General features: G+C 31.9%; 1 protein-coding gene across 1 annotated transcript; it reads left to right on the top strand.

The window, feature by feature from the left end:
- The first annotated feature begins 71,758 nt into the window (after positions 1-71,758).
- LOC139522941 (probable G-protein coupled receptor 139) lies at positions 71,759-143,128 on the top strand. The gene is made up of 2 exons (XM_071316612.1): positions 71,759-71,949; positions 141,811-143,128. Exon 2 carries the CDS (start codon positions 141,815-141,817, stop codon positions 143,018-143,020), a length of 1,206 nt encoding a protein of 401 aa, XP_071172713.1. The 5' UTR covers positions 71,759-71,949; positions 141,811-141,814; the 3' UTR covers positions 143,021-143,128.
- Positions 143,129-144,179: the final 1,051 nt, after the last annotated feature.

Genomic DNA, 144,179 nt, shown 5'->3' with positions numbered 1-144,179 from the left:
ATGTGAATTTACACTTAAAAATAAGAGAAAACAAACGACGCAACGTTAAAATGTAACACACACAGAAACGAACTATAATATAACAATGGCCATATTCCTGACTTGGTACAGGACATTTTTAAAGGAAAAAATGATGGGTTGAACCTGGTTTTGTGCATGCCAAACCTCCTTAAGTTTTGAATACGCATAAAATCCAACAACCCATTATATGCAGTCAACGATATTTCGAATCCAAATTTTAATAGGAAATATGAAATATCAACGTAAGATTTCTTTGATATTTTAATCTTTCTATGCAATCAATTTATTAAAATATTAAAAAGGAGTAGCTGGTCATAAGTAGGATGTATTAAAGTTAAATGCAGTTGGTGAATGCAACCTTAAGAGGACTAAGCAATGGAATTAATATACATAGATGAGAACATTATGTACTAAACTTGATGTTTGAAAAGTGAATTGAACCATTCATTAAACCTTACCATCGCCATGAAAATATAATCACGTAGGATATAGACTAAGCTATGTAGAGTATGAATAAAATAAAAATAAGGGTGACAGTACTTTCTTTTTGAACCCAATTGTCATAGTTCAACACCCAAAAATGTTTTACGCATGTCTCATTTGCGCAGCTCTCACAGGGTGACTGGAGAGTAGAAATATGGTAACTACAGGTCTTCTTCCTATTGGCAGTTAAACCCTTTCATAAGTGGGTCGTCCACTTGGTTTTTGAGGGATTATCAAGTACGCAGCCACGTTCGCTCAGCATGGTGACGATGGCTCGTGTCCTTGTTGCAAGGCTAAATTTCTGTCCTATATCCTAATCATGCATTACATATTTGCTACTGAACGTTAAACCAATCTTATTAATTGACCAAAGACTTAAAATTCTTAGGTTAACCGTTTATACAACATAATTTTCATAGCACGATTTAACCTACTCTTCATAAATAACAATTATATCCCAAATTAAAACACTAAGGGACTTATCATTTTTTATCTGGGAGGGTGGGCTAGTCAAAATGCAATTTGGGGGGGGGGGGGTCATGTTTTATTTTCTGTGTGTGGAAAAGGGGGGTTCATTTTTTTTTGTAAACTCAAAGAGGGGGGACCAATATTGTTTTCACATGGAAAAAAATAAAGTATAGTTAACATACATCATGAGACAAAATGTCAAGACGAACATAACAAAAGTCAAATCGAAATATATGGTAAACACCATTCATATACAATAAAGATAGACATCACAAGACTTTGCTGATGTAGGAAGCTGCCTTTTTGTGTCATATAAAATGCATAGGTGCTTCATAACTCTTCAGTCGTTTTATTTCTTTCACTTGGATCACTAAATTTGATAAGCATTACTGCCAAGTTTTGTTTTAAATCAGCTTTTAATAGTAGTTCAAGTATAAAATAAAACGCAATCAATAGCAATTTGTGCAAAATTTTATCCAAAAATCCAAAACACGTCGCATCATGAGAGAATATAGTATAGAGCAATAAATTCTCCAATAAATGATCAAATATTCATCTAATCTGCATACAAAAGATGAATATTGATACAAAAGTTGATTCTGAGATGATAAACATTGCTTATGTACCTTTTTGTTTTTGTTAAAACATATGATGGTTGCACCTCAATCTTTTTATCTTGGACATTAATGAGACATTATCGATGAATGCAAATTCATAGGCCGGTTGATATATACATGAACTGTCCTAATAAATCCATGACAAAAAATTGCCAAAATTCAAACTTACTATTTGTTGTTTTTTATTATGAATATTAATTAGTTTGTCTTACAATTTATCTTCATTTGTATAACGAAGGTAATCTGGAGTCATTGGTAATATTACGAGTGATTTCAATGAATTTGGGTTATCTTTAATCTGGTAGATCGAATTCCTATTTACATTTGTTGGTTTCTTTCGAATATTTAATAAGTTTAGATTGTACTTTGTATGGGTCTAAACCCTTGACTCTACTATTTAAATTTTGTACAAGGGTTATGTTGTCCACAACTGTTGTGAATCTTGGTTTGGATTTTTTTCAGTTAAATTATACGATTTGTCTGAGTAAGACAATTACAGTAGAAAAACCTAAATATGAGACAATAGATATTATACGAAATACGAAAGATATTTTTTCCTCCTATGTTTGTCTCGCAATGAAGTATGTCCGTTTCGTCACCACGAACACGTGATTACTTTACAATTATATACATTAAATGACTCAGCAGTTGTGAGAATGGAGTCCGTATGAATTCACAAACTTGCCCAAGGTTGTTTGGGGTGAGGATAAATAAACTCATCTTAGATACCAGGGATAATATTTCATATTTACGCCAGATCCGCGTTTCGTAATTTAAAAACTCATCAGTGAGGGAATGCGCTACGAGATTGCTTATACGATCCTCGTATTCAAAAAACATTTTATATTGAAACATCAAATACTCCCATGGGTAAAAATGGTAGCATACGCTATATAAATTTATTACTTTGGGATTTCATAAGGGATATTTCGTCAATAATGACAAACAAAAAGGTAAAACATGCTACACAGAAGCATAAGTGGTCAGTATGCTGGAGTTTCTTATCGGCAACATATTTGTTGAGTTTGGAGGTAGACTTTTCCAACAAATTGTCGGCATTCCTTTGCCGACCTTTTTCTTATTTTCATATGAATCGGAGTTCCTCCAGACACTTGTCAAAAACAAGAGGATCAAAGAATCCAGATTATTTAATTTCACTTTCAGATATATTGATGATGTTCTTTCCATAAAGAATCCGAACTTTTCTGATTGGGTTCCATTAATATATCCCCCAGTACTAGAGGTTAAAGAAACAACAGACACGACTTCCTTCGCCTCATTTTTAGACTTATATCTCGAATTTGACTTACACAGTCATCGCAGTACCAGAATCTATGACAAACGAGACGATTTTATTTTGAAATTATAAATCCCCCCCACCTTAGTAGCAATATACCAACTTCACCTGCATATGGTATATATATTTCCCAACTTATTCGATATTCAAGAGCTTTCAGCTCCTACTCAGACTTTGTTAAACGTCATCAGTGTTTGAGCAGAAAGTTGATGAACCAGGGGTATGTCAAAGAACGTCTCGTCCTTTTTCTTAAAAAGTTCATCGGAAGGTACCAAGACCTTGTTGATAAATATTCCGTATCAACTTCACAAATAATACACGATGGTCTTGATGTATAGATTCTGCGTACTGATGTTGTTTATCATCTTAACAACGTGTTTTATAGTTCTTTCATTTGCCTTTGTTCTATTATTAATATTACTTTTACTGTTGAATAGCTTTAAGTGATATTCTTTTGACGTGGCTCAGTACTTATACATCTCGTCAATGTGTTTGTAATGTCTTTCATTTTTTGGTGGTGTGTTTTCTATATGCGACTTTTTGTATTTCTTTGGTTCTGATAACGTGACTCTGTAGTTTAAAAGATCTCGTCAGTATGATATTGTTCTATTTTATGTCATGCTATATTTCTATTATGAATTACAAAATACGTTGAACCACAAACGTCAAAATCATTCAATCGCGTAGTGGAATTAACTATTTGTGGATTCTTATAAATTCTATATATAACTTTTGGACTAGTTTAAATCTCGGTCTATTTCTGAAATTTAGTCTTACTTACTTTTGATTTTTTAACTCTGTATGCTAACATTGCCTATGTAAATATTAAAATAGTTTGTATGCACATTCAACGACAAGTCTATGTGACGTATACAATTTTTTGACGTCAGCCACACAAATCAATGAATGTGATTGTAGATAGATGTTTTTGTGTTCTGTTAAATTGTTCCTTTTAAAATTGTTATACGATGATGACTGATGTACCCATATTTTGACAATTTATTTTTTGTATCTGTTTAGTTAACGCATCAATGTAAATATAACGGAATTTGATGAGACTGTCATCAAAGTGAGAGGATTAGCGCTATAAAACCAGGTTTAATCCACCATTTTCTACATTTGAAAATGCCTGTACCAAGTCAAGAATATGACAGTTCTTGTCCATTCGTTTTTGATGCGTTTTTTTATTTGATTTTGCTTTATGATTATAGACTTTCCGAATTGATTTTCCTCTCAGTTCAGTATTTTTGTGATTTTACTTTATACGTCAAGACAACAATTTAATGACAAAAAATATCTAGACAATTAAATCTTTATTCAATATGTCAATCTTTAAATCGTCCCGAGTGTATGCAAGTCATAAATACATTTAAGAGAAATAATAAACTCTTTTAAGATCCGTAGGTGGCATGTTGCAAGGCTTGATCTCGCCACTATCGCCTCAATTTCCCATGGCTGTCAATTTTTCTTTACCAAACTGGAACCCAGTGGACCTCTTTAACCGGACGCACCTCTTATGTATGTTTTGATTTATTCTCGTCTTGAATGTCGATGAAATATTTGCTATCGGACGTAAAGCGACAAAAAGCTAATCGATCATTTGCACAAATAATGCAGGTTAATACAATGGAAGTCAAAATGATATCTCTTTATATTGAGAAAAAATCCCAAGGATGACTGGGGATTACAAATAGGATCACTACAGGTCTTCTGTCGACCAGCAATAAAATCCTTAACAAATGGAACGTCTTCTTTGGCTGTACGGGATGTACAAGTACGTAGCCACGATTGGTTAGAATGTGGTCATTAAACCGGCTATTTTGTGTAGAAAGATAGCCACACTCCATTGCAACAACTCTTTGAGTGGTCTGCAGGTGGCTTGTTGCAAAGCATAATTTCTGTCGCTATCGCCATCCTGATAATGCAAGAAAAATTTGCTACTAAACGTTAAACAATTCTTAAAAGTTGAGTCTTGAAATTATTAGGATACATCATAGTTTTGTTAGCAAAATGTAATCTAGTCATCTTAAATTACAATAACCCAAAATGAAAACTCTTAAACTTTCGCCCCAATCATCGGTGGTGAAGAGTTGTGGGACAAGCATCTGCTTTAAAAAGGTAATAATTTGAATCTGCTTAATCAGTTTATACTGCCAGTTTTGTGCCAAGCGCAATCAGATGTTTTGTTTCTTAATTTCCCGTAGATTTTACGGGGCCCGAATGACGGGTTCGGTTATTCTCGACAACTATCGGTATGCTCGCCTTACTTCCAAAAGGAACTATTTCTTCGTAAGTACCAACCAAACTGTTTCACAAGAATAACATGACAGGTACCTAACTTTCAAATTAGCATCGTCCAAAGAAGACAAAACTTGACGGAGACTTCTAATACCAGGAAGATATGGTGTCACGATCTATACGCTTGACATATCTACATATTCGGCGCTTACAATACAGTGACTTGGTGTCACATATCTACATATTCGGCGCTTACAATACAGTGACTTGGTGTCACATATCTACATATTCGGCGCTTACAATACAGTGACTTAGTGTCCTTCAAATGTTTCCCGCAATATTTAAAAAAAAATCTGCCGCAGATTGTATTAGGTTCTGCGAAAAACAGCAATATCTACTTGATTCTTTAAAAAAAAACCCGGCATAGTCCTGAGGTCCCTTTGTGCGAGAAGTTTCGAAATAATTTCGAAGGAAAAGTTCATATCCATGTTTGGAACAAATGTCGGTTAACATTTCAAAGCAATTTCATGACTTATACGGAACCGGACAACCGTCAGTAAACTCATGAATAACTTTAACAACATATCGAATCGAATCTACATACTCATTGACAAGGGTTTGAACTTTTTGGGTAAATAAATGGCCATGTGTCTCATCCGGGCTTATTACAAAGAAATGCTCAGTGATAATACATAGAATATCCGGCAAACTTTCTACTCCGTCTACCTCTAGAATTGTATGTCGATAAATTACCGACACATGGATAGACACCTCGGTGCACTGAAAATAAGTTTGAAGTTCAAACTTTTCCTTGCAGCCATAGTTTTCGGATTAGCCATGCATTATAATACAGTCATTAGGGAATAAGTTACCTTTCAAACCATTTAAATTGTGCATTTTGCCACTGTGCACGGAACTGATGTCCAGCGAATTTGTCTAAAAGTTCTCTAAAGTGATTAAACATTTCACCCGGTTTAGTGCATCTCCTGACAAGTGTAAGTTTTTTTTTATTATAATACACAGTGATATATTCGTATCGTTTCCAATATACATTGGGAACACCATCCAAATCATCCATCTCCTCCACATTTACTTCATTCACGATCTAAACAGGCCTTCGAATATAAATTATTAACTTGACCCTTATCACATAGAGTAGCAACTGCGATATCAGTTAGGTGTTTATAAACAGGGTACAAGTTTTGCTCGAAATCTAAAATATTCGGAATCGTGTATTTTTTTCTGAACTCCATTGTTTTTATAAACAAAGATCTGACTTCTACGTGGTAGCGACAATAGCACTTAACACGATCCTTTGGTCTTGCTGACCGGACAAAATACGGCTTTAATCTCTCAAATGTTATTTGGCTCATTTTTATGTTTGGATTATTTATACAAAAGTCATTAAACACTTCAGGTTGAGATTTATCAAGTATATATATGGAATGTTTTAAGAATTGTTTGGGACCGATACGGATACGCTTCGTGTCATTTCTGTTTCCAGACGGACGGGATGTATTAGGATCTCTTCAAAAATTGCATACGATTTTCTTTACATCGTTTGTTATAGCATCTTGCCTCGTTTTTCTCTCAATATATGTCCAAAAGAGGGACGAAAGATACCAAAGGGACAGTCAAACTCATAAATCTAAAACAAACTGACAACGCCATGGCTAAAAATGAAGAAGACAAACAGAAAAACAATAGTACACATGACACAACATAGAAAACTAAAGAATAAACAACACGAACCCCACCAAAAACTAGGGGTGATCTCAGGTGCTCCGGAAGGGTAAGCAGATCCTGCTCCACATGCGGCACCCGTCGTGTTGCTTATGTGATTACAAATCCGGTAAATAGTCTAATGCGGTAGGTCAAATTCATGAAAGGGAAGGAGATTGTAGTTACGACGTGAGGAACATATCCGATATCATTTGTGCAATGGTTATTCCATAACGGTCAACCAACTCGTGATGGCGTCCGTAAAATTTACGAAGGGATGATTTCAACTTCACCATTTGGAACTCTTGATTTAATAGCTTCCTTGTGAGCAGTAACCCTCTATCAAGAAAATCATGATAGGAAATGCAAGCACGGGAATATCGTATCAATTGAGAGATATATACCCCGTATGCAGGTGCTGCTGGAATGTTGCTACTTAGAAATGGAAAGTTCACAATTGGAAAGCTGAAATCATCTCTTTTGTCGTAAAGTTTTGTCTTCAACCGACCCTCATTGTCAATTTCTAGATGTAAGTCAAGATATGAAGCTGACTTAACTGTATCTGTAGTATCCTTTATCTCCAATTCGATGGGATAGATGCGTTCCACATAGTCACCAAATTTTGAATTGTTTAGTGAAAGAACGTCATCTATATAGCGGAAAGTAGAGTTAAAGGATATTGCTAACTTCTTATCTTTCTTCCTAAGAAGTTCCTGCATGAAGTCAGCCTCATAATCATAAAGAAACAAGTCAGCAAGTAGAGGGGCACAGTTTGTTCCCATTGGTATGCCGACAGTCTGTTGAAAAACACGTCCTCTCAACGTAACAAATATGTTGTCAATCAAGAAATCAAGCATCTTGATAATATCGGTTTCAGAGAATTTTTTGTTTGAATCAGAGTGATTCTTTACAAAGTAGGATTTATCCCTCCCTAAGACAAGATACTTGTATCTACGTTGGCCATTCTTTTTTATGAAGCAAAGTAATACCAACTCTTTTAATTTGTCTTTAAGTTTGGAATGTGGAATACTTGTGTAAAGAGTAGAGAAGTCAAATGTTTTAATACTGTTACAAGATGAAAGAGAGTTAGATTGTATGTACTCTAAAAGATCTTTGGAATTTTTAAGTATCCACATCTGATTCACGCCACCTCTAGAATAGGCAGTTTCACAATAACTTTGAAGCCCGTCTTTGATTGCTGATAAAATGGATGTTAATAATTTAGAAAGAGGTTTTGTGGAGCACTTGGAAGACCCAGCAATATACCGCTGTTTGTAAGGACACTTATGTAGTTTAGGTATCCAATACAGTGATCGAAGATCCAGTTCTTCATCTTTGGTTGAAATACCAAAGGAACAAAGAACAGACCTATGATTATCCAGGATTTCCTCTTTGGTAAGTGTCGTGAGGGTATATGTTGAGTTTCAAAGTGAATTGTCTATACCTAATTCGTTTATCAAGCAATTAATGTAATGACTTTTACAGACAAAAACGATGTTATTTGGGGCTTTGTCTGCGGGGACAACAACATATTTATCATGGAGGTCGGATAGGTGTTTAGCAACATTTGGGTCTTTAAAAATTGACGTAGCATGGGCATTGATAGATCCAACATGACTTCAGAAGTAAATATTTGCGTACGTACTCTTTTTCCTTTCGATAGCCGTTTCAGGGGAAGTCCCGACTGTCTTGAAAGCAAAGTTTTCTTTCGTTCTTTAGTTATGTTTTTACCACTCGTGCTTGCTACGATTACACTTGATGCAGTTCTTGCCGAATCAGATCTTGAAAATTTTGCCTGGTCGACTCTCTCTTTAAGATTAGGAGTCACAACAGAATTTAATTTTTCAAGCGATTGAACAGTTGGGGAATGTTTATTGTCTAAATACATGGCCATTCCTGCTAGTACTCTTTACTTCGGAGTTGTAGGGAGTACCCTCTACATTGCCTTTACAGCCCTGCTGTGTTTTTAATGTTATTTAAAGTGTTTAAAGTGGAAACTTTATTTTTAGTTTTCCTATATTTTCATTTCTGTTCAGTTTCATAAAGTCGTTTATCAGCTTTAAACTGCCTTGCATTCCTTTTCGTTTCCCCTTCGCCGCGGAAGCTTAGAAATAACCACACAATTGTGACATTTTTGTTTTAATGCTTTCTTCTTCATTTCTTAGTTTTGTTTACATCTTTCTCTGTTTTTCTGTGTCCTTTTCTCCTTCCACATTTCAAATCTAAAAGCAGACGTGCTTTTATTAACTGCAAATTAAATTCATTACGACTTAATTATGATTGAGTTTTAAAAATGGAACGTTTGTTTAAAAGAAGCCTCTTTATTGCTAAAAGATAGAAACGCATAAAAGAAATACTCGTACATATAGTTACGCACTCATGTGTTACTCGTTTTAAAAACTTTGAAAGTTTTGCACCCAAGTTAAAATTTGCGGGCAAAATATAACGTGCAATCTGTTTTGCGTCGAAGGTAACACTTATTAATATCACGGAATAACATCAAGGATCCGAAAAAACAGTAACATAAAGATAAATCAAATCGTAGCTTAAATACACTCATCATAGATACTACGATTAAATTGTGTGTACTTACGCCAGACATAGTTGAACAATGCATGCACCGACAATCGACTAAGTTGTGTGCTTGTTCTAGGTGTTTAAACAAGTCTGGAAAATGGCCATTGTTATATTATAGTTCGTTTCTGTGTGTTACATTTTAATGTTGTGTTTCTGTTGTGTCGAAGTTCTCTTATATTTGATGCGTTTCCCTCAGTTTTAGTTTGTTACCCGGATTTGTTTTTTTCTCAATCGATTTATAAATTTTGAACTGTGGTATACTACTGTTGCCTTTATTTATGACGCCGCGTTTTTTTGTTGTTTTCACTAGATAAAAAACTAAAAAATCAACGTCAGGTTGCCGCCGTAATAAGTTTAATGCCTTTGACATCTTTTTTGCCATTTTACAAACATTTTTTTCTCTCTGAAAGTACGAATGCTCTATATATATATGTTGTGTACAAGATGTAAGTTTGTACAAAATATAATTTGTACCATATCCAGAAATCAACGCCACTTTGCTTATTTGAATATTATACTAAAGAAATCGGATACGGGTCACGGAAACTATATTGAAATGATAGGGAATTTTGAATAAAATGTCTGTTTTAACTTTAATTTAAGTGATAGACAGGATGCCGGTGCAGAAAATAAATATACACAACAATAAACACAATTTAAACGAAACAAAATGACTGTCGTTGCAAAAATCAAGGTTCCTGGGCTATTTTAAAAATCGAAGCGAGAGGCTTTTAACAATGGGGGTGAAACTTGAAACTTGAATGTCCAAAGAATAAGCAAGTCCAAACCTTGTATGTGTAGTCGTTGAACTCTAGGTTCCCACGTAAAGTTAAAATGCCCCTATTTCAAGAAGAAAAAACTCACGAAAACATGAAAAATTCACTAAGTTCGCGTTCATTGTTTTGATTTTGACCGCCTGTCAACTTAGCGGAAATATCAGAGTGATTATAAACAAGGACTCTGTGACGGTCAACGTGTTTTTAAGATTTTAATGATATCAAGCCAGTCCAGTAAAACTATTATCACGTGATACAATTATCATTTACATATTATGAATATTAACTAGCAAAAGCACTACTAATTTCTGGCTATGACAGGGTTTTTGTACAAGTTATAATTTTTTTGACACTTACCTTCTTGCAACAGGTGATACAGGTTTAACTTATAAAATGTACCAGTGTAATGTTTTAAATTCAAACAAATATACGTCAACCTAACATTTAGTGCTATTCTCCTTGCCTTCAAACTGGAACTGAGGATACCTGAATGGTTTAAATTCTAATTTTATTTTTTTCCTTATACCATATTCATATCTATACAAAATCTTTGTGAGGTCTTAATGTTTTTGTGTCAATGCTCAGTATTAGACTGTATTCTGAAGTTGTGAAAAATTGACAGAAATATGCGGAGCAAAAGACTGTGTGCTTGCATCATCCATTTTTGTTCAGCAGTTCATAAAACACTGATAACTTGTACAAAATTTCTGTAGAAATTATAATTTGTACAACATTACAATTTGTACACAACATATATATATACAACTCGTCTAAACATCAACCCAACAATGTTAGATCTGTTCTTCCCTCGCCGGGATTCGAACCCATGCTACTGAGATATCGTGACACCAAATCGCCTGCACTGTAGCCGTCCCGTTAGACCACATAGGCTTCATAAAAATAAGCTTTCGGTGGCTAGGTGTTACCTTTCCACCTCAGTTTTAATCTAGCGTCGTACTATAGTTATAGATTATTACATGGCATTTTTCATATTGCCCTGGTATCAGCCCTAGACTCCCATATCAAGCCAGAGGGCTTTAGCCCGAGGGCTTGATATGGGTCGTGGGCTGATACCAGGGACCATATGAAAAATGACATGTAATAATCTATTTATCACATATTTTTAAGCAAGAGAAAACAAATAGCTTACACCAAATTATGTTTGATATTTCATCAAAAATCAAAAAGATATTTAACGAAAATAAAATAAACAAGAATGTGTCCAAAGTACACGGATGCCCCACTCCCACTATCATTTTCCATGTTCAATGGACCGTGAAATTGGATAAAAAATATAATTAGGCATTAAAATTAGAAAGATAATATCATAGGGAACATTTGTACTAAGTTTCAAGTTGATTGGACTTCAACTTCATCAAAAACTACCTTGACCAAAAACTTTAACCTGAAACATGCACTTTCATTTTCTATGTTCAGTGGACCGTGAAATTGGGGTCAAAAGTTTAATTTGGCTTTAAAATTAGAAAGATCATATCATAAGGAACATGTGTACTCAGTTTCAAGTTGATTGGACTTCCACTTCATCAAAAACTACCTTGACCAAAAACTTTAACCTGAAGCGGGACAGACGGACGAACGAACGAACAGACGGACGGACGAACGAACGAACGGACGCACAGACCAGAAAACATAATGCCCCTCTACTATCGTAGGTGGGGCATAAAAATGTATCACTGTGAGTTTAAAAAAGTTCGTATCACAGTAGGTAAACAACGTTTTGTGAAAAGTTTCAGAAATGATTAACAATAAATATATTAATTCTAAGAATTGCAAATATTAAACGACTTTAAAATGTTACATTACAAATGTTAAAAATGCTTAAGAAGAATCCTATATTGCTACTCATTCCAGTGTGGCGTCATATATTTTATAAATTCTTTATGACGTCAAAATTTTACGGGAACTTTTGTGATTTTCACTGTTGATTTCTACTTTTTTCTTCTACAGCAGATTCGTAACTTTCTAAATTTCTTTTCATTGTGTTCAACTTGTTTACAAATAGTCTTTGATTGACAGTTTACCGGAAGTTAAACTCGGGGGCTTGATATGGATTTCGAGGGCTGATATCGATATCGGCCCCGAGGGCTGATAACCAACCTTGACTTCCGGCTATTATTGGCCATGCAAAAACGTACATATCAGTACAAAATATGTGATAATACATGATATACAAGGCATGAAGATGTTATTCTTACAGATCAGCTAAATATGCACATGGATATCAATATAGATATTTAATATAACATGTCTTTATTAGAATTCCATTGTCGACAATCAAGTGAGAAACTAAACATAGTTAACTGTAATTACGATTGTATGCAACGATTTCGCTTTTGAAATTTATTAATGACAGAAAAACAAAATTTATACTAAATATATAATTTTCTCACCTGATGACATGATTTATCCGTATTTTCTGGAATTTTTTTTCGTGAAAGTAGTTTCGGAAATGGAGAATCGGACACACAATGAAACTTTGTCGATCTGCCTGGCGAAACGGAATATGACGTCATTATCCTTAATACAAATACTTCATAATGGGTTGCCATTTAATTGCAATTCGCGGCAAAAAACAAAGTAATGAAAATTGACAAATAAAGAAGGTTTATACTTCAATTTTCAACGCCGAATATTACCCTGGACAACCAATTATTTCTCCAAAATCCAGAATCAAATGCTTATCAACTCGAACAAATGCGTTTTATATTGTTTTAATGTAATTAAATGAACAAGGACATTTATATTCAGCACTTTGCTATCTTTGTTTCAATTAAAATACGTGCAAAACAAAAAAAATAGGATGTACATCAGCACATGTGTATAATTGTGCCATACAATCTCGCTAAGCTATTACTTACGTGAAAAACGGAGAGACCTTATTCTTTTACTTGCATAGTATACCGATGTTAACGTTTTGTGTCATTATCAAGAGATGTATATATGACGCAATTTGATCAGCACATTTTATGCCCAACCTACGATACAAGAGGGACATTATGTTTTCTGGTCTGTGCGTCACTCCGTTCGCTCGTCTGTCCCACTTCAGGTTAAAGTTTTGGTCAAGGTCCAATCAACTTGAAACTTAGTACACATATTTCCTATGATCTGCTGTTTCTAATTGCAATGCCAAATTTGAATATCACAGTCCACTGAACATATAAAATGATAGTGCGAGTGGGGCATCCGTGAACTATGGACACATTCTTGTTTATTTTTTTCTATTTTTCTGTATTCTACTGATCTAAGGACTTATTAAATATTCATTCGAGAGGAGCAGTTACGAGTGTGACACATGGTCCCACGGAAACCTTTAATTTAAAAACCAGTATTCTAAACTCTTCATTCAACTGCAGTATAGTTATCAAAGACACCAGGATTATAATTTAGTACGCCAGACGCGCGTTTCGTCTACATGGGACTCATCAGTGACGCTCATATCAAAATATTTATAAAGCCAAACAAGTACAAAGTTAAAGACCATTGAGGATCCAAAATTCCATAAAATGTGCCAAATACGGCTAAGGTAATCTATGCCTGGGATATGAAAATCCTTAGTTTTTCGAAAAATTCAAAGTTTTGTAAACAGTTAATTTATAAAAATGACCACACTATTAATATTCATGTCAACACTTCGGTGTTGACTACTGGGCTGGTGATACCCTAGGGGACGAAACGTCTACCAGCAGTGGCATCGACCCAGTGGTGTAAATAGTTATCAAAGGTACCAGGATTATAATTTAGTACGCCAGACGCGCGTTTCATCTACATAAGACTCATCAGTGACGCTCATATCAAAATATTTATAAAGCCAAACAAGTACAAAGTTGAAGAGCATTGAGGATCCAAAATTCCCAAAAATTGTGCCAAATACGGCTAAGGTAATCTATGCCTTGGATAATAAAATCCTTAGTTCTTCGAAAAATTCAAAGTTTTGTAAACAGTTAATATATAAAAATGACCAAATTATTAATATTTATGTCAACGTCGAAGTGTTGACTACTGGGCTGGTGATACCCTCGGGGACGAAACGTCCACCAGCAGTGGCATCGACCCAGTTGTGTAAATAGTTATCAAAGGTACCAGGATTATAATTTAGTACGCCAGACGCGCGTTTCGTACTAAATTATACAGAAAAAAGTTGTTTTATGGTATATAAGTAAAGCTTACTTATTGACTCATCTCTATACGAAATATATTTAAAAAAATATGTTTAATCCATGCTTGCTCATAAATTCAACAGATAAAATGTGAAAAATGAATTGGATTCTTTCAATAAACGGTGTATTAAATTCTGTAAACCATCAAATCAAGATTGAAGTGTTATAACATTTTCGTAATGAGGCCAAACAAGATTATGATCAAATTTATTCACTGGCATGATTTTGAACGTAGACAATAAATTACAGCGTTGGTTTTAAGTTTATTTACTTCGACGTAATTATTCCAATGTCGCAGGTTGTTTATAGTGCGGTGGTATAGAATGAGTGCAGATTTGTACTATTTAATTTAGAAAGTCCAAGCAGATGACTAAATACAGAAATATAAAAACTTTATAATGACATTTAGGATTAGTGTTATATTATTTATTTTTGGACCTTTATACGTTTTGACGTTGCATTTGTCTTGATTTTACAAGCGGTGAAATATATCAAAGGGATATCCAAACTCATTAGTCGAAAATAAACATAAGACAAGCGACAAGGTTGCAGTTTGATTATGGTTGATACGTACATGTACAATGAACAGGTACTGTAAATGATAAAAACAATTATTACGAAATATCTGATACTACGTTTCATTTTACCTGTCGTATTGATTGATTCACTGACAAGTCTTTTAGTTGTGGACGAAATTCACGTGTGGTGTACACGATCAAATATTTAAAGCCTGGTAGCTTTTGATAAGTATTTTCTATTATAAACAAATCAAAAGACCACTTTCTAATTATGCCAAATTGAAAACAATATGTCTTTCCTATCCAACATACAGTACTACCAGTGGCAGTTTGAAATCCCGATGGGTCCTTCTCCAACAACAAATGCAGCGTATAAAACAAACGTGCATACTTCTGTCATAATACGAATATTGTTGTTAATCTCGTTTGTCAATTTCAAATTGCTGATTTTTCTTTCTCCAACATCTATATCTCATCAATCCTGATAACTTTTAGAGCTGGTGGTGCGTGAAGGCTTGTACAAAGCCACTTTATTTGAAGTAAAAGCCTCTAAGGGTAATAAGTCTGCAGCAGATGGAAAGAACCAATAGAAGAGAAGGCCAAGCAGTAACAACTGTCCAGTTCACATCAATCAAATGAAAATAATGAAAGCAAGGTAATGATAAATTGAGATGCGGAATTAATGAGACAAAAAATCCCAACCAAAATACAATAAAAATAGCAATATGTATCATAGAAAAAAACTTTATAAAGATGAAAATACGCATCAAATACAACGACAAATGGACATTTATGGACTCAACAAGTGTGACCACATGATTTACACTTCAAAAGGAATATATGTGACAACTGTAGATTTTGACCATTTATTTCGATTAGCTGATAAAAAACTGCATCTAAATTATAGAGAATACTTTATTAGTCTTGTATTATTTTAATTTTAGTTTCTTGTGTACAATTTGGAAATTAGTATGGCGTTCATTATCACTGGACTAGTATATATTTGTTTATGGGCCAGCTGAGGGACGCCTCCGGGTGCGGGAATTTCTCGCTACATTGAAGACCTGTTGGTGACCCTCTGCTGTTGTTTTTTATTTGGTCGGGTTGTTGTCTCTTTGACACATTCCCCATTTCCATTCTCAATTTTACTTCCGAGTGTTATCAGTATTTAGAAAACATGAGCAAATGAACTAACATAAGAACACATCGCAACAATTAGATATGTAGAAATAATTTTCTTTATTTTATGTAGCCCACTCCATAGAAAGTGATTTACTAATATTAGGCTGGTAGTCTGTCCCACTGTTTCTATGCATTTATAATAGCTTGGCAAGTCTAACTTTAAACACTGCACGACTCATGATATTGGATAGAAGTTTACTAAGTATGCAGTCAATGATATTGATTATTTATAAGGAAGGGTAAGCAGTTCTTTCTTCAAAAGGCATCATATGTGTCTTTGGCTATATCTATGTTGGATTATTGCATAGTCAATATTTAAAAGTAGAAACAAATGATAAGACAATTAAGTTAGATAGTTGTGCCATTGGCAATCGTTCTACATGTTTATATAATGGAAAACAAATGAATCATTTGATATAACATTTATTAACCCATCGTAACTAGATATTTCAATATTATTTAACAAGCTGTGCATCCAAGTTACATACATGTAACATTGCACATACTTACATCACATCACTGTAGGTTGGTTTCATACGCATAAGAATTGTTCTCTGTAAAATAGCAAAGTGGTTAACATTCAATGGCTCTCACCTCATGAATTCTTGCGGTCGATGCCACTGCTGGTGGAGTTTTAATTCCCCGAGGGAATCACCAGTCCAGTAGCACATCTGATGTGCTGACATGAATCATCATTGATATGGTCATATTTATAACTTAACTGTTTACAAATTTTTGAATTTTTGAAATACTAAGGCTTTTCTACCTCAGAAATATATTACCTTAGCTGTATTTGGCAAAACTTTTAGGAATATTGGTCGTCTATGCTCTTCAACTTCGTACTTTATTTGGCCTTTTTGACTTTTTTGGATTCGAGCCTCACTTATGAGTCTTTTGAAAACGAAACGCGCGCGTCTGGCGTAAATAAAAATTAAAATCCTGGTATCTACGATGAGTTTCCTTGCACGTTTTGTTTTACATGGCTCACTAAATTTATGACCGCGTTAAATATCCTACTGAACTACTTTCCTACGTGCAAAACATATATCTAAGTGACTTAGTATCGAAACCTCTTCGTATTCGTATTAGTTTAATTGCCAGTTCTTCTTTGAACGATTATATTCTGAAGTTATTTCTTCAACAAGCTTTTACCAACACGTTTGTTTTAGGAAGACTAGTTACAGGTTTAGGATTGTTCAAAAATGAAACTATCTGCATATAATCCATATCTTTGTACCAACTGGCACTTTTACATTTCCCCCAAAGTACATTGTTGTATTATTTGTAACATTACACTTTAGAAATTACCCGGTCAAAATATTATTGTCAGATGTCGGATGTCCATTGACAATCATTACACATCTTTATTCTGTCTTAACTGTACAAAACAAATGTATAACGGTAAATTTGTCGTGTAAGCTTGCCATTTGATAAGCAAAAAAAAGACCTATACAAACAAATGAAAGGAAAATGGATAATGCACATTACACAATATTTGTATATTTATATACAGAGTTTTACAGTAACTTACAAGACACTGGTTATGGTTAATAAAGTTCATCTTAGCAACTCGAGACACGTCATACCAATTACACCCAATAAAATTGTGATAAGAAGTCGTTTATTGCTTTTGATGCAATAAGATTAACACAATTTGAGACTATCATAAGAGACTTATCATGAGACGAGAATGGCCAATTTGTTTTATTTATATTACTACGAGGTAAATGCCCCCAGTAAGTACACATATATATATAAACATATACTTTCTTCCCAATTTCCTAACTTTATAGAATTAAACAATATATAAATCCGAGTCCACACGACATACTAGGATAAGTGCATTAAAAAACGATCAAATAAGAGTGAAATAAATTACAATGATGGAAATTGTTCAAATTTATAATAATGTGTTTTACACATGATTGATCAAGAGCATTTAGGAAAAGGGTATTCTTGTATTTATAATAGCAGATTATCCTAAAGGAAAAACGACTTTAATACGTGAAATACTTAACACCGATTTCAGAATTTTATTTTTAAAATAACATCAGATACGCGGAGACAAATGTGGGATGCTAAATACTTGAATCGTTTAACAGCAGTTATATAACGACAATAATAGGCATTTAGAGACAATACAAGCTCGTCTAAAGTCAACTTAGAAATTACCAGATAAAAAAAGGACTTTTATATATTTACAAAAGTAACAGAATTACCTACTGTAATCCTAGTGCAGAAAAAGCAAAGAGGTGTCAATCATATTGTGTTGCTCATCTTTTATCTGTGCAATTTGTTGAAGAACCAAGTTAATTACTATATAAACGTCGTTTTTGTTCTTAGTATACATGTCATGCTGTGATGGCCTTTTAAGAATTAGGAATGTCATGAGAAAAAAAAAGGTTTATAGAATCATTATTTTATTTTGTAGTTGCGTAAGTTTTAAGTAAACACGTGGACTATATACAGATAGAACCTGATTTTACATTCTTCTTAATTTGTAATTGCAGAATTATTCTCGTATTTTGTATATTGTATAAGGAAAATGCAATTGAAAATTAACTGGTATGAGCTTCGCTCATTGTTGAAGGTCATACGATGATCTACAGTTGTTAATTTCTGTGTCAAATGTTCTCGTGAGGCGAGTTATCTCATTGGCAATCATACCACATCTTCTTTTTAATATACAGATATGATTTAGATGAATGTATAAAGTGTCTTTTGAAATTTATAATACAAAAATTAGAAGATGCGAATTGATTGTCAAGAGATCAAATAAGGTAGTTGTAAGCAATTATCAGTTACCGCACGGTCTGATTGATGTACAAAACAAACAAAAACAAATTGATAACCACTGAATCACAGGATCCTGACATGGGATAGGTACGTATAGGATGTGACGAATTTTCGGGATCTCAAACCTTCCTTGCCCTGGTACACTGGTGTAAAAAAAATATAAAAAAGAACAAGCTTTAAAAAAACAGTTAAAAATGGAATGGCTCCTTAAACATGAAAGGTCGACAGAAATAAAATGAAAAGAAGCGTAAGATACAAAGTACTGATCTATGTGTACTTGCAGTTACTGACTGAAAGCTTTCTCAAAGCCAACTGCAACTAATAAATAAATCTTGTTTCAGAAGTTAACATATCAAATAGAAATCATCCAAAGTGTATAGTGTATATAGACGTCATAAATAGTGTGAGAAAAGTGTAGGTTTCGGCACATTAAAGGACCACAAGTGATCATAATTGTTCAGTATTACAGCGTTTAGGAGCGTCATCACTTCAGTTCCAATGTTGAGCAATCGGATTGGAAAACTATAGAGCTATATTGCACAAATTATTCGGCAAATTGAATTCTCATAATTGTCTTTCAGCACTGCTGTCATTAGGGAATTGTGATTAGGTACCTACAGAACAAATATAATTTTTGGTTCATCCTGCACAATGACGATCACTAAGACGCTTGATGAACATTTAAAGTGAAGGGACACAGGCGATCACCTCTATCTGGTAAATGACGTCATACAGGCGCTCATAATTGACGAGTTTTTTTCCGCTGACGGACAAACTCGAAAGTGGTCAATCGCAACATATCTCGTCATCTATAAAACATATTCTTACCCTCATATAAAGGTATTAATGTCGAGATAAATATACTCTATACACAGATACAGCTTACATGTTGCTTCATAGAATCATATCTTTCTGTGTTATTAGTTCGTACTCTATATATATGCATATAATGTCCGATTGGCTTTGTGGTATGGATTATTACGTAACAACTTCCGTTGAAAAAGGGACAGCTTATTTTTTATGCTATATAAAGGGAAGAACTATACTTGATGCCCGTTTAAGATTTTCGAGCTTTTTGCAGGTGGTCTGCTAGAAGAACAATGTTTTCCATAGTTAGCATATCCACCTGTTTATAGTGGCACTTGAGATGTCTAAATATTCCGGTCGACCACCTGTGTAGAACCTACCTGGACATGGGAATTAGATATTGTTTAACATGTAAATGACTGAAACATTTGTCACTAGACGTCATGCAAATATTTAAAACTATTCAATTCTGTCATTTGATATATTACAAATACAATGTACCGGGTTTGCATGGCCCTTTAAATGTTTTTGTTTGTTTTTTTATGGTTGCTGTTTCACAGCACACTGATGAACAAAAATAGAAGTTCCATTCTGAGAAATGAATTTTGCAAATGATACAATTCGCTGAACCCGTTTTAGTCGGGTTGCTGTGTTTTTGACATATTTCCCATTTCCATTCTCAATTTTATTTCAGTTTTTAAAGTGTTTGCATTCCCTATATTTAATGTATTTTTCTTCAATCGAAATATCCGTTATGCAATGCTAGTACCAGAGTTGCCTGCTCCAGCTGTCGACGCCTGGTGTCTCACGCTTACCCTGTCTATACCTGTGGTCTTACTAAACTCTTTATTGTTCGATTCCGATTGTTTACACTTGCATGTTCGTCTGCCCATACCTTTACTTGTGATATTTTAAATTTCATGCATTGTTTCATATCTATGAATTCATTTGACATCCGAAAATATATAAGAAAAAGATGAATATTTTCAAAATGACAATACAAGACTCAAATGACCATTCATTGCTATGAAAACATATTAAAAAATATTGTTGAACGTTTATGGTTCGGGAATTAAAATCTTGTGAATTGGAGGTAAGGGGTACTCTAAGGGTATATACAATGCATATCATCTGAAAGAAAAACTTTTCATGAATCGAATGGTGTAGGAGAATGAATTGACAGAGAAATAAGAAAAACATGTTTTCATGAAATATTGTTGAACGTTTATGATTTGGGAATTCAATAGCATAACGAAAATAGTTTCTGCAGTCTGTAATATTTTCAAATTAGAGCATTAAAGCTCAAATACAAACCACAAGCTGAGAATGGTTTTACTGCATGACACGATATCAGTGCAATGTCTACAGGCAAAGCAATTTGGATATAATCAAATTACAATAATAACATCGGTGCTTTACGAGAGAGAAATTTCTCAGACTAAATCCGCTCCTCATCGGAAGTCCTTGTCGATCATCATTATTTGATATATATAACCAGAAGACTGTTTGTAGTTTTACGGACATGTTTTACTTAAAACTGATCAACCAATCATAAACACTATTGTTACTGCTTTAGTTACAGCATGTTTTGTCTGAGAATTGTGAGAAAGTTACAATACAAGCAATCATTCAAATAAAACATCGACTGATATTGAAAATTAAATTTCTTGAATAAATAAAATTGAGAAAGGAAATGGTGAATATGTCAAAGCGACAACCACCCGACCATAGAGCAAACAACAGCCGAAGGTAACCAATGGGTCTTCAATGTAGCGAGAATTCCCGCACCCGTAGGTGTCCTTCAGCTGGCCCCTAAAATATGCATAATAGTACAGTGATAATGGACGTCATACTAAACTCCGAATTATACACAAGAAACTAAAATTTAAAATCATACAAGACTAACAAAGGCCAGAGGCTCCTGACTTGGGACAGGCGCAAAATTGCGGCGGGGTTAAAACTCTTTATCAATATTATCCTGGGGTAAACATGCTTTCATTTGACATTATAGAAGTTCCGCGCTTTGAGGCTGTTAGAAAACAAAAGCTTCTGATAAATTGACCGACATTTGAAGTTATTATTTGCTTACCTAGCTACCCGCACTAGTGTACAACCACATAACCGTTTAAAACACGAGACAAAATAAAATATATATACTCAGGGCACTATATGTAACTATAAATGAATAAACTTTCTAATGAATTCACAATTATTAAATTTATAGTTAAAATATTGCCGTAAATGTTTATCATATCTTTTTTTTTTTTATAGAAAATGATATTCAAACGATTTGAAATTTGATTAGAAATCTTATCATGACCATCATACTCAAAAGATTTCATAAATGGTTAACTTGACATTGAACTGTACTCTTTTAGAATTTTTTTCATCAGGAAAACTCCAAAAATAAAGGATGTCCATTTAATTTGACTTGATTTATTATACACAGCCACGTCCAATTGGATTAGGGTCATTGAATCAAATGCCTTTTGTGAAATGACTCTTTTAAGGGTCGTTAAGTCTGCTGCAAGTTCATACAGTTAGTCCCAAATCAAAACTTGCGCCTCCCACATATGGTAATATGTGCATCCTTCGTCCTACTCGACCAATTAAATTTGCAGAGCTTGCTCAAGAAATTCATTGTTAAATCGTTGTATACCTAAATCTTCAGGACATATTTGTCTTTGGACGTTAAACAATCAATTATCGTACAAAAACGGCTTTTCTCACTGAAATATAGATGATATACATAGTTTAACTTTAAGAAAGCATGTCTTTGAGATGAATCCTTCACTGAATCGCCAACTGGTTTCAATTTACAAAACAAAATGAAAATATGAAGATAAGGCCAGGTAAAAAAAAAATTATACAAAAAGTCATGTCACAGTAAATTTAGATATTACCGTTGTGATGAACTACATATGGGACAGACATGATCTATGAAAACGCGTGAACAGTGTCGATCGTTATTTCCTAATGATAACTTCAATCAAAATGCATATCAAGTTGACTATATAACACATTCACCATTTTAAGTCTAAATAAAATAAAAATCTTTATACATTTCTTTGTACATTTTATGTACCCAAGGTTTTGTTTTTGTTTTTCTTTCATGATGAACGCTTAACTTTGGCATTTAAAAGGCAGGAAATGCGTAAATGCTCTGCAACGTCAGGAGCTTTATGACCATAACATGTGTACCAAATAAACTAAATGTCGTTCTTATAAATATTACATCAAACCAACTGCAGGCCTTGAGAGATTGGTTGAAATTATAAAGTTTGAGTATCTATAACAAAATATACACAGAGGACATCGTGACTCAAAACAAACAAATATTTTGATAGTAAAGCTACATGTATCTATTTTTTCGACGACAAATAAATATATTTTTGAATTATAGCCTTCCCGTAAAATTTGAAAGAAAGAAAAAACATGCAAAACAAAAAAACTCAACTCATTGAAATAAATACATTTTAAAAAAGAAGATACTTCAATTATGCGATACAGATTCTATATTATTTATAACCCAATTTCCATTAGAATATGACAATTTTTTAATTTTGGCCATGAACATAATAAAAATGAAGTAATTGTGTTCCATTTTTGCATGATATATTAACCAAATAAGGAAAAAAAAACAATACTAAGTAATCAATATATCTCTTAAGTGAACTGAAAATAATACTAATACTCATTCATATAATGTTTCACTTCATGTATATCATCATTGTGTCCTTATGACCGCATGGGAACACAGAGGATATAAATACAATATTAGTAATCATAAGCTGTCATGTGCCTTAACCTTTGTCTGTTATTCTTTTTCTAGACTAAACAAGAAAACCTTGGTCACATCTCGTGAGAGCTAAATATACGTGCAAAGAAAACTCAACGTTTAATTTCGTCATTATATTTAGAACAGACACCTTTTTAAACCACTCCTCACATGACGCAATCTATAGGACAGGCTATTATTAACCACAAGGACAATAATCTTGAACTTTTTTCAACTTAGAGTAATTTCTGTTGATTTACTGACTGTTAAGTGTTTTAAATAAAGGCAACAGTAGTATACCGCTGATCAAAATTCATAAATCGATAGAGAAAAAAAAAATCCGGGCTACAAACTAAAATTGAGGGAAACGTATCAAATATAAGAGAACTACGACACAACAGAGACACAACACCGAAATGTAACAAACACAGAAACGAACTATAATGTAACAATGGCTATTTTCCTGACTTGGTACAGGGCATTTTATGAAAAAATGGTGGGTTGAACCTGGTTTTGTGGCGTGCCAAACCTCTCACTTTAATGGCAATTATAACATTAAAATGACAACATTACACCACAGGGTTACAATAAATATCAAGATAGAACAGTAATGAGATAATTAAACTGCCTAGAATTTTCAACAGCGATATGATCCGATATGTAAGGCTCGTGCAATATCATATACAAAATATAGAATAGTTTTACATACTCCTCAATATCGCAAATGTTATGCTAAGATTATTTAACTTAATAAATTTATACCTTAAAATTAACAGCAAGGCGGAAAAAAGATTAACAAATTGGTTGTAAAATTTCTACAATTCTTAAATGATACATGTAAGGTGTCATCATGTTAGCATTTTTCTATGTAATTAATGTAAACGAGAATTTGAGTCTGCAGACACATTATAAACACCTTATGCATGGATTGATACAAACATATAATTAATAAATAGCATATATACTGATAATTATAGATAATGTGATAAAATAATTGTAAGATATTAGTTATGTATTCAATATGGTTCTGTACATAAACCTTGTATCTTTTATATATTAAAAGTATAGTAATTATGTGAAGATAAGGGAATCCGTTGATTAAGCATACTTTGCTAGATTTGAAAGGGGTGACTAAGTCGCACATCTGGTCATTATTATATCTATATATAATAAGATAAGTAACAAATAACAAAACAAATAATTGCATATTGTTGTAAAAATTACGAATATTATCAAGTCTCCCGACACCAAAAAGCGAATATAGTTTTACCAAGAAGCAATGTTTTGAACAGTAAGTGTAATAATGTAGTTTAAGATTTTCTCCTTTGATTTGTAGTCCTTTTATACTGTTTCTATAGTTTCTTCCCTTATTGTTGATTACCGAAAGGTGACCTGTACTTGACTACGAGGTCATCTTCCTTCTATGGTCGCTGGTAGATAGTTGTCTCGTTGGCAATCAAAATGTTGGTGTTCTCAATGCTTCAAATTCGTACTTTTTGACATTTTATTTATTCAGGCGTCTTAGATGATATTTATAGTAAGGTACAAGGATTATGATTTAATGCGCAAGACCCGAGTTTCGTCTTCATAAGACTCGTCAGCCTTTTTCTTCTTCTTCTTCTGAATATTTTACTGTTATAATGTAAGTTTTTAATGAAGCTGTTATTCTCCTGTAAACGTATTCACCCTTAGCTTAGTGTTTCAGTTTGGGTTGCTCACACAATTTTGTCAATATAACTGATTTAAAATAACTTTAATACAAGTATACGCAGTAGGTGTAGCTTTCTATAAAACCTGGTTTAACTTTCCATTTTCTAAAAGATTATATCTGTATCAAGACGTAACGATTTCTAAATGTGTTTTCATTTCGTTCGGATAGTTAATAAAGTAGAGCCTTTAATCCTGTCAAGTTTAATGAACTTTTCCTTTCTGAATTTACTTACGAGTTCGGTATTTAATTATACTTTTTATCATTTATCTAAAATCTCGAAATAATATACCGAAAACATATTTGAATGTAACCAATTCCTTTTCCTTTAACATTCTCCGCTAAAAATCAACATAGATCACTTTTAAAAGGTTCTCTAAATAATAATAATCTCACGAAAAGGAAACTTGACATTGAATAGAAGTGGATGGTTCTTAAAACTTGATGATACTGAATTCGTATAAACAAAGACTACCTTTACCTATATAATGAGACCCTTAATTGTTATTGTATTCTTACGCCTGACATAATAACAGAATATTTCTATATATTTAAGTTAGATTAAATGAAAGTTTCTGCGTTTCTTTTTTATTTCTCAATTATTCTTTTGAACTCCTTTCTCTCATACTTACTCTTCTTTCTTACTGTGCTCTGCCAACTACTTCCAACAAGAAATAAGTAATACGGTTTCCTCCCTAGCACATGTTACATATAACAATGTGACCTAGTTACCTGGATGTTTACCTGATATAACTTTGTTAGAAATGGGATAATAAAACAATACAAAAATAACAGATATTTTCTTGTAGTATTTATTGTACAGATGATTAAATATAATAATGGATTCAGTCCAAGTGTTATATTAACAATTGATATTTACAAATGTTAGAACTGATAGGTTTTTTTTTATTATTTCAGAACATATTTATCAAAACTGATATATTACTTAGCTGAAGTTTTGTTACAGATTGTATAAGTAAAGATTCGCGGGAATGTTTTCGATTCAGCTTTAATTTTTCTTTTTAACTATTTTTTGTTGATGCTTATTATTTATTTACGGATAATTTATTAAAATTAAAGCTGATAAGAACTCATGTCTGTATATATACTTCTCTTGATGATTATTATAAATGATATCAGTGAGATAATAACATCTGGTTGCCCATACATTGACCCCAAACAAATTGGATGTATGATTGATTAATAATTTTCAATTGATATTATTTCATTTTTGTTGTCAATTGATAAATATAACCGATTAACAAACATTAAATCAGCCGACATGGCGTAATTTACGATATAGCGGGTGTTGAATATTGGTTGACTTATTTTCACTAGAAATCAAGGACACAATAAATATGATTTAATATTTTCCCACGAAAAATACATTAAATATACAAGAACTGTTTAGTGACTTTAAATATCAACTGAATTTGTATGAGCTTAGGCGAACTATTTCTCTAGTTGATATTTGCTGATATTTAAAGACACTAAGCAGTCAAACATTTACTCTTAAACAAAGTATTAAAAAAAGTAGGTTACTCAACAAAATAAGTAAGCATAAAATTGTCAGAAGAATGATATATGCTAACGCCTAGTAGCACTTTTCCTTCATGTAGCATTAGACTAAATTGCCAAATTTTCAGCGGTTTGCAAAATTATTACGATTGACATACTTCGGTAGGATTGGCCTACGGATGATTCCGACAACAAATGTAGGCATGTTATACACCATTGTAAAGATATATCAATTTAGATTTACGATATAACAAGTGTTAGTGGGGTTGATAGTCTAAAATTGGCATATAACGGAATTTCGTCTGACATTTTTCTAAAATGCAAGTTAAGTACCTTGTGTTATATTAAGGTATATAGGGGGGGGGGGAATTCTGAGACAAGTGCCTGTGCACAATACCCACACAATCGATTTTTTCGTTGCATCCGTAAAAATAGCGTTTAACAATTCACAAATCTAGAAATCGTTTTCCTTATAACCATATAATGTTCTCAATATGGGTTCATTTTAAGTCTTTAAGTATACCATGAACTGTTCATATAAGTAATGGATTGGTCAGTGTTGTAAAAACATAAATAAAACGGAACCCGGATCATTAACTTTTGACCAGTGATCATTCAATTGTTTAGTCTTTCCTTGTTCACGAACATATAGTAATCCACAAAGTGTATATTCATTATCTTTCAAAATTCAGATCCTCGTGACAATACATATCTTGAAATTTGATTTTGAGGTTTATACCACAAGTTTAAAAAAATTTATTTACGATTGCTTTTAGAAAACAATAGTTAATCTTATGGACACCTATCTCTTTCAGAATAGTGCTGTCCTTGGCAATATTCGATTACCAACTTTGTATCTTAGGCAAAGCTCAATCCATGACAATTTGTTCTTCAATTACCATTTGGTATCTCGGTTGTCATATATCAGTGTGTATGGTCAGATTATGTTTCTTTGTGTAAGTGAGAGTTGTTCCCCTTTTGTTAGTTGGTTGTATTTTGTATGTGATGTCATTTTTGTCTGATTAAAATGTAGAAATGGACGCTGATGTGTGTTTAGGTGTGCGTATGAAATCGCCTCCATCCATTAGTCTGTAATACTTCTGTAATCACTAGTCAGTCAACACTGAGGTTGTGAGTTCGAACCCCGCCCGTGCGGGTGCACTCGACTCCAATCGTAATTGACTAGGATTGTCAGTTTTCCTATTGAAGGTCGGTAGTTTTCTCCGGGCACTCCGACTTCCTCCACCAATAACTGACCGCCACGAAATAGCCTAAATGTGATGCTTAAAAGTGGTATTATATCATCAATAATCAAATCAAATCGATTACCATTTTCCACGGATTTAATTAGAGATTCTGTTGTTTGTTCATTCGTCGTTTTTCTCTTTCCTTTTCGACTGGTGATTTTATATTAACCTTTTAAATCTAAAATAAATCAGATCCTTCCCATTTTGAAAATATCTTGAAGGCCAGCCTGTTATGTTGATGACTCGTGTTAACCCTTAAAGGCGTTGTGGAGTCGTAACATTTATATGAATTGATTCAAAACAGCTTAATGAAGCATTTTTAATAACATACATCTGGGCAATTAGTTGAACCTTCGACTTGGAATTAATATTAGTCATTGTAGAATTAATTTTCCTGTACTTTTAATCTTTTACATAACTCATTGCCAAGGATATTGATTTCATTACTATAGGTTTACCAAGATTAATTACAATAGACAAACACAAATTGAAATGGTGGTCACGATCTCTACTGAAGTGACAAATCTGTCCGTGGTTTTCTTTTGCAATAATTATAGTACGACTCGAATCTATTTAAATTGAATGTTAGTGGAAAATTAGAAGAAAACAGCGTTTTGTTCGTACACGTATATGTTCACATGTCACATCAGGAGCCTGTAATTCAGTGGTTGTCGTTTGTTTATGTGTTACATATTTGTTTTTCGTTATATTTTTTTTTACATAATTAAGGCCGTTAGTTTTCTCGTTTGAATTGTTTTACATTGTCTTATCGGGACCTTTTATAGCTGACTCCGGTATGGGGTTTGCTCATTGTTGAAGGCCGTACGGTGACCTAGTTGTTAATGTCTGTGTCATTTTGGTCTTTTGTGGATAATTGTCTCATTGGCATTCATACCACATCTTCTTTTTTTATATGTGTATGAAATACGTATTTATAACGATTTTTGTTATGTAAATCATCAACTTAGCTGTTATGTTTTTAAACACTGAATAAAAAATAAAAAAGATCCAACGATTGACCGAACAACACATTGTACCACGATTACTCGAACATGTAGTGCATGGGTTAATTATATGAGTCATTCGGCCACAAGCAGAATGGTAAATACTTGTTAATCATTCACAATGAACTGTTTACTTGAAATAAAAAATGAAAATGCAATAACTTATAAACTTTTTCTACGCATTATCTATTCGTTTTAAGCAATGTTATCGACAATGTCTTAACAACACTCATAATCGTATGATGTCAGAGGAATGATATTATCGTTTTTTTAAGTTTAATTTAATAGGTCTTTTTTTTATAACTTTACATTAATTGAAAATAAAAGTATTTCACTGCACCGAATTGAATAATATTGATTCTTCATTTACTAACGTGGATCTTCCCAATAGCTTAATTAAAGATTAATATAGTAAAATGAAAATGACAGTTGTTGCTGCATTCGAGTTGCGTTTCTGGACTAACCACAATCGGGAATGCTCAAATGTTGAGTTTGAAATATATCCGATCTGATGGATAATATCTACTGTAGAGTCGTTTCCGGTTCGGACGTACTAATAATTATTTCTGTGACTACATCTTACATACATCTTACATTAGTTTGTAGGATCCTTTACAATAAATAATTCAGCTAATCTGTAACAATACCATCTTCATGCCTTAACTATCATGTACTATGTTACGACGCTAGATTAAAACTGACGAGGAAATGTAACACCCGGCCACCTAAAGCTTACTTTTCGTAGATCCTAGGTGGTCGAGTGGTGTAGTGAATCGGGCATAGTGCGATTCGATTTGATGCAAATATATCTCAGTAGCATGAGGTTCAATCCCGGAGAGGGAAGAACAAAGATTTGCATAAGCAAATTTACCGATCTAACATTATTGAGCTGTTATTTAGACGAATTATAAATATATACTAGAACACACCCCCGAAATCGCGGGCATTTATACAGCTTGTGAACTGTTGTAGGATGATTTTTTTTTATAAGATATTATGTATGGAGAATTTCATAAAATTTATCAAAAGCCCTCTCCCTTTTTCCAAAGTCCGATATTTGTTTCCTTTCTGTTAAATTCAACTATTTTCGTGTTTCTGGTCTCGGACCACAATTATTCTTCTCCTTTGCTACAATACATCTTTTGGTCAAAGTCAAATTGAATTAAAAATTTGCACCGCTTCAAACATGAAATAAATGTAACTGCTTATATATGGACCATTATTTGTCTAATGAAATATGCTTCTAGGACAACCCATCAGTGCCTTTCCTTTTGAGAGCCTTATTAACATGCCAATGGTAGGATATGAATCTTGTATAAATGACTAAGACCGACTAAGGCTAATTTAAGGGTGATCGGAGGGATCCTGATCTCGAAATCCCGTGCTTAAATACATGAAATCCCGAGATGCAGAATTTAAAGAAATTCATATCCCGAAGTCCCGCAATCGAAAAATATAATCCCGAATCCCGAAAGGATCAATCCCCAAATTGCTAGCTTGAAAACACCCGATCCCGACGTCCCGAAAAAGGTCCTGCCCTCTAATCTCTACCCTACTTTCATTTTTGCCAAATCACTACTTTCAATTTCAACAATAAATTTGTATGCCCCATTTATGGGCATTATGTTTTGTGGTCGGTGCATCTGTCCGTTCGTTCGTTCATCCGTCCGTCTGTCCCGCTTCAGGTTAAAGTTTTTGATGGAGGTAGTGTTTGATGAAGTTGAAGTCCAATCAACTCGAAACTTAGTAAATATAGTGCCAATGTGGCTTCCGTGTACTATGGACACATCAAGTTCTTGTTTCCACATGTTATACGTATTCTAATATATATGCAACTGGTATGACCCCTTAAACAGTAAACATTTTAAAGGAAACAGTAGACAGAATACAAAGAGTCTCTATATGTTAAAGTGGTATAATCGTAGTTTACATGTAGATAAACGCGAAAAATAATTATCCTCTCTAATGAGGTATAATAGTTGTGGTTCTTGCGATCTAAACACCATGATATGGAGAACGCTCTGATTGGTTTATTTATTTTTCATTTTTGTTATCTATCATACAATTGGTTGTACTTGTGCATGTTTCAAACCGAAAGTCTTATCTATGACTAAAAGTCAGTATGATGACGGAATCAATATCCGGACTCCTTTTTTGTCGTTTTTCTCCAAAAATAACTCAATCTAAATAATCACAAGAATGGATGACAAATCCGACTATGCATGTTACATATAGAACACAGAGGCATGATGATTAATTTATCGTGGAAGGAAGAGAAGCGACACAAAATGAGGTTTTCTCGTTTAATACACCTTATCGCTATTCCCGGCTGACCCGTCCGCTTGAACTTTTGACGTCAACAACAATCACTTTTCCATTGTGGCGTCAGACATTTTGTTTTATGACGTCAAAATTTTACGGGAACCTGTGTGATTTCCAGCAATGGCGGACAAATAGCGATAAGGTGTATAGTATAGATATATATATATATTAGTTTAATTCCTTTAATAGTATTTGAATACCAAAAATTAAAAGCGAACATGAGGAAACAGCGTGTTTTTCGTTTACGTACTATTTTAAATATAGAAGTTATAAGTAAACGTACTATACCATATACACCATATATGGAGTAAGGTCTATATCACACAGCGTTGCCAATGATACTAATGATCATTAGGACCAAAACAATAGCCCAAGCCATGTAAGGTAAAATTTGCATGAAGAGTTGGAATCTTAGTGTCTATAGCTTAAGTTATCAAAAAGTTAAATCACAACACTACTGTACTCCGAGGAAAAATCAAAAAGGATAGTCCCTTATTAAATGGCAAAATCAAATGTTCAAACTCATCAAACGAATAGATAATAACTGTAATATTTCTGAATTGGTACAGGCATTTTCTTATGAAGAAAAGGGTGGATTAAAACTGATTTTACAGCTAGCTAAACCTCTCGCTCGAATGACAGTCGCTAAAAATTCAATCATATTGACAGTAATGCGTGAACAAACATACATAATAGGTATGAATGTCAAAAATAGGGATACAGCAGTCAACATTGAGTTATTATCTTTATCACTTTGAATTCAAACAAATATATAAACATAAACAAACATTTACCATGGCACATTAACACAATGACGGGATGTGTAAGTACAAAGCCACGTCAAGTGTATTAAAAAAAAAACACAAAAAGTCATAGACAAAGCATATTAGCTAAAATGAAAGATAATAATACAATGACGGAATGTATAAGAACAGATCCACGTCATTGTAACAACGAAACACTAAAAGGCCCATAGACGAAGCATATTAGCTAACATGGAACAATATCACAATGACGAGATGTTTAAGTACAGACCCACGTCAAATGGATATATCAAAAACAGGATAATCAGTAAAGGTAATATTCATAAAGACAAACAAAAGAATATTTTCAGTATTGAGTTCATCTATATATAGTTTTAAACTGAGTATTTTACTAATTAAAATCATGATTCTCTATTTGCAAGGTACTCATCTCGTGATATAGCGTTTTAAAAGTCTAATAATCGTTCAGTCGAGGTAATATGATTGATATAATTTCGCTTTTCATGCGAGGAAACCAATCTCGTTGAGATGATCAACGATAATCTATAAATATTGAGCGTTGATTGTAGGTGTTAAACACCAGTATCAACAATACTGCCTTTACATTGTCGGGACAATTTTGTTCACGGAATAAGCCGAAGTGCCTGTATAGTTAACCTTTGGCAGGTAATGTAGTCGTTTAGACTGAAGAACACACAACCTAAGTGTTGACAAGCTAGTGATACAGTTTCTGATAACCATTGTTGACGAACACGGCCATCGTGGCCCCTGCAGCTTAATACGTAATACACATAGTACATGACGGTCCGGTCCAATTGTGTCATACATTTTCTTCTTGGTATCATAATGTCTCATTTTATAGCAAATAGTTTCATTACTGTTAGAAATAACTAGAGCTCAGATATGCCCGTGTCGCCCACCTAAATGTATGTGTGTATTTTCAACAGTACAATGTAACTTCTTTTTTATATTGTAGATCGGAATATAATTCATGAATGAAAATTCTTGTTGATATTTTATGGCTTAATATTTTTGCAGTTGACAGTTTCTCTGCATCTACAACAGTTTTTTAAAACAACTAGTTATAATGGTCGAGTGACAATAAAAAGAAGGTTCTTTGCCAACTGAAGGCATCGGTAGGAAATTGACATTTTGATCACAGGTCACGGGCAGTGCATGTTTTGGATTTAATCGCTCCGGTGTAACTTTAAAACACATTTAATGATTATTTTCTGATAATGTACATTTTTCAGCACCTGTTTGTAACACAGATTACGCTTTAATGTTTCTATTTCCGTACGTGCCTGCGTATTTATTATATACAATCTACCATTCTGTTCACAAGTTATGAGTTTAATTTGTAATTTACAGCAGTATTGGGTGGCAACATATTTATATCCCAGTTAACCTTTGCGATTCTATTCAATTCAGTTACTGAATGCAGTAGTCTTGGTATCTTTATTATATTCGAAATGTACACTTCATATATGCACATTTAAAATTTATAAACTTGGAGAGATACATAAAGTGATATTGTCATAAAATGTACTAACATAGTTGAATATGGGAAACAAATTAGATATAAATGTATAGGTTCATGTTTCCCCATTATCTATTTTATAGTGCAATTTCACTTATACAAATACTCCTTAATTGGACAATTAGTTTTTATTTTTATTTGAAACAAGTACAGACGTCAATTCTGTTTCTAGATAGTGCATTGATTAAGACATTATAACCGACTGTTTTCCTGATAATCGTACAGTAGTTAGCTAATAACAGGTGTAACACCACTAATTCGGGCCCGGCCAGAAAGCACATACCAGAAAGTAGTACATATTTAACACAAATTAGTTCCTACGCATGGACATAACTTTCAAAATATTTAGAGTATTTTATTAATTTTGGTATCAAATGAAAGCTGCATGACTGGTGATCATTGTAGAACAATTTTTGACTGATAAATTTGAATAATAAAAAAATGGCATGAAATTTAAAAAGGAGGGTACATTTTGCCTTTTTGTCAGATCGGAAGTACCTGTTTTGGTACATCCCAAGTTCCGGGAACCAGTTCTTTCTTATATGCAATGTAAGGTATGTTGATTTTTTCAGTACAGGACACCAGAAGGTGTTGCTTTGACATGCAATGATTGTCACTTTATTTGAACTTAAGATAAAAGAGCTGTGACCACTCGAAATTGCGGAATTTAACATAGAAAGCAATGGGGCCATTAATTAGTGGTGTACTTCCTATTACAGAGAATCATCAGAAATCCAATTTTTAGAAGTTGTATCTATTCCAATGAAAATAAGTCAAATTTGATGCTAGTAATCATGTTTCATGATCATTTTTTGGTGAACCATCCTGTTTATAGGAAATGTAAGCTCTTAAATTGGCATACTCAAGTATTTTAGCCTTTTATGGTCATACAACATGCATGCAGTTAAGACTTGACTCCAAGTTCTTATTTTTGCATTTTTTTATGATTGAAAGCAATAAAACATGTATTTTATGACTTGCATATGGTACAACATAGCTCTTGGTCAAAATAATCCTATGATTTTTCAAGTTTTATTGTGTTTCTTATGGTAGCCTTTTACAATCTAGGCAAATGGTATATACTCATATAAGAATTCCAAAATCTCACTGTACATGCAATTTTGAACCAGTTTAGCAAGTTATCTAGCTGAGGGATATATAAATTGCTCTTAATAATCTATGTTTTACCACAGAAGTAAGGTTTATACAAAAAAAGGCCATTTTTTTTTATTTGAAGAAAAAAGGGGGGACAATATTCTCAATTGTGTCTTAAGTTTGGACTAATAAATTTTTATTTAATGAAGAACCTCTGATAAAAATATGACTATTGGTTAGCACAGAGCTTTCCTAATAGAAATTAATAAATAAAACAATAACATTGAGAATAAAAAAGGATTTTGGCCAATATACAATATCCATATGCAGTTTTCTTTGAATAACCCATATATTACTACCAGTCCAATTTGAGCTTAAAATTAGTAAAATAGTATTTGGACTAAAGCTTTATATGTTTTTTATTGCTTGGAATAGATCATAGAATGAAATAAAGTAATGCTCAAGTCAATATAACAAGTTTGGTTCTGTTATAGGTGTAACACCACTAATTCGGGCCCGGCCAGAAAGCACATACCAGAAAGTAGTACATATTTAACACAAAATAGTTCCTACGCATGGACATAACTTTCAAAATATTTAGAGTATTTTATTAATTTTGGTATCAAATGAAAGCTGCATGACTGGTGATCATTGTAGAACAATTTTTGACTGATAAATTTGAATAATAAAAAAATGGCATGAAATTTAAAAAGGAGGGTACATTTTGCCTTTTTGTCAGATCGGAAGTACCTGTTTTGGTACATCCCAAGTTCCGGGAACCAGTTCTTTCTTATATGCAATGTATGGTATGTTGATTTTTTCAGTACAGGACACCAGAAGGTGTTGCTTTGACATGCAATGATTGTCACTTTATTTGAACTTAAGATAAAAGAGCTGTGACCACTCGAAATTGCGGAATTTAACATAGAAAGCAATGGGGCCATTAATTAGTGGTGTACTTCCTGAAGCTGTCAAAGCAGAAGATTTTATTGTTAAAAGTAAAGTGATATAACTTACCAATAACTTAGAAAAGAAAGGCTAACATCACTTTGTCTGAAATTGCTAAATAGCACCTAATGCTTAATAGGTGACGGATGTATGAATCTATAGTACATTTCCCCAGTACATATTTTATGTCATATATTTATGTGTATTTATTTTTTGTCTTAAGATTAAAAAAAATGCAAATAATTATATCACTCCAGAAGTTGAAGGACTTCAATACAAAAAGAACAATGTATTGCAAAAGGGTTTGTTTATCAAGAATGTCAAAAATGTCAAATGCAAACTTTATGCATAGAAATATGACTGATTATTGCTGGTTGCTTAACGTCCAGTGGCAAATGTCACATGTATGATAAAGACGAGAACAAATTAAGAGGCCAGCTGGAATGAAGGTCGGCAAAAAAAAAAGGCTACCATTGAAAAATAAGAGTGATAAAAACACTTAAACAAAATGTGAAACTATTTCCTTAAACTCGATAGAACTCCTTTTTAGAGTACATCGACAACCGTTGTAAATGACATCAGATATAGACTTGTTGGAATGCCATCAGTTGTAGATGTATGCTACTATTGAAACACACCAACTAACGAGAAAGACATTGGAACAACAGACACAATGATGTGCAACATAACAAACGCCAATATAGACATGGGAACAACAGACACACTGATGTGCAACATAACAAACGCCAATATACATAGAAGGGAACAACAGACACACTGATGTGCAACATAACAAACGCCAATATAGACATAGGAACAACAGACATACTGATGTGCAACATAACAAACGCCAATATAGACATAGGAACAACAGACACACTGATGTGCAACATACAAACGCCAATATACATAGAAGGGAACAACAGACACACTGATGTGCAACATAACAAACGCCAATATATACATGGGAACAACAGACACACTGATGTGCAACATAACAAACGCCAATATACAGAGAAACGGACTATTTGATAACAACTGCCATATTGCAAAATGGAATTAAAATAGTCAACAATATAGACACTAAAGTTTACTTTATTGTATTTAACATTTTTAATGCGTATTTTCAATCCTCTATGGGTTGGATTAAAATACATATATAAAAGAGGGACGAAAGATACCAGAGGTAGAGTCAAACTCAAAGATAGAAAATAAACTGACAACGCCATGGCTAAAAATAAAAAGACAAACAAGAGTAGAGAAGACACAATATACATGTAGAAAACTAAAGACTTAGCAACACAAACACCACCAAAAACTTGTATAAAGTATATAAGTAAGCAATGCATGTGGTTGTTAAATTTGATAAGATTCTTTTTGTGCTTCTTTGTTTAATACTTTTGAGATTTGTTTTGAGATTGTGACACAGTGATGACTGCTGTACCCATATTTTGACAACGTTACCTTTAATGTCTGTTTTGTTCACACATTGTTGTCAATATAATGGAATTTGGTGCGACTATCAGTCAAGTTAGAGGTTTAGCGCCATAAAACCAAGGAACAATCCACCATTTTGTACTTTTGAAAATGCCTGTACCATGTCAAGAATATGACAGATGTTGTCCATTCGTTTGATGTGTTTTATCATTTGATTTTGCCATTTGATCAGTGACTTCCCGTTTTGAATTTTCCTCGGGTGTTCAGTATTTATGTGATTTTACTTTTTAATACAGTGACATACTGACCTCGAGACACTCACTTCCAACGAATGGACAGTAAATGTGTACTTTATCTATAACGGAAAGACCACAAGGACTACCATAAACTTTACGATTGAGTTTCTCTCGGAGTTCAGTATTTTTGTGATTTTACTTTTTAAATTTCACAAATCTTTATTACATTTTCAATCAAAGCTAAAGCTGCACCAGTACTTAACATAATACAGCCGAATGATTAGAGGGATTGTTCTAAATTTAAAGTCAACATGCATCGTAAAAACTGTCGGCCAAGCGCAACAGTACCAACTCAAATTCAAGAAGATCTTATAACTAATCGTAAAATAAGAGTAAATGTCTGAATATTAGAATCATTTTATCACTTATTGGTGTAATAACAGTAATGGTGCAACATTTTACTGCACGAGTTGTGCATTTGGACATTAATGTTGGATGAATGATGCACGAGGCCATAGTTTCTGAAAATCAAAACCTAATATAGATAATAAAGAGCTGAACACTACAGTAACTATGTTTTCATGTTTTCGGTTACATGTGCTGACTGCAAAAGTTATTGGCTTGTTTCAGTGGTATTGTCAGCGGTAGGTAATTGACCAAATCAAAGAAAAACATCTTACGATTCACAAAACCGCTTTTGCCAGAGAACGCTCTGATTTTGTCCGTCTTCTTCGTACCTCGTTGGAAATGTAAGCACCATTTTAATATAGCAATTATTTATCGTATCAGCACTTATTCAGTATTCTTTCACAGGGAAATATATTTACAAGGAATTCTTTTCATTTCCAAACAAAATGCCTTAAAAATGGATAAACTATCAGAAATTGGTGTTTCGACAAAACAAATGAACAGATATAAATTCATTTGAAAACAATCTTTGTTGATTATTGAAAATTTTATTTTGATAGAAGAAAACATCATGTGAATACTGATACATGTATATAATCAGAAGACAAGCGACAACAGTTGATCGACAGGCGATAGAACATGAACAAAATTATCCTTTTACGTGCTTCTAAATTTATTACGAACTATGTTTCTACATGTTTGATATTTTCGTACTTGATTTAACAATAGTTATGCCATTCAATATATTTATTAACAATATTGATGAGAAAAAACTGCTCCTCTTATATTTATGAGTTATACTATGGCACGACTTTAATCAATTTATTGAATATTTTTTGATTATGTCAAGGGCATCTTTTGAATGTTTAGTTTTTAATCAGTTAGGATTATTTCATAATTAAATTTATAAAATTTAATTTAACACATGTCATTGATGAGGAAAATGGTTTTAAATTAAACCCGCATTCATTGACATTTAAAAGGTTCAGATGCATCAATATAATAAAATCACAGGCCACATATCTTCTGTATTTATATGTATTGTACATAAAATGTTAAAACGATTGCGTCTCCGAAAATTGTCTCCAATTATTTGATTTATACCAGATAGGCTGTAAAAAAACATCAGAGTTGTTATTGGTCAATTCAAACCTTCGACCGCGAACAATATTTTAAGGCCCGCCCTAGCACAGTTACGTAAAAAAAAACCCACGCGTACTTTAATGGATCTAAAATTGAAAACGTAAAGGTTTGTGTACTTGATTGCTTGTGGTAATTCTAGGCTTTATGCTGGTGCAAGTAAAATTTGTTTATTTTAAATTTTGTGCAAAAAATCTAATATCATTATGGTCCTTTAATAAATTTAAGGAATCATTGTATTTAACGTTGAAATATTCACTCAAACTTTCTCTTCTCAAGTAGTTCTAGATAAATATTGTGTACCAGTTTAACCTCTTAAGTTACATCATCATGTATTTGCATGGATATAAAATTGTAAAATATGAATAAAATAACTCAGTGATGTTAAGTTAACGTACATGAGGCCGTAACAAAAATACAGAACTCAGATATAATAACACTTATAATACTTTTGCATAAAATAGGTTTGGGAAATAACTTGCTCATATGTCATACGTGTATTCTATATTTATCATTTCACAATCTAGTCCTCGAAATTAAATAAGGTTCAATAATTTTTAACCTTTGTTTTTAAATATTAAACTACTTATACAAATTACAAAGAAAAAATGAGTCCCCATAACCAATTAAAAATACAAATAAGATAAGGTATGAGTGCCGATGAGACAACTCTCCATCCAAGTCACAATGCATAATACAATTGGTAAAAGTATCTTCAACACGTAGCTTCGTTTCACAACGAACAGCAAGTTAAAGAAAGTGAAACCAACGGTCTAATCTATACAAAAGAAAAAAAAAACTTATGAACCATACCCAAAAAAATTGACAATTCCTGAACACCAGGCTTCAGACTAAGAACATGTGCATAAATTGGCAGCGGGTTCAAATGTATTAAACAACAACCCGCCCAAAGAGCAGGAAACAGGCAAATACCACCAATCGATCTTCAACACATTGAAAAGATCCTGAACTGGGATGTGGAATTCAGCTGGGCCCTCAATAAAAATGGGTACTAGTTCAGCAAAAAGGGACGTCACACTAAACTCAAAATTATATATATAAAAACAAACAAGACAATACGAAATGTTTCATTTATGATTTGCAATAATGTTATTTTTGAATTAACAAACACTAAGCTACTGTACTAGTATGTTCGTTGTGAAGAATGAAATCAAGAGAGAAATGTGAAATTAATTATTATTATTATTATTATTATTATTATGATATCCTTATTATAAGTAACTAGACATTTAAAAAATTTTCTGACATGCCAAGATAATAAATAAACTCATCATAGATACCAGGACCTAAATTTTATATTTTATAATAACCTATAATTTGAAGTTGATTATATTTTGTCAGCTTAAAAGGAAATTAAAAGTGGTACATGTATTTATCCGTATAACATTGGTGCATATAGTTATCCATATATTAGTCATAACCCGATAAATGAAAATTTTTTGGTTAAATAGAGAACATAACTACAGAAAGATCGCAAGTACAACATTTAAACGTCTCTCTTTGGAAATTAGGTGACAATACTTTATTTTTTTTATTTTTTTTTATCGTTAAGTCATTATAGCTACGTAGTAATTATATAGTAGATTCCATTGTCGGTCACTTTAGTCAACGATTGTTGTTGTAATTGTATCTTTTTGACAAATGAAATGGGTTGTTACAAAATGTCAATTTGCGATAGTCCGGCATGTTCTTAATGAACAAACAAACGCTTAACTTGACTGCAGTTCAATGTATATGCTCTCTGAAAACTCACCAACCCAACCAACATATCAAGATATTAAACATGTATAAATATCATACAAATCATATATTACAATTCAATGATTTTAGCGACATTAGCGAATCCGATGATATCCCTAAGCCGGAATATGAACCTCATTTTTTAGCACCAATAATAATGCTTAATGTAATCAAACGATTTATTCATTGAGGGCTAACAGGGGTGTAACAGATACTCTTGATACTGGATCACCAATAGAGGCAAATCTAATAGACAGCTGACATTACAGCATTTGATATACCTGAAAAAATCTTGTTAAAAAAAACCTTCATCGTATTACTTTTTTGAATCATCATCTATAAAATGAGTATACTCGTTGAAGGTCTGTTCCGAACAAACTTACAGTTTTGTATCTCCGGAGCCTAACTTTTTAAATTGTCAAAAATATGTGGAATGACGTGATTATGATATGGTTTTCCCGTTTGAATTGTTTCACATTTCTTTCATGTCGTGATATTCAATAGTGACTCTACAGAATAGGTTTTGTAAATTGATGAAAGCCAGATAGTGACTTAAGTGTTTACTTCTAAGACATTGTGTATCTGGTGAATAGTTGTACCATCAGCAATCATGCCACATCTCATTTTTCTCTTTGGAAAAGGTTAAATCACAAAAAAACTGAAAATTAAAAAAAGGCCATGTTCAAATGGCAAAATCAAATAATAAAACACATCAAACGAATGGACAACAACTGTCATATTCCTTACTTGGTACAGGCATTTTCAAATGTAGAAATGGTTGGTTGAACCTGGTTATAAACCTCTCACTTTTATGACAGTTGCATTAAATTCCGTTCTATTTACAATGATGCGTGAACAAAACAGACATAAGAGGTAAAATAGTCAAAATAGTCAAAATATATGGGTACAGCAATCATCACTGTGTCACAATCTCCAAACAAACAAATATTTAACAAAAAAGTACACAAATCTATCAAATTTAAAAACCAAACTCATTGCTTCGAGTGTTTGACGTCAGAAAATGTAAAAGAGTGACGACAGATACCAGAGGGACAGTCATGTTTGACGTCAGAAAATGTAAAAGCAAACTCATAAATCAAAAATAAACTGACAATGCCATGTTAACGTCACATAGGAAGACATTTCGTTCAAAACTTTATAGCGTATGCTACCATTTTTATGTTGAAAGGCATTGTGGAAATCATTCAGGCGATTTTTTCACATGGGTAATGGTGGTATACAGGGTTAAAAAAATCAAACGTTATGTTAGAACTAATTTCAGAAACAGACCGAGATTTAAAATTATCCAGAAGTTCTTTTGTCGTTTGTCATTCACAGTATTTTCAAATATATAATAAAACAATAACATAATGTCATATAATAGAACAATTACATAATGACGGTACAGAGTTGTGAACCAAAGAAACACACAAAAAAATCACACATACACAATATATCAGCAAAATTGAAAGATTATACAAATATATTGACGGGATGTATAAGTTTCGCCACGTCAAATGGATATCACAGAAACAGACCAAACAGTAAAAGTCATTAAAAATTAAACAACGACAAATTAAAGAACAATAAAACACGTTGTTAAGATGATAAACAACGTCTGCTTGCAGAATCTATACATCAAGACCATCATGTATTATGTGTGAAGTTGATACGAAATATTTATCAACAAGGACTTGGTATCTTACGATGAACTTTTTTAGAAAAAGGACGAGACGTTCTTTGACATACCCCTGGTTCATCAACTTTCTGCCCAGACACTGGTGATGTTATTACAAAGTATGAGTTGGAGCTGCAAGCTCTTGCATATCGAATACGTTCAAAATTAAAATCGTCTCGTTTGTCAACGATTCTGGTACTGAGATGACTGTGTATGTCAAATACGAGATAGAAGTCTAAAAATGAATCAGAGGAAGTCGTGTCTGTTGTTTTTTTAATTTCTAGTTCTGGGGGATATATTGATGGAACCCAATCAAAAACGTAGAAATGCCAACAATTTTTGAAAAAAGTCTACCTCCAAATTCAACAAATATGTTGTCGATAAGAAACTCCAGCATACTGATCACTTGTTTCTTCTGTGTAGCATGTTTTACCCTTTTGTTCACTATTTACAAGATATGCCTTATGATATCCCAAAGTAATAAATTTATAGCGTATGCTACCATTTTTATGTTGAAATGCATTTTGGAAATCATTTAGGCGATTTTTCAATTTCTCATGGGGAATAGTGGTATACAGGGTTGAAAAATCAAAAGTTTTGATGGAACTTATATCAGAAAAAGACCGAGATTTAAAATTATCCAGACGTTTTTAAGAATTCTTAAGAATCCACATATGGTTAATACCAATACGCAAGTTAACAGATACACCGTATTTCTGAAAGACCCTCTTTCACTGCGGACATAATTTAAGTCAATCTAATGGACAAATATTTAATGGAACATGCAGATGAGCCGACAATGTACCTTTGTTTGTACGGAATTTTGTGTAACTTAGATATCCAATACATTCAAGGTAAATCCGTCGATTTGTTGCTCAATGTAATGTTCATTGAAGCCATAAAGGTTAATGATTTGCCAAAATCTCATCCTTGTCAAACGATATGTCTTTGTATGTGGACTTAACTGAGTGTTAATTTATTCCTTATTCTTTTACAAGACATTCTTAGTAATACGATTTACATACAAAGACAATATTATTTGAAGCTTTATACGCAGGAACAATAACATTCTGATCATGAAGAGGTGATAGACATTTCACAGCCTCCTCGTCTCTGAAAACGGACTTTGGTCGATCATTCACACAATTTTTCAACCTTTGAATGCGACGTTTTATCAGAGACCAGATAGTTTTGACCAATTCTGACAAAGTGTCCACTAGCCCATGCTGTGGCGTAGTCCTCAATGGAATCCATAATTGTTTTGAAGTTATGGTGTGTTGGGGTTTTCTAAACTTTGGACCATGAGAAATCACCGTTCGGAAACTTCCATGTTGATAGTATTCAAAGGTACCAGGATTATGATCTAATACGCCAGATGCGCGTATTGTCTACATAAAACTCATAGGTGACGCTCAGATCACAATAGTTGTATAACAAACAAGTACAGAGTTGAAGAGCATTATTGGCCAAAAATTCCAAAAAAGTTGTGCTAAAAACGGCTAAGGTAATCTATTCCTGGAAGGAGAAAATCCTTAGTTTTTCGAAAAATTCAAAGTTTTGTAACAGGAAATTTATAAAAATTACCACATTATTGATGTTCATGTCAACAACGAAGTGCTGACTACTGGGCTGGTGATACCCTCGGCGACGAAACGTTTATTATGTTTAGATCCTCAGTAATAACATTGCCAGAGGGGCTGTTATTATAAGGCGAGTGGGAACAGTCACATGTCGGATTTGTTTAGGTATTGCTCTAAGTCAAGGTCCTGCAATATTGTCATCTTTGGTAATTCTATATTTATTCAATAGAACTAGGTCTTTATTGTTAAGTGATACATGTCTTTAAATTGATAAACATCTGTATTTTTAGCGCTTTATATTGGCAAACTCAATTTTGAAAACACAATTATGAATTACTATAATTAATTTCGTATAAATATTTTCCAAGAAAAACAATAATAAAAAGCAATATCATTGTTTCCTTTATTCATCTAGTCGTTCTTTAATTATCAACAATTTTATTCATTTAAACTTATTGGAATAATTGTATCGCATTTGTTCATTTTTCTAACTATTTTTTTTTTATATTAAGGACAATTGAATTACAGAATTGAACCATAAGGAACACGAATTAAACCATAGAACTATTTAACTTATCCATAACACTAAAGCTAAATAATCATTAAATCAGACGATTTGTTCATAAAGCTTAAAAGCAAATGAACATTTTGACATTTAATGTGTTGTAACATGCAAAAATAGACAACTTTCTTGATGCGTAAAAAGGATATGTACTTGTACGCATTCGTTAATATGTGTCATTATTGTCTATGTAATACATGTGTATTATAAAATTACATTAATAAAAAAGTTTGTACGCGGTAAAATGTATCTTCAGGAATTTAAATAAAAAGGAATATTTACATAATTTCAATGTTTACTATTAAAAAACTATGACAAGAATCTAGTCCGACTGCGCAAAATATATGAGAAGATCACTAAAAACGTCTCATGGGCATAAGTCAAAGTGAAATTAACAATATACCAACATTAACTCAATGAAATCTGTTACAGGAAAAATTATCATGTGTCAATTTAGTTTTAAACTACAGCCCCTAGATGGTGTAAACTTCCCCAAAAAAAAACGTGTATGGTGTAATGGTGTATGGCATATGTTGCAATGGTGTAAGGTGTATGGTGCTATGGTGTAAATGGAATGGTGAAATGGTGTTTGAGGAATGGTGTGATAGTGTAACGTGCGATCCAGAAAGGTGTGAACGATGGTGTACGACATTTCATTGGTTAAAAGTTAAGTTCTTTTGTTTTATTTTTTCGAATGGTAAACATAAACAATAATAATAATCTTATTATTTGAAATTTAATTGCATTATGGGTAATTTCGGATCATGTAGATATAATGGGGAATGGTGCATGGTGCAAAGGTGTAACGTGTATGGTGTAATGGTACAAGGTGTAATGGTGTATGGTGTAAGTGGGAAGTTTACACCATCCAAGGACTGTACAGCTTTGGCCATTGGCCATTGTAGTGATCACGCAAAATGAAGTTCACAATTTAGTACAGAAGCATTGTTTTAATGATTCTAATGATGATTGCAATGTAATGAGACACCTTTATAGAATATCGAAGAATTTGAATATCAAGAAGCAATAATTCTACAAATATGCTATTAATGCTAAGATTCGACCGTTCTAATCCAATAAGCTTCTACAAGTTTTGTTCCCATTGAAAAAGTGTTGTCACAATGTCAATCATACCACATTTTCTTATTTTTATACTAGTGTATAAATGTCTTATTGTGCATCTTTGTGCTCTCAATGTTAGTGCCATTTTTTAAATATAATTCAAGTAATATATAATAATGCTTAAAGGATAATAATTTGATATGAAAAAAGATGTAGTGGAAGTTTTATTAGTCAAGGAAGAAGTTATTTCTTTAAGGAACTAATGCAAAAGTCAATAGTCAGACCAAGTCGCTTGAAAGCATATTTAATATATAATATACTAAGTACAATTCCCAAAAGGAATTATTGTATTTTCGCCTATAGTTATCAAAGGTACCAGGATTACAATGTGATACGAAAGACGCGTTCCGTCTACATAAGACTCATCAGTGACGCTCAGATCAAAATAGTTATAAAGCCACACAAGTACAAAGTTGAAAAGCATTGAGGACCGAACATTCCAAAAATGTTGTGCTAAATACGGCTAAGGTAATCTTTTCCTGGGATTAGAAAATCCTTGGTTTTTCGAAAAATTCAAAGTTTTGTAACAGGAAATTTATTAAAATGACCATGTAATTGATATTCATTCATGTCAACACCGAAGGGCTGACTACTGGGACTAAGATTATTAAGGGTATGATTCAGAAAATTATATATTAGTTTTCAATTGACAATTATAGAGTTTAATTGATACTGTAAACGTTTTCTTTGTTTAGATAAATATTTTGTGCTATGTATTACTTGATTTATTTCACTTGACCTGGTGGGGTTTAACAGATTCGCCTATCATAGACCAGTCCATCTAGTTTAGGTGTTTTTGGATACTCTCATCAAGGAGGGTCCAGTGAAAGTCATTGATCCGGCTTAAAGAAAAAAAACCACTATATGTGTATTCGCCAAGTAAATACACAATTGTTGATTTTATTGTACAACGGAGCTGTTAATATGTAAGTATAACTATGACGACAGGAGTTGCAAAATATGCTTATGTCGTATTTTTTTTTTTGGGGGGGGGGGGCGAGGTTGTAGGTAGTATGATAACTTGCAAATGGTACTTCGACCTTATTTATTTTCTTTAAAATCCATAAAGGTTTCTCTTACAGATTTTAAAAGGTGCATACTTAAAATAACAAAAGCAAATTAAAAGAACAAATGCAAAAAAATAACCATCTGAATTATCAGAATGCCTTCAGTTCTAAACCATGTATTAATGTATTTTTAAACGTTCTTCTTTCTTTTTTTTCTCTCTGTAGTTACTTATTTAAGTGTGCAGGACGAGTGGAATGGTTACACTGTATACTCGTTATTTTCGATATTCTATATTTTAACCATCTTTTTATCTATTGTAATCTATTATCTTTTCTGTCTGTATTTTACTGTACCATTTAAATACGTTTTCCAACTAGGTTAACATGTAAATAAATTCATCATAGATACCAGGATTAACATTAAGTATTTGCGCCAGACGCGCATTAAGTATAGTTAAGGTATTCTATTCATGAGGTAGAAAAGCCTTAGTTTTTTTTCCAAAAATTCGAAGTTTTGTTAACAGTTAATTTATAATTATGACCATATCAATGATAACTCATGTCAACACAGAAGTCCTGACTACTGGGCTGAAGAGACTGTATTGGAATAAAAGTCTACCAGCAGTGGCATCGACCCAGTGGTCGTAAATACACTTATCATTGATACAAGCATTAAAATTTTGTATAAGCGTCACCCTCGCTTTTCGTCTACAAAAAAAACCATCAGTGGCGCTCGAATCCAAAAACGTTTAAAAGGCAAAAAAAGTACAAAGTTGAAGAGCATTGAGGACCAAAATTCCTAAAAATGTTGCCAAATACAGCGAAGGTAATCTATATGAGGTAGAAAAGCATCAGTAAATCAAAAAAATGTTTTCTATAAATTAAAACAGTTTATTTCTAATTATGACCATATCAATGATAATTCATGTCAACTCAGAAGTGCTGACTACTTGGCTGGTGATACCCTCGGGGAATAAAAACTCCACCTGCCGTTTAAGAAATATTTAACTAAACTGAGATTATTATTACAAAATTTGAATGTGTCATAGATTACCTTAGCTGGATTTGGCAAAACATTTAGGAACTTTGGTTCTCAATGCTCTTCAACTTCGTACTTTATTTGGCCTTTTTAACCTTTTTGGATTCGAGCGTCACTAATGAGTCTTTTGTAGACGAAACGCGCGTCTGGCGTATATACTTAATTTAGTCCTGGTATCTATGATGAGTTTATTCACTAACGTTTGAAAATTATACTATAATGACAATTGAAAGTACGTTAAACATTGAGATCATTGTCACTTTTATTGTCACTGCTGATTACCAATGATCTAACTCTCAATTAGTTCATCTACTAAAATGGCTCTTTTTCTGTATTCATCTTCAATGTTTGCAACATGACAACACGTTTTCTCATAATTCGAAACAGCTATTTCTTCCTTTGCCTCATGTGCAATTTTAAAACATAATTTATTCTGTGGGTTTTGTTTCGAGAAGCGACACTTTGTTTTTGTTTGGTTTCATATCAGCCAGTCCTATCGGATTTAAGTGGAGATTATAAGACGGGAGACATTAAATGAAATGTCTCCTTCCTATAGCTATGTTGTGGCTGACATATTTTGGCGTTTGGTTGCTGAATTTTGCGTAAGCAAGAAGCTGTGGTCGGGGACGTGCATTGTTTTTCGTGTAATCTTAAGTAAGCCTTGGTATAAGATGTAGGACATTAGTCACACTGTATGGAACGGCATGAAACATTGTCCGTTATGATAACGCTTTTTTCGGGTAGGCTGCACAAAAGTTTTCTGTTAACCATATTTAAAAATTTTCACCATTTATCTCGTGATTGTAGTCACCAGCACACGATTTAGCTTTATAGATAAGCAGTGCATGTTTTACAAATCCAAACTCTCCGTCCCTATGTACGACGATAAACTCTTGTCCGCAGCTAGCTGGTTCTTTTCCCCCACACTCATTGGCTTCATGTTGCCAACATTTCTTTGCAGTTTATAAAGTATCGTACCATGACGGTAACATTTTAGTCTGAGCAAATAATTGATTCGCTTTTAACGATTGCATTTTTCTCGATAAGGACCTTTTTCTTTGCTTGTGAATGCTCCCACATCAAACCAAGTTCATTCACAATTTGTGGGGGGATTAATTTACTTCCGTGAAATGATTTGATTGAGATATTTTAACACTTTATAAACGAAAGCCAAAACATATCATTTCTTTTTCTGTGCGGGATGCATAACTTTTTTGCCATGTTCTGTAGGAATTGGGACTATACAGTTATGCTTCATGTAGGAATTTCCTCGCTTGTAGAACGTTATAGACCAATTGGGTCCATACGTGGCCTGTTAAAAAGCAAAATTTGTATCCGACATATCATAAATACGCAGCCACGTGTTTGGTTGTTTATGTTCCCCTGTTAAAATTATCTTTATTTACATCCCAGTCGTCGATTGTTAACTTTTGCACGCCCTGAATGTGCATGAAATATTTCAGATTGACTTGAAGCAGACAACAATCAACCATAATCTCATATTAAGAAGGTCTTGCAATGCACAACTCATTTCGACCATTGTCAGTTAAACCAATTTTTTAACATTTTATCAAATATTAAAATCTAATAAAATAATGTTTTGTACACAGTAATGGTATATTTATTTCCACTTATTTTGTGTTGCGTTTCAGGCAAAAAACTACATGCGTATAATAAATTCAAGGTATCAACAGGATAACGACACTACGTTCTAAAATGAAAATAAACCCTTGCTATATGTACAAAATGCACAATATATGACAGATAGAATAACTCTAACTGTAAATATAACTCGAAATGAAACTGCTGAATTCCAATGACTGATTGGCTCAGAGTCATCGAATGTTTAAGAAAGTAGTGAAATAATTACACCATGTACACCTAACGAACTCAACAGGATATGTGCCATAAAACAAGTATAAAATTCGATTCAGACGGGATATTACTCATAATTATGATTAACAACACCTGTCTTTCTATTTTCTTTTAATAGTGTCATTGTGACATCAATCAGAGAGATCCTCTTTACTTATCCTTTGATACAAATGAAAATCCGTCATGGATTTTTCAATTTATGTGATAGATAATTTATCAATAATAAATTTCAAAAAGTGCTGATCGGGTCAATGATTTATTAGCTTATTCAGTTGATAAATGTATATCATTCCTCTTTTTTTTAAATATAAAACAAACTAACTGTCGAATGTGTTGACTGCGAATTCCATTATGGGACTATTATGCAACTCAAAGGTTGCAAACTATTTTCGGAAATTTTGAGACATGAGTAAGACGACACTTATGCTTTATGGGTATTATGTCAATGTTACTTATATTTTATTGTTCGTTATTTTACTGTTCGTAATGTTTCATACATGTGTATCAAGTACATTCAAGTTTTGAGTATTGTATAAAGTAACGTTATTTGAACATTCATGTCCGGCAGCAAAACCTGTAATGTTCTTTATCCCGAATTCGGTACAAGCCTTCTCCGTGTTAACAATCCTTGAAACAGTTATATGAGATGTTTTAAATGTAAAAAAAAACTATCCGTCGGTAACATAATCCACCCTTTTTCAGTTTTTTTTTTTTTTTTTTTTTTTTTTTTTAAATTTTTGACTTTAATCCCAAGATACACACTGAATGATGACCAGTTATCTGGGTAAGGGTTAGATTAAAAACAGTCAACAAAGCACTTTGAATGGTTGTGGAGATATAGATACACGTATTATGTTCAAAATAGTATCGTGTGCTCGTATATAATACAAATGCTGATAAGCTGTTCCTGTTTGTTCCTCTTTTGACAATCCTTGTTATGAAACGACAAATCAAATCTTACTGTGAGTCTTAAGTGAGGTTAAGCTAGCTTTACAACCAGGTTTTATCCACCATTTTCTACATAAGAACATGCCTGTACCAAGTCAGGAGTATGACAGTTGATATCGATTCGTTTAATGTTGAGGCTTTTGATATTGCCATTAATTGATTAGGGCTTTCTTTTTTGGAAAAAATCCCCGGAGTTCATTAATTTTTTTATTTTACTTTTTGTTTGGTGAAAAGTTACGAATAAAAAAGAAAAGCGTCAATATCATATATGACACAGATTTCCAAATTGGTGAACCAAGTCATGATGGTTTTAATAATGTATGAGCAAAAAGACATAGTTTATATTGTTTGCAATTCGTACTCATGGATCCGACCAATATAGTGGGATTTCATCCAAAAATATCAAATATGTAAGTCGTTTAAAAAATAAACTAGGAAACGAAGACGAAAGTTATTTACTTTTACATGTTTTCTATAAATTGTGTAGATAACAAATGAAGAAGATATACTACTTACCTGTATATACTGTATGGTATAAAATCAAATCGTTTTTTTACTATATGGTTTTTCACGAGGTTTGGCCTAATTGTTGTAAAGAGCGTCGTTATATAAAGACTTAAGAATGTTAACACAAAAACAGGACAAAATAATATATTTCAAATAAATTACATAACCTAGTGGTCACACATTGTTTTATGTATACAAATTAACTTTGATCATTGCATCAAATTAGATTTTCCTGCAGGATTTATGATTTATTTTGGAAACTTGGTGAAACTACCTATTAGTGTTATAAGAATAAAATACAGAGGGTTTGGTGCTGAATAAATTTTTTTTTTTTTTTTTTTACATATGACAAACAAATGTAAAGGGTTGTATATAAGGTTTCAACTTAATATAAAATGTGTTGTGCTTTTTTAAAATATAATGTTTACGGCACATCTTTTAAAGTTTGATTGTCTCTGAATTTATGACAAAATTTACAGACTCGTGGTGATTCGGAGCTTCTTTGTACTATCGTAACATGTACGACCTTTGACAATCTCGTATATTGAATTTTTTTGTCATTATACATCAACACGAGCTCCTTTATCACAATGTTTAATTCTTCGTATCATCGTTAATGAACACCCTCTTATGAGTAGTTTAAAATACTGTTATTATCGTGTCCATTATTTTATAGTACACTTGCTCGCATTAATACGATTTATAATACAGTATATTTCTTGGAATAACTATAGTTCTTAATACAATTCCCAAGGAAGTAATTTTATTTATCAACAAACACCTGTTACAACATGTACTCGGATATCTATACAATAAAAATCAACTTTCACATCAGTTTTAGATGTGCTTCAGAGTAACTGTTATTTATAATTATGACTTATTCTAAAGACCTGTGACGACCTTCCTTGTTTTCTTTAGTTAGGGGACGAACATTTGATATTGTGGGGGAGGGGGGATGCAGGAGGATTTGTTTTGGATCGGTTTTTATTTTTGTAAACTAGGAGGACAGGTTATCTATTTTCTGTACTATTGAAGCAAGATTTTTCATTTTCATTAAATCAATGGACTTGTTATTTATTTTCACAACTATATTTATAATATTCGAAAAACATATTATTTTAAAATTATTTGATTATTATAAATAATACATGACTTTGTATAGTCAAGTCATTATGTACCATTTAATCAGAATTAATCATTATCCTCTGCAGAAATGAATGTCCAACTGCATTCACATGTATTGCATACTTGCACAGTATAAAAGCTGTGGTTGTATCAAGCCTTTTTTTCTTTTTTTTATAGTATTGTCTTTTTTAAAGGGTTTTGGAGCCACTGAAGGCTCAAGAAGCCAAAGAGCAAATGATGAAAAATCATACTTTCTGGGTGTTTCCAAGACCCTTTCTTAATCTGAAAATGCAAGTTCTGTTTTAATAATTTTTTGACAGTATTTTGGTCTCAAAGCAAAAAAATAAAATGACAACATAACATTACAGGACTACAATACAAATAAATAGGAGAACATATTGGACAAAGAAACACACGAATACTAGCTAACAAAGGGCATCAGGTTTAAAGTTTAATATGCCAGAAGTGCGTTTCGTCCATACAAGACTTACTAGTGACGCCTAGATACAAAAGTTCGAAAGCCAAATCAAGTACGAAGTTGAAAAGCACTGAGGACCAAAAAGTTTAAAAGAAAGTTGTGCCAAATACGGCTTGTGTTTTCTGCTTAGGATAAGAACATCTTTATTATTTAGAACAATTTAAACTATTGCAAACAGTAATTTTTATAAAATGACTATATAAAAGATATACATGATAAATGAATTTTGGACAGAAAAGTACCGTTACACGTCGTATAGCATTACGAATTCACACTCAGCAAAACAGTCACAATCGGGAATAAGTCACGTTCTGTTATTAAAAGATTAGACGACGTAATGACAAAACACAATCTAACATGTGGTAAAAATGTCTTTAGCTAGTTTGGACCAAGACACATCGTATGGGTCAACCAATTCGTGATTGTGTCCGTAAAATTTACGGAGTGTCAATTTTAATCCGTTCTCCTCATAACTTGTATAGTGTGAACAAGCACGAGAATAACGTATCAATTGATATATGTAAACACCATACGGAGGGGCAGAGGGTTTGTTACTGCTAAGAAATGGGAAATTGATAATTAGGAAGTTAAAATCGTCCCGATTATCATAGATTTTCGTGTGAAGTCGTCCATCTGAGTCAATATTGAGGAAAAGATCAAGGTATGTAGCAGTCCTTCTAGTATCAGTAGTATCCTTAGTTTCAAATTCACTGAGATACATGAAATGTAAGTATTGGCTGAAATATGGGTTATTCAATGATAGAACATCATCAATATATCGGAAAGTAAAATAAAAGAATTTTGCAAGGTGCTTTTTCTTTTTGGCTTTTAGAAGGTTCGGAATGAATGCTGCTTCATACGAGTACAAAAACAAATCGGCCAGTACGGGTGCACAATAAGTACCCATTGGAATACCGACTGTCTGTTGAAATATAAACCTCAAGACTCAACAAATATATTGTCGTTTAAAAAGTCCAGCATTTTGATAATATCATCTTCAGTATATTTTCTGGTAGATTCAGTGTGATTCTTCACAAAATATGAATTATTGTAACCCAAAACAAGAAATTTGTATCTACGATTCCAATTTTTATAGAAAAAGAACTCTGTATAATGAGATTGGAATAGTAGTGTAAAGCGTAGACAAATCAAGGGTATAAAGCAGTCCTTCTAGTATCAGTAGTATCCTTAGTTTCAAATTCACTGAGATATATGAGATGTAAGTATTGGCTGAAATATGGGTTATTCAATGATAGAACATCATCAATATATCGGAAAGTAAAATTAAAGAACTTCACAAGGTGCTTTTTCTTTTTGTCTTTTAGAAGGTTCGGAATGAAAGCTGCTTCATACGAGTTCAAAAACAAATAGGCCGGTAGGGGTGTACAATTAGTACCCATTGGAATACCGACTGTCTGTTGAAATATAAACCTTCAAACTCAACAAATATATTGTCGATCAAAAAGTCCAGCATTTTGATAATATCATCTTCAGTATATTTTCTGGTACATTCAGTGTGATTCTTCACAATATATTAATGATTGTAACCCAAAACTACGATTCCATTTTTTATAGAAAAAACCTCTGATTAATGAGATGTGGAAGTCGATATTTCAACTGAGCATGGGGAATAGTAGTGCAAAGCGTAGAAAAATCAAAATGTCTTCAAAATAACAAAGATTGTGATCGAAGATTAAGCAGTAAATCTTTCGAATTTTTGAAAATCCACATCTGGTTAACTCCACTGGTAGAGTATATCTCATCACAATATTTTTTGCAGCCCATCTTTCACTGCAGAAAGAATAGAAGTCCGTACTTGCGAAAGATGTTTAGTCAATTATTTGGAAAACCCAGCTATGTATCGTTCTTTATATGGAGTTTTGTGTAATTTAGGTATCCAGTATAATGATGGTAAGTTTTTTTGATTTCTTTGATGTTGATACCAAAAGAAAGAACTTCAAGGACAGATTCATGATTTTGTAAAATTTCCTCCTTGGTAAATGAAGAATATGTAGGGTTATCAGTAGTTTTATTTATTCCTTGCGCTGTTGTGAGACATTGCAAATATTGGTTTTTACATATGAAGACAATATCATTGGAGGCTTTATCTACTGGAACAACGACATATTTGTCATGTAAAGAGGATAAAGCATCCACATCATCCGGATTCTTGAAAGGGTTAGTAACTCTTGTACTCATATTACATCGTAGTTTTTTAATGTGCTTCTGAATGCATGATCGAATAGCTTTGATCCATTCAGACAAAGTGTCCAGTTCTTGTTTGTTTGGTTTGCGCTTTACCCATTTTCTTGCATAGTCCTCAACTGCATTCATCAGTAACTTGAAGTTCTCTCTCCAGTTGATGAGCTGGGGGATTCTATATTGTGTTCCCTTGGCTAACAAATCTCTTAGCTGTTCATTGGTAACGATGCCAGGGTCACCAGTAATAACATGACCAGCTGGACTATACTTGTATTGTGACGATGAACATGAGCAATCCGACGTCTTGGATTTCCCATCTTTGAGGTTGAAGGCCTCTAAAACTCTCTTGGATGCAATAGACTTGGTGTATGTAGAAGACATAACAGGTGTAGCTTTATTTTTTAAGTAATCAGGTATAGTTTTTTGTACAGATTTTTAATGGAAAATATTGCTAATATTTACCGCATCTAAACCTTTAATGGCGAATTCTACCAAAATAGACAAAAATGTCGGCTTACAAAAACATAATTTAGCATGAAAAATACTTGAATTTTGATGTAAAGAGTGGCGAAAAATACCAGAGGGACATTGAATTCATCATTTGAAAATAACCTGACAAAGCTATGGCTAAAAAATAAAACAAAAAACAAAAAAACGAACAGACACACAATAGATGTAAAAATAATACAAACAATGTAAGAAAGCTTTGTTTTTAATATCAGAATATGATAATGATTCTTTGAAAAAAATAAAGAAACTTAAATTTCAGTCTTATAATGCAATTGCTAGTATTAAAGACGCTTTTGTAGCTATGAAAATGTAGAATACATAATGATAATAATCGAAAAACAGGATAGCTTGTACGTTTTTTCGCTAATTTTATAGAGGACTCATACACGCGCTTACAAAATAGTTTACATATAAATGAATTTAAAATATTTTCGGTACAAGTTCTTTTTTCTAATAGTCATTGGAAAAGTTAAATAACAAAAAATACTAACTCCAATGAAAAGTCAAATCGGACAATTCCTTATAAAATGATAAAACCAAAAGCTCAAACTTTTAATCGCATGGAAAACAGCTGTCCTATTGCTTAAATGTTACAGGCATTTTCTGATCTACAAAATGATTAAACCTGGTTTTATAGTACACTTTGTTGTAATCTTAATCACCATAAAACAAACAAATATGTCACAATGAAAAACAAAATGGCATAAAAAAAAATAAAGCACATTAGCTTAAATTGGAAGACAAGACTACACAACAAAACCAACATTGGCGGGATGCATTAGTCTTTTGTAGACGAAACGCTCGTCTGGCGTAAATACAACATTTTATCTGGTATCTAACATGAGTTTATTTAGTACCGAAGCAAGCAAACATGATAACAAAAATGAACTGAACGGTAAAGGTTGATTAATAAGAAAACACTATAAAACGTTATTAAGATGATAAACCATGTTCTCCTGCTTCTTAAAAGTTGTGTTCCTCTCGTCGAATATTTTGGTGATGGAAATGGCATACTTAAATTTACTCATATAAACTGTATTTACTGGAAATACATGTGTCAGCTTTTCAAATGAGTCATTTAACCATTAGAAATTTTAGAGCATATGTTGTTGTTAGTGAATTGTGTAGAGTACTGAAGACCGTATGACACAATTAGTAAAATCTGACTATACGTTATTGATTAAACAAGACCTGCAAATCTACAGAAAAATAATTAGGCATCATAAAGATGCTATATAGAAACTTCAGCATAGCAATTAAAATCCAACTTACTTTCTATAGTTTATTATTACATTTGAAAAAAAACAACATTTGCAGTATCCAACACGGGTAAAATAGTTCAGAATTACTTTCCAGTAAACGTAAAACACACTATTGTGCAAATGAATAATATTCACATAACATTTTTAATCAATATATAAACTTAAACATGACAGGATCACACTAATTAACATTTGCATAAAAATTTTACATTATTTTACATTATTTACTTTATATTTAATATCTCTTTACTGTTATACGTTTTTTTCTTTTTTTTTGTGTTTGAAATGCACATGCGATGTCTAAAATAACAAAATAGTAATTTGTAAAGACCAGAATGTCACATAAAACATATTTTAAATGTTACTCTTCTATTTTTTTTTAATATATTCAGCAAATTAAATCAGTTTCTTAACCTGATTTATTTACAAATTTAAATCACAAAAATACTCAATTTCGAGGAAAATTCAAAAAGGAAAGTTTCTTATTAAATGGCAAAATCATAAGCTCAAACACACCAACCGAATGGATAAAGAAAGTGTTGTCACGTTTTCCAATGAGTGTTGTTAGAAGTATTATACAGCAAGAAGTGCTCTTCCAATACAATGATTTTATGTCCCTCTAAAAGGATCAGTCACGTTTGTATTAGACAGTATTAGGAAATTCTGAACTTCCTTTGACCTATAAATGATAACAACCTTCAGCGATCAAACATTAGATAAAAGATATTGATGGACATCAACACTTGTCATGCTGGTTTAGTAATAAAACTATTAACACAAAATAACGTTAATTTTATACTACTATTATTTTGTTTGAAAAATTGTAAATGATTTAGTTTTTTTACAGAAATATTGTCTGTTATTCTGTCGCTTGAGGCGATCGATCACTTTATTAAAACAAATAAATCAGGGGCGTGTGTGTGCTCAAATTTATCATAAAAAGTTTCACATATTTATCATGTTGATTACAAACATTTTATCATAGATGTACAATGAAATAACAATCATTGTAGTCAGTATTTTCATTTTCCTCCATAGCATAGCCGGTTCCAAAAATGAATACATAATCCTTAAATTAGTTCATCTCTATATACTTTATGGTAAGGCTATTCATATTAGAGGATTATCCTGTGCAAACAAAAGTGAAGTTGATATGTAGACGTTGCACCAAATTATGCGATTTTACTAATCGTATACTTTTTCCAATGTTTACAAATACCTGAAAGAAATATTTACCTACACTTTGTTGTAGCAATCACGTGGTAAAACATGGAACAAGATTAACTTTGCATTTAACGAGAATCTTCGTTTATATTTATAATAGCGGTGCGATTGGGGATATTTTGGCATCGTCGCTGAAATTAAGACCAATTATAGCGATAAATTTTGCAACAGCCTTACAAAAAGATCGATGTTTTAGTAAATAAAATATATGTATAGTAAAGATGAGGAGTCTATACTGCATATGCATACTGAAAAATAAACTTCAAAGTCATTGTTATTACGATTTCAAAATGCTATTTTATCCAAATTGTATTTTCTTTAGCAAAAATATCTTGTTCATTGCTTTCAATGTTCCATATTAACTTTCAGTTAAAGAGTTTACACACAAGCGCAGTTTCCACATCATGATATTTGCAAAATATCTGAAGTAGCATTAAATTAATGCAATTACAAAATAAAAAAGCACAAATAATACGAACAACATTCTGTGGGTTTATACACTATCATGCCGTGAAACTACGATGGTTTTACTCCAAATGAACAGGTTAAACTAAATTTCGTGTAATCAGCACTTCCAGTTACACATATTTCATATATATCAGCATCAGCGTCGAAGTGTCCATGGCAAATTTCTAATTCCCTGTTTGTCAACAAATTATTTGGAAATTGATTTTAGAAAATATTTAGTGCAAGGTTTTTTTGCGTAAATAGTGTTTTAATGTTTTTGTTGAAATCAATTTAATAAGTTTAATGTAAAATTGTGTTATTTGTTTTATGAATTGTGATTGCTAATCGATCTTTGATGAGATAATTTAGATTCATATAGGTTATTTAAACTTAATGGTAGTTGAGTGACCTAAAGCCATCAACTCAAATCAATTATAAAAAAAGAATTTAATTGAGAATCGTATTTAAAAAATGTCGCTTTATCGAACATGGATTCATATGTAATGAGCTCATAGATGTGGAACTCAGCAACATAATACCATTCACAATGATTTTCGTCATTGTATTGGTTGATTGGTTGGTGCTGTCTTACGCCAAATGTCATTTTAGTCTTTGGTAGTTTTCCATTTACTTTGTGTGACGGTTAATTGTTTTGTTTTCTCATTTGATTCACGCCAGTTTATCTTATGGTGTGCATTTTTAGCTATCATTGAAAACCATTTGACAAACTTATTTTAACCAAAAACGGTAGAAAATACCGACTAAGATGATGAATAGCATGACAGACACTGAAAATAGAAATATCATTGAAAAGTTTAGGAAGATACATTTCATTCTAAATTTCAGGAAGATGAATATCATAACAAAGACTAAGAAAACAATTATTACAACAAAGACTAAAAGATAGTAATAATATCAAATACTGTTGGAATGAATAGCATGACATGGACTGAGAATTTGTTTATCATGAAAGAGACTGCGAACAAGTATATCTTACATTATATCATTACATAGAAGATGAATGTAATGACAGAGACACTGAAGATAAAAATCAAGACAAAAAACAGAGATGATAAATATCAAGAAACAGACTGAGATAACTAATTCAATGATATGAATTGAAAAGATAAATAGCACGAAAAAAAAAATTACTGATGACATATTTACACTCCGTTTGAAAAAAAAACTTTGCACAAGGCGGTGAAATATTTGTTTTATCATTATTTAGATATTTATCAGCACAACCAGATCAGTATACATGCCCTTTATAGCTACGTATGCGTTATGGGCTTTGTTCATTGTGGAAGGCCATACGGTAACCTATAGTTGGTAATGTCTGTGTCATTTTGGTCTCTTGTGTAGAGTTGTCTCCTTGGCAATGATACCACATCTTCTTTTTTATATATCTTCATGTCAGCATTGCACAACCTCAGTGATAAAGAAGTGTGCAAACTATATGTCTTAGTTTTTAAATGTTTTTGTATAGATGAGTAACCATTATCAGTATAATTGTAAATGACATTTTCAAGGATTACTCCTGATCACAAACCACCACACAATGTGCATAGATATGAAATGTATGACATATACATATATTAAAAGCCTAGAAAGTCAACCTATATATAAGAGTAGATCTAGAGTAGATAAGGTCTTCTCTAATATTGTTCGGTTGATTTCTAGACACTTTTTAGATATTCCAACCGCTGGTATTTCTTAATCATAAGAAATCTGATCGACATGTTAAACTTTAAAGTTGTCACTACACATTAGTAGACATATAAATAATCTCTTTATCTATATTTATAAAACACTAGGTTTGTACTTTAGTTGATACGAGATTCAGTTCATTGACTCATTATTTGGATTAGTAACCATCAACACCATCTGAGACCATTATATATAAGCAAGGTCATTTATCGTTTGTCAATTTGTTGTTTCGGGCTTAATTTGCAAGGGTAAGTGATTTCTTTTTTTCTTTTTGATGACCTACTAAAAAGAAAACCACTATAATGATCTTTGAAAAAGATTGATCTTGAAAGGTAAATTTCGTTTCTTTTATTAGTTATCAAAAGTACCAGGATTATAATTTAGTACGCCAGACGCGCGTTTCGTCTATATAAGACTCACTAGTGACGCTCAAATCGAAATATGTATAAAGCCAAACAAGAACAAAGTTGAAGAGCATTGAGGATCCAAAATTCAAAAAAGTTGTGCCAAATACGGCTAAGGTAATCTATGCCTGGAATAAGAAAATCCTTAGTTTTTTTCGAAAAATTCAAAGTTTTGTAAACAGGAAATTTATAAAAATTACCACATTGATATTCATGTCAACACCGAAATGTTGACTACTGGGCTGGTGATACCCTCGGGGACGAAACGTCCACCAGCAGTGGCATCGACCCAGTGGTTTAAATAGTTATCAAAAGTACCAGGATAATAATTTAGTACACCAGACGCGCGTTAGTCAGATATGTCCAACAAACTATTATTTAACCAACAATGATAATACTACACCCCAAAAAGGCGTCTTGCGTCGAAAACGTTACATAAACTATGTCTGTTATGCATCAGCTTCATTACAACAGGAAACAAATGATAAACTTTTAAAATGTTTCATATTTAGATCGACAATTTTAGAAGGGATCTAACATCATAAATCTTATTTTAACAGATTGACCTGTAGACCTGACATTGGTTAATCGAAACTTGCTCTCCTCTTTATTTAAAGTACACCAATTCTCCGAGGTAAAACAAATAAATAATAGAATGATGGTGGCAAAATAACAAATAAAAGGTATTCATAAACATGAGATTACTATACAAATGACTTAAAACACGTACACCTAGTAATAGTCAAATGTAGTCTGTCTACATTTCTCAGTGCCAATGACTTAAAAGTTTTTATGAATGATATGGGACAGCATCGTTTGTTTTGGAGACATGTTTAATAGTATTTATCTTTCAGTCATTTCAACAGCACGACTTTAAAAAGTAGTCGGATACAAATAATAAACGATGTAATAGAGAATCCAACTGCTTAATTCATCCTTAAAGAAAACAATAAACTAAAGGCACACATGGCAAATAACAAGTTTGAACAACGTGTTAAACTTTATTTTAAAACTACAGTTCTGATGCATATAACATATAACATATAACTTGTGATTTTACTTAATTCCCCATAAATGTCTAAATATCTTATAACATTCCTTTCAGAACGAATTTTCTGATTTTGTAAATATAATGCACGTTGAATATAAATAAGAAGATGTGTGTATGACTGCCTATGAAAAATCTCTCCATCCAAGTCACCATGTATAAATAATAATTAATGATAGACAAAAGTACGCCATTCTACACGCAGCATTGGCTCACACCGATCCGCAAGCTTTAAAGGGCTGCAAAACAATTCAAACAGAAAAACTAACGGTCTAATCTATATAAAATACGAGAAAACTTATTAACCACAGGCTCCTGAATTCGGACAGGAGCAGAAAAAAACCAGTAGCGAACCTTAAAACATACAAAGACACACTATAAAATATCAATTGAAAGCAAAGAAAAAAACCATCCAGACTAATATACCAACTTCGAGCTATGTCCTTCACATTTACAGTTTGTCAATGCTGCTCCCATGTTTGACGTTATTTACCAGACATAGAGAGTAGCCTGTATCACTGTATCACTGCACTACTACCGTTCATCCAACGTGTGCGTGATTGTCTATGTGCACATTTATATAGAAATCATATATGTAAAAAAAAATTAATTCAAATTCTCTAATGGCAAAAGTTATGGCCGAATATTTCGTGCAATACAGCATATTTTTTTTTCAATTGCTCGGTCATTATGGACAGGAGGTGACAATGCACCTAAACAGAAGAATATGAACACTTAAACCAAAGTTTGTAATGAAAATCCAACGAACTCTAAGATGGCCTATTAATTATGTGTTTACTTCATTCCCAATCGCGATTTAAATTTCCTCCTTTTCTCACACTTAGGCGGTTACACAGTCAAATATTGTGCTTCCCCTTTAGTTATTTCAGCTGATAATAAAATCATTTACTTCGGGAAGTATGGTTTCTCGCAGGGACATGTGTTTCACAAGGGCACTATAACAAAACACATCATTCGTTTGTCAATCACAGATGTTCATAGTTGAGCTTGTCTGTGAAAATCAATATACTAGTAGGTTTTTAATTTTACAATTTCCATAAAAATGTTCATGTTTTACAAAAAATATACGGAATTCGCATTGTTCTGTCGTCCAGAGGTTATGTTTGCATTGAAGGTAAATACCAGTATCCATGTTCGACTTTGTACTTGTTTCGGCTTTCAAACTTTTGTATCTGGGCGTCACTAGTAGATCTTGTGTGGACAAAATGCACTTCTGGCGTATTACAATTTTGAACTTGTTGCCTTTTGTTGGCTGTTGTTCGTATGTTTCTTTGTCAATTGTGTTCTCCAATTTATTTAAATTGTAGTCCTGTGGTGTTGAGTTGTCATTTTAATGTTATTTTCACATGGCTATAATAGAGGGAGGTTTGGCATGCCACAAAAACTGGTTCAACCCACCATTTTTTCTTTTAAAAATGTCCTGTACCAAGTCAGGAATATGGCCATTGTCATATTAGTGTTCGTTTCTGTGTGTGTTACATTTTAACGTTGCGTCGTTTGTTTTCTCTTATTTTTGAGTGTAAATTCACATTGCGATAAGACGTGTCACGGTACTTGTCTATCCCAAATTCATGTATTTGGTTTTGATGTTATATTTGTTATTCTCGTGGGATTTTGTCTGATGCTTGGTCAGTTTCTGTGTGAGTTACATTGTAGTGTTGTGTCGTTGTTCTCTTATATTTAATGCGTTTCCCTCAGTTTTAGTTTGTTACCCCGACTTTGTTTTTTGTCCATGGATTTATGAGTTTGAACAGCGGTATACTACTGTTGTCTTTATTCGTCATATTAACCACTACCTTTAAACTCTTTAGACATTTTAATTTACGCCAGAAAATATACTTAGAAATATTAAAGGCATTAAAAGAATGAATTGGTTTGAATCAGGTGAAAAGACTGACAGCTGATGACAATTAAACAGGTTTAATTGTCAATAATGCTGTGTCAGCAATACATTCAAAATCTGATAATAGAAGGAAACAAATGCATTTTTTAATAGTAGATACTGCTATGTCTTGGCAGTAGATACGTAAGTGAAGTATAATCGTCTAAAGATAAAGAGAAATATAATTTCTTCGTTATATATGGATACATCTGTTTGTCCTGATTGCTCTCTGGGGCGAACTGAAAGAGTGAAACACTAAAAATGCATGTGATGCAAAACCTGCTAAGATTTCGTCCAAATAAAGATTTTAATGGGTTCTAAGTCTGAGACAGTTGATATGGTTTAATAGTACTGACTGACATGCTTGATATTTTAAACCCTACGCTAAACAAAGTATCCTTATCGTTAAAAGATGAAAATCTACAAAACATTTCTAAACTGATATGTGAAGTAACAACAATATGTAATGTTCCTGATGGTTTACGTGGGAGAATTGATAGATTGAAACACTATACGAACACATATGATGCAAAAACCTATTTAGATAGCTCAACTCAGAACAGTTTTGGGACAGGAGGATATTCTTTAGGAAAATAATTGACAAGAATTTAACCAAACCATATCTAAGCTGTTGGCAGACCTGATATGGCTTTGAAAAACTTTGGGATGGTTCTAAGCGCTTTTTGTGTAGGTCTGTACTTTTGAAAATTCAAAATGGTGTGGAAGTGCCATCGTTTATTCTGTATCAAAAAAACGTGAGAGGTGGTATTCGTTACTACCTGTTCTAATCTGATACTGATATGCCCTTGTCGGTTGTGACGTTTTTGATTTTAACAAACGCAATCTACATTTATGTATTACCAGTAAATTATTAAACCAGGGATATCGTTACCATAAATTACTTAAAACATTTACTAGATTTTTCCATAGATACAAAGATTTGGTTATGAAGTTTGGTTGCACCTGTAAAAAACGTATATCAAACGGGATAGCACATCCTCATTTTTACGGAAATGTTGTTAACCGTGCGCGGAAATTTAGAAATGATCCTTGTAAACTTATCGCTCCTTTAAATAAACTTATTATAAAAGATTACCAATTCAACACTGTAATAAGATCATTGAATATTGTTTTTATTGGTATAAATATTGATTTTTTTATCAGTAAATTAAAAGCAAACTACATATTACTAGTATGTTGTGTACATATACACATTCATGGACCTACAATCTGTCGATACCTGTAATTTGGCATTGTACAAGGTCATGTTTTTCTGGGAGTGTTTATGACGTCTTTACACTAAATCCATTCGTTCTTATGTTGTACTGTTATACCACTGTCCCAAGTTAGGGGAGCGTTTGGATCCCGCTTACATGTTTAACCCCGCCACATTATTTATGTATGTGCCTGTCCCAAGTAAGAAGCCTGTAAATTAGTGGTTGTCGTTTGTTTATGTGTTACACATTTGTTCTTCGTTCATTTGTTTATACAAATAAGGCCGTAACTTTTCTCATTTGAATTGTTTTACATTGTCATATCGGGGCCTTTTATAGCTGACTGTGGTATGGGCTTTGCTCATTGTTGAAGGCCGTACGGTGACCTATAGTTGTTAATGTCTGTATTATGTTGTTCTCTTGTGGACAGTTGTCTCATTGGCAATCAAACCACATCTTCTTTTTTATATGATATTGTTTTCTTTTTAAATACGTACAGTGAAAGCATCGTTCAAGTGTATAAGAACATTCACAAACTCTATTTGGCAGGATCGCAAAATATTGATTTTTATTAAAGATACATGCGACTTTAAAATTTAAAACTGCAAGAATCATAACATAGAAACGAAGATGGTGTATTGCTTAACCAAAACAAAGGCCACTCGTGATTTACTGCAATATTAAAACAGAACAAGATACCAAAACTAAGGTTCAACGTCAGGGATTGCTTTGCAACCACATTGACAATGAAACCGGCTATTGACAACGGACCTCATAATAGTTTAGATACTACTTCAAAGTGCTGAGCTTAACAACCAGGAAGGCAATATATCGGTCTAAATATTGGTGTTGTATTGAGTGCTAGTCTTTCTAAGATTCAGACAATTTATTAGTAATTGTTTTTGTCCATTAATAAATTAATTAAGTATTAAAAATAAAAATTCACACTCCTTGAGGCAAAGTTGACCTTAGAAAAATTTGGCTTTTATTTTCAGATCACTTGTTTGCCATATAATTTTTCAATTGTTTTGGTTCTTATAATTTTTAGACTTTCCAGTATTCATCTTTGAGTAATTTTGAGGAGGTAAATTCAGAAAGAAACGATTCGAATAGTACAGATTAATAAAGTGTTTTCAATTTCTTATATAAAGGATACTAGCGAAAAAGGGAGGTTACTTTATACTTTCATCTTTTCTGCAATACTGACTAACATGGAGGACTTGACTCTAGCATCTATGAAAAACGGGATGTTCCAACTTTATTATTTTATATTTCCGATTTCTCAGCAGTAACATTGCCTCTGTGCCATTGTTAGGCGAAAACATATCTAAATTAGTATGTTAAACTCGTGCATGTTCAAACTACCTGGACTTCCTTTACAGGGATCTATTAATGTCACAAAAACTGCTGCAACGGAATTCTGAGGAAAAACGACTGAATTCAGAACTGCATCAATTGTATGGTCACCATCATGAATTGGTCGGCTATTAATTCTAGAATAACTAATAGTCCAGCTGATTCGTGCATATTTTCAAAAGAATTGTGGGTTTGATGATAAAAGCATGAAACTTTGCACAAGGGTAAACATGTATATAGTGGTCAATTTAGGCTATGGACCCACTCTGAAAAATCCAAAATGGCGGAATTTCAAGATGGCGGACAGATGCTATAAAATTCACAAATTTACCCCAAAAAAAGCAAAGAGATTTGAAACTAAATCTTTTTAGAGTTAATACAACATAAGGAATCATTTCAGATAAGTTCTATTACTACTTCGAACTATTCAATAATTTTCAAAATGGTGGAAATTTTCAAAATGGCCGCCAAAACAAGTGAAATGCACAAAACCAAAACTTTGCTAAAAACTTCAACTATTTTTTTTTCTATCAAATTGTACTTCAAACACATATCTACACGAAAGTAATTAAACTCATCATCTAGTCTCTGTCACATTCCCCACCACATTTACAAAGTTCTGTACATAACAGCATGGCCTTCACGCATTTGCATCGTCCATGACATCCAATTTCAATTTTACAGCCACACTTGCATAGTTTGGATGGTCTAAAGCAAAGAACCATGGAATAATCTGTCTCATAGAATCTTTGTATAACTTGAAGTTACCTTCTCTTAATGATCTTACAAACAGCAGAATGTACAATGTTAACGACCAGAAGTGAAAAAGTGGACTTTCAATTTCTCTCAGCTTACGCCATTCCTCAAAAGGAATATCAGTATCTTCAGGGCTGGGTTTTTCCATACACAACCTCTATGATCGTTGCATAATAATGTACAGTGCTCTTGCAGTTACTTCATGGGCGTGTCGTGTTCTGGAGACACGAGACGCTCTCATAAACGAATCTGCTGTTCCTGATAATGCTATATTCGCTTGACTCAAGGCACTTGTCCAACCACTATTGTCTAACCAATCGCCTATGGTTCTCAGCGCTGCTATTTCTATGTGAAGATCTCCAAACAGTATTACAATTTGTTCTTCTGAAAATCTGTTTGGCCAATTCCACTGAACCGATTTCGCAAGTGCATAGAGAGGCTGATCTCCGGTGATCACTGGTATCTGTCCAGAATTTAAAAATTGAACACATTGTTTTGCTTTATTCATAGAATGTCTCATCATTGCGATATATTTAGCTTCTTCCTGAAACATGGTAACAGTGAACTGATATTTAAGGTGCATTGATATCTGCCGTGGCTTGACTAGCGTGGAAAGCTGCTCAGGAATATTCCATGTCTTCAATGTCATCTGCTTTAATTTTGGTATTCACATGATTAAGCCACTTGTAACATTATGGTTTTTAATTTATATTGAGTTAGTAATAAATCGTAATGTTTTCTAATAGATATGTGTACATACAAGCAGGGGAACAAGCAATTAGCATAGCAAATGTGCAAATAATGAGTGTTAATATCATATGAGAGTCGAGCAGTTGAAGCATGGCTATAAATGTACAAAGCATATGGTATTAAAGTATATGTATATAGTTTTCTATAAAGGAAAGTATTATTGAAATAGGAATATAGTTTTCTAAAGGTAAGAATTAGCTTTATATATGTATATAGTGCCAGAATTAAAAAGGTGAGTATTGGTATAGTTTCGGCAACAATTCTACAGTTTGCGCTAAGGTATACTTAATGGAAAGAGCAGAATATTTATCATTTGAATTGTTCAAACATGTTTAAACACAACAGACAACAGCTAACCTATCAAACTCAATCAAACAAAAGCTACAATTATAGTTGTTTGTTGCAACTTTTCAAAGCTTGTATCATATTGTGGTTCTCAATCAGACTTTTGTCTTTCAGCATACGTCTGAAAATAAGAACATACCTGTACTCTAAATTCAATGCACTTGCTGTCTCTGTACCATCACTAATCATCGGACCATGAACCGTTGTTATTTCTGCAGGTTTCTTTTGGAAGAACAACAGGAGGGACGATGGTATAAGCTTTTGGTAACGGTTTCAAGTTTTCCCTCTTTGATACTGTAGAATCAATTGGTATAGTTAATCTCTCGATACCCACATTTCCTGGAACTGGATGCTGAAAAAGTGATATGGCAGTTCCATGCAACGATCCTTTAGCAGTTGTCGAACTCGGGTTATGGTATATATTATCCACGGCTGCAGTTGTAAACACACCACTCCGAAGTTTTGCTGGACACACAACATTTTCAATATTGAAAGCCTCACAGATGGAGTTGCCAAGTGCAGTTGATAAATTCATAATTCTGTCATAGGATAATGATAAACCTAAAAAGTACATTTTATAAATTAAACCTCATTTCCTCGTTTCAGCATGTAGCAGAAGGCCTAAATATATTGAGAGAAGTGGCTCTCGTTCAGTTGAATGGAAGACTTGGGATGAATCCTTTCGTCTGCAAATGGAGAAATTAAACTGAAGCAGATGTGAGATAGTTAGTGTAGTCTGTTCTTCAATAGAATGCATTTTAATATTTGGTCCACCAAGGATCATTCCGACTATTGTTTTCAATGATTGTGGAACAGAGTTTTGTTGACAGCCTGTCTCAAACGTTCCATTAAATATATATTGCATTGCCATCATGTCCTTTCGCACTATCTGTGCAGCCGTATACAGTATCATTGCCTCATCATCATAGTTTGTTCTTGTTGCCAGTTTGATCGCAGCACCAACATCGTCATTAAATAGTAATAGCACGTCTCTTCCTTGTTTATGTGCCTGCAAGTTTGGGATTGCTGCAAGAACTCGTTTTTTTAGATCTGTTGAATGCACTCTTACAGATATGTCTAACCCAAACTGTTCTATTCGAAAGGTATACATCCGCATTAAGTCTGCTAACTTGAATATTGGAATCACATCCGAGTCTATGCGTGATTCTTCTATGTACACTACCAGCTCCCCAAGAACGATACCTTTGATACGATTGTCTGAACTTTCATCGCTAATCTTAAGTGGTCTTGCTCTATTATATAAATGTGTCAGGCACTTAACATGATAAATTGCTGCTTGGGAAATCATGTCACCTGCGCTTAGTTTTGCCAAAAGTACTGTATCTTGCAAGTCGAGTGCACATTTACGTACATGTTTGTCTATTCCAAACGTAGATGCTTTGTGTAGATCTCCTGAAGACTCACCACAGAAGAAACAATCTGCAGTCATTGTCATTGCTGCAGAGCCAACACTTTGTCGTGTAATTTTACTTTTAGTCCCAACCTGCTCATCACTCTCTCCTTTTCTCTTCTGCTTTTCGTGACTGTCAATCTTTAACTCTGAAAACTTATTTCTACATGGCATGTGCCATTTTGCATTGTGCAGCTGCAAGTTTAAAGCCAAACCGTTCTAATCTAATCGGAATCGGGAACCATTCAATTAGCTGGCATCGTTCTAAAATTGTTTCAAGTGTTTTGTATCCTGTTCCTACATCTAGGTCAGATCGCTTGCTATAAGCGGGACACTGTAAATTTTCTTTAGTCTGTTCTAGGCAAAAAATACATTCTTTCCAATCAAAGTCGGCAGATATAGAAGATGTTGATGGTAATTCAGGATCTACAATTTTACACTGTTTTGACATTGCTAACACTACTAGTTTATATCTCAAAATATACAGCTACAAGACTACCAATACCCAAAATGACAAAATAAATCTTGTTTTTTCATAATGCAATCATGTTTCCCAACTTTAAAACTCTTTTGCACCCCAAAAAAATCATATGGTAACCTAGTATTAGTCAAATTTGTTAATTTTGATGTATGACGGCGGCCATCTTGAAAAAAAGCCGCCATTTTGAAATTTCAAGATGGGTCCATAGCTAATATTGTTTAGAATACCCATCTCTACTACCATGCCAAATTTTATGCTTTTATCATCAAACCCACAATTATTTCACCAATCAGCCGGACTATAATCGAAGATCGAAGCATTCAAATACAGAAAATATTCAACAAGTAACCATACAAACACCATAATTTACGAATGCGCGTACATATGTTTAGATATTTCGAATTCATTGATTAGTTATTCTCTTTATTACATTGGAAAATGTTTTTAAAGCTATTTAAGTAGAAAATGTAAGGAACTATATCTTGTTTTACGCATTCACAATTTGTCTTGATCCGACGTAAACGACGTTTTGACAACGCCGATTGTTGCATGACATCAGAAGAGTGAAATAACCACGTTTATTTCACGTGTTAAGTAATCGGTTTGTATTTCACATATAAATCAATTTAATTCATTGCAACCAATGTAATAAGATAATCTCATGCGTTTGCGGTCTGAGATCTTAAGATATCAGATTTGACACCTGATCTTCATATTTACACAGTGTGTCCTATTTTTTTTAGTTTTTTCTTGTTACTTGATTTTAAAATTCCTTATAGTAAATACGATATGAATATTTGTAATCTACTATTGTCTCTATTAAAAATACTGCAAACAATACGATGCTTTATGATACCATCTTGAAATTTCGACTTTGTTGTCTGACGTCTGACATTTGTTTTATTTCATACTTTTTAAGGCAGCACTACATTGTATAAAGAAGTTATAAAAATGTTGTGTTTTGAGAAACAACTTTTCTCTGCCAATGTATTGTGGCGAAATAATTGTATTGTATTTTTTTTACCTATATATTCCGGAAAGTCAAACTATTATGCGCTATTCTCTGAACAAAACACACCAATGAAATATATATGTCGATATGAAAATGCAACAGGACATGCGTATTAATATTTCAAATATGATATCAGCAAAACCATAAAGATGATTGTATTACGTTTTCCTTGTCTATTGGACACGTGACTACGGAGATCATTGTCTCTGGCCTTTGTTAGTCTTGTATTTTTTTTAATTTTAGTTTCTTGTGTACAATTTTGAGTTTAGTATGGCGTTCATTATCACTGGACTAGTATATATATTTGTTTAGGGGCCAGCTGAAGGACACCTCCGGATGCGGGAATTTTTCACTGCATTGAAGACCTGTTGGTGACCTTCTGCTGTTGTTTGCTCTATGGTCGGGTTGTTGTCTCTTTGACACATTCCCCATTTCCATTCTCAATTTTATTTGTATTGACAAAAGTAATATGATGGGGACGAAGTCCCCTATTACAGTAAAAAAATCAATAAAAAAATAAAAAAATAGGGAAAATTTCCCGTAATTTTCATTGAACTAATGAACTCAAAATCGTTCAAAAATTTTTTGGTCGCTTTTTTTAATTCCCGCATTTGCGCAGAACGCAGAAATCTACTTCCGTCTTCCGGTCTCGTCGTCACGGAGACTTTGAGTAGTCTAGTAAAATATAAGAACTCAAGGAACAGAATACCAATTGGTATATTTCATTTTTAATAATTCTTTGTCTTTGATATGAATTTACGTTTCCTGATGCATTTCGTTTCTTTGTTTACATTGCACATGACGTCATAACTTAGAAAACGTTCTAAGTCAAATCTCTAACAACAGAACCAAAATCGGAAACGTCACGGTATTTCCGTTTCTTTTTTTTTTTAACAAATATGTAAGTTACAAAAAAAATAATTCATACAGACTTCGTCCCCATTAACAGGTAATGCCTACCTCATATTAAACACATAACAGCAATATTATATCACCTTCATGAATAAGTTAATTATAATCAATGGACAAATAATTTTCATTGGAAGAAAGTTACATTAACGAGTTTTATTCATTTTATAAACAAATACTTTTCACGAGTTTAACCATTGTGACAATTAGTTCTTTGTATCGTTTATTGAAGTAATGTTCAAAATTCAAGACAACCACTAATGTAATCGATTTTTTATTTTAATCAACCGTACCTAAATGGTATTACTTTATAATATAGAAGTAGTCAATATTAGAAACAGTTATCAGAGAAAGCAGATAACTCTATACAATTTCAATAGTATGAATAATTTTTACATTGAAGATATTGAATTATAAAAGGACTAATGTATACTGGTACAAACTAATTTGAAATTTAATATGTGAATGGATAACGAGCGAACAGATATTGTCTTCACACAGGTAAGCGTTTTCCTAAAATATTTTATAATTATAATTTTAAACCATTGTATAATTACTTTTTTCATTCCGCTAATGTTAACTACAAATACTTATGGTGTTATAAATGAATTTACATGCTGTTCAATTATGAACTTTATCAAACATTAAGATGCATAAATTCTTCTTAATTAGTTAAAACAAAGTATTGCAGTAACGTTTTAAGTATTTGATAGAGAGTGAAAATTTGTAAGAACTGAACAATCCTGAACCGATGCTTTCTCTTGATATATATTCATGATTATTTTTAATTCTCTAAATCTCACAGTAATGATACTTTGTTCATTTTCAGAATTTTGAAAATCCAAAACCATCCATGGTTATACTCATGTATTTCTAACGTATTAGATGTGTTATTTTTCTTTTAATAGTTATTTGAATGTCAATTGTCAGAGTCAATATCTAGCATTAAAATATTAATGAAATGCCCATAAGAATGGACTTAGGTATTATGGGGCAAATTATTGTACCCTGTATTGTATGAGAAAAAACATCTGAGATATATTGCTAGACCTAAGTACACTCTTAGAAATCTTATTGCAGATGAGTATTTAGTTTTTGTCTGCTAAATGTTGTTCTTTCGAAGCCTTTTCAAAGGAATGCTTGATAAAAATACCATGAAAACAAAATTTAAAAAATCGAAATTTATATAATAACCGTTACTGGTACCAGAATTTAGCTTGTTTGTATGACTAGGTTACAGAGCATGTTGATTGTGAAATATTTAAGTATAAAGTCCAAACAGAAAGCGAAACTAAACTAAAGTCAAGAATCGTCATCTACTTTTGGGTTAGCTCACCAAAGTACTCGAGGTCGCCGGTCATTTACAATTCTTACTCTTGAAAGACAGAAATTAACCTCAGATTTGAATGATTTATTTCATATGTTTTATTAAGTATTTGGGAGATCCAATTAGTTGATATTAAACTTCCTGTGGGAATAGCCGCAGGTTTCTATGGGAGAATTATATTTGCTTTTAATAAGGATGGTATTGAGAGAACGGTCGACATACTATCATATACCCTTCCAGTTTACCCTCAGATATTTAAGGTATTCTGTCAAAAAGTAAGTTTGGGTTAAAATGACATGTGATACTACCAAAGCGTTTTAAAAATCATTCACAAAGAAAGTATTTAAAAGTTTTGAACGTCCTTTTACAAAGTACAAATCTGAAAATGAAAGAATAAAAACTGAAATTTCTTATTATTTGTTATTTGTGGCTTCTATAACATTACATTTGATATCTGTACTACTCATTCGTCTATAATATAGTCATTTTATACCATTACATTTGATATCTGTACTACTCATTCGTCTATAATATAGTCATTTTATACCATTACATTTGATATCTGTACTACTCATTCGTCTATAATATAGTCATTCTTTACCATTACATTTGATATCTGTACTACTCATTCGTCTATAATATAGTCATTCTATACCATCACATTTGATATCTGTACTACTCATTCGTCTATAATATAGTCATTGTAATTGTTAAAGGTAGACTAGCAAAAGGCAAATCAACATGAGTTTTTCTGTGTGTAAAGAAGATCAAAGAAAACATTCGTATTCATTTTGCAAACGGAAAGATTTTATGGTTGATTTGGTCGAAAGCATTTTAATTAATGAGGTGTTCCCTTTTGTGGTAGAGAAATCATGGAGGAGTTAATAATAGAGCTTTATCTTTATTAACCTGCCAATTGTAGTGTAATATAAGCTTGACTATAAAACAATCTAACTAGAAAGTATAGCACAATGATTTAATAAATGAAAGAAAGTATGATTATAAAAATCTTTTTCAACAAGGTACAAATTAAGAAGAAAAAGGTGTTATACTGTTACGAAGAGACATTATCAAAGAATCGTATAAAAAAGACTGTTTTTTTTCCACTTGAATTTGATTAATACAAGTTATCTCCCACGAACGATAATAAATAATGTTATTCTGAAGTAATAAACAATCTACTTGTCAATGCTCTTATTTGCAGAATTATGCTACTGGTTCCAATCTTGTTATAAAATCCAGGAAAGAATAAATGAATATTATTTGATAACTTTTAACTTTTAACACCCTCCGTCTGGATGTTGTGCGGGTTTACAAAACATGCTGCATTAAAATGTCCATTTGGTAGAAAACGCGTTTTTAATGATATATACTTAGTCGTCTCTATGATGAAATATATTCACAACTTTTATGGATCTCTGGCGTTTGGGAACATATTGTTGATTTCTAAATGCCATTACTTTTGTTTTGTTTTGTATAATTGTCTCATTTGCTTTGTTTAACAACATCCAAAGCGTCATCATGGTGATGAATAAAAACGTATGATTTTTTATCTTCCAGAAGTGGTATAATATTAGTCAGTATAATTAATACAGCTCTCTTGTTTCTACATTTGTTCACATAAGTAAGCTCCCAATCAAGCAAATGGTCCTCTCGAACATACAACTTCCAATTTATATGAATACTTCATTTCGGTTTAAACCAGTGATTGTAATACAATGACACTCTACGTGAACCGGAATTATTTTACAATTGTAGATTGCTATAACAATTTGGAGGCCAAATAAGAAAAATGAAGTGAATCGTTCAAAGCATACTTGATTTTCTCATTAAAATATGATAGTTTGTTTGTCTTATTGTAAAAATTCATTGATTCTCTCCTTGTCGTCAAGGAACTATTTTTCCTTATTTGCAACCTATTTTCTTAATATGAAGATATTCACCTTTTGAATATAATTATATCATCGAAACAATTTCGTGAGACATTTTGATTGGACTATTACACTCGTGCAACTTGTATGTTCGAAAATTCAAATGTTATTGAACATCTGTCATACCTTCATGCCAAATATGTTTTCATCCCTGCAGACCACATTTCCAATAAAATAGTACAAATATGTTTTTTGTTTGTACTCCCAAGATAGTTACTGCAGAGGAAATTCAGAAAAAAAGAAGTTCTATTCAATTTGTTTTTGGAATATGACCTTGATGAAGAACGTAAGTCCTTATAACGAACGTTACATACAGGTTTCACCAAATGCTCAACGACATTTTTGAAAAACACTACTATGTAACATTCATTTTATCAGTAATTGGCCTGGGCTCAGATTAACTGAAAAAACAAACTCCTTGGTACAATGAGAACCAAACGTGGATGTAAATCATTTAAAAGATATCTGTTATAACACAACACAATCTTATTCTCGTTCCTCATGGAATTGTATAACATTTGATTCGTTTTAAACTAGTCTCCCTTATTATAAACTCAAAGATAGATTAAAAGAATAAGTTCAACTTTTTTTTTGTCATGATGTTGGCTTCTCGTAGCTCTAGTGTATGCATTTTGATTGTCCCTTGCGAATCTTCTGCTTATTTAATGCAAGTAAACACATTTCAAATTATTTCCTTCTGTTTTGGTAAACTTAAGATAGTTGTATTTGAAGATCGAAATGTTAAACATATAATACATACAGTTTTTGTCATTAATTATTTATTGAATTACAATTATTTTCGAATTGAGCAGTACACTTTGTAAAATGAACCACGTTAGTACTAGTTCAGCTTAACTGTTAATTCTTATAAATATGTACATGTATATATATTAAAGTAAAACAAATATTAAAATAATGTCTTCTTCTGAAAAGAATAATTCCAGTCAACGAGTACATTAAACAATGATATATTGTTAAAAAATGATAAAAAGTTTATATTATAGTTCCTAGGTTCGATTACCATGTGTTGAAAATAAACTCAAGTATTGTTGAATATAACACTCCACCAAACAAAGAGACCAAACAGAAATAATGTTGTTAACACCGATACAATTAGTTCGATGCGCCTTGAAAGCACTGGTTCATTCCTTTATCGTTTGTATTGAAATTTTTGTTCTAGCATTAGTACACAAATATTATGCCATTAATGTTTATACCCAGTATATTTTAGGACTTTCAAGTTAAAACTTCATAAACCTTTGCTAAATTTAAAAATTCAAAATTGATTGAAAATAATAATTTTCATTTAAAACAGTTATTCAATGTATTTTAATATTCATTCATAAGCTATTTTTATTCCATTGTCTTTTGTTTTCTAGGTCTTTTGAACTATAATGTTATATATACCAGTTTTACGTAATAGTCAGGAACCACAAATGGGAAATCTTTGATTTACTCGAAATTGCGTAATTTCGAGACTTATTTTTTTATTATTAAATTCAATAAGTTGACATTGTATATTTAAAGTGTTCGCCTGAAATTGTGATTTCCCACGTTGACAATCCTCAAAATGAAGTCCCATGTTTACAGTATGTAAAACGATTAGAAATAATTAAACATTTACGGAACAATTTGTACTGCACCGGGCGCATATTTCTAATAACATTGTCTTATCACCAATTCTGACTAAAAAATAATACAAAGTTGGACATAGAATAAAACCTATGCATAATGTAGACACATTCCTCAATTTAAAATGAATTTTAACAGTAACTTGAACCGAAAATATCCATTAGGCCACACCAATTTGATTCCTTGTTCGACGGACCCGCCCGCACCTATTTTTTTCAAAACAGATTTTTTTTTTTTTTTAAATATTCCCGCATCCGGAAATGTAATCATGTCCATTTTCCGCACCGGTTTTTTTGTGTAAATATTATAAAAAGATATCAACATTTGTTTTTAAAATCACAGTCTAACCTGTATATAACGATTTTAAACATAAAAGCACCCTACCACACTGTAAATATCTGTGATAATATTTGTTTCAGCATGAAATCTATTTATCCAAAGTGGGAGTGCTACGATATGAATTTATAACAGCGGAAATACCTGTGAAGAACAAAAAAAATGGTTTCTTTCCCCCTTACTTATATTCCCTATCAAAAAAATGTTCGTTGTTAGAATAAGGTACAAAGAAGGATTTGCCTTCAACTGCAATTACATTGTATGCTGGCCAAACAAAACTATCCATAGCCGCTGCATGTTTATGCAGCTGTCCTGATTGATTCAGGGGCATGTCGTTCAACAGTAATCGTTTGTTGATGTTGTTCATTGGTATTTTCCCGTTTGGATATATAAATTAGATCGTTGGTTTTCCTGTTAGAATTGTGTACGCTAATAATTTCGGGGTCCTTTATAGCTTGCTGTTTGGTCTGTTTCAAAGCCCTGTGTAAAAGGCCGTACTTTGACCTGTGTGTGTTATTATCAGGTTGAGAACAACCCTCTCTCAGACAAGGGGTCATTTTACTGATGTAGAAAAGAAAATAGAAATACCAAGGATTTGTATAGTTCTTCTATACAAAACCTTTGAAAACTTAGAATTTTGTACCGTACTCAAAAAGAGGAGAGTTACATCATATTTTAAACAACTTTTTCTAAAAGAGGGGTCCACTTATTTTGAATAATATTAAACTGTTGTTAAAGTAAATGTGTTAACATGGTTTAAGTCCAGGAACATTACTAAATTCTTGGACAGGTTTTGACCATTTAATACCAGATAGATATATAGTTCTATGAGAAAATATCAGCCCTTATGTACAAACAAATATATTATAACTTATATTAATCCCTCATAAAACATGTAAAAGGGGTCTCATTGTCAGTCACACATACATAGACCAGATTTAGTTATTTCTTGGTGAACAGGGAAAAAATACTTCAGAAATTAAAGAAATGTCAAAGTACAAGTGATAATATGTTTTAATATTGTCAAAACCTACTATCTTATGTTTACAAAAAAAAATTATAATCGCTCGCCTTTACTTTTCAAGCTTCGCCTCAAAAATTTGCAAATTAAATATTTTTTTATCAAAATTTTCAAATCGCTCGCTTGCCCCAAATTTTCGAGTCCAAAAATCCGTAGAACAAGAAATTAAATTGGTGTGGCCTTAAACAGATTTGAAAATTATCGAGTAAAATATTTTTTTTTCAGAACAGCGAAATCACTATACAAATTTATTTTTAGTAATTCGCTCTTGTTTATAATATTTTTTTATTTAAACTCCAACCTTTACATTCCACTGTTTGTTCATTTAGCAGAAAAATGTACATTAAAGAACATACAATACTTGCAGTAACGGGCATCAAGCCGGTCGTAGTTCTTTGAAGATATACTGATTTAAAATCATCCCGACCTTCACTCTGATATCTTTTGCTACTCAGAATAAAAAGTTGGATACAACAAGTTCATTGTGGACAGACACTATCTGTTGTAATGTATACTAATATAACGCATCCTATATCCATTAAAGAAATAGCATAAGAAACACTTAGGTTGAACTACAAATGAGTTGACTGATGTGTATCACTCTATATATAGCTAGATCCCAGACGTAGTAATTGATCCACAGAAATGTAAAAGTATAACCCTTATCTATTAGCCGATAATATACTAGGTATAACAGTGTTTCAGTTATGAATTGAAATCCATAACAGCACTGCAAACATTCAAATATTAAACCTACCCTGAAAAATTTAATCTACTTAAAAACGAGCCACTAGAACATTTCCCATCACGGATACACAATTATAAGTTAAAGGGAAGGAAAGGTAGTCCTGGCTATCAAGCGTCCAGGCATAGAGAAAACGATGAAATATCATTATAAAGATTTTTTTTCAAAACTGGGTTTAACCACCAAAAATTTAGTTTGGCAAAATTAGGAAGGTCTGTCTTGAATCAGATCTAAATATCATAGGCAAGCTTGATTTACAATACAATTCATTAATTTTAAAGCCATAATGCAAACATGAAACACAGAGTATCAACATATTAATAATCGTATCTTAAAAACATAATTCTTTAATTTGAATAACAATGAGGATGTTGTATGATAGATTCTCGATGAAAAAATCAAATTTAAGTCCCCTCTCAAGTTACCTTTACCTATATACTGCCTTGTCTTCATACCCAATGTGCTTTTGATTTTAGACCTTTTAAGTATAGAATATTTTTTTACCATTTCCACAAGGCTGATGTGCGAGTATAAAAACCTTTTTTTAATCTATGATCAATTTCATTTATTACAAAACACACATCTTCTGATTTCAAGATTTAAATTGACTTGACATCACACTTCGTGGTATTCTGTCACCAAACGATTAAACATTCTCTTCATTAATTTGAAAGTGTTTCACTTATCATTGCAATTACACTTTCAAATTGAATTTTAATTTGTAATTACAATGCAAACCTGTTATCAGTTCAGCAAATCATTGCAACTAATTTCTATTATATATCTCATAAAATCTCTGAATGCTTCCGTTGAAAGTCATTTTTTAAACATTTGTCAAATGAATTATGATCAAATTTCAAAGTCCATTTGTTTTAACTTTGTTTTGTTGGTATCATATGTGTTTACTCTTGAGATTGCTGTAGTATGACGCCGACAATATATTCGCCACGACAAGGCAAATAGGCCATATTCAGATTTTACTTTTACTGTGATTGCTTTGAAATGACAACATCCATCCGTCTATAAGGAAATTAGTTTTCTAATGTAAGTGAAATCATGTTTTAGTGTCAGGTTGTCATCATTAATGAAAAATGGAGCCTTATAAGTGCTTTTAACATGAAGAAATCTTTTTCGGATCTTATTTACTTCTTATTATTACAAAATCATATTAATGTGTTCTAAATGAACAGTAAACAAGTCACAATAATTAAATTCAATTTGGTCTGCCGGATTGCACGTTACGACCGATGTATATTTATAAAGTTGAAGGAGTGTAATACTTTATTACCATGGAGCGTGTATTTTGTTTGCGGCTTGATACTGTAATATGCTGGAAATGTAATATCTTTGAATATGAATAAAAAGACATTTCACCTATGATGTATTGGAAGTTTGAACGAGCATATATTAAGATAGAGTATGCAGACAGTTTTCTGCTTAACAAAGATTATATGCTGAACATACTTACATTTGTAAATAAGAATGAAAGAATGTGTTGAGCATACCTCAATTAGACAGAAATCTACTAATAATAGACTAATAAATAAAATCGAGGCAACTTAATATATAGCTTTCAACATAGCAAGTGAAATAACAAAATATAAACAATTAACGTGGAATAAAAAAAGACATTACAGAAAAAGAACTAAAACGTCACTCAAACTCCATACATCGGAACAATGTGTAAAAAAAAATAACCCATGACTTCAGTATTATTAAAAAAGTAGACATGAATGATTGACAAGAAGAGAAAAACAATCCATAACAGAAATATAATTAAATGTTCAGAGAACAATTGGAGGTCTTTCCCCTTCTTTTGATTTATTTTGATACACAAATATTTTTAAAAAGTCGGCTTAAAATTTCATTCCCAGTGTCAAACTATATGTCATTTTTATGTGCGATTCTGTCACAGTCACATTATAAGCAATAGTTGTTTAATGTCATGAGAAAAAGCAATTAAATTACCATCTGGTTATCTGCTCGAGGACGACAACGATTTAATTTTGAATTTGTTGACAAAAGATTGTTAGAAAAAACCTATTTATATACTCATTCGAGTACCTAATTATAAAAATAAAGATGTTGTATAATAGTTAATGTGACAAATCTCCACAAGAGACCACATGACGTCGACGGTTTGCTACTATAAGCCATTGTGTTGCCTCAACAATGCGTAAATCCTATACCGCATACATTTAGCATGTATGGCCAGATTTATACACAGTTAGAGAAGAAAAAATCTATACTATTAAACGAGAAGACCTCATTTTGTGTGTCGCTTCTCTTCTTTCCGCAATAAATCAATCAACACGCCTCTTTGTCCTATAGGTACAGTGCATAGTCGCATTTGTCATCCATTCATATGATTATGCAGATTGAGTTATTTTTGGAGAAAAACGAGAAAAAAGGCATCCGGATATTGTCCCGTCATTGGACGAAATTTTAAGTCAGATTAGACTTCCGGTTTGCGTTTTTCTGTAGACCTTGAACATACATATACTACGAAGAAAGTGTATTTTTAGAATTTTATCTGCTATCATTTTCAAGTTAAATATTCATGGCGGTCACAGAGTTAATTAAATAGAGAGGGTCTGTATACTATATCTGACAATGTCCACCATGGATCGATTAGTAAACTTAGAATTTAAAGTAAATACACTTTATTTATATAGTAATGAATGTTCGTAATATACAGATAAGCGCTAAAATTATTCATGTGAACTTTTGATACCTTTTCTGAAATTCTCCAGTCATTAAATCTTTTACAAAATTCATTGATTACAAAAACAAAGAAGATGTGGTATGATTGCCATGTCGAGACAACTCTCCACAAGAAACCAAAATGACACAGAAACTAACAACTATATGTCACCGTACGGCCTTCAACAAAGAGCAAAGCCCATACCGCATACTCAGCTTCAAAAGGCCCCGAAATGGCAATGTAAAACAATGCAAACGAGAAAACTAGCGGCCTTATTTATATACAAAAAATGAACGAAAAACAAATATGTTAAACATAAACAAACGACAACCACTGAATTACAGGCTCCTTACTTGAATGTTCATAACATACTAAATGTATGTTCATATTGAAATTGATAAAAAACCAAAAATTAGGAACTTTGGAAATAAGGTGCAGGGATAAAAAAAAAAATAAACATTTTCCTGTCCCCAATAACCTATGACTTATGATACTTTTGCTGAAATTCTCCAGTCATTCAGTATTTTACAAAATTCTTCCAACAACACTTTACATACTTAAAACTACGCTCTGAATGCCCGCGATTTCGAGGGTGTGTTCTAGTTTAATATAAAACAACAAACGACAACCACTGAGTTATAGTATCATGACTTTGTGACAGGCACATACACTATGTGGTGGTGTTAAACGTGCTTGAATGCGCACAAACCATCCCCTATCATTGGTATTACAGCACATAAAAAAAAAACAAATTACAAAAATCAGTTGAAAACGGTTTTACTCATCAGATCGATACAAAGCACAAAAGTAATTAATAAGCACACAAAGTACAGATCTAAGAGTATTTAAAGCTATTGAACGCTAGTTCAAAACCAACAACAACTTATAAGAAAATCATACATAGATGCCTAAGACCAGCTTATCAATCAGTAAACCTCCAATGTCCTATGGATTCAGTTTAAAGACACCATTAGTGGTATGAGAAAACAAGGCCTAGTTTTTATGCTAATTTCGATGGTATCGACAATGCTTCTGTTTCGATATCTATTTTTCACTTTTGATCGTGGTTTTGTCAGTCTTTTCACTAACTTCCTTACTTGTAATAATCTTAACGTTCTTTCCACATAATGATAATTGCAAGTCTTTTGTTTTAATAACATTCGTTACTGTAAATGAGTTTAATTATATTTACAGATAACAGTATGGTTTCCAATAAACAAACTGGAATTTCATTGTCACATACAAAACGAGCGTTTAATGATGCATGTTTTATTCAAGTTGTTTCAATCTAACAAAAGTACATTCAGGAAAATCATTAACGGAAGGGTATGAATTATAGCTTATTCTTAAACAAATTTTATTGGTACATCTGTACCAGGTAATCGACATGTTATAATTACCAATATCTCATAGCATTAATAAGCATGTTAGTCATAAGAACAACACATTGATTGTATATCTTACTGACTATCCCAAAGAAATTTAACGAATAAAAGCTTTCATTCCATCAAATGATATCAAATAATGAACATGTTGGTTGCAATAACAACAGATTAACAGTATACCAAACTCAATATCTACAAGAAATTCTACCTACAAAATTCATTTATCAATAGTAATTAACATTTTTTTTTGGAAAACATCTCAAATAATCTAGAATCCAAAAGTAAAATTATAGTATAAAAAAATTGACAAGAACAAATGACAAGTTATTACTCCACCTGTCGGTTAATAACAGAAACACATATCGAATTAGATTATCTTATGTTTAAAATTATCGATATACATGTATTTGATCATTGGATGTTGGATGTGTACGGATTGATCAATTAGTCTTAGATGCATGATTATTTTATAAGTTGTTAGAGGCTTTCAACTAGCTGTCAGTTAACTTCGAGTACTATCAGATCTGTACCTAGTGTCTTTTAGTTGTTGGGATGTAAAAGTACCCGTCCACGTCCACTTGTATTTTTATCTATCTGAAGAGTTAAGTCTTTCTCAACTGATTTGTATAGTTAGTTCTTATGTTGTACTGTTATACCACTGTCCCACTGAGGGTTGGGATCCTGCTAACATGTTTAACCCTGACACATTCTCTATGTATGTGCCTGTCCCAATTCAGGTGCCTGTAATTCAGTGGTTGTCGTTTGTTTATGCGTTACATATTTGTTTTTCGTTCATTTTTTTATACATAAATTAGTCAGTTAGTTTGATTTGTTTAACATTGTCATTTTGGGGGCTGTTATACCTTACTATGCGGTCTGGGCTTTGCTCATTTTTGAAGGCCGTACGGTTGCCAGTAACTGTTAATTTATGTGTCATTTTGGTATCTTGTGTAAATTATATACAACTTAAGAATAAAAGTATACAGAGGTGTGCTGTCGAATAAAAAGGTCCAGAGTAGAAAATAATGTTTCAAGTAATAGATTTTTACAAATTACAAATTACGTGAGATTACTTTCACACTGCGTAAGTTTTACAACTATAATGTAAGTTGTTAATCAATTAGAATTAAAAGTTACAATACTACACATTGTTCTATCTATCTGTTTTCATGTTTGAACAATTTTTTTTGTATTTTTTTCTCATCCCGGGCGCCATGATTTGCAAATTAAGTATTTTTTTTATTTATTTGATTTTTTTTTCTATAACTGATCTGAAGTACCATTGTCCTATGTATGACACTCTTAGATTTGTATAAAAGTCAAGAAAATATTTTTCGATCCAATTTAAAGATATTTTAGTTTAAAAACATGTTACAAACTGTTCAAAAGCTTGCGCAAATTTGATATTAATTGCTTTAGAAATTTGATAAATTGTATTATGTTTTTAAAGCAAAAGTATGCCTGTGTTTATGGGAAACTTAAAGACTTTTATTGTAACTATGGAACTTAAATATGTAAGTTTACTTCCGCTATAAAATAAATAATAGAATAATCAATAAACAACTTAAAACAACCAAGGAAAACACAAAATTTCGACAAATCTGACATGCATAATGTTGATAGTAATTGCTAGATTCGCAATGTGATACGATTACTTTATTCAAACGAGATAATGACATATTATTCAAAACCTAAGTACTAGAATAAAAATAGAAAGATGTGGTATGATTGTCCATGATAAAACTATGTGAAGTTGAGGTTAGCAGTCATAAGGCTATCTTCAATTGATACCGTATAGTCGGCTAAAAAAGACTCGACAAGAATGTATAACAATTCAAACGAAATAAACTCAAGGCATAATTTATAACAAAAGTTTTTACTAAAAACAAACATAACAGACATAAACCAACGACAACCACTTACTTTCGCCAACAAACCTCCCCTAACCTGGACAGTTTTGTAGTACTTCAACCTAAGAAAAAACTGATAAAAACCAAGTATGTATTAAAATAACACCGTGTCCAGTCATGCGGTTTTAGATTGGACCATCAAAATAAAAGAACACAACCAAAGAGACTTAAATTGATGTGTGTTGAGGTTATGAATTGCATATTCAAACAATCATGAACCAAATTAATCAGTTAGTTTTACATGACAAACGTAAAATTTTAATGTAGTAACGTGTGACTCTCTAATGGTATTAAACGTATTGATTTACCCTATACGAGCCCTATACTTTCGCAATAAAACTACGTGTGTAAGGTTCATTACAGTTATATAGTATAGAAGCTATTGCAAACGCGCGGATACAAACGATGGGACGTCTCTTTCGTGGAAAAGAAACATGACCATAGTTAAACCATTATGTAATATCCTCAGCCTTTTTAATATAGTTTAATATTGATCTGTGGCACTGTGTGATATTATTCTGATCTGATCATTATATATTAAAGTCTAGAAAAAAGCACATGTTAATGGTTACGTTATGTTCAAATGACTTAAATTTCTCAATATAAACATTTTAATGGGTGTTATCTGAACACCTAAGGTTAAAAAGCATGTCCATACAGGAGCATTTTGTCAAATCTAAGGTTAAAAATATATCCATACAGGAGCATTTTGTCAAATCTAAGGTTAAAAAACATGTCCATACAGGAGCATTTTGTCAAATTTACGGTTAAAAAACATGTCAATGAAGGAGCATTTTGTCACATCTAAGGTTAAAAACATGTCCATACAGGAGCATTTTATCAAATCTAAGGTTGAAAAATAGATCCATACAGGAGCATTTTGTCAAATCTAAGGTTAAAAATCATATCCATACAGGAGCATTTTGTCAAATCTGAGGTTAATAACATATTCTTTATGGATCATTTTGTCAAATTTTTATAAGGTTTAGTCAAGACATGATATTTATATAGTACGTAACAAAAAGCCGCAGACTGTCCCAGTTTATTTTAGTCAAAATAACAATGTTCCTGTACCTTAACTTGATTTGGCAATGCAAACTTTTATGCCGATATTTACAGAATCAATTTCTTATGGTCCTAAGTTTAGAGAACCCCAACACATCAATTGGAACCATAACTTCAAAATAATTATGGATTCCATTGAGGACTACGCCAGAGCATGGGCTAAGCGAGAAGAAGTTGAACTGGACACTTTGTCAGAATGGGTTAAAACAATCAGGTCTCTGATAAAGCGTCGCGTTCACAAGTTGAAAAACTGTGTGAACGATCGACCAAAGTCCGTTTTGAGAGACAAAGAGGCCATGAAATGTCTATCAACTCTTCATGATAAGTATGTTGTTGTTCCTGCGGACAAAGCTTCAGATAATATTGTCTTTGTATGTAAATCGTATTACTACGAATGTCTTGTAAAAGAATTGGGTATAAAGGAGCACTCAGGTAATCCCACATACAAAGACATATCATTTGACAAGGATGAGATTTTAGCAAATCATAAGTCCTTCATGGCTTCAATAAACATTGCATTGAACACCAAATCGGAGGACTTACCTTGTTTGTATTGGATACCAAAGCTTCATAAAATTCCGTACAAACAACGGTATATTGCTGGCTCATCTTCATGTTCTACTAAAGAATTGTCCATTAGATTGACTAAAATTCTGTCCGCAGTGAAAGAGGGTCTTCAGAAATACTGTGAAACTGTTTACTCGCGTAGTGGTATTAACCATATGTGGATTCTTAAAAATTCTAAAGAACTTCTAGACAATTTTAAATCTCGGTCTTTTTCTGAAATTAGTTCCATCAAAACTTTTGATTTTTCAACCCTGTATACCACCATTCCCCATGTGAAATTGAAAAATCGCCTAAAAGAAATAATCCACAATGCCTTTCAACATAAAAATGGTAGCATACGCTATAAATTTATTACTTTGGGATTTCATAAGGCATATCTCGTAAATAGTGACAAACAAAAAGGTAAAATATGCTACACAGAAGAACAAGTGGTCAGTATGCTGGAGTTTCTTATCGACAGCATATTTGTTGAGTTTGGAGGTAGACTTTTCCAACAAATTGTCGGCATTCCTATGGGAACAAACTGTGCGCCTCTTCCTGCCGACCTCTTCTTATTTTCATATGAATCGGAGTTCCTCCAGACACTTGTAAAAAACAAGAAAATCAAAGAAGCCAGATTATTTAATTTCACTTTCAGATATATTGATGATGTTCTTTCCATAAACAATCCGAACTTTTCTGATTGGGTTCCATTAATATATCCCGCAGAACTAGAGATTAAAGAAACAACAGACACGGCTTCCTCCGCCTCATTTTTAGACTTATATCTCGAATTTGACTTACACAGTCATCTCAGTACCAGAATCTATGACAAACGAGACGATTTTAATTTTGAAATCATAAATTTTCCCCACCTTAGTAGCAATATACCAACTTCACCTGCATATGGGATATATATTTCCCAACTTATTCGATATTCAAGAGCTTGCAGCTCCTACTCAGACTTTGTAATACGTCATCAGTGTCTGAGTAGAAAGTTGATGAAACAGGGGTATGTCAAAGAACGTCTCGTTCTTTTTCTAAAAAAGTTCATCGGAAGGTACCAAGACCTTGTTGATAAATATTCCGTATCAACTTCTCAAATAATACACGATGGTCTTGATGTATAGATTCTTCGTACTGATGTTGTTTATCATCTTAACAACATGTTTTATAGTTCTTTCATTTGTCTTTGTTCTATTATTAATATTACTTTTACTGTTGAATGGTTTCATGTGATATCCGTTTCACGTGGCTCGGTACTTATACATCTCGTCTATGTGTTTGTATTGGCTTTCATTTTTTTGTGGTTTGTTTTGTATTTGCGACTTTTTGTATTTCTTTTGTTCTTATAACGTGACTCTGTACTTTAAAAGATCCCGTCAGTATGATATTGTTCTATTATATGTCATTATGATATATTTCTATTATGAATTACAATATACGTTGAACCACAAACGTCAAAATCATTCAATCGCGTAGTGGTATTAACTATTTTTGGATTCTTATAAATTCTATATATAACTTTTGGACTAGTTTAAATCTCGGTCTATTTCTTAAATTTATTCTTACATACTTTTGATTTTTTAACCCTATATGCTAACATTCCCATGAAAATTTTAAAATTGTTTGTACGCACATTGAACGACAAATTTATGTGACGTATAAAATTTTCTGACGTCAGACACTCAATAAATGTGTTCGTAGATAGTAGATGTTTTTGTGTTCTGTTAAATTGTTCCTTTTAAAATTGTTAAACGATGATGACTGATGTACCCATATTTTGACTATTATATTTATTGTGTCTGTTTATTTAACGCATCAATGTAAAAATATCGGAAATTGATAAGACTGTCATTAAAGTGAGAGGGTTAGCGCTATAGAACCAGGTTTAATCCACCATTTTCTACATTTGAAAATGCCTGTACCAAGTCAGGAATATGACATTTTTTGTCCATTCGTTTTTGATGCGTTTTGTTATTTGATTTTGCCATGTGATTATGGACTTTCCCAATTGATCTTCCTCTAAGTTCAGTATTTTTGTACTTTTTTCTACAACTTCTATTGTCATGATTACTAGATATAACGAATTCGCATTATTATTTATATCGCCCAAATTCCGAGCCAGCAATTATATAGCGATATGCAAATCAATCATCCCAATTTTTATGCACCTATTTATTTACATTTTGGTAGCAACTTGTGTAGTTGCATCGATGAGAGGTTACAACATATCAAATGTGAAGAGTAAATAGGTCACTTCTTAAAACTTATCTGACAAATGCTCAAGTTCTCCATTTGAAAAAAGTAAACAAATAATCCTCAAACGCATCCATAACAATAGTTGTATAATTTCATAAATGACCTGCGTACGTACAGTAGGGGTTGAAAATTATATACCCTCTTTTATTTGATATTCTATGGAATCTATCGGGTACTATTGTTTGTCTGTTAGTCTTTTACTTTTTTAGCCATGACGTTGTCATTTTATTATCGACTAATTAGTTTGACTGTCCTTCTGGTATCTTCGCCTCCCTTTGGAATGGACTATATATTTTATTCCTTGAAAAAAATTACAATAAAGATTATTTTTGTCTGACGGAGATAGATAATACATAATGTTGGTTGTAATCCACAGACGTTTTTCATTACACGATATGTGTCCACCTTTCGACATCAGCCTGTCCAAATGTCCTCCATTAACTTCATTGTACTACACGTCGTATATGGTAACTACTATCTATCATTCCCATCTATTGATACATGTATAATAGTTACACACAAAATGTAAGCAAACTTTCTCGTACAAAGTCCATTAGCTTTATTGCTCAAGTGTTTACGTCATGTGTTTATTAACTCCTTATACACTTTTTATTATTGTACTTCATTTTTTCTTTTCTTCTTAGGAAACATTTCTTAATAGTTAAGCTAATGGCATTTCTTCGGTTGTGTTTTATCAGTTTGTTTCTGTAAATTAACTCTATAAATCTAAATGTTAGACATGTTAATGAAAATCAACTTAGTTTTATTTGTTGTAGATGTTATTTTGAGACAACTACGGCAATTAACTTTACCAAGAAAGTGAGAAAAAAAACCTTTCTTTGTGAGAAAATTTACATGCGTGTGAATATAACACAATAAAATTTGTAAATAACATGTAAAATTACTCTTTTACTCAATGCACAAACCTGTCACAAATGTCTTAGTTTTTATCTACTATGAGGGCGTAGGTACTTGTTTCTCTTTAAATACATTTCATCTTCAAATATTGAAAGTTATGTACTGACTTATTTCATGATTGCTCTTTTGTAGACATGCAAATGTACTGAGCATACATAGATTTGTGTTTATCTGGATTCAATGGTTGTTACCAACATGTAAAATAGTAAAAATAGGTAATGGTGACTGTAAAAATTGCTTTTGTTATATATTTGTATAACTCGTATATGGTTTGCTAATTTGAGAATACATTCATATCATTGGTCTAGGGGGCCTCCGGATGTAGCTTTTGATGTTTTTATTCTCGATAGACGATTATGACGAAACTACTTTTCGTAACCAATGTAAACAAGAACATGAAGAAGGCGGTGATAATAACAAAAACTCAATGTTTGAAAATATTTTTTTCACTCCGCGTTAGTCGTTTAATTATAACATTATATGTAAATGATTATAAGATTTTTATTGTTTATTTTGAATCAGATAACAATATTATATTGATATGCAATGCCAATTCATTGCCACAGACGTTCCCCTTATTTCTATAGCGCTTTATTAACTTCTAAATTACACTGTTTGCCACCCTAAATTTCACAGCTATTCTGCTCAAACTCAAACCAGTATTGTGCAATGACCTTGCGCCATTCCGGTGCAATAATGAACTTACGTCTTGGCATCTTCCAAAACAGATTATTCATCGTATCAAAAGGACAAACTTTTTTTATATGTAGCTTTTAACGACCTGTTTTCGACGATACATAAAATCTATACCTGAATTATTATCTGTCTATTAACTATAGATTGATGAAATATATGAAAACAAAGCAGTAAGAAATTTAGTTTTAAAACAAAAAATAGAAACAAAAACATTTAGGTGAGGTGTATAAATGAAATTGATTTAAAATATATGAAGTCAAGAATCAGATAGGGAACAGTTCAGCCAATATGAACGAGGCATTGTCAACAGAGTACATTTATGTCTTACCATTAATGTGTAGTGTATTAAGTCAATGCAAAGGGGTCAAGAGACATCCGTTAACAAATATTATGGCGTGTTTAAGATAATTGAAAAAGTAAAATTGATTTTATTTATAACCACAACTGCAGCTGCTATAAAGCATACAAAATAGATGAAATAATATTTCTGAAATTATTTTTTAATTTCCTTGTTTTATTCTCGTAAAATATAGATGAACTGACTATTCTAAATTGTTTTTTAGTTAAACCGGAAATAAAGTAGAATATTTTCTATTTGTCTGTCAATTAAGTGTAAATATCCTGACAGTTTTGCCAATACATGAAACAAGGGTTCAAAAGTATTGCGAATAAAGGATGTCGTTATTTATTGTGGTAATATTATGCACAGGCTGAAACAAAAATGGCAATCATGTAAGCTATGCAAAACCTTTGGGGTCAATGAACCATGACGAAAGCAGCAGAATCAAAATACACGTTGGAATGAGAAATAGAAAATCTGATATATCTGTACAACTATTGAACATTGACCTATCATAAGTGGGTATCATTAACACAAAACTTCAACAGGTACGATGCAAACGTTTTAAAGTCTATAGACATATTACTGACAGGGCAGGGTCAACTCTTTTCCATATAAATCCTATGTTTGAATGATAATTTAACTGCATACCAACTGTCCTTTGCCTTCTGCTAGTGATCCCCAATAAACTGACCTAATCACAGGATAAAACATTGATGACGCCGCCGCCGAAAAAGCACGCCTTATTCTTGCTTTTTGATATTGGTCATTCGTCCAATACATTCCATTAAAATTCTAAATCTATTTCAAAAAGGGTTCCAATTTATTATTAAGGAAATAACAAAGATTTTAAATTTTCTATGTATCGACTTCCATTTCGCAAGAACGGTAAAATTTAGATAAACGAAAATCTTGTCTTAGTGCTCCAAAAACTTTTTATTTATTTCTTCTGTGAATTCAAAAAGTAGTTCTGCATTGTTCAGATGGAAACGAAAAACAAAATAATTTCCAACAATCAAGTACCAAAGTAAATTAGTAAACAACGAACATCCAAATTAAGTTGTGTTTTGTGCTCCGAACCATTCCAATAGAATATCAGTTAATTATTAATCAAGGGTTATCATTTTATCATAAAAAAACCAAATAAGACAATTTTCTTCGAAACAATTTAAAAGTAACATAGATCCGCAAATATAAAAGTAAAAACTACAAAAATCGAATTGAACCTGTCTTTATGAATTCAAAATATATTTATAAAAATTTCAATTTTATAATCTGGAAACAAACAAAACAGTTTTTTTTCCATCAACCTATGACCATTTCAGTGGAATATTATGAGAAAATCGGTTTTAACTGCACTAAAACCTTTTTTCGTTGTCAAGACAAAAAGTAAAATCACAAAAAAACTGAATTTCAAGTAAAATTTAAAAAGAAAAATATCTAATCATATCGCATATCAAAAGCTCAAGCAAATCAAACGAATGGATTACGATTGGATAATTGAAAACATTCCATCATATTTTCTATTATATTTTGAGGAAGGCAAAACTGTGACGGGACTATATTTTCCCACCATAGTTTTCTTAGAAAGTCCTGTACCAAGTCAGGAATATGACAGTTGTTATCAAATAGTTCGTTTTAATATGTGATGACGTATTTTTTTGTTGCACTTTGGTGTTCCTGGTTTTTTTTTTCTTTTTTTTTTTTTCCTCTTATAGTTGATGTGTTTCCCACGGTTTTGGTTTGAAACCCTGTTTTTGTTTTTGCTCAATCGATTGATGACTTTTGAACACCGATACACTACTGTTACCTAAATCTATACACTCCTCCCCCGCTCGACAGTGTGACAGAATACATCTCAATATATCAATACGTCATGTACGATATGAATCGACAAATTTCCTTTTAGCATCTGTAATATTGTATTTTGTAAGTAATGCAACATATCACATTTAATACGTTGTTTGGCAAAAATATCCCAAGGGTAACTTGTATATTGTTGAAACTCTATATAGCTTGAAGAAAACATTCACTTAAATTGATTTACACGGAAGGTTTTTTGTCGTAAAACTCGATTATCTTTGTAACGAGAAGTTACCAAAAAAAATGTAAGATATGTTACATTGTTATACCTCAAGTGTAATGTATTGCCTCATTTAAGAATATTACAAATTATTGTTTCGTTCAGTAAAATGATTTGTTTGAAGATAAGATAAATTTCTACGCAATAGTTACTTATCACAATTAAGATGACAACACTACAACTATATACATTCAAATCGACCGATGTCGTTCTACTTTTTATCACAGGAAGCACACAGATAATAGTGATTGATAAAATAATCCGACTGCAGACTCATTAAGTGACTAATCTTCATTCGAGTAATAATCAGTCTTGAGAGAAAATATCAAGGGGACAATTAAATCATAACAACACATAGAAAAAAGATAAGATTCCAAGCGAGGTGGGCCACTTTTGCAATTAATTCCCCTGTGGTGGGAAGCCAGGATAAGTCGGGTGTTGCTGGTTGATGTTGTCCTTTAAAATGTCTACTATATTTGTAGATGAATTATGATAAAATATTTCTTAGAATACAAAATGGTAAAAACAATTTGCCTCGGATGCGAATAGTTGTTACATTAACCTTTTATTTTTGTTTCGGATGCATATCCATTTTGTCAATATAACTACATTACCTGTCATTTTAGTGGGAAATTTAGCCAGCTGTAAAACCAGGTTTAATCCACCATATTTGTCGAAAAATGCATGTAAAATGTCGCGAATAGGACCGTTGTTCTTTACTTGTTGCGTTGATTCGTTTGATTTTGTTAGACTTTGTGGACTTGTGTTTGACTTCAGCGTCCAGTTATACTTTTTTCTCCTTCATTGTTTTCGTTAGTTAGCCAAAATGTGTAAATTTGTTAGTTGTGAGGTTATTCTCTGAAACAGATGTTATTTGATAAAAGTTAATGTTCTTCACCCGAAGCAGATGTTTCACAGTTTGGTTTCATTGCTTTATTCATTTTCAATCATACCAGATTAAACATTCATTTCTTTTAGATGTCCATATGACGCATATACAATTAATAACGATATCATGTACTTGTACTAATGTTACTAGTACTAAACTGACCCATGCATATGATTGGGTCTACCGACGGTTCCTGGTTGAATTCATGATTCCATATCATTAAATTTCAATGTTGTGTTTTGTACAGTGGTTTATCTTATCTCCCCTTTTCAAAACAATTGTCTTGCCAGTTTTTATGTGACTTATAGTTGCTTAAATCAACATCAATTTGATTCTGTTGGATTGGTGTCTCACTTTCAATCATACCATATTTCCTTATTCTATTTTTCTTTACAAGACTTTATGTTTGATGTCTTTTAAATAAAGGCAACAGTAGTATACCGATGTTGAAATTCATAAATCCATGGACAAAAAACAAAATCAGGGTAACAAACTAAAACTGAGGGAAACGCATTAAATATAAGAGGAGAACAACGACACAACACTACAATGTAACACACACAGAAACGGACCAAGCAACAGACAAAATCCCACGAGAATAACAAATATAACATAAAAGTAAATTGCTATTATAAACTTTTTTTCATTCCATTGTATGATTTTCTGTCAAAACTATGTATATTTTCCCCCTAGAAGTCAAATTTTCTGATCCCATCGATTGATTTTGGTTCTAACATGTTATCGGAGATGTTGACAACACATTTGCCATTTGACGATAATTTAATACATCCTTTTCAAAACGCGTTTGGGCTAACGTAAAAGTTCATACATGATTAATTATCTTTGTATTTAGCAATTGTTTATTGTATCACTAAAAACATGCGACTTATATTATATGCAATAGTAAATGCATTTATGTAGAATTTTATGCGACTGTCATGCAAGTGAGAGGTAAAGCTTTCTATAAAACCAGGTTCAATGTTGATTTTAAGTTAAATATTGAAAATGTGTATTTTGTTGTCTGAATGTGTTAGGGTGAGGGTTTTTTTTTATAAGGAATTTAAACAATTGCGAAAAATATTTTTTAAAAACTAAACGAATAACACTGACAATATCGATTTACTCTTATATAATTATGAATACTCATTATTTCTTTGTTGGATAACTGAAATTGTTATAAAAATACATGAAGCTGGAATTATGCGGATTTATGATATCAGACCATAAGAGTCATGCAGTCGAATTTGAATCCAACATAAATACCGTTTTGACTTTTAAATACGATTTGTTCGCAGACAAAATATGTTGACAAAATATACATATGTATTGTGACATTACTAATGTGATTTATCTGAGGATTTGTCTTTTCATGAACAACACAAAAGATGACATAAATAAATACAATACATTCACGGTTTTCAAACGATCGTGTTCGAGTGTTCATTATGTAGTTTAAGCCATAAATATGAAAATCATAAAGATTTCAAATTTTTTTTTTTTTATTCTAATTATTTCCTGCACTTGTTTTATCAATTATATAAGACGAACTTATGGGCTTTGCTCATTGTTGAAGGCCATACGGCGATCTATAGCTGTTAATTTCTGTGTGATTTGGTCTCTTGTGAATATATGTCTCAATGATAATCATACCACATCTTCCTTTCTATATTAAAAAATTCGGTTTTCAGTAATAATTAAAAAAAGATCTTTGGAAAACAGAAAAACAATATGACGCACCATTTGCGTGTTCAGAATTGTTTTTGTCAGTGCAGCTTGAAGGCAAGTATTTGAAATCCAAATGTTAATAGTCGTTCCGAGTTATATCAAAGATAAACCATAAAAATCTAGAAAAAGTTAGGAACATCTGTGCATCGGGAGGATTGTCTTATAATTCAGGATTATCCCTTTTGTCAGCAGTTTTAATGAATCAATACGAGGCTAGTGGTATCATAGAAGAATTACGTTCAACAGGCAATAATACCAATCCAGCAGTTGATACTGAAATTGTAGGATATAGAAATTAATTTTATGCAATCTGCCAAGGATTGAAAACTTTGTAACATTATTCTATTGAAAATATCTCTTGATATACGCTATACTTAAATGAAACGCGGGAAAACTCAATTAACACAATAACCCAATCCAACAGGGAATCAACATAATTGGCAAGCCTCGTTTAACAAGCAATTCCTGGTAGAAAGACACTTGCGAAAATAAGATAAACCAAACCACTGTACAATCGTAGTTTTTGTATATACCCTTAGTAGCAAGTCTATCTATTTGATGGCATATACATGCGTAAAATAAACTGTTTCAACTTAGTAGCGTGACAAAAATATAACTACAATTTCAAGTTGCTCATCAAATTATTTACATTATTACGTCGAAGACTAGCCGTCTTTGTCCGGTTAATTTTGTCAAAATATCTGAAACAAAATGTAATTTTAGAAGGTCTTTTTGTTAAATGAGTCACAAAAGATACTATAAATTAAAGTAATAAAGATCGACAACTTACCTTTCGGTCACGAACAACAATAATACATTAGCCAAACTGTGGATTTCCTGTCTGTCGGGTTGACAAAGATTTGTCTGTTAAACGTTTTATACAAATGAGTTTGGCAACTGAAGTTTGGGTTTGTATTTCTAAAATATATTGACATTTTTTATTTAAGCGATGCTCACTTTTTTTCTCGGTCAGTTTTACAAAATGTAATAGGTAAGCCATAGGTCGCTCCGTATTATGTAAGAAGAAATCGCAGTCAAATGAAAGACACAGTACTAGTGATTGTAAATACTTTTCTGTATCGTCTCCATATTTTGATTTAAAATTTATAGCTTATTATGCGGTATTGGTTTTGCTTTTTGGTTGAAGACCATATGGAAACTTTAAGTTGTTAACTTCTTCGTCATATGATTTCTAATTGGCAATCATAATTATAACTTTTCTTTTTATATAGTTCGTTTCCTGCATGGAAATCTAAATCAATTTTCAGATTTAATTAAACTTGAGTAGTAGACAATGTACATGTAGCAAGAATTTATTTGATACTTTTTAAATCAACTGTTATATGTGGTCTATCTCCGGATCTTAAAGATAAATCTCGACATGTCTAAATTAAATCCAGAGGATTATATAGCGGGTCTTGTTATTTAGGTTAAAGTTTTCTGCGTTTATTATTTCCAACTACTCTTTTTCTTCTCTTCATTCCTTTGATTGGTGTCTTTACTATTTTTTCCATATACTATGTGTATCCTCTTTAAAACAGTTATTTCGCTATTGTCAGAAACAGTATATCCTGAATCTCGAATCAAGTTTACCGGCTACTTTTAACATCTATTGAATTTTTGTGAGTTTGTTGCCTACTAACTGCTACTTTAAAGGTACATATCACGAATCGTTTATATATTCCTGGCATAAACATTGAAGAAAATCTTTAAATACATACATGTATACTGAATGCTGGATGATATTGTGATTGTGAATAAAATTATTTTGAACAAATACGTCACTTCGTGACATAGGTTTTCCATAATTCAGCACTATCTATAATCATAGATTTTTAATAAATAGAAAGGAAACACACTTTGTATGAATTATTAAATCACATATTGACTGTTCGTTGTTTTTTTGCTGTGATATTGTCAGTTTGATTTCGACTTATGATTTCAAAAAATCACTTTAATGTATTTCGCTTCTGTTGCACAACACTTAATACATATAGTGTATAGTGCTACGTTGATTTTAACATAATATCGCTTGTGTGTTCCTCGAGAATGAGTGACAATGATTGTAATGAAATGCCAGGTATTGTTTTGTATATCAAATTATGCATTGAATTTAATTTACAAGATTAGGAAAACGGAAGACAAATTTTAATTTAAAGAAAAAACTAAGAAGTTTCTTATCCCAGGCATAGATTACCTTAGCCGTATTTGGCACAACTTTTTTGAATTTTGGATAAAAGTATCTAATCACTTTTATTGACAGCATTAAAAATTATATATTTAAAAGGATTTTGTCTAATAATATTTCTCGCTATACAGTTTGTTAAGCAGCGTGATTTTACCAGAGTAAACGAATACATGTCTGCAGAACAACAATCAACGAGATTTCCGTAGGGATAAGCAACATGAAACATTTTCAAAATATGAAAGATTTATTTCAATATTAAAGATAAATCATTTCATTGATTTGCACAGTGTGGAAAAAATACATTTAGGAACAGCTGGCATTTCTATTTCTGCAGTTAATAACTATTTCAAACCATATAAACAGTGAATGTGTGGCAATGCCTTATGGGTGGGTTTTTTTAATCCCATATTAGTTTGGAACTCTTTTAAAAACGGAAGTCAAATCAAACACTTATTATATTGTAACACTCTTAAAACGACTCATTTATATAAAATATATTCATTTTGTTTTGTTGAACTGACATTAAGAAAAAAATTATTAAAACATAAAACTAAAGTTACTTTATTAGCCATGCTTAATTATGAAACAATAACACATTTAATACACATCAGGCTTATGAACAGTGTATCAAACCATCAAACTAACGTTTGTTACTGCAAGTAATATCTTAGACAATTATTGTTTCCCCTATATTTCCAGTTCATTTATAATTCTTCTGAACTAATTTTTATCTCGTAATGCCTTTGGTTTATTGTAAGATCTGACTTCACTTATTTACAATGTAGATCATGTGTGTGTGTCGAAACACATTCTTTTTACCTTAGTATACGTAAGAAAATAAGTAACACTTTTGTCAAAATTAAGTACAAGATTTAATAGCGTTCAGTGCTAAACACGCGTATCAATTGTATAGTGACAAGGATTATTGAAATTAACATTTCTCCTAAATATATAGACTAATTGTGTCTTGAAGTTTCAGAACATTCAATTAAAACATTTTGCATTTTCTGTGTAGTATGAATCCAATAGAACCTGCATATGGAGTATTTAAATCGACCTCTAGTTGACTTACACAGCTACTTTTGCATAGGTACTATTTCTGTACCAAAAATCTGTAGTACTGGAAATCTACTTTTAATATTCAGTACTATTTTGTTACTTTAAAATTATTGTAATATGTAGGCACCTGTATTTTACAGTACTTGATTTGTACTTGGAAATTGAAGCACTACATTTTTTGGGTTACAACGTTACATTTTCAGCATTTTGGAAGTATTTCTATTTCAAATCTTTTAAAATTATGATTTTCAAACAAGGAATATTGTGATAGCTGTTGGTATTATTTCTGTACCAAAATTTTAAGTACAAATCAAGTACTATAAAATACAGGTACGTAAATAGTACAATAACTTTAAAGTAAAGAAATAGTACTAAATATCAAAAGTAAATTTCCAGTACTACAGATTTTAAGTACAGAAATAGTACCTATGCAAAAGTAGCTGTGTATGCAGCATATAATTATCGCTTTGGTACCTTCTGATTCAAGTTTATCACAAACTTTGATAACGGAAAAAACAAACATACTGATATTGAGAAGATATGGAGATATAACAAGTGCATTGTTTTGGTATGGTCATAAGTAGAATTGTATTGTTTATTTTTGTCTTAAAACTAAGGATTTTCTACCATTGAAAAAGATCACTTAAAAAATGGTTGGTAACACATCCTTGTGAATTGTGGATTTTCAACGCTATCTGAATTCGTTCCATATGTTCAGCTTTTTTTTATTTGAGTGTCACTGATGAGCCGTTTAGAGACAAAACTTTTTTTTCTAATGAACATTACCTTTATAATTTTAACGTTTTATTTAAGAAACGTGTTAAGTTTATAACACGACTTTTATAAAAACACCAGTTTAAGAAAAGTACCGAACTCCGAAGCAAATTTAAAAATATAATATCCATTAAAAATGACAAAATCAAACTATATCAGTCAACGGAATTAGTGGGGGGAGGGGGGGGGGGGAAGAAAAGTATTGATTAAAATTTGTTTAAAGGTAGTTCAACCATAACTTTTGATAATTCCTTTATATTGACCAAATTAGACAAGGAACCCGAATAGAAATTTTGAAAGCAAAAATCATAAAAATATATCTTTTATTGAAGTCAATATTCAGAACATTCAAACCCGTATATGTAAAGGATATATAGACTCTACCACTGCATCGAATGTAGTGAGATTTTACTAGAGTTGTTTCTTTTCTTTTAAAACGGTATGATTGCCGAGGATTCTTAACGCACCTGTCGAGGGTGCAGAAACGTCGTAATTTTTAGCTATTATACTGTGCTGTGAACTAGTTGAGATAACGGAATGTGTTTCCCTAATGCATATTTTGTTTTCCTTTCAAGATATGGCTAGTATTTTGGTCCTTTTCGGATATATCGGTTTTTCAGTGTTTAAATTAGGTTAATACTTTGGCCTTAAGCATTACTAAAGAGACATTACTAGTCGAATTGTGCACTACTACAGTATAATTGGTTCCGTTATTTGTTTTCAAAAACAATTATTGTATTATGGAGACTCGAGATTACTTTCCTGTTAATATACACTTGATACAATCCACCTAGTAGAATTTTACGTCAAGTCTCGGTACCAACTATGGACATTGACTCTGACAGATAAGATGCAAGTCTCATTTCAAATATGGGTTGTTCGGGGAATTAAATTTATAAGGTATTGTTGATAAAATAAAACCATTTTTTCATGAACGGAGCGTATTATAGCTCCATCCACATCTTTAACAGCAAGGGTTAAAGACGTGTTATGATAACAAAGTCAGTTAAAATAGTCTAACGATTTAAAATACGTTACATCCTTTCACAAATACCACTGACTTCAGTTAAATGTAATGATGGGACATACAAGAAATATGTTAGGAGTGTTGTATCGTATTCCTCTTATTTAGCTGCACAATTGAAACAAATAGCTGCGGGTGCCTTAGCTAGCCTTCTGAGGAAGCTAGTAGATAGATATAGGAAGATGTGGTGTGAGTGCCAATGAGACAACTCTCCATACAAATAACAATTTAAAATAGCACATATTGAACCTACTCCTTAAATTATTCGCCATTTTCTTTAACAGCTATCTTGTTTGTGGCTATGGATTGACTTTTAATGTTTGTTTATTGTTTAAAATATACGGTCTACAAAGGCAAATGAAACGATGTGTAAAATTGTAAAACTGGTGTAAAGACAATCTTCAAATACCACACCACAGTCTAAAATTGATTCATTAAATTCTGGTATTATCTTAGTTTTTAGGCTAACGAATGGTACACAATTTGTTGTTATTTGGCTGAAACAGGTCATGTAAAGAAAACGCTTGGTTTTTCAAAAATAAAATTTATATTAGAAATGATAATCTTTCAAAATAAATTGTTCTTGAAAATTAACAATTTTAATAATAGATCGATATCAAACAAAAATGTTTCATTGTCATCTTTCGGACGCAATAGGTAAACGAAACAACCAATGTCGAATAATCAACTCACAGTCCTAACAAAAATGTTACAACCCCGTGGTGCAGCGCACTCTCGACAGCGCCGTGGAATCGATTATCCCGGACGTTTAATGTGATCCAGAGGAATGTTATTCGACTTTCCTGCAAAGCAAACTCAAGCTGACTTTATGATGTTGGTGGTGGTTTTCATCGTCAAAACTATGTCAAATTTGAGGCAAAATTTGCTCGATCGGACCAAAATCCGGCGAAAAGCATGACTGTTGGCCAAGGCAGGTGCCAAATGTCTATGTAACCACCACTGACGGTTTTTGGAATGAATGATTTTTGGTCTACAGAATTCGACGTTTACAACAGGCGCCCGTGTAGATGTCACTAAGGAAAGGCTCTTTAACAATTTCTGCGCAAATGGTGCTTTACTGAAATTGCTTCAAAGGTTCTACCTTGACCACCATCGAACTCTCGTGACCTTTGGACAGTCATCAGAGTCGATATAGGTTATGTTAAAGACCAAATATATCGGTCTTGCTGAGCGTTTCTTGCTTTTTGTATCCCGAGATGTGGCGTATCATTAAATGATCCATATTGGTTGAATATGTGGATGATTTTGGGTTATTGTAGAGGCTACAACTTCTTCTCGTTATTGTATGCTGTGAAAGGCTTCATTGGATCATGCCAAAAACTGCATGTCGCTGGTTGTCAGAAAGTCCTAGCATTTACTCAGATGTTTATTGCAGTTTCTTAACAATAAGGGCGGGAAAATGTATGACATTAGCCAAGCTTTAAATGGCAAAATCGTGAAAATGGTGTTTATGTTGAAAAGCGGTGAACTCTGTTTTTGTCCGTTCAAAATAATCATTACTTCGCATTTGTTCCAAAAATCACTCAACCGTGAAGTTGTCGACAAAAGTCATTTTCAACCAACTGTACAAAGTTCTAATATAAATAAAATAAAAAATAAAAGATTGTTTTTGAAAAACAAAAGTGTTGCGTTTTCATTGGCACTCAGTATATAAAGATATACAGGGCCGCATTTTTGTGCCTGTCCCAAGTCACGAACCTCTGGCCTTTGTTAGTCTTTTATTATTTTAATTTTAGTTTCTTGTGTTCAATTTGGAAATTAGTATGGCGTTCATTATCACTGAACTAGTATATATTTGTTTAGGGGCCAGCTGAAGGACGCCTGCGGGTGGGGGAATTTCTCGCTACATTGAAGACCTGTCGGTGACCTTCTGCTGTTGTATTTTTCTATGGTCGGGTTGATGTCTCTTTGGCACATTCCCCATTTCCATTCTCAATTTTATATAGGAAGAACAAAGAATTGGTCTGGTTATTGAAGGATATTATATTTGAAACATCTCAGGCACTAGTACTTTTAAAAACTCGTTGTATCCGGTCTCATTCTGTTCTGAGTCCATGCAATTTCCTCAATGTCTTATGTAAACAATTGATTTACCATCGGTTTACTAATGTTGTCTCAACGGTTGACTAATTGAGGATTTATTGCGTCCGTAAATCTTCCTAATAGATAACTTTACTTTACTGTTACAAAACCCGGGTAAAATAGCTCTGATATAAGTATAATATTTTTCTACAAATTAATTCATTACTTCTTTTTAAACTCCTTTATTTGTTTTATTCTTGAACGAATCATCCTGGTAATGTCATGATTAGTAAATGCAGGTATCAATCAATTAATCAATCATTTTCATAGGTTGGCTAGACAACAATGTAAGATATAATGTTTCTATTTGTCAAAGCGCGTATACAAAAGAATTCCACTTCAGTCCTTTATTAATGACACTTTATTTTAGTTTAAGGCAAAAATCATATTAATAGGCTTTTGTTCACTCTTCTTACGTAATACATTAAGAGATGTAAAAACCAAGTTTTCCCCTACGTTAAAGCAAATGTTAGCTTTGTGTTATAAAAATACATATGTCAATAATATTGTTAAATATTTTTAAAATATAAAGTATTTCACTTGAGTACAACTTAACTAAACAACATGAAACAAAAAGACTACCCACTGACACCTACATACAATCGAATGTTTACGAAATATCATTAAGTTGTATTAATAAGATGTTTTGCCTTGAAAAACATCGCCTGAAACACACATCACCGATTTAATATTTAATAAGTCACTCAAGACATATTCTCCAACGTATAAATAATCAATCTTTATAGAAAAATATCATACACATATCCTACAAAACTTATTCTGGAGCGCGATACTACAATGTATTCTTGGTCAAATGAATGATAGTGAGATTTATGACAAAATATGAAATAAAAAACGAAGAACGAAAGGTGATACACATGTTGGTAATTTTCCTAGGCTTTGAATCCTCGAAGGTTTACCTTATTTATAACTTTGTTAAAATTATTCTGCAGGCTAAATGAAATAAAACCATATTCATAAACATCCAACAAATCTTTTAATTTTCTTTTCAGGTATATTTCTATTGTTTTTTTAATTTATTTACGGGTGAGACGGAGTTACCCCGTAATCCCGTAACCCCTCTACACGTACAGCTAACGACACCTCCTATCAGTTAGATTGTGCTACATATCAAAACCATATTCCTAAAATGAATTCTGAAGGAGAACGATTAAATATGTTTTATGACAAAGGCGATGATTTTTTGGCTAGTATTAATACTAGCCTGATGCAATAACTAAATATTTGACCAATGTTTTGGCGTTTATATATCTTAAAATATTAGAAAAGGCAGAGCTTGTTTTGATAAAGTAAGTTGCTGTACTTGATGTTATTGATGTACGTGATCTCAAAACCTGTTTCCTAAAGGTTATATAGATGAAGTATTGAACATGTCCATTATCAAGTTATTCGACTTAGATAATTGTTATGAATTTGTTTATTGTTATCACGTTTCAGTTCAAAGTTCAGTGATGACATTAAAACCCCAATTTATTTCCCTCACGACCAATAATATTAATCTTACATTATTATTGTATTTTTTTTTATTCCTTGCACGTTAAATAATTACATTGTTTCGTAGCTGAAGTTCAAAAGGAAAAAGACACTCGAATGACAATCTTAAACCCATTTGTTGAGATGGTTGGATTGTTATTTCAGCATAAAGTTGCTGTTCCCATAGATAATCAAAGTGCACTAATCCTGGCTACTTTGTTATATCCCATTTATGGGCATTATGTTTTCTCGTCTGTGCGTCCGTTCGTCCGTCCGTTTGTTTGTTAGTCCGTTCGTCTGTCCCGCTTCAGGTTAAAGTTTTTGGTCGAGGTAGTATTTGGTGAAGTTGAAGTCCAATCAACTTGAAACTTAGATAACATGTTCCTTATGATATGATCCTTCTAATTGTAATGCCAAAATATAGATTTTATCCCATTTGCATGGTCCACTGAACATAGAAAAGGAAAATGCGGATGGGGCATACGTGTACTTGGGACACATTATTGTTTTTGTACTAATATTAAACAGAATTTATATAGAACCTTCTCTAAGAAAAAGGTATCTTGCAAAGTTCTGTAATGCCAATTCTGTTTATATATCGTTAATGTTCTGTCGCTGAATAATACTCATTTCAATGAGTGCTCATATATCCCAATGAGCTGCAAGTACATGATACTATTAACGAAAGTATGATTCTCATATTGGTCTTTATCTCGTTATCTATACAGATGGCCGTCTTCACACTAGAATCGACGACATACTTGAAGTGTAAATCAAGCAATTAATGAATTGAACTGTTATCAGAAAAATATGGTCAGTTGTTTTGCCTTTATACATACATTCATAAGAAAAACCCAACAAATATCGAATTATTTGAAATTTTTACTCCAATGCACGACTTATCATTGAAGCTCGAATGAATATAAGAGATCAAAGTTCTAATGTCCCCGATTTTACATTTATTTGATAATACTTTTTTTGGCATTATTAACTTTTTTTAATTCGAGGGTTACTGATGAGTCTTTTGAGGACGAAATGCGCGTCTAGCGTAAATACAAAATTGCAATTCTGGTATCTATGATGAGATATTGCTGCTATTAACTTGAAGTAAAAGTTTTATAAAGATCTGGCAAGTCTTATACCTGTAAGAGCGCTAACAAGACCAGTAGGACGGACGGACACACGGACGGCCACCAGGTATTTCAATGTCCCCCTCAACGTGTTACGCGGGGCACAATCAGTGAAAAAGGAAAATCAAGTGTGAAGTTGCCTAGCTTTTGAAGATGAATGAAACAAACTCAAATATACCATATATTGAAGATTGATTTTAACCAGAAATCGATACAAATTATGAATAAATTTACTGTGTGTCAACTTTGTCTCGATTACAATGCCTTGAGTTCAGTGTTTTCTATCACTACTTGTTGGCCTTTTGAATGAAGTCTGTTAAAGAAGAAAGAAAATAATATGTCAAATTGTATATACATTAGATCACTTACAGCCAAGGTATTGCATACCTAATACCATCTATATATTTGTCTTTGTTAACGTCTGTTTTTGCATTTCAATGAGTATAACACAGATATTACTATATGCATTCCAATGAGTATAACACTAACAAAAGTGTATGAATTCCAATGAGTATAACACATACAATCGTCTATGAATTCCTATGATTATAACACATACAATAGTGTATGCATTCCTATAAGTATAACACATACAATAGTGTATGCATTCCTATAAGTATAACACTGACAAAAGTGTATGCATTCCAATGAGTATAACACTGACAAAAATGTATGCATTACAATGAGTATAACACTGACAAAAGTGTATGCATTCCAGTGAGTTTAACACATACAAAAGTGTATGCATTCCAATGAGTATACATTTGTAACACATACAATCGTCTATGAATTCCTATGATTATAACACATACAAAAGTGTATGCATTCCTATTAGTATAACACATACAATAGTGTATGCTTTTCAATTAGTATAACACATACAAAAGTGTATGCATTCCAATGAGTATAACACTGACAATAGTCTATGCATTCCTATGAGTATAACTCTGACAAAAGTGTATGCATTCCTATGAGTATAACACAGACAATAGCGTATGCATTCCTATGAGTATTACACTGCCAATAGTGTATGCATTCAAATGATTATAAAACGAACAAGAGTGTATGCATTTCTATAAGTATAACACGAACAATGATGTTTACATTCCTATGAGAAAACACAGACAATAGTGTATGCATTTAAATGAATATAACACATACAATACACAGTGTAGATACTATTCTGTACGCTATCCGGAAGTCGCGATTTTCGAAGCGAGAACTTTTTGGATCACATTTTAAATTTGATGGTTATACTGAGTTAAACGATAAGTTGATCATCTGTACATTGCTTAATGATTAATTCAGCTGACATCGATATTCTTCAATGGTTTAGAATTAAATTCAACACATTCATTATTCGTATCTTTGCCTTAATCAAGAGATTTTCAAGTGCAACACTAACGAAAATCAGTCGGTGAACCTAAAACAATCTGTTTACCCTCTTAGTGTACAAATTAACGTAAAAACCAGACTTAATTAACTAAATGAAGTATATTTCAAGTGGTGGTAAAAGATCAGTCTCGCTTGTACATTTTGAAACTGTATGATCAGTCTTCTTTTCATTGCATTCTAGTGGTGATTTCAAAGTTATTTACGATACATTAGAAGGTGGCATTTTTCTAAATAACACAAATACATTTCAATAAATTCACATCCTGAAAACTTATGAAACATGTTTTAGCTTGATAGGGTGTACTCGACTTACTACATTAAATATAAGGATGTTAAAAATTTGCAAAAATAAGAGGAAGGTTTGTTGCATATATAAGTTTCAAAAATGTCCTCCGTTATACTTAAAATTGTACAAACACACAGATTTGATTTTTATATAAAAATGCATGTATTTACACACATTTGAGGCCGTACTGTAGCCTATAATTGATCACAGTTCCTTCACTTTGTTTTGGATGTTTGGCAGCATTCTAATATCACCAAAATGATATAAATAAGAAGATGTGGTATGAGTGCCCATGAGACAACTCTCAATCCAAGTCCCAATTTATTTTTAAATGTTAGTATGTTCAATGGTCTCACCAACCTTCAACCTACCAACTGATTTTTCTGTGGAAAATCCTGTTAAAAAGGGTGAAAGTACATAAGCAAATTATTATCATTTTCACAAGTCGCCACGCAATTAACAAATGCAATCAGTACAATGACATACATGGATTAACCTAGAAATTGCTTTCAGTAGACTGATGCAATCCTTTTCATTTTAAATTCATTCGTTATTGATACAGGTAATGATTTCTGTAAACTTACCCAAATTATATCACAGTAATTATCCCCCTACGCAAAGCTTTCTTTATCCATTTACAAGCTTGATTTATGTTATTATCAATTGGTCAGACTGATCGTACAGTAATTTATTTTGAGATCCTCAATGAAAACATATTGTTTTATGGAAAATACGAATATTTTACTTAAATACGAAAAGAATATTGAAATAGTATATATTTTCTTTTTGGAATTTTGATCCTCAATGCTTTTCAACTTTGTACTTGCATGGCTTTATAAATATTAAGATATGAGCGTCACTGATGAGTATAATAATAATACTTATAATTAAAAACCAATTGTTCAGAGAACAATTGAAGGTTTTTCCACCAGTTAATATCTATTTTGATATTAAAATATAAAAAATCAGTCTAAAATGTCAGTTCATATGGCTTTATGATGTATAGATATGAATTTAAAGCAAAGGTCAAAATCTAGAACGTCAAATTAACATATGACCTTGACCTCAATTTCAAGGTCACAAACTGAGGATTTCAAATCAAGAGACCCTTGTCTCTAATATGTATGGTTAATAAGTTATATCACTTTAAACATAATTTAAGATATGATAGGGGCTAAAACTCCCATTCATTGTTTACGCACCTTTCAACTAAAATTATTTAGTTACAACATTTTGCAACTAACAATTTATACAAAATAATTTGTCGATATCTTATAAGGTAAATGAAAATGAGTGAAAATAAGACAAATTCAAATATTAGAAAATGACCTTGACCTTTGACCTTGACCTAATTTTCATTTTTTTGGACCAAGGACCTCAAATCAAAAGATCCTAGGTCTCTATCACTTATGGTGTTCCAGTTTAAAATACATTTTAAAATTTCAAATACAAAAAGGGAAATAACTCTCATATGGAGCGTTCATATTGCTTCGGTCGAAATTGGACAAATCATGCGAAGGATATAACGAGCAATTTTATAAAATAAATTTGTCGTAATCTTTTACGGTTGCGAAGGAGTTGTGGACACAAGGAAAACAGTTTTTGGGGAGATAACTCCTACAAAGAAAAGTATTCGGTTACGCAGGGTAAATTTCAAAAGCGCATAAACTGTCCGATATCATATACCAAATATCTAAGCGACATATTGCGAAACAAATGTTTATCGCAAGAACAAAATTTGGCGTAAAAAAAAAAAATTAAAAACCAATTGTTCAGAGAACAATTGAAGGTCTTTCCACCAGTTAATATATATTTTGATATTAAAATATTAAAAATCAGTCTTAAATGTCAATTAATATGGCTTTATGAAGTATAGATATGAATTTAAAGCAAAGGTCAAAATCTAGAACGTCAAATTAACCTATGACCTTGACCTCAATTTCAAGGTCACAAACTGGGGATCTCAAATCAAAAGACCCTAGGTCTCTAATATGTATGGTTAATAAGTTATATCACTTTACACATAATTTTAGATATGATAGGGGCAAACACTCCCATTCATTGTCTACACACCCTTTCGACTAAAATTATTAAGTAACGACATGTCGCAACTAACAATTTAGTCAAAATAATTTGTCGATATCTTATACAGTTTCTGGAAATGAGTGGAAATAAGCCTAATTCAAAATTAAGAATATGACCTTGACCTTTGACTTTGACCTAATTTTCATTTTTTTGGACCAAGGACCTCAAATCAAAAGATCCTAGGTCTCTATTACTTATGGTGTTCCAGTTTAAAATACATTTCAAAATTTCAAATACAAAAAGGGAAATAACTCTCATATGGAGCGTTCATATTTCTTCGGTCGAAATTGGACAAATCATGCGAAGGATATAACGAGCAATTTTATAAAATAAATTTGTCGTAATCTTTTACGGTTGCGAAGGAGTTGTGATCACAAGGAAAACAGTGTTTGGGGAGATAACTCCTACAAAGAAAAGTATTCGGTTACGCAGGGTAAATTTCAAAAGCGCATAAACTGTTCGATATCATATACCAAATATCTAAGCGACATATTGCGAAACAAATGTTTATCGCAAGAACAAAATTTGGCGGAAGAAAAAAAAAATAATCAGAAGAAAAACAATAGGTCTTTCCACAGAAAAGTGGAAAGACCTAATAATATCTTTATTTAGAGAGAGTCACTCATTTTGAATAAGGCTCTCTTAATACAATAATAATTACATTAAAAATAAACAATGCATCAATAATAATCATAAATAAAGATTATATACAATTTAAAATACACTAAACAGTTATAATATGGCATTACAGTACAAATTTGATGGTAATGTTAATAGTACATAGATTTGTATTTATGTTTAAATTCTAATACTGTATTTGATTTTTTGATTGAATAAGGAAAAGCATTCCACACTTTGGTCCATTGTACGAGAAACTAGACTTATACAACTCTGTATTTGGTTATGGAATTATAAAATTATCTGAGGATGAAAATCTCGTATTATAGTTTTGGTTTGCAGAAGCTGATAAAATAAGACTGGACATATATTCTGGAGCTAAGCCATGTTTTGCCTAATATATTAGTAATGATTTGTGATAAAGTTTGTTTGATTGGCACAATGTTACATTCGTGAAATAATTCTCTTGAAGGTATGGTGTAATCATGTTCGTCTAAAATTATTTTTGCTTCCTTTTTTGCACTTATAGTGAATTATCTAATAAAAAGTTATTACAGTTTCCCCATATTGAACAACAATAATCTAAGTGAGGTAAAACGTAAGCGTTATAGTAGATTTGTCTAGCTTTGTGATTTAAATATTTCTTTATCCTTTTTAGTAAAGCTAAAGAAGAGTTAACTTTTTTGATTATATAATCGATACGAGAAGACCAAGATAGAGATGCATCAAAAAACACATAGAACCTTTTCACATGTACTTTCTATAATTTGTTGTCCATTTAAAGCAAGATTAATGTTTTCATTTGATGTAACGGTAAGCTTTCGTTTAGATCCAATGCATATTGCTTTCGTTTTAGATACATTTACCTTGTCATCGCACCAGCGAAAAATATCTTGTAAAACCGTATTAAGTTTTTGACTGATGCAACTTTTGTTTTGTCCAATGACTGATATGGTGCTATCATCAGCAAATAAATCAGTGTTATGATTAGGATTAGACAACAGAAGATCATTAAGAAACTTAAAAACAACATCGGTCCTAATACTGATCCTTGAGGTACACCCGGTTTTTTTTTTGTACGTCTAATAATGTATTTGAAATAGAAACTTTCTGATATCTGTCAGCCAAAAAGCTAGATACCAGGACTAAATTTTGTATATACGCCAGACGCGCGTTTCGTCTACAAAAGACTCATCAGTGACGCTCGAATCCAACAAAAAACCAGCGTAATGAGTTAAAGGAAAGGAGTAGGTCCGGTAAGGACTCATTTTGGCCTCAAATTTCAGTTTCATCTGACGAAAGATTTTGCCCACTTTTTAAAGACTTAAATGGTCTATTTCACTTGATTTAATTAGTATAAGTGAAAGATTTTAACTGATTTAGTCATTAAAAACGATCCGATTCAAGCTCAAATATGAAAAATCTCTCAAATATGCCAAAAAACGTCACTTTTGAGATGGTTTTTGTCAAAAATGAAAGTGGCCGCATCCGTGTTCATCCACAACCTTTATATATGTTATGTATTATCATAAAATACAACTTACATTTCAATATTAAGGATGAACACGAATGCGGCCACTTTCGTTTTACAAGGAAACCGTCTAAAATTTAACTAAAATGATAGAATTTTGAAGATTTCAGTAATTTAGCATGACTTAATGGTGCTACAAGCCGAAATATGTGCATTGTATTGTCAAAAACAGCCCATATTTATGTAGAAGAAGCATTCAACTGTCTAATAAATAACTAAAAGTTTACATTTTAACAATTTTGTAAAACTGTTATATTTTGGGGCCAAAAAGGGGTCTTACCGGACCTACGTCTGAAAATGTATTTGAAATAGATACTTTCTGATATCTGTCAGCCAAATATGATGTAAACCAACGTAATGAAGTATAAGCTAATTTGTATTTGTTTAATTTTTGAATAAGCAGTTCATGATTGAGAAGATCAAAAGCTTTTGCTAGATCTAGAAACACTGCTCCAACAAGATCGCCATAACCAATGTCTTTATGCCACTTATCTATTAAAGCTGTTAACGCAGTTTGACAAGAATGGTTTGCACGAAAGCCTGACTGCATTCTATACAATAACTTGTATTTATTAAGATATTTTACTAAGTGTGTTTTCGCATGTTTTTCAAGGATTTTAGAAATGAGTGGTAAAATTACAATTGGTCTGTAATTAAAAACATCTTGTTTTGAGGCTTTGTTCTTATAAACTGGTATGACTTTTGCCAGTTTAATTGAAGATGGAAAAATACATTTTTTTGATACTTAAATTAAAAGTATGACAAAGTGGTAGTGAAATAGCATGAGAAGACATCGTTAAACATTTTGCACTTATGGTATCAAGGCCTGTTGCTTTTGATTCATCTAGTTCTTTTAGTTGTAAACACACAAAATCATAACTCATAAGTGGTATAGAAAAATACACGTTATCTGGTACATGACCCGATATAAAATCGTCAAGTTTGTTAAAACATCTACTAGAATTGTTGATGTTTTGATATATATTAACTTTTTATTAAGATTATCTGTGATATTTGTGAAATAAGTATTAAAAACATCAGCAATGCCTTTTGGTTCTAAAATTTCCTTTTTGTTACAATCACTTATAATTTTTATACTTGAATGATTGTCGGTACCGCTGACAGTATGTAGGTGCTTCCATATTTTACTGTTGTTGCCTGTTTTGTGTTCTATGATATTGGTATAATAATTTTGTTTAGATTTTTGGATGAGATATTTGACTTTATTTCTCCAGAGTCTATAACTATACATATCTTTTTTCTTATGATAAAAATCACGTTTTCTCATGCTATCTAGAATTTCATCATTCATCCACTCATTTTGATACAAACGTTTTACTCTTTTTTTTAATGAGTGGAGCATGATGATTTAATACTTCAGTATAAGAAAGACAACAGTGCTTCTTCGGGGTCATCGATTTCTAATACACAATTAAATGAACAATGTGATATGTGATTGATAAAATTATTTTCATTAAAATGTTTAGTAGATCTGAACGTTATATATTCATGAATTTTCTTTTTCGATTTTAACCCTCTTTTGTGAGAAATGCATACTGGATAATGGTCACTGATAGAATACTTCGAAACAGATATAAAATGAATATTATCTGGTTCGTTGCTATAAATATGATCTACCAAAGTGGAAGATGTTTGTGTGACTCGAGTGGGAACTGAGACTATTTGAGACAAGTTAAAAATGTTTTTCAAATGTAACCATTTAGCTGGAATTTTTCTTGACGCCAAATTAATATTAAAGTCACCTAAAATAATCATTTTCTCATCTTCAATATCTACATTTGTTAACATTGATTCAAATTTTGTAATCCACTCTGCATTACTATTTGGTGGTCTATGTTTCAAGTAATATAGGTTTTTGATGAAAAAAAAAAAAATTTCGATCCACATTGATTCTAAATCATCATTTTCTATTTCCCTTAATATCTATTTCTTTATTTTGGACAGAATCTGACAAAAATGTTTCACTTAAACACAGCACATCTGTGTTAGATTTTGATAGCAAATATTTAATTTCAGAAAACTTTGGCAATACATGATTTATATATAAGTGACATATAATAAGTAACTTGTGTGGAAATATAAAAGGGTTTATAAATGGAGATGATTTGGAATTAAATAATAGAATATGTGTTTCAGTACATAAATACAAAATTATAATACTGACAAGATTTTTAAAAATAGAATTACATGTTCTGGTAGTAGAAAAGTTGTTGGTGTACCTCTAGAACTTTTAACATGACACATTGTGTTGTTGAGTTGTTGTGTTGTTGAATGGTATAAATCTCCTCCTTGTTGACCTCACCGATTGACAATTTGATTGAGTTTCTGATGTACAATTCGAGAATTCAAACAAACTGTTCACGCACGAGATAATGTTGTGGCTTAAAACTTTGGCACCAGCAACATTTGTGTGCAAATAAAATAAGATTGGGCTGGTCTCCATATAGAAAGTCTAAAGTATTGTCAAAATTTCCACATGTTGTTCCTCTAGAGAGAATATATGATTGTTGACATTGTAAATTGTACGATTAGCTTGATAATTGGTTGGCCTTGGTAGAATTGAGGAAATTACCAGCTTAATTCTTGGTAAGCTTTGCCTGACTGTACAAATCAAATTTTTGAAGTCGTCCATAATAGCATGAACAGAATCTCCATCTGATACATTGTTACTGCCCACATGAATAACAACAACATTAACACAATCAAGTCTGCCTTCTGATATGTACTGAATTAGGCAATCTTCAATGTCTCTGATCCGTCCTCCCCGGATAGTCTTTACTTTTGCATTGATTTGTTGAGTCTTATGTAGACGAAACGCGCGTCTGGCGTACTAAATTATAATCCTGGTACCTTTGATAACTTTTTAACTGTAAACTGATGCACATTTTGCCATAAAAGATTATCTGCTTTGTACTACGAGAGCAAAATTGTCCATCGATTTCACTTTTTTTCTATCAAGTTGGTGTGATGCACACGTATATTTTATATTCTAATGCATGTTGAAGATGTTCAAAGCACTTAATAGATATAGGAGAAAACAAACGATGCTAAAAAATAAGTCACCGTAGGCAAAACCGTTCTGTTAGCCAGTTGGAAATCATCACTTCGAAAATCGCGACTTCCGGATAGCGCACAGAATAGTATCTACACTGTGAATAGTTTCTCGTGTTAATATGAATCATTTAAATGATGTAGTCTTTATGCATTTGCCCAAAAACCTCCATTGAAGCCTATGTAAATTCTTTAAATTTGTTAATATACTTTTTTAAGTAGATGGGGTCTGTTTATGAAAACCACACACAAATGAAAATGTTATAATTTACTACGTATTCACTGTCGACTCTTTCTTCCGTTGACAACTATTTATTTTCTAGACTGTTACCACAAGTGTCAATGGTTGCTGATCTATCAACCAGTACATTTTCTTTTGTTTGTAATTCTCTTAGTATATCAAATTATAGGAATCAGGAAGAATCTAATTTTTTTCGATTTGCGTTTCTGTTTATTGAACAAATTATAGTTGTCAAAATTGGTAAGTATTTTGTAGTTTACGTATTCAATAAAACTCATCATAGATACCAGGATTGAAATTTATCAACTTTAACCTGAAACAATCATACCCACATTGAGCAAAACTATTGTATATAATTGGACTATTACCTTTACAATTTTGATTGCATATTAAGTAGAAAATCATTATATAAGTTATTGTCACTTATGTTATGTTGGAATCATCATTTAAATAACACATTTTAATTGAATTTGTCTGTGGTAAATGAAAAACCGTCCTGACCGAATTGGACATTAATAAAAGAATACCTATTTGAGAATACCTACAATAAACGGGTGCTTATCTGAATTATCTTAATTGGCATACAATAAAACTAATATAAAATTAAACCTATAAAATTGATGAGTTTACAGTTTTGTCTTTGTTAGGCTGTATTATTTCTTTACAGTGATAATTTTTCACACATTGGTTTATAAAGAATTCAATTAATTAACTTTTATGTAATGAAGAAGGGTTTGAAATAATAATCCTGTATTTATGTTATTTAATTTTAGGATCTTATTTCCCATTAAAATGGGATGGTTTATATGGTGATTTCAGACGATCTAGAGGACATAATTCTTTTTATCATATTGCGTATTAATGTGATATGATGTGCATCGATTTTTTTCTTTCAGAAGTGGCAATGACTCCAGAATAACTTTACGGGGAAAATATTCAGTCCATTTCTATATTCCATATTTGTATGCCCACGTATAATTGTAATTTATTCAAATTTATTAACAGAATTAAACAAATAACACACACGAGATTGTATAATGATGAATTTAGAATGAATTATCGTTTGAAATCTTGATGTACCTGTATACTTAATATAACTTTAGAGTCAAAGTTATCACGAAATTTTTGACGTCATATCCCTTAATATTACCCTATAAAGTATTTTTGAGGATGTTTACCTTACAATTGTGTTAACGTCGATAAAAAGTGTTACCAAAAATAATGTTTTTTTCACTTGTTTTTATTTACTTATTTTTTTTAATTGTAAGAATGCAATACATTTTTTGACCACGGTCATACATGTTATTAATTCAGTATATTTCTTGCTTTAATATGATTCTAAAAAGTAAAATCACAAAAATACTGAATTCCGACAAAAATTCAATCAAAAATTCCCTAATCACATGGCAAAACAAATGACAAAACACATAAAAAACGAATGTACAACAACTGTCATATTCCTTGTTTGTTAACGTTTGTAAATTCTGAGAAAAAGCACCTGCTTTATGTTGCAATTTTACTTTATTGCATTGCAATGTACCATGTAAACGTAACAGACAAAAAATGGGTTTATCTATTATTAAAGCTGACGAAATGATAAATACTTTACAATGACCTTATTGTTAAATGAATAGAAGTAAAACAAATGAACTACGTAAGGAAAAGTCTGTGTAACTTTAATTTGATATCATGAGTATGACAAAATTGACAGGTAAACTTAATATTGTCAACATTAAGGTTGTTTGCTACTCTGTCTCAATGTCTAGCTTTTTAAAAGACTGTTATGAAGTGCTGGTATATAAATAAAGAAACTAAAACAGGAAAAAAATTAAGGGTCTGTGTGCTCGTTTTCGAGATATACGCCATTGAAAATTTTGCAAAAAAAATATCTCTCTTAACTTTCATACATTTGACATTGGCACTCCTTTTCTATAAAAACTATTAGTGTGGAAAATTTTTCTAACGCCTCTACATGAAACTATAGGCTCTTAAGAGCCTGTGTCGCTGACCTTGGTCTATGTGCATATTAAACAAATAACATGTAGATTCATGACGAAATTGTGTTTTGGTGATGGTGATGTGTTTGTATTGATCTTACTTTACTGAACATTCTTGCTACTTACAATTTTCTCTATCTATAATAAACTTGGCCCTTTCGTTACAGAGCAAAATATTTTGTAAAACTTTACAAAAAATTACCAAATTAATGAAAATTGTTAAATATAAACTATAAAGGGCAATAACTCCTTTTAAGCCCCAAAATTCAAGAATGAAACCGCATTGAAATGGGTCAAGAAATAATCAATTCATAAAAAAACTAATAGAAAAATATTGTTTCTGAGTCATGTTTCTCCCAATTGCATAGATATTTCTAATCAAAAGAAAAATTTGGCTAGAATTTTGGACAATTGATGTTATAATCAATTGTAACCATTAAAATTGGTATTAAGTAAAGATTCCCAAATGATTTTGATTGGAACTGGACAAAAGATTGTTTATTAGATAAATTACCCCCCCCCCCCCTCCTTTTGCCAAAAAAAAGGGGTGATCCTATATATAGCTAGTTTGTGGGGGTTGAGTAAAACGTTAAAACACAATTTTAAAATATTGATTGAGAAACTGTTGGTGTTGATTTACAAGGCAAAACACTTTTAATCTGTCTTTCTAAATAATACCTGTGAAAAAAAATTCCATGCTACTTTTAGAAGTGATGCTGTTTCATTCACTCAAATTCTTGCCTATGTTACATCACTTTGAAAAATAAAAGGTTTCTGATGACTTCATGTTAAATTGCTATTTCCCCTGGTTACTTCTCAGGAATATGTCAAATAAATCTGGTTTTGAAAAGTAAAAAAAAAACCATTTGTAACTACAATAAAACTCAGTTATGGGCACATAAAATATTGAGCATGAGTGATCATGGCTGACCTATACTGTTTACTGCTATGTTCTTTGATCTCTAGTAGAGATATTTTTCATTGGCAATAATACAGCAAAAAGATATTTTATTTTTGCCAGTATTAGTCTTTAGGGGTTCAATTCTATGCAATCACTTTATGATTATTTTTTATATAACATTTGCTTTCTGTACACCTTTTCATTAACAGTTTGCATTGATAAAATTTCTTTAAATGAAATTGAGAGTGGAAGATTTATTACAATGATTACACAACCTTAGGAATAATGGATGTCAGCACTTCTGATTGTGACATAGTTTACCTTTTAACTGATGAGTTATGGAACTTTGTTAATTGGAAAATATCCCTTTTGTTAGATGTCTTGGTACTTGTGTTTTATATTTGTTTATTGGCTGTCTTATATTGTGTATATACTCTGTATGTACTGTTTATTCATGAATTTCAAGTACTGAGACTATAATAAAATATTGAATCTGAACCTGTCTTGATGTTAGATAGCATTGCTAAGCAACACATATTCGTGTGTAAGATGTTCAGAACGATACACACTGAATAGGAAATCATACTGTGACCTACATGTATTTATATTCGTCTTCGTGTCAGTTCTTAACTTTTTAAAATTTACGTATACCTTTTACTCTATCAAATGATCAACTAATAAGATAATCTTATATTCTATTGAATATTATTAACGTAACTCACGAAAGGGTCAGGTGCGGAGGGTATATAATTATATCCAGATTATCTTTTAATAAAATGTATTGCTATTCAAAAGACAATCTCATTCGATTCAAATAAAATTGTTAAAAAAAATAACCACTTTTCCGCGATAGAAATAACATAACAAATAGAAAAAAAAACCATACCCCTCCCCTTTTCCATAAGCTACACTTGTATGTGGTACAATAAATTACTTACAATTACAATGTGTCTTGTATTTGTCATACACCGTTATCGGATGGTAACAATACATTTGTGTCTTACTTCATGCAGTTACAGTAATATTTTTATTGTGTATGGATAATAATTTTTAAAAGGTTTATATCGAAATTATTTAGTGAGTTTTATTTCACATTCTGAATGAGCCGCAGGGCGTATTTAAAACCTGAACGCATTAGAAAAGAATATCCCACTTTAGTGTTGTCGGTAAAATAGGATACTAAATTTTACAAAACTTTATAAAATTAATATTTTTTGACGGTATATAAGTCAGATAATGCATATTTTAAGGTATTTCATGTCGTAGAACACACCTCGGGGTGTCAGGATTGTTCAAAGAAAGACCTTCCTTCGGTCGGTCTTTCATTTGATCAATCCTGACACTCCTCGGTGTGTTCTTCGACAAGAAAAACCTTAAAATATGCATTATCTATAACAGAATGAAGGACAAACATTAAAAAGAAATCAAATTATTACAGAAATCTAAATTTTAATTATAAAATCATTTTCCTTAGAATTGTACAGAATAAGTATTTGTTTTAAAAATATAGAAAATGTGTAAAAAGTAAATAATACATAAAAATTAGAGGACTTCAATTCTTACACTCATGAAAGGAGGTAAATTAAATATCTGTTTTGAAACTAATTTCATGCATAGAAAGTGCTCCTTTTTTTCATTAAAAGACATGTTTGCATTGTCTTAGTAATTGAGAATGTTTAACAAATAATCAATGATGAATGATAATAATGAAAATTTAAATATAACATAAACTAATCAAAACTATAAAAGGGGGGAAAATGGGAGGTCATGTCAAGTTCTTTTTATTTCCATTACTCACATTCTGTCTAGTTAATAAGATGGACAAAATCCTTTTCCTTTGGTCCACTTCTTGCTAGTTTAAGGCTAGTTCTGTAAGGCAACACCTTGAGTCCAGAATCCTTGATGTGGTCAATATCTGGATGAAAACTTTTTGTTGTCATAACATGCGACGTGCACAATTTGAATTGTTTTTTTTTTCTTCATTTAATTGAAACAGCTGGTAAAAATACAATATTGATGTTAAGATCTAGAGCTACTGGTGGTTTTAGACCATTCTCAGACAAAAGAGCAAATATTTGGAATGTACTGCTTGTGTTTCACTGTTTCAGTGTTTGGCAAGAGGTTAAATGAGTTCATCACAATCCACAAACTTTGGAGAGAAACTGCACTCCATAGTATAGAACTACCTTGCTATATCTTATTTTTACAAACATTATGATGGTTTTATCAGTGTCTGCATTTCGTCTGCACTTTATTTTGGGCATTAACCCTTGTACTTTCTGTTGTTCCTTCATGTTTTCAATGAAGAAGAACCATAAGGGGAGATAATTCATAGACACATAGTTAATTTTTTTCAGTTTTCAATCCACATTTTTTTTCTTACATCAAAAAACACATCCCTGAATTTTTTTTTTATTTTTAAATGGGGGGTTTATCTTTATGATTTTGGCAATATTTTCTATAAACTATCTCGGAAATTTTGTCAAAGCTTCAATGAGTTTTGGTAAAATTTGGTTTTCATTTGGATGTCAGAATCACCCCCTTCTCCAATAGAAAATAACCATATGTACACAATTGTCAGCCAACTGTGTGATATATCTTTAGAAAGGCAAAGGTAACAGCTTTTAGGTGTGATAATTGTCATCATCATTTACTGTCAGGATTAAGGGAACATAAGCATTGATATTTAGGATTTTTTTCAGAATTTTCATTGAAAAAAAAGCCCAAATCAAAATGGACGCCATTTCCATAGTAACAAAGCCCAAAATCAATTTATAAAGTGTTAGTTGTTAATTATATTAGTTATGTAGTATGTAAACAAAGAATGGTAAAAATCTGTGACATAGGTGTGAACACTAATTTTGGTCCTTACAGAGAATGGCTCTTAAGGGGTCAACTGACCATTTTGGTCATGTTGACTTATTTGTAAATCTTACTTTGCTAAACATTATTGCTCTTTACAGTTTATCTCTTCCCATAATAGTATTCAAAATAATAACCAAAAACGGCAAAATTTCTTTAAAAATTACCAATTGGGGGGCAGCAACCCAACGACCAGTTGTCCCTGTCATCTGAAAATTTCAGGGCAGATAGACATTGACTTGATTAACAATTTTATCACCAGTCAGATTTGCTCTAAATGCATTGGTTTCAGAGTTATAAGCCAAAATCTACAGTTTACCCCTATGTTCTATGTTTAGCAATGGCCGCCATCTTGGTTGGTTGGCTGGGTCACCGCACACATTTTTTCAACTATATACCCTTATAATGGTTGTGGCTAAGTTTGATCCAATTAAGCTCCGGCAGTTTCAGAGGCGAAAATTTTTGTAGAAGATTACAAAAATTTACGAAAAATTGGTAAAAAATTACTATAAACGGCAATAACTCCTGAAGGGGTCAACTGACCATTTTGATCATTTCAACTGATTTGTAGATCTTATTTTGCTGAACATTATTGCTGTTCACAGTTTATCTCTATCTATAATAATATTCAAGATAACAACCGAAAACTGCAAAATTTCCTTAAAATAACCATATCAGGGACAGCAACCCAACAACCGGTTGTCCGATTCGTCTAAGAATTTCAGGGCAGATATATATTGATTTGATAAACTATTTAATCACATGTCAGATTTGCTCTAAATGCTTGGTTTCAGAGTTATAAGCCAAACTCTACATTTAACCCCTATGTTCTATTTTTAGCCATGGCGGCCATCTTGGTTGGTTGGCCGGGTCACCGGACACATTTTTTAAACTAAATACCCCAATGATGATTGCGGCCAAGTTTGGTTAAATTTGGCCCATTAGTTTCAGACGAGAAGATTTTTGTAAAATTTAACGACGAAGACGAACGACGATGACGAACAACGGACGACGGACGGCAGACAACCGTGAGAAAAGCTCACTTGACCCTTTGGGCCAGGTGAGCTAAAAGAGGGAGAGGATTCCGGATATCTTGCAAAATTATTTAAAAATCGCTGCTATCGAACATCCTTAAATGAGAACAAGATACCGACAAACGAATGTTCTGTTCGACCTTTGAACGGTATAATATATGATAGACCTGTCTCCCTCATGCAAAGCTCTGATTCCTTTCACGGATTTGGCTATACTTTTTGGACCTTTTGGATTATAGCTCTTCATCTTTTATATAAGCTTTGGATTTCAAATATTTTGGCCACGAGCATCACTGAAGAGACATGTATTGTCGAAATGCGCATCTGGTGCAAGAAAATTGGTACCGTGAATTGTATTACTACCACTGGGTCGATGCCTCTGCTGGTGGACTATTAGTCCCCGAGGGTATCACCAGCCCAGTAGCCAGTACTTCGGTACTGGCATGAAAATACGGATTTTTTGTGTTATTAAAATTTTCTGTTACAAAATATTAGAAATTATTATAAATTAAGGAATGTATCTCCCTCATGCAAAGCTCTGATTCCTTTCACGGATTTGGCTATACTTTTTGGAACTTTTGGATTATAGCTCTTTATCTTTTATATAAGCTTTGGATTTCAAATATTTTGGCCACGAGCATCACTGAAGAGACATGTATTGTCGAAATGTGCATCTGGTGCAAGAAAATTGGTACCGTTAATTTTATTATTACCACTGGGTCGATGCCTCTGCTGGTGGACTATTAGTCCCCGAGGGTATCACCAGCCCAGTAGCCAGTACTTCGGTACTGGCATGAAAATACGAATTTTTTGTGTTATTAAAATTTGCTGTTACAAAATATTAGAAATTATTATAAATTAAAGGAAGGTATCTCCCTCATGCAAAGCTCTGATTCCTTTCACGGATTTGGCTATACTTTTTGGACCTTTTGGATTATTGCTCTTCATCTTTAATATAAGCTTTGGATTTCAAATATTTTGGAAACGAGCATCACTGAAGAGACATGTATAGTCGAAATGCGCATCTGTTGCAAGAAAATTGGTACCGTTAATTCTATTGTAACACTGTTTGATTAAAGGTGACCGTATCGTATGTATTGTAGTCGTCGTTGTTAGTTTTCAATGATTGACATTACCCTGTGCTAGGCAAGTGCTTTGTATGTACAATTATCATCGCAATAACTCTTTTGAATGATCCGTAATTGTCCTACATATGTCCTCAATTATCCATTTGTAAGTCATATTTCCGAGTTGACCTACTCTGTAGAACATATTCAATTCTATTTTCGTGTGTTTTCATTTGTTTGATTTATTTGAACTTTTGATTTGCCATTTGATAAGGGACTTAACGTTTTGATATTTCTTTTTTTTTATTTAACGTTTTCGTCATGAGAATGTCTATTTTGGAGGAAAAAAACAAATAATCTTACTAAATTCATCTTTCATTTTTTAAAGTTTTGAATGTGGCTGCAGGTTTTGAGATTGATTTTGTACTGTGAAAATCTGAGATAAATGCTTCTTTTGATTTGATAAACTTTCCGTTCGATACAGAATTATATGCAAAATCCGATATTTAATTTTGCGCTTCATAAAAAGTCGTTCAAAGAAATTAATATTGGTTAAATATAACAGATATCATATAGATCTGGAGTTAAGCTTCATAATTTTGTAATAATTTGAAGGCTTGCCTGCTTTCTTTTATTATCCATCAATTGTGGCATCCAAAAAAAAAAGTGATTGTTACAGGGTATTATTTTTTTTAATCTACTGGTAAAATAGACTTGATAAATTGTTTTACATCTGTCAATTCGGGGCCTTTTATAGCTGATTATACGGTATGGGCTTTGTTAATTGTTGGACGCCGGACGGTGACCTATAATTGTTAATTTCTGTGTCATTTGGTCTCTTGTAGAGAGTTGTCTCATTGACAATTATGCCACATCTTCATATTATCAAATTATTCAAAATATCAACTATATGTACTTGTCTCGATTTTGCTGATGTACCATGAACTTACTTACTATGATTATTTATATACGTTGTTTTTTCCATAAAAAACATTACATTTTTTTTTTTTAATATTTGACTGTGGTCATCTCTGATGCATATATTTTTAACTGTCAACTTAGTTATTATGGCATCTACAATTCGATCAGTGATACAAAATGCTACTCATAGGTTGCAAACACATTTATAAACATTTTGTGGAAAAAATAAACAGAAAAATCGAAATAAGTCAAGAAAAAAAAATGTCAACCTATATATAAATGTACTAATTTCAGAATGACAGACGTTTTGTTAATTGTGTGTATATTTCAATCACGATATTCTCGCGACTTTGTTCCAGATGAAACAGTATAGTGTTAATTAAACAAATTCAAGGTGTGTACTCGCTGAATTAATGGTGGTTTCCATAAATTAGTTCGCAAATTTTCTCAACCTGCAACTCCTCATCAACAAATGATATTATAAAAGTAACATTTGAAGTGGGCATTTGTACTTTTTGAACTTGTACTATTCTTTTAATCAGAATAATTCAGGTCAAACATTTCATCGAGGAAACCAGGTTTTTTTTTTACAGTATACCAGAGTGGAGCATCGTCTACATGAGATTCGTCAGTAGCCTTCGAAACAATTGCATTGGTAAATTCAATTACAAAAAGTTGTAAAATAGCTAAGTTACATGCCTACGGTTAAAAAAAACATTAAAAATTGATTTTATTTTTCATATTTTGAGAAGAAAGATTTAAAAAAAAAAAAAGGTCACTTCACTAAATTTTCATACCAGCACAGTATCACAGACTACTTTGCTGGTGTAAATCATCTATTTTTACATCCTTTCTAAATTATTATTTCATATGATTTTGTGGTTCAAATTCATCGAATAAACCAGGCTTATAATTTACTACAACATAAGAGCGTTTTCTTCTTTCAAATACGTATAGGCAGGGCTCCATTAAACATGTTAAAGCAGTTGAAAGATAAAATTAGATCAAATTTAAAACCGAGACAAAAAATAGGACTGAAAACCGTTCCAGTTCAGTTATAACTACTTAAATGCAGAAATAAGTGATTTAATTTAAAAAAAAATGTAAGTATAAAATGAAAATAGCAACATCAAATGGTTTAAATCCGATACTTCTGGAACTACTTTCATCAATAATGCTCTAAGCCAAAGCTTTGAAAGACGGATGCATACATTCCGTGCTAACCACGCTAATGAAGAAATATACGACCACAGGGACCTAAAAGAAACAGCCTATTCCGCGCAAGGATGTGGCTTAATTGCCAATATAACAAATCTCAACAAAAGACTACATGTCATATAAATTAACAATTATCTCTCACTGTACGGCCTTCTTTAATGAACAAAACCTATTTTGCATAAGAACATTCATTGTTTTTGTAGAGAATAAAAAGGTAACAGTATGCAGTATACCGCTATTCAAAAGTCATAAATCGATCGAAAGAAACTGGAATACAAACTGAAACCGAGGGAAACACGGCAACAATAAGAGGAAAACAACGAAAAAACAGAAACACTGAGGTGCAACAAAAAACAAACGAAAATGGAACATACCTAGAAACGAATTATTAGATAACAATAGCAAAATCACGATTTTTTTCCCCTAAAAAATTGACAGAAACCGAACATTTTCAAAATTGTTTGTCAAAGGAAAACGTTGAGTCCATGAAAGTTCAACAAAAATATTTACATGAAAGTTGTCGCTCAAAATGACAAAACATTTAAAACAATAATGTTATTATAAAGTCATTGATTTAAACTTCTGATAGAAGATAACAACCTAATACAGTTTTTACAATAACACACAACTGATTATAAAAGCCTTCTGCATTCAATGCCAATTAGAAACACACAGTGAGAATGTCTTTCTGTATGATTTACTTTGGAATGCTCGTCATTAAAGTAGATTAATAGCCTTGTTTGAAGTTTTTTTTAAATATGATCATACAACGATTTGTTGTTATAATGCATGTTGCATGGAAAAAGAACATATGCCTAAAAAATAAAGCTTACTCGATGGGGTATAATTGCTAATGAGATAAATCTCAACCACAGATAAAGAGACGTAGATGTTAGCAGCTAAAGGTCACCGAACGGTTTTTAACAAATAGCTTCATAGCTGTATAGCAATAATGTTAGTGGGGTTCTAGTTAAATGGTCAGATAATCAATATTTATTTATAAAATATTCATAAAGGCGACGTTCCTCAAGATCGTATCTAAGTTTACGGGCTCGATAAACAACATCACCGTAAAAGTTATGATGTTCAATTCCATTTATAATAAGATAACTGCAGGAACAGCATAACTTCTAAACCAATTTCGTTTGAGTAATGACAAAAATAAGTGAAGGTTACAATTTATCTGTGGTTCAGACATCTTGACTTGCTACGCTATATATTTAATGAAGAAATTTATATTTATTACTTTTTAACTTTTTTTCTAGAACGTTTAATACAGTTACCAATCAACCAACTTTTCTGAACCTAACTAAGACTTACTTACATATAACCTACATGGAGTGTGGTTTTTTTTCTGTCAGAACGACAGGTAACTCTTTTCAAGTATCAACCAAGACATGCACCACATGTTTCAATGAAATTTGCTTAAAGGCATAAAATGATAACCTTTGTGAGCTCATTTATTTCCTGATTAAAATGCAAACTATAATCTTCTTGAACATTTGATTCGTCGGTTGATAGTTATATTGTGTTGATGACGATTGGCAAATTGGCAGTTTACGAATTTAGAATTTTGACCGCAATCGCTTTCCATAGAATAGTAACTTTAAAAAATGCAATGAAAAAAAACAAACATTTGTGATTGTTCATGGTTTATTTTGTGCATTTAGAGATTAACCCAAGCATGAACTTATATGAAATATCGTAAAGTTATATAACGTCCTCTGTTGAAATTAATTCGCACAGTTCAACTGTGTGTTCTCATGTGTAGATTAGAATATGATCGTGAGATGAAGTGTTTGATGCTTGCTTCAATCATTGACGTCTATTGTCACAGATATGACCTGATATTACTTATTGTTAATTAACAGAACGTCATTGTAAAATAATCAATTTTGTTGTTATATTATTAATATTAGTATGGTAGATATTTTTACAATCGTATTTCTTTTAACAGCCAGTATTATATAGAGGTACACATCTTATCAATAACATAATGTTATTTTCTAGCATTTAAAAAGTCAAATGCCGAACTCCAAGAAAAATAATAAAAAAAACGGAAAGTCCATTATCAAATGGAGAAATCAAAAGCTCAAAAACACCAAACGAATGGAAAACAATTGTCATATTTATACTTGATAATGCTTATCCTTATTTGAAAACGGTGAATTAAAGCCAATTTAACCGTTTTGTCGTGCTTGTTTTTCTTGAATCCTTTCGAGCTAATTATCCGTGTTATATTTATAAACTATTGTTCATTTTACTTTATCCTGGCCGTCATATGAATATTCTTGAAGCCACGTAATATCAAAGTTGAATAATTATAAATGTAGATTTAAATTTTAATGAAATATAGAAACATTCAGAGAGCTATGCAATTTTATCATTTAAATGAAAACAAACTATATTTCATTTTATCATCAGTTAACCTCTCTAGGTATTTTTAGTAATACAAAATATTTATCGTTTGAAGATAGTTATCTAACTTCCCCTTGATACTTTATACTTTCAGAAAAACATACATAATTATACACTTCGGACGATTAAACCCTATACATTGTTGTATGTACACTTTGTCATGCCTATAAATGTTGAATAATGTAGCTATCAAAAATACACATGAAAGATACTAGGCTTTTCATTTGGTAAAGCAGATGTGCGTTTCTTATATATAACACTCGTTTATAGCGCTTGAATCGAAACAACAGCATAGCCAATTTAACTAGTAAAAATCATATATAATCGTAAATGCGTCAAACTAGATAGTTTCATATGATTTGTATCGCACATTTCATTCAATTCGCTTCAAAAAGTGTTGAAACTTAAAGTATAATTAGAGATTATTCAAGACTATCACTGAGATTGTACTTGATGTTCATAAATGTCAATTCATTTAAATGGACAGTTATTATTCTATTGTATGAATAAATGAAATAATCGGGTAGACAAAATGTCAGATTCTCATATTCAACTGATACTCTATTGATTTTAAAATACATAATTGATGCACGAAAGGATGCTAGTTTCTTTTCAAATTCTATAACTTAGATCGTAATACGCAGTTTTTTTTATTTACATTCACTGTATTCATTTTCATTTTAAGAATATGGATAGAACAAATGTAAAGATTAAGAAGATACAATTTATGTTGTATGTTTAGAAGGAGCTTTCTTGATTCAAAATTCAATATTGAATATGGAGGTTTTAAATTTTGAAATACTGAATTTTTAAATTTAATTTCTAAGGTCAATCGAATTGCAGTTTGATTAACAATGCGAAATTATAAAGGCACAGAATATAAAGGTCATCTAGAGGTTAACACGTGGTTTTCTAGATGGGAGAGTATCTATATTTCAAGTTATAAATTGCTGAGAGTCTCAATATACTGAAATTGTTATTAAGATATAAAGATGGAATTACATGTAATTTGGAATATGGTATCAAAAGTTATATATAAATGATATACATATGTAAATACTAAAACTAAAAATCAAATTATGATATTAAAATAGATGACATTTTTCGCCTAGGATTTAGTAACCATAGATTTATCAATAACGTCAAATTAGCCATTCATGACATCTGACATAATTTTATTGACATATCGAATTTCATTAACACATGGACATAGGATAATTATGAAGAGAATGTTTAGGTATCGCTTCATGCTTTTAAACATGTAAGTTTTATGCAATTGAACATTTTCTACCGATAACTATTTTAAATATAGCAAAAGAGTAAAATTTTACTTATATCAATAACAATGATAAAAATATATTTAATGATAAGGATATTAATTATTACAATGATAAAGATAAAAAAACAAATATTTAAAAATAATATTAATAATGATAATTATGATGAATTTCAAAGAAATTTAATTATAATATCAAAAACAATAATGATAATAATAAATAATGATAAAACTTGTTTTATTGATGACAATTATAATGTTACATATAATAGGTTAACTTTATAATCGTTTTAGTAGTCCGAAACAAACATGCAAAGTAATTTATTTTTAATTTAGGTAAAAATCCAATAACTATATTTAGATATGGCGGAATTATTTATGAAAGAGGAGGGAAGAAAGTTACAAAATAATGATTTCGACAGGTAAGACAAATTTACAACATTGAACTTACTTGCCGGAAACTAGTGAAAGGTGCAGTAAGCACACATTCAAAATCGTAAGTGCGTACTGCTTTATATTTATAAAAACAAAGGAATATTTTACCATTTGTTTTAAGATTGAATAAACCCATGTCACCGTCAACATGTGGATAACCAAATCTTTGGACGTTTTATTTTTAAATTGAATAGGTAACTGTAAATACAAAATTTTAATCCTGGTATCTATGATGAGTTTATTTATTAAGCCTTTGAATCGGATCAATGTCTACAAAGTATTTGATGTGTCGAATTACTTTTCTTTATTGTATCATCACTATTCTCAATGACTCTATGATGAAGATAAATATAGTCAAGTTGTAAAAAATCTTAACAAGTGATGCTTCAAGGATTATTGCATTATAAAATGTGTCTTGTAAAAATATATACTCGCTACTACTATAAATCAATGTAGCCAAACATTGTTGGAACATTTTTCTATGACTTAGTCAATTAAACTTTAAAAGGACGTCATAGTTATTCTGGCAGATTAAGTATTCACTAATACTTTTTATTACAGCTTATATTCAGAATTACTAAAAAAAATAATAATACTTGTATTATACTAATTCTATTACCAGATAAATTTGCTGGGTTCCTTAACCAAACTCTCCAAAATGTACATTTGAGTTTTTGATAACTGTTTTGGCAATTAACATGAACAATCTCCCTCATTGCTAGTTATGAGCCAACATAAATTTTAAAGGTTATAAACATATGCTGAGAGGAAAGAGAGGGAGGTGTAAATCGCAATAACCGATCTGTTTTTATAGATTTGGTCCTTTTTAAAGTTATAGCACATACTTAATTAAATAAACTACATTTTAAAATGATAATCTTTTGTGAACCCCAGTTACCCTCATTGCAGTAATCGAAAAATGAGATTAAGGTTTATCACAAGCCAAGATTGCTTATATTTTTGTATTCATATGGCATGCATATCTTTTTTTGCAATCACATTCAATATTTAATAAAGAATATGTTTCTAAGGAACGAAACCTATATTGCTTTTTTCATGCTGTAGGATAATTGATATTACGTTTGACAATGAAGTAACTTGTTAATCGGTCGAATATCATCATATCAAATATTGTTGTCATAACATTTTTCGTTAAATGATATAATAGTACTTTAACAATTATAAGAACCGTCACAACAAAAAATGAAGCGTTCCGATTCCGCTATCTGAAGAATTGTATGCGACTGTAATACATGTCAGAGATTAGGCTAGCTACAAAACTATGTTTAAGCAACTTTTTTCTATATAAAACAAATGCATGTACGTTTTTTGTCCCTTCGTTTGATGTGTTTGAGCTTTTTGCTTTAGCCATTTGATTACGGGCTTTCCGTTTTGAATTTTCCTCGTAGTTCGGTATTTTTGTTTTATTTGCTTTTTAACAAATTTTCAAAATCTACATTCATCGATCCCAAAGACAGTGTAAAGTTTAAAGACATTTAAACGAAGAATACGTGAGCTAGTGTGTGACATGAGAAATATGACGTCCCATAACTTTAATAAAACAAACAGATAATAAAAAAGAAATAATTGCACATGTTTTTCAACTCTTCCAACAGTTGTGTAAAGTTTACAGTAAATATATCAATGCATTATGAAGTTCTTGTTCATGTAAATAGTACAGTTAATGTCTAGAAAAAAAAGCTGAAATGACTTAGCAGAATATATTCTAAATTAAAAGGAGTTTTCTTTAATCCATGTTAATTTTTTTTTCAAGGTTGATGTTTTTCTCGTTCTGTGTATGTTTATATGTGTTACTTCGTCTTCTGATTGAATTAAGCCATTTCAATTGATATTTTATAGTGTGTCTTTCTATGTTGTGATTTTACACTAGTGTTTTAGATTAGGGTGAAGTTTTGATACCATTAAAACGTTTAAACCCGCTGCAATTGTTTGCATTTGTCATAAGTCAGAAATCTGATGTTCAGTAGTTGTCGAGTGTTGATGTGGTTATAAGTATTTCTCGTTTCTCGGTTTTTATATAGATTAGACCGTTGGTTCTCCCGTTTGAATCGTTTTACACTAGTAACTCTTTGGGGCCCGTTATAGCTTGCTGTTCGGTGTGAACCAAGGCTCCGTGTTGAAGGCCGTTTTATTTAGATACAGCAGCCACAGAACATTGCTATTGAATCATTCCCACCTCTTTCAAATTATTATTAGGAAGGGGGCCCCGGATTAAAATTAAAGACACAGATACATACATAAAATCAGTATGTATCAGCTAGATTCTCATATTAAATGCAAAGATATCTAAAATGATAAATGGACAATAATTTCAACATTTTGCAGTACACTTGACACTGTCGGTACACGTTGCATAAACCTCACAAATGACAATGTATTATTGAAGAATAGGTTATTATTTCTGAACTATCTTGTTTTATCTAAACGTATATACAAACACAGATACATAAAGCAAACATAAATGCTAAAACATTCAATACTTATGAATAGGAAAACAACACTAAAAAATGACGATCCAATTAAAACTAATGTTAGTGTAATTATTCATATATGAATTCTATGTTTATAGACCATTACCCCTTAACAGTACAAAAGAACACTTGAAATATTATCACTAAAAGACATTTCCGATAAGCTAAATGTTTTATAATGTGAAAAAGATTGGTTTCTAGAAAAACATTAATTAGAAGAAAAAAAATTCCAAGCATTGTATGAAAATAATAAACATTAACCAATTAATAATACAAGTTGAATGCTGACTTTTTGAATATAGAAACTAAACTAATGAACATGATGAATCCCTTGACATTAATATATACTTTATAAGCCTAGAACAGTTACTAATGAGGACTTAAGAAACAGCATACATTGATAAATACATGTACTTATCTATTGACAATATGTATTACTCATCAAAGATACCAGAATAAAAAATAAGAAGATGCGATATAATTCCAAAACTTGTGTTTAAGGGCAAACGATACAGTTTTGATCCCGTATTTACATTTTGATAAAAATTTCCATAAAGACTATTTTTTACCTGATTAAATCAAATATGTAATGAAAAATATACCTTCATGTGCTACTTTTTGAGTAAAATTAGGTCGAAATTTTGTTTATTTGCTCAAAATTCGGATTTGTGGCCGTATTTTCCCTTTCGAAAGAAAAACATATTTTTTTTGTTTTAAAAGATAAACACAAATTGTTTTTTGTTAAATAATTTGTAATTTCTGAACTTTTAAGTATTCTAATAAATGATACATTTTTCATTCAGAAATAACTCACAATTATCAAATGTTCATGAATGTAGAAAAACAAACATATTTTTTTGCTGTATATTTATCAAATTTAAAAAAAAATGCACTATTTACGTTTTCATGAAAATTGGCACACATAATCTTCTCGCGTAATCAACCCAAATAGCATTTTAAAAAAGAGGGGTTCATGAACTCGTTTTCAAGTTTGAATGATAAAAATCAGGCGAAAACTGAATCTTTTCCCGATAAGTCATATTTTGACGTCGCGAAAATAACAATTTACGTTAGCAACGTTTTTATCTCCCCTGTTACTGTATCATATGCCCTTAAATGAAGTAGATTGAAGCAATTAAAACCAGTCGTTCGGGCTTTAACAACGAATAATTCATAATGTAAAGTCGGGTATCAAAGGCTATAATATGCAAAGCGTAAAATTACGGCCTAATTTATGAAATAACAATTAATGAAAAACAAATATGATAGACACAACCCCTGAACTACAGGCTCCAGTAGTGCGACTGGTCGAAAATTGTTGTGAGCGCTAAACCCTCCCCTCACCCAGGGCAGAAGTGTAACATTCTAGGAACATACTGTAAACTTCAGTTGCAATTAACTAAACCCAAAATATAGTTATGAGGCACAACTACAACTACAACTAACGTTAAACCACAAAGCACCGAAATAAGAATATTCGTAGTTTCAATAAGCTAATTCAAACCCAAAACTAAAACAAGTATAATTTAATGCTGTTCTTCAACTTTTAATTTGGTACGCCCAGCGTGTGTTTTGTCTACCCGAGATACATCAGGGAAGCTAAAAAAAAAAGAGACAAATAACAAACTTGGCATAATGAAAAAGACGGATATGTAATCAGCAGATTCCAAAGATAGACATTTCACATCACAAATTTCACAAAGTAGTGTGCTTCAGAAGATTCTAAGTGTCAAGTTTAAGGATAGTGGAATTTCAGTGAAGATTATTAATATAAATAAAATATCAAGTTGTAAACACTTATTTGTTTTCAAAATGTAGTTATCCATAGGCATAGGAATGGTGTAATGTTGATTGTTTGTCATATTACTTGTAAACTTTGGTTTACATATATTTTGAATAAGAAGTTAATTACTAAGTTGCATGTTCATTTAATTGATCGGAAACTAAATATCAATGGGGATTTATATCATTAAATGTTGCTGTTACAAAATCATTTTAAATAAAGGAATTTATCTCCCTCGTGTAAAGCTCTAATTCCTTGCTCGGCTTTGGCTATACTTTTTGTACCTTTTTTGAATTATAGCTCTTCATCTTTAGATAAGCTTTTGATTCAAATATTGTGGCCGCGAGCATAATTGAAGGGACATTGATTGTCGAAATGCGCATCTGGTGCAGAAAAAAATTTGTACCTTAAATATTATTAAGAAACTGTTGAAAATTTTAATTAACGGAATGGTTTATCTGCTTTAAATCTGGACAGAATTGTTATTGTAAACCTATATGAAATTTTCGTTTTTACGTCAAACTTGATGATTTCATACATGTTAAAACTATGCATTGGTTACAATTAAACTAAATCACTGTGTCCATACAAATAAAATGGCAGCAAAAAAACACTACACATAAACTATAGACTGAGTAACACTAACCCATAAAACGGGAGATTCTTCTGAAGGGTAAACCTTTCTAGCTCTATTACTAAACCATAAAAACAACCAGTACAAATATGCCTTATTAATAGTGTAGATTTTCTTAACAACGCATTTCAAAGTCGTGATGCTAATCGTTGTCTCGTACAGTTAAATATTGTTTCGTTTTGAATAGGAGAGTTGCTGTCTTTGTTCTTGTCTATCATCAGAATTGTACCCGTATAGTGATGAACCTTGATAAACCATCCGTGGTTGAGGTTGTTGCATGTAATTCCAGCTATACTCAATCGAATCTTGAACATACCTGAAATTTTTCCGTTAAATTATTAGAAAAATGTACACAAGAGTGGATTTATATCCTCAATAATTAGATGGTGTGGAAGAAAAATACAAGTTGTTTTAAAAATGAGATAAGACACCTGCATCCGAGACCGCTGACTGGTCAACAAAAAATGTTTGCTTTTGATTTCAAATAATTAACTGTGAATACAATCAGATAATGATGATGTAAAATAAAAGTAAAATAACAAAAATACCGAACTTCGAGGAAAATTCAAAACGGAGAGTTCATAATCAAATGGAAAAATCAAATGCATAAACACCATCAAACGAATGGAGAACTACTGTCATATGACTTGATACATGTATTACCTTATGAGTAAATGCATAGATTAGACCCGTTGGTTTTCCCGTTTGAATGGTTTTACACTCTTGTAGTTTTGGGGCCTTTTATAGCTTGTTGTTCGGTGTGAGTCAAGGCTCCGTGTTGAAGGTGGTACCTTGACCTATAATGGTTTACTTTTATAAATTGTTATTTGGATAGAGAGTTGTCTCATCGGCACTCATACCTTATCTTCCTATACCTTTATAAGGAAATGTTGGATTAAATCTAGTTGTATGAAAGTGTAATAAAATTCAGATATATTGGTGACAATGTGTGAACAAAATCGTTATTGATAGTATGTAACTGTGTGTAGATTCTTGCACAAGTCTATTGTAAGCAATGTTGGATAGTCATGAATAGAAACGTGTATATATAAAGCTACAATTTGAACCGTTATGACTTGCCGATTGTATTTATAATAACTTTAGAGTGTACATTAGTTTTTTTATAATTCTAATGCCAATCCCAGTTTCTGCCAAACGGAGGTTTAATGCAAATTTCACAAACCTATCACAAAATGATTTAAAGCTCGCAGTTTGCTTTATTATCTGTAGGCATTTATTTTTTCTATAATATTTGGTTCCTTGATGCCTTTAAGTATTCTTATACTCGTTGTAAACTTTTTAAGTACTAATTATAAATGTTTTAAATACAAATTTAAAGAATAATTTCCTGTGAAGAGAAACCCTTTGGCATGCAACTGATTAGAAGGTTTCGTATATTTTTCTTCAGAGTAAAACACACAAGGTTAATTGCCACCTCTTATATACTGATAATTATGTTGGTCTAATAAAACATCCCAAAACTTAAGTATTTCCTGAAGTTACTTTGAAAATCAACATATATTCTAAAGGAAAACATGGCGAGGTTTGGCTAGCCACAAAATCAGGTTCAACCCACCAGTTTTGTCTTATCTTAAAATGTCATGTACCAAGTCAGTAAAACGGCAGTGGTTAACTTACAGTTCGTTTCTCTGTGTGTTGCATTGTCGTTTGTTTTGTTTTGCACTACAGTGTTTCTGTTGTTTTATTGTTTTCCTCATATAGTTGATGTGTTTCCATCCGTTTTAGTTTGTAACAAGGATTTGTTTTCTCAAAAGACTCATCAGTTAAGCTCGAATACAACAATATGAAGTACGAAGTTGAAAGGAAATTGTGACCTAAAATTTCTAAACAAAGGTTTTGTCATATACAACTAGGTGAGTCTATTTATAAAGTAAAATATTCGAAAATGTCAAACAGTCACCCATTTTTATCAAATAAATTTTTCTTAAATCTATCTTTTCATTGATCAAATATACAATTATACAAATTATAAGCAGAGAGTTATAAATCAATACTAAAAAAGTATAAAATAATTAACACAGTAATTAAATTTTCTCATGAGTATCGGAACATATTTTCTACATGTACGTTTTTCGTGAAATGCAAGTTAAGTTAAGGATTTTAAATCCTTATGAATTGAAAGCATGCAAGTATTCTTTTTTTCATTCACTACTGTTTAACATTTAGATATTATTTTAGCGTATGTGTACGTATCCCTGCTCATTTGTGCTCATATGGTGATATAAATGTAAATATATAGTGACTATAAATGAAATTGAATATTTTTGACAAAAAAATCCTTTTGTTTAATTACCTTTGTGTTTTCCTACCACTGTGTTTCAGATGAATGTTTATAACAGAAATATCGTTCTGTTAATTTTATTCATGCTTTTCGAAATTTTCTGAGACTTATATTGAAACCCACAATATTACGTGATAAGCGTTCAGAAATAATCAGTTTATTCTGGGACGTTGTATATTAATAAACTATTTCCAGGTTTATTGTCACACCACACATTAGCACCCTGTATTAAATACAACACACACAATGAGTACATTCATGGACCTTCCTAAAGTATGGATTATATAACTGCGTTATCATTATACTTGATTAATAAGCATCCACATTTTCGTAAACAATTGTTTTGTCAAAAGGCAAAAAGGTTCTAACATATCAATGATTTTTTTAATGCAACCTAGTGTTTATTTCTTTACTAAACGATCAACAAATGGACACAATATAATGTCACATGGTAGCCTATCCATAAACATAGAAACCTGTCTGTATAAATGATCAAATGTTTTCGAGAGAATCTTGTATCCGGAGATATCAAAATGGCTCTAAGAAGCTACAATAGTTCTTATCTGTCAACCCTCTCAGGGGATTTACGTAAACATATATATATAATGCGGAAAAGAAAGGAAGGGGAGGGGGAGATTTAAACCAAATACACATTTAATTTTCGTTCCAATTTTTGATGAGGTTCGTGTTGCTTAATCCTTAGTTTTCTTTATTTTGTTTGTGTACTATTGTTTATCTTTGGGTTTTTTTAGCTATGGCGTTGTAAGTTTTTTTTTCGACTTATGAGTATAAATATCCCTTTCGTATCTTTCGTATCTCTTTAATAAGTGTGATATTTTGGTACTTTATATATTATTTAGTTCAAACTCCCTACAGTCAGTTAATCTTGGAACGCTTTGCTTCTAATCATATTTCTCATTTAGGTGTTTCGAATATGTATTATAAAAAAAAACGTCGAGTACTGAAATCACGTTGTGTATTCGTCTTGGCTTATGATTTACATAATTAAAATAGTGTTGTGCGTTGCTGCCATGAAAAAATAGATTCATGATGAAATTTCCTGAAAATTTTATCTAATCTCTCTATTAGTGTACCTTGCTATGCGGTATGGTTATACTTATTCTCAAATAGCCGTACGTTGACCTATAGTTACTTATTTCTACGTCATTTTGTCTCTGATGTTGAGTTGTCGCATTGGCAATCATACCAGATTGTCTTATTTCAATAAAGTTGATAATTATTAATACATGTCAGATGTTAATTATATGTTGGCGTATTCTGACCTTTCCTTATGAATGCAATTGCAATTATTTCTAAAAAGTACTTATTTATTGTAAAATCTGAGGCGAGACATGCAACGATAGAATTAGCTTCAAGTATTTTTTAAAATGATGTTTCTAGTCGGGAAAATGCAGAATTTAAGGTAATCCAAATATAGTTTGTCTTCTCTTTTTAATGTTTTTCGATATTTGTGTAGTTTTACCTTGTCCGTTTCCTTTTTAAGAGGACTTTTTCGGAGAGGTTGTTTCAATTGGATATTTCAATTGATTTTATACTCAATGGCTTTAATCTTTTCAATATTTGGTGGATTCATTACAATAAGAACGTCCAATACTTGTTGATGATTAAAAGTATACTATAAAAAAACGTACTTTTCATATTTCATCTTATACTTTTTTTACATGCTATTTCATATTATACTTTTTTTTACATGTTATTTCATATTATACTTTTTTTTACATGTTATTTCATATTATACTTTTTTTACATGTTATTTCATCTTATACTTTTTTAACATGTTATTTCATCTTATACTTTTTTTTACATGTTATTTCATCTTATACTTTTTAACTTACGACATGACACATCAGCAACAATTGTTTGATGAAGAACAATACATTATGAATTTCAATTGTTATATGAATGATTTTTACAATAAAACACAACACAAAGGGGAAAATATTTCAAACAAATTTAAATAATATAAATTCGTTAGTTGTGAAAATAAAAGCCGTTGTTGTGTTGTTTTGTGAATATATAACATGTTTAGATTGATTAACAGTGCCAAATGGTTATCTTAATGCAAAATCGTATGAAAATATTTGATTTTCTTTTTAAATCGATAGTTCGATGACGTAAACTAAAATCATGCATATGAATGATTTAACTTAGTCTCTTGAAATGATATCGCAGATACTCTCTATCGGTATGTATTCACGAATTATTTATTGTTATGGAATCAGATATGGGGTAAGTAGTCTTTTTGCACCTACTGTTTATTTTAAGATATTCATCACATTATAAAGAAGAATTGATATGTGACTTCTGAAAGACTCAAAGACACATGAAAATAGTAAAATCAACCGTAGTTCCTCTGTTTTATTTCAACACTTATGGTCAATAAGTTAGCTATAGTTGTCCCATTGTTAATAATACGATTTCTCTTTATTTTTGTATATTTTTATTTGACAAATTGAAACTACGAAGCAGGATACGGTAACCTTTCGGAAACACGCCATACCGATCCATGTTTAATCATAGTTGCTTAACATCATTATATTTGATTGTCCATCTCCCGTTAATACTAACATGCCTGTATTGTTAGTTTGTGTTATGCTTTAGAGTTTGTTGACTATTTTATAGATCCCTTCGCCATGTTTCGCTGTTGGAATTCTCAATATGTTTATTTTTCACTTTTACACAATTGTTCATGATGATTGTTTTCTAGATCCAATCTAGTTTTGGCTGATATAGACTGATATTGCTATTTTTACTTGTAAAGAAAACATAATATTGTATTGATCATAACGATACAATTGTTAATGGATTGTTTTTCAACTCTTCTCTATTTCTGTTTTAGCTCTGATTTTATATATTTCACATATCGTTTGCGAATAATTTTTTTTTTTGCTTCGCATCACGGTTTGGAGCTATTAGTTTCAGCCGACATACACGCCATTTTGAAGTGTTTGCTGATCACGAACAGGGTATAATAGTTGCTTTATGATGCGACTGAGACACAGCAACGGCTATTGGCTTAAATGAGATAAAGAATTACGGACCATCTTGTCCCTGGATAAGACATCAAATACGGAAAATTAACTATGTGTATTACAGTTCCGATCAACTGGCATTACTACACGTTCGTTTTACTATGTATAATTTGCACACTAAGATTCAATATTGAAATATCAATTATTTTAAATACGTGTGTATTTGTGTTGTTAATCTGCAATATGCGCCATTTGTTTTGTTATACAATGTTACTATACAAAAATGCATTATTTGTATTTTATAACTTCTGCCAATCTATGCACACCTCCAGAGTGTAGTGTCTATTTTTAAATGTTTTACTTTTCAACAAGTAAAGCGAACAAAGTTTTTAAACCATGGATGTATAACACACTCTCTCAAAATAAATCCAATTCATGTCAATCAATATCTAAAAATACCACATTTCCAATACTAAATCAACAACCACATGCACACATATAACCAAAATAAGGATAGAGCGAAGCAGACCTAAGCTTTTTAGAAAGCTCAAACTCGTATGCACTTTAACTTCGTAGTTAATTTGATCTTTCAACACAAAAATGAGTGTTACGTAGAAAAATGAAATTGTTAGCCTGGTCTCATTTATAAGCATTTACCGACACTGGGTTGATGCCCCTGTCGGTGAACGTTTCGTTCATGGGGGTACTAGCAGTCCAGTAGTCGATATTCCTGGATTTCAATGAAAAAGCAAAGATGCATTTTTTTTAGTTTACTTATTATAAAATATTGAATTATCAGAAAAACATATGGGATTTTTGTTTTGTATTCAATTATTACTCGTAGAAAAGGTGAATATCCACAGCAAGTATTATTTCTTAGAAGGTGTTTTCCGAAAATAAAACAAATTTTTGGGTTGGCAATTTTAGATGTATCACATCAAGGGCTTAAATCGTGTTATAACACCAAACTAACAGTATCGAACTGATCCATATTTCCGAGACCCAAATAAGACTAAATGAATATAGTATAGGATAACCATAAATAGTTATCAAAGGTACCAGGATTATAATTTAGTACGCCAGACGCGCGTTTCGTCTACATAAGACTCATCAGTGACGCTCATGTCAAAACATTTATAAAGCTAAACTAGTATAAAGTTGAAGAGCATTGAGGATCCAAAATTCCCAAAAAACAATTGTTTAATTACAAAAACGTTTTGACCACATTATAAATAAGAATTGTTATGTGTCTTCTGAGTAAATCAATGAAACATAAAAATAGTGAAATCATTGTTAGTTTTAAATACTTATGGTGGATAGCAATAGTTGTCTCATTGTTAAAAATACGTACATATACGATATCACTTTATTTTTGTATATTTTTTATATGACAATTGAAACCACTACGAATAGGATAAGGTAACCTTTCCGAAACACGCCATTACTTCATTTGAGTACAGCTGCTCAACCCCAGTATGTTTTATTTTCCGCCTCCCGTAAATACTACCATGTCTGTGTTATCAGTTTGTGTGATGCTTTATTGTTTGTTGACTATTTTGGAGATCCCTTCGCCATGTTTCGCTGTTGGTATTCTCAACATGTTTATTTTTCACTTTTAAACAACTGGTCATGATGATTGTTTTCTAGATCTAATCTGGTTTTGACTGGTACTGCTATTTTAACTTGTGAAGAAACCATGATATTGTTTTGACCACATAGATACGATTGTTAATTGATTATTTTTCAATTTTTCTTTATTTCTATTTTGGCTCTGTTTTTACATGTTTCACACGTCTTTTGCGAATTAATTATTGTTGGTGCACTTTAACTTCGTTCTTAATTTGATCTTTCGACTCAATGATGAATGTTATGTAGAAAACGAAATTGTCAGCCAGGTATCTTCGATTAGCATTCACTGACACAGGGTTGATGCCCTTGTCGGTGGACGTTTCATACTTTTGTTAGTATCAGCACAGTAGTCGACATGCTCTTCTAATTCGTACTTTTTTGGCAATTATAACATTTTTATTCAAGCGTCAGCTGTGAATATTTTGTTGACGTAACGCGCATCTTGCGCATATACTTATTTCAATCCTTGTTTCTAATTAAAAATGTTTAAAAAAAAACCACATTTCATTTATTTTCAAAAAGTGGTTTCAATAATAAATTGAACGTGTTATTAATCTATAGAAATATGAAACGATAACATATTATCATATACTATATATTAATATTAATAGTTATTGAAATCAAATAAAAGTATGAACTATTAATTATTTGTAATGAAAAGCTTTATCAATATGTCGAACAACTCACGTAAGGTGTAAATGCTTTCATATCTGTTAACAAAGTTTGCTGAAGATTCCATTGAGTTATACGTTTTACGTTCGCATTCCAAATATACATTTAAACAGATATCTAATCTTATAGATCTAAATATCATGAATTTAATGCTGGTGTTTGAAAAAACTATGAAACAGTAGTTCTGATTTCAAAGAGCAAAAATAAATTTGTCAAAGGAGAGATGTTAAGAGGTAGTTGGTTAAATCAACTCTGGAATTGATAATAGGTGACGATTACATGTTAAGAAGCGCCTACGCTTCCGTTCATGAAAACTACAATTGTTACGTCTCACGTTATTAGAATGCGTATAAATTTCTAAAACACCGCATTCAGTTCTACCATATATCTTGCTCGCTAAATTTTTTATACCATAATTTAAAATTAATAAAAGATATTTACATCGCAATTATAAGTATTATCGTAGGAAAGTTTGTGTCAAAAAGGTGCTAAAATGGTTTCAATAATTTTGAAATACAAAACAAACTTTAAGATGGTAAACAAAGGTTACATTTATTTAAATATATTAATGGTGGTAATTACCAATGCAGTGAATGTTGTAGAACTAAGGAAAAAAGCACAACATTCAAATGGTTGACGTCATGTTAACAATTTGTGAAAAATAAGTCCATATAAATGAAACAGATTAAGTTAGAAGGTACAGTGACTGTCATTTTGTGTATTATCATTTATTCAATTATGTCTAATTGGCATATTGTTCTTGCAGATTTCTTATGTTCATTTTTTGATATTTTTTTTAATTTTTAGGAGGAGGGGTTTATATTATACCAATCAACACTAACGACAGTTGTTATGACATTCTAGCTAAGATCTATATTATAAGATGGATTCGATGTACATGTTCATATGTATCATAACTCGAAATTAACTTTATCCTTTTTTATTCCTTAGATATGGTATTCGATAGCTTACTATACAGTATGTGTTTGGCTGACTGTTAAATGTTTAAGTTGACTTACAATTGCCTAAAACTATGTCATTTTGGTTCTTAAGTGGATACATTTGTAGTTATCTCAATTTTATTTTATATCTCATCTTATATCTATAGTGATAACAGAAACATTTATCACTCTAGATTAAAAACAAAAACAGTAAAAAAATGTAATGATTTATATAGAAATTGAATTTAATTGTTGTTCTCTTTATTTTTCAGACAAATGGATTCCACTTTCTATGATGACTACAATATTTCACAGATTTTATTGGAAATGCTTATGCAAAATCAAAACATATCAAATGAAGCTTTAATTGCGCATGCCCAGCTACTTTACAAACAGCTTACGTTTGAAAGGGACCTTTCATCTTACACAGAATTTAGACTTCACAAAGCATTGTTACTCTACGTGCCACCTATACTTTTGGTGTTAGGAGTGATCGGAAATGTTTTATCATTCTTTATTTTACGCCATAAAACAATGACAAGGCAGTCTACAACTTTATTTCTGGCAGTTCTTTCGATAGCAGATTCATTGGTTCTATTTATAGGACTTTTTCGGAAATGGATTGGGGAAATAACTGGCCTTGACATTCAGCATGAGTCGATGTTTTTATGCAAGACAATTACAGTATTGGGATACAGTATAAGTCACTATTCTGTTTGGCTGATTGTTGCAGTAACGATAGAACGATTTATCGTCGTGTGTAGACCTCTTCAAGCTTCTAGATATTGTAAACAAAAGAGAGCAAGAAAAGTGGTGCTTGTCATGATTTTCATTTTTCTAGCTATTAATGCTCATTTGTTTTGGACTGTAGAACTAACAGAACAAAGTATGAACAGAAAAACAGTTCTCAGGTGTGATGCTGGACCAAAATTTGTTGAGTTCATTGACCGGATTTGGCCATGGATCGATTTAGTTTTATATTCATTGTTCCCTTTAGTTATATTGTTATTTTTCAACACACATATAATAAGACAGGTTGTGAGAGCGACAGCAGGAAGAGATATATTACAAAACGGCCCATTAATGAAAGTAGATGCGCGTAGGAATACAAAAGATGCAAATCTCAAACTGACAATTATGTTATTAACCATATCATTCACATTTCTTGCAACAACGGTGCCAATGAATGTAGTTATGATTGCTTCAGTGGTCTGGAGAAATGAAATGGATAATCCAAAGCAATTTGCAAAATTAGTACTAATACGAACAATATCGGAATTACTGATGTATCTCAATCATTCAATCAATTTCTTTTTATATTGTGCAACAGGACAGAAGTTTAGAAACATTGTGTTAAGAATGATTTGTGGTCGATCAACATCAAATATTTCTAATTTTTCAGATCATAGTCAGCATCTATATTGTTCAAGAGCTAACAACAATTGTAATGGTCACAAGAGTGAGAATGAAACGGCTTTTTAACAAAAATATGTGATATTTCCGTGGTTCTGCGCAGGGTAACTTTGATATTTTTATTAATATTTCATTCCTTGTTATTATTGTTGTTTATTAAATTATTATTGATATTCATATTGATTTTGTTCTGTTAGTGGTCTAACAGTGTTTGGAAGCTATCATAATTATAAATTAATGTATCGGCTGCTCATCAGATAAAATATAGCACTCAAACATCAAATCATATATCAAAGCTAAACAAACAAATGGACAAAGCAAGAATATCAAATTATGGTCAATAAGACTGAATGAACAAGACCCGTCGCTTTTTTATTATCCTCTGAAGCGTGAACTAAGGAATAATGGAAGGAATGCATTAAGATGGCTATGAAGCATAACAACTACTTACATTGAACTCGCAGGTAATTGGGATTAGTAGCTGAACATGAATTACTTATAAAACAAGCCAAACTTAAAAATCATACTTTTGGGTGCTTGCATTAACAAATATTTAAATTTAGCAATAAAAATTCATTACTTCTTGTGTAAAAGTCATCAAATAAAAATGATGAGTGTGGCCATCTACACATGATGACTCAAAACTTAATGGCAAGAAAGATGTAGATCAATGACTTGAAGAGTGTCATTATGCAACAGTAGGTCAAAGTGGGCTCATAAGTCCTGCAAAAATAGACAAATAATGAATTTAGTACGGTCTGCAACACAAAATGACAAACAATCCTACTATGTTAAAACATTTCCGATATTAAAAGTTCATAAGGTTTTAATTAGCAACAATATGCAAAAGTAGGCAATGTTCCACAAGTCCTGTAAATATTGTAAGACAAAAATGGCGTTATTTAATGGTCGGTTACATACCATTACCACGTTTTTAAGTAAACATTCGGGATTTAGAGTCTCAAAGAAGTTAGATTTCATTATGTTACAATAAATAAAGGCAACAGTTGTATACCGCTGTTCAAAACTCATAAATCCATAGACAAAAAACAAAATCGGGGAAACAAACTAAAACTGAGGGAAACGCATTAAATATAAGAGGAGAACAACGACACAACATTAAAATGTAACACACACAGAAACGGACTAAGCATTAGACAAAATTCTATGAGAATAACATATATAACATGACAATATCGTGACATTGTTGAGAGTCTTATAAATCATG

Source organism: Mytilus edulis, chromosome 5, assembly GCF_963676685.1.
Source record: "Mytilus edulis chromosome 5, xbMytEdul2.2, whole genome shotgun sequence".
Lineage (NCBI taxonomy): Eukaryota > Metazoa > Mollusca > Bivalvia > Mytilida > Mytilidae > Mytilus > Mytilus edulis.
This window is presented reverse-complemented; position numbering and strand designations above follow the sequence as displayed.

What these genes read in the sequence shown, in the direction of transcription:
- LOC139522941 (XM_071316612.1), top strand. Translation starts at nt 141,815, where the DNA reads ATGGATTCCACTTTCTATGATGACTACAATATTTCACAGATTTTATTG.